The 144179-nt window shown below is 37.8% G+C and overlaps 8 protein-coding genes across 14 annotated transcripts in view; 7 read left to right on the plus strand and 1 right to left on the minus strand.

Moving 5' to 3' along the window:
• Positions 1-5407: 5407 nt before the first annotated feature.
• pbxip1a (pre-B-cell leukemia homeobox interacting protein 1a) lies at positions 5408-20532 on the plus strand. 2 transcript variants are annotated; one of them, XM_051663687.1, is made up of 11 exons: positions 5408-5806; positions 7276-7366; positions 7454-7538; positions 9974-10068; positions 11060-11690; positions 13395-13610; positions 13822-13845; positions 14519-14550; positions 14662-14724; positions 15888-16065; positions 17916-20532. In XM_051663687.1, the coding sequence occupies exons 2-11, from the start codon at positions 7301-7303 to the stop codon at positions 18857-18859; spliced, it is 2334 nt and encodes a 777-aa protein (XP_051519647.1). In that variant the 5' UTR covers positions 5408-5806; positions 7276-7300; the 3' UTR covers positions 18860-20532. The 2 variants fall into 2 exon arrangements, with proteins under 2 accessions (XP_051519647.1, XP_051519648.1); XM_051663688.1 differs by lacking the exon at positions 13822-13845 and having other exon boundaries at positions 5409-5806.
• Positions 20533-21147: 615 nt separating this feature from the next.
• s100a11 (S100 calcium binding protein A11) lies at positions 21148-25018 on the plus strand. The gene is made up of 3 exons (XM_051663737.1): positions 21148-21291; positions 22250-22406; positions 24706-25018. Exons 2-3 carry the CDS (start codon positions 22278-22280, stop codon positions 24832-24834), a joined length of 258 nt encoding a protein of 85 aa, XP_051519697.1. The 5' UTR covers positions 21148-21291; positions 22250-22277; the 3' UTR covers positions 24835-25018.
• A 1432-nt stretch (positions 25019-26450) lies between these two features.
• s100u (S100 calcium binding protein U) lies at positions 26451-37729 on the plus strand. The gene is made up of 3 exons (XM_051663731.1): positions 26451-26570; positions 32524-32657; positions 34600-37729. The coding sequence occupies exons 2-3, from the start codon at positions 32538-32540 to the stop codon at positions 34975-34977; spliced, it is 498 nt and encodes a 165-aa protein (XP_051519691.1). The 5' UTR covers positions 26451-26570; positions 32524-32537; the 3' UTR covers positions 34978-37729.
• A 1357-nt stretch (positions 37730-39086) lies between these two features.
• LOC127421019 (protein S100-A1-like) lies at positions 39087-44970 on the plus strand. 2 transcript variants are annotated; one of them, XM_051663732.1, is made up of 4 exons: positions 39090-39141; positions 41827-41882; positions 42126-42279; positions 43651-44970. In XM_051663732.1, exons 2-4 carry the CDS (start codon positions 41860-41862, stop codon positions 43849-43851), a joined length of 378 nt encoding a protein of 125 aa, XP_051519692.1. In that variant the 5' UTR covers positions 39090-39141; positions 41827-41859; the 3' UTR covers positions 43852-44970. The 2 variants fall into 2 exon arrangements, with proteins under 2 accessions (XP_051519693.1, XP_051519692.1); XM_051663733.1 differs by lacking the exon at positions 41827-41882 and having other exon boundaries at positions 39087-39141.
• Positions 44971-55665: 10695 nt separating this feature from the next.
• pygo2 (pygopus homolog 2 (Drosophila)) lies at positions 55666-63794 on the plus strand. Of its 2 annotated transcripts, none has more exons than XM_051663696.1 (3): positions 55666-55757; positions 58675-58724; positions 59506-63794. In XM_051663696.1, exons 2-3 carry the CDS (start codon positions 58683-58685, stop codon positions 61135-61137), a joined length of 1674 nt encoding a protein of 557 aa, XP_051519656.1. In that variant the 5' UTR covers positions 55666-55757; positions 58675-58682; the 3' UTR covers positions 61138-63794. The 2 variants fall into 2 exon arrangements, with proteins under 2 accessions (XP_051519656.1, XP_051519655.1); XM_051663695.1 differs by having other exon boundaries at positions 55677-56559.
• Positions 63795-64284: 490 nt separating this feature from the next.
• On the plus strand, positions 64285-95479 carry LOC127420990 (cingulin-like). 2 transcript variants are annotated; one of them, XM_051663675.1, is made up of 21 exons: positions 64285-64406; positions 69824-70858; positions 71334-71434; positions 71744-71813; positions 76021-76145; positions 76298-76430; positions 76771-76983; positions 81089-81216; positions 81903-81929; positions 82445-82541; positions 82661-82873; positions 82952-83041; positions 83569-83808; positions 86417-86587; positions 86711-86872; positions 87044-87133; positions 88922-89005; positions 89205-89323; positions 91277-91385; positions 92168-92331; positions 93821-95479. In XM_051663675.1, the coding sequence occupies exons 2-21, from the start codon at positions 69833-69835 to the stop codon at positions 93951-93953; spliced, it is 3495 nt and encodes a 1164-aa protein (XP_051519635.1). In that variant the 5' UTR covers positions 64285-64406; positions 69824-69832; the 3' UTR covers positions 93954-95479. The 2 variants fall into 2 exon arrangements, with proteins under 2 accessions (XP_051519635.1, XP_051519636.1); XM_051663676.1 differs by lacking the exon at positions 81903-81929.
• A 317-nt stretch (positions 95480-95796) lies between these two features.
• LOC127420985 (interferon-induced very large GTPase 1-like) lies at positions 95797-119611 on the minus strand. The gene is made up of 7 exons (XM_051663659.1): positions 119518-119611; positions 119308-119390; positions 119157-119197; positions 118778-119020; positions 108575-108850; positions 101656-101925; positions 95797-100856 (listed from the first exon to the last, which is right to left on the minus strand). The coding sequence occupies exons 2-7, from the start codon at positions 119325-119327 to the stop codon at positions 96148-96150; spliced, it is 5559 nt and encodes a 1852-aa protein (XP_051519619.1). The 5' UTR covers positions 119328-119390; positions 119518-119611; the 3' UTR covers positions 95797-96147.
• Positions 119612-132695: 13084 nt separating this feature from the next.
• Positions 132696-144179, plus strand: part of tuft1b (tuftelin 1b) — a 19563-nt gene continuing 8079 nt past the window's right edge. For 2 of the 3 annotated variants that reach the window (XM_051663723.1, XM_051663721.1), the window contains exons 1-4: positions 132696-132745; positions 141785-141868; positions 142107-142168; positions 142254-142322. In XM_051663723.1, the coding sequence (XP_051519683.1) occupies positions 142136-142168; positions 142254-142322 (102 nt within the window). In that variant the 5' untranslated portion in view covers positions 132696-132745; positions 141785-141868; positions 142107-142135. Of the gene's footprint in view, positions 132746-141781; positions 141869-142106; positions 142169-142253; positions 142323-144179 lie in introns of all 3 variants that reach the window. The other variant, XM_051663722.1, reaches the window with a different exon arrangement.

Here is a 144179-nt window from a genome sequence, read left to right on the forward strand (position 1 = left end):
GCACCACCCTTTGCAGTGCTTTGCGGATGTGGGCGGTGCTATTGCCGTGCCAGGCGGAGATGCAGCCAGTCAGGATGCTCTCTACAGTGCAGGTGTAGAACCGTGTGAGGATGTGGTGGTTCATTCCAAACTTCCTCAGCCATCTCAGGAAGAAGAGGCGCTGATGAGCCTTCTTCACAGCGGCCTCAGTGTGGACAGACCATGTGAGTTCCTCAGTGATGTGGACACCCAGGAACTTGAAGCTGCTGACTCTCTCCACTGGTGCTCCATTGATGGCGATGGGACTGTGTTCTCTATCTCTTCTCCTGAAGTCCACCACAAGTTCCTTTGTCTTACTGACGTTGAGGGAGAGGTTGTGCTCCTGACACCAGTGTGTCAGAGTGTGCACCTCCTCTCTGTATGCTGTTTCATCATTGTCAGTGATCAGACCTACCACCGTCATATCATCAGCAAACTTAATGATGGCATTGGAGCTGTGTGTTGCCACACAGTCATGTGTGTACAGGGAATACAGGAGTGGGCTGAGAACACAGCCCTGCGGGGCTCCAGTGTTGAGGGTCAGTGATGAGGAGATGTTGCTGCCCATTCTAACCACCTGGCGTCTGCTTGACAGGAAGTCCAGGATCCAGCTGCACAGCGAGCTGTTTAAGCCCAGAGCCCAGAGTTTCTCATCAAGCTTGGAGGGCACTATGGTGTTGAAAGCTGAGCTGTAGTCTACAAACAACATTCTCACATAAGGGTTCTTTTTTTCCAGGTGGGAGAGAGCAGTGTGTATTGTAGATGCAATGGCATCATCAGTGGAGTGGTTGTTGCGGTAAGCAAACTGCAATGGGTCTAGTGATGGAGGCAGCACAGAGCAGATGTAATCTCTGATTAGTCTCTCAAAGCATTTGCCGATGATGGGGGTCAGAGCAACAGGACGCCAGTCATTTAAGCAAGTGATTTTGGATTGCTTTGGAACAGGCACAAGGTGGACGTTTTAAAGCATGTGGGGACTACAGACAAAGAGAGGGAGAGGTTGAAAATGTCCGTAAAAACACCAGCCAGTTGGTTCGCGCACGCTCTGATGACGCAGCCAGGAATGCCGTCTGGACCCGCGGCTTTGCGGAAATTCACCCGTCAGAAGGATTGGGTTACATCTGCTACAGAGACGGAGAGTGAACTAACCTCTGTAGCTTCGGCTGCGAGAGCTCTCTCAGTGAAGGTGGTGTTATTTCCCTCGAAACGAGCATAAAATGTATTTAGCTCATCCGGGAGAGAGGCAGCAGTGTTCACGGCAGAGTTTTTATTCCCTTTAAAGTCCATGATGATATTAATTCCCTGCCACATGCTTCGAGAGTTGGTGGTGTTGAACTGTCCTTCGATCTTGTTCCTGTACTGACCTTTTGCTGTTCTGATTTTCGGAGGGCATAACTGGCTTGTTCATGCTCCTCTGTGTTCCCGGAATTAAAAGCGGAGGTCCGCGCATCAAGTGCTGCGCGAACATCGCTATTAATCCAAGGTTTCTGGTTCGGGTAGATCTGTATTGTTCTGGTCGGAACGACGTCCTCTACGCACTTTCTGATGAAACACGTTATGCTATCAGCGTAAAGCTGAACATCTCCCAGTCCGCGTGATCAAAACAGTCTTGTAGCGTAGCGTCTGATTGGTCCGACCAGCACTGGATCGTTCTGAGGGTGGGTGCTTCCTGTTTCAGTTTCTGCCTGTGAGCGGGCAGAAGCAGAATGGAAGAGTGGTCCGATTTGCCAAATGGTGGGTGGGGGAGGAATTTGTAGCCGTCCCGGAAGGGAGAGTAGCAATGGTCCAAAACTCGGTCCCCTTGTGTGTTAAAACTAATGTGTTGGTGGTATTTTGGTGCGACTGATTTGAAACTGGCTTTATTAAAATCCCTGGTCACAATGAACGTGGCCTCAGGGTGCGCGGTTTCCTGCTTGCTTATAATCCCATACAGTTCCTTGAGTGCCCGGTCTGTGTCGACTTGTGGCAGGATGTACACAGCAGTGATAATGGCCGCTGTGAATTCCCTCGGTAGCCAGAATGGTCGACACAGAAGCATGAGAAATTCCAGATCAGGAGAGCAGAAAGACTTGTTAGAATGTACGTTCCTCTGATCACACCAGGATTTGTTGATCATAAAACATACACCACCACTTCTGCTTTTACCTGAGAGGTCTTTCGCTCTGTCCACTCGGTGCATGGAGAACCCCGCGGGTTCAATGGCTGAATCTGGAATCTCAGCAGACATCCAAGTTTCTGTTGTACATCCAAGGCAGATAATGCAGCAGTCCCTCGTCTCTCGTTGGAAAGAGATCCGCGCTCTCAGCTCGCAGAGCTTGTTGTCCAGAGACTGAACATTTGCCAGTAGAATACTGGGTAGCGGAGGTCGATTTGCACGACGTCTTACTCTGATGAGAACGCCGGCTCTGTTTCCCCTTTTCCTTTTGCATTTTTGCGGCCGGGCAGCCCAGACAAAGGGCTCTGCTGGTGTGTTTGTAAACAGCGGGTCAGTATTGAGGAATTTGAAGTCCGGTTTATGGTGTGTAACATGCGCTTTCTTTGGTTCATTAAAGACCAGACATGCTGCTGCATTCTGGATCTTTTTCAGGGGTCTAAATGCACATGCAGGGAGGCCTGCAATGAAAGCATTACAGTAGTCCAGTCTAGTTATGACAAGTGACTGAACAAGCAGTTGTGTGGCATGTTCAGAGAGGAAGGGTCTTATCTTCCTGATATTGTCGAGTGTAAATCTACATGAGCTTGTGGTCTTTGAGATGTGGTCTATGAAATGATTTTGTTGTCGATGGTTACCCCTAGATTTCTGACCCGTTTGGAAGGCGTTACTGTAGTTGCACCCAGCTGCACGGTGATGTTGTGTTCAACAGCAAGGTTTGCTGGAAAGACAAGGAGCTCAGTCTTGGCTGGGCTGAGTTGCAGGTGGTGTTCCTTCATCCAGGCCGAGATGTCTGCCAGCCAGGCACTGTGGTGTCGTTGGGTTGGAAAGACAAGTAAAGTTGCGTGTCAGATTGCATTAGATTTCATGAACTAAAAATTAACTATTGTTTTAATATAATTTTATTAATATTGGTTAATGTTAATTGATAAAAACACAGCTATTCATTGTTAGTTCACATTACTTTAATGTTAATGTATACAACTTTATTCATTTTAAATGTATTAGTAAATGTTGAAATTAAGATTAACCAAGATTAATCCATTTTAAAAGTAAAAGTATTGTTAATTGTTAGTTCATGTTATAATGTAGTTAATTAATGTTAATGAAAATGTTTTATCTATTCAACATAAAACAGCACAAGTTACACTATACAATGTACAATACACTTCAGTACACAAGTATACAAATGCAATCAATGCTGTTCAAAGGAATATTCTGTGTACAATACAAGTTCAGCTCAATCAGTAGAATTTGTGGAATAATATTGATACCCAAAAAAATGTATTTCGACTTGTCCCTCCTTGCATATTAACACGATTTTAGTGTGATCAAATAATTTACTAACTTCTGAGTAAAGTTATATCCAAGTGACGACGTAACGCCATAAACCCTGTAATCCTGGTTATTTAGTGGTCTGCCATAAAAATGACAATTTAAACAACTTTACAGCAACTAATACACAAGTTTAAACAGAATTAATGCAAATGCCTTTATAAAATTATCAGCTTCACATTTCTGCCTTTAAACCTTTCAAAATGGGTCCCATGTTTACTCAGTGAGCACTTTATTAGGAACACCTGTATACCTTCTTATACAAGTGATTATCTAATCAGCCAATCCTGTGGCAGCAGTGAAATGCATAAAAAAAGGCAGATACGGGTCAGGAGCTTCAGTTAATGTTCACATCAAACATCAGAATAGGGAAAAAAATGTGATCTCTGTGATTTCGACCTTGGCATGATTGTTGGTGCCAGATGGGCTGGTTTGAGTATTTCTGTAACTGCTGATCTCCTGGGATTTTCACACACAACAGTCTCTAGAATTTACTCTGAATGGTGCCAAAAACAAAAAACATCCAGTGAGCGGCAGTTCTGCGGACGAAAATGCCTTGTTGATGAGAGAGGTCAATGGAGAATGGTTCAAGCTGACAGAAAGGCTACGCTAACTCAAATAACCACTCTGTACAATTGTAGCGAGCAGAATAGCATCTCAGAAAAACAACACGTTGAAGCGAATGGGCTACAACAGCAAAAGACCATGTTGGGTTCCACTTCTGTCAGCCAAGAATAGAAAGCTGAGGCTGCATTGGTCACAGGTTCACCAAAACTGGACAGCTGAAGACTGGAAAAACATAGCCTGGTCTGAAGAATCTCAATTTCTGCTGAGGCACACAGATGGTAAGGTCAGAATTTAGTGCCAACAACACGAATCCATGGACCCCACCTGCCTTGTGTCAGCAGTCCAGGGCTGCGTATCACAAAAGCATCGCAAGCTTAAATTGATCGTAGAGACCACTGGCGCCAGTGGCTTCTACAATCTACTTAGGCTTACGATGCTTTTGGGAAACACAGCCCAGGCTGGTGGCACTGCTGTAATGGTGTAGGGAATGTTTTCTTGGCACACTTTGGACCCATTAATACCAATTAATCATCACTTGAATGCCACAGTCTATTTGAGTATTTTTGCTAACCATGTGCATCCCTTCATGGCCACAATTTACCCATCTTCTAATGGTTACTTTCAGCATGATAATGCACCATGTCACGAAGCAAAAGCCAACTCAAACGGGTTTCGTGAACATGCTAATGAGTTCACTATTCTTCAGTGGCCTTCCTAGTCACCGTATCTGAATCCAAAAGAACACCTTTGGGATGTGGTAGAACGAGAGATTTGCAGCATGAATGTGCAACTGACAAATCTGCAGAAATTGCTTGATGCAATCATGGCAGTATGGACCAGAATCTCAAAGGAATGTTTCCAACATCTTGTGGAATCCATGCCATGAAGAACTGAGGCTGTTTTGAGAGCAAAGGGAGGCCCTAACTAATTAAGGGTCCAGTGAGTGTATTCCCATTGTAAGTGCCTCACTGAAACCTTGATTTTTAAATTTTTTTTAAGAAAAGGAGGGACAAGTCGGAATATTTTTTTATATATAGGTAATCAACATGCCACAAATGCTGTCAACTGAGCTTACTTTTACTGAACCCAGAATATTCCCTAAAGATCCATTATGTTGTTGCTTGCCTTCCTCATTCATTTCAGATACAGCCACAATTTTATTAAGATGCCACCAAAAGTTTCCAGCTAGGGCCTATTCTCTTCAGTCCCATATAGACTATAAAGTGAATTAATGACAAAATAACATGTTGCAATACAAGGGCACTGTTTATTTAGGAAACTCCAGCTGTAGCAGACAGGCATTTGGGAAGTCCCAGCAGATTTAGCTCTTAATGTTGGGCAGACGTGTCAGTAAACTGCTGGAGGACAACATGCCTTGTCCCTATATATAGGGACTTAATGCATGTTGTTGGGCTAACACAAGTCTTCGCTTTTCCTCAAGTCAACGATAAGACTGTTCAGAGGGCACACTTCACGTTTAGATTGTCACTCTCACCTGTGATTGTCAGTCACAGCTTAAATGAGCTGTCTGGCTGAAATGACACGACTCTATTCCCATTGGATGCCGACTGTTTGAGCGGATCGGAGTGCTGCGCGTGTCCCATTGGAGAGAAGCGCAACCAAACCAGAAACGTGAAACTCGGAATACTCGAAGTTGCGAAGTTCGCGAGTGGATCGTATAAAGCACGTACGTAATAAAGCCTGCGCATCTCAACTGAGGCCGATTGAAGCACGGTAAGCTTTATATAACACCGACATGACTGTGTAATCTCTGTGTTTTGGAACGATCCCGCTTTTTATGCGGAAGGGGGTTGTGTTCATTTTGTATGGCGTGTGTTCGTGAGCACTGAAAAATCCAGGATGCATAATGTAAATACGCAGCCCGCGACGTGCATCAACATTATGGCAACGTGTTTTCAATAAGCGAACAAATCCCAAATGCGTTAAACAATAGGCCACGCTTCGCTTCTCTAATGCAATGTGGCCGTCTGACCATTTTTGGTCACATTTCAGGGTCGCTTTTAGACAGTAGCAGTCTCTTGTGCATTGTTTGTGGCTTGTGTTTGCCTGCTGTTGTGTAATCGCTGTCTTGTTGCTTGCATTGGACATCTCTAATAGCATGAATGTGGTATACTGCCCTCACTAAAGAATTCCAGTGTGGATTATATAATACATGCTTTAAGTTTACTTTTGTTTTCCTAGGGTTTTCAAACCGGTTATTTAGTGCTATATATTGCATATACACCTATCAGCCACAACATTAAAAGCACCTGTCTAATATTGTGTAGGTACCCATGCCGCCAAAACAGCTCTGTTCTTTTCACCACAATTGTACAGAGTGGTTATCTGAGTTACCATAGACTTTGTCAGTTCGAACCAGTCTGGCCAGTCTCTGTTGACCTCTCTCATCAACAAGGCATTTCCATCCACAGGACTGCCACTCACTGGATAATTCCAGAGACTGTGTGTGAAAATCCCAGGAGATCAGCAGTTACAGAAATACTCAAACCAGCCTGTCTGGCACCAAGAATCATCCATGCAATTATCTAATCAGCCAATCGTGTGGCAGCAGTGCACTGCATAATATCATGCAGATACAGGTCAGGAGCTTCAGTTAATGTTCACATCAACCATAAGAATGGGGAATAAATGTGATCTCAGTGATTTGGACCATGGCATGATTGTTGGTGCCAGAAGGGCTGGTTTGAGTATTTCTGTAACTGCTGATCTCCTGGGATTTTCACACACAACAGTCCCTAGAATTTACTCAGAATGGTGCCAAAAACAAAAAAGAACCAGCGAGTGGCAGTTCTGTGGATGGAAATGCCTTGTTGATGAGAGAGGTCAACAGAGAATGGCCAGACTGGTTCGAACTGACAAAGTCTACGGTAACTAAGATAACCGCTCTGTACAATTGTGGTGAGAAGAATGGCATCTCAGAATGGTCAGGGTTGGCGCTGTTTTGGCACCACAAGGGGGAGCTACACAGTATTAGGCAGGTGGTTGTGGCTGATTGGTGTGTATATATAATACAATACTGTCTGTTTAATCTAAATACTTAGAATCATCTAATCAGTGCAAAACACTTTGAAGTATGATAATATTAATTTTACTATTTGAATAGGATGGCCTGTTCAGTATAGGATAGTAGACACTATGGTAGTGAACTAATCTTTCTGCTTGTGGTTATGTTCATTATGTAGGTGCTGTGCCGAGCCACAAGGGGCAATGTCTGATAACAGCACCGGCAGCACTGGGTCGTCCAGTAACAGTTGGACTCTGCTCTCTCCGGAGGTATGCAAGCCACATTAGATTAATGCTTGTATTAGTATATTTTTGTAAATGAATCCCATTTAGTCATGTGTGCTTTGCTGATTTCAGGAGGTTGCTGCAGATCCTGCAGCACCAGTGGACGATGGAACGGAAAGTCTTGGGGATGCACCCAGTATTTCGGAGGAAATAGCAGGTTACTAATCAAATTATTTTTCATTGTCAAGTTTTGGCTTATATTAACATGCTACTTAAAGGGACAGTTCAATAAAAGACTGCCACAAAGCATGGCTGGGTGTAAGGGGGGGGCTAGGAGGGGCATATCCCCCTAGATTTTCCTCGTGCCCCCTCAAGAAACTTCTAATGCCACCCTCAGGTGGTGAGACAATCAAGGGGGACCACGCCCTTTTTTCCACCCTGTCCACAACGACCAACAGTCATTCGGTAGCACCCATTGTATATTGGGGCTACAGTTCGTTCTTGGCAGGTAGCAGATACCCTAACCCTGCCCCCACCCTTATCCTAACCATATGGAGCTTGAAAGGCAAAGTAGCCTGCCAGGAACAATGAATGGCACCTTTCTCTCATCGCGTAAAGATCGCATTCTAGTACTGGCCCTGCTACAAAGGCACCAGAATGGTATCTTTAAAGGTGCACTGAATAGTCATTTTGAAACATATGTATAATCATGACTTCGTACATGAGATGAAGACTCCAGTCGAATCATTAAATTCATAATCTTAATCTCAGTAACCGCCCTACTTTTGGACACTTTCACTCATGGATAATTTAATCCATGCATCCAAGCCCCTCTAGGTCAGTGTGAGCCCAATACGACATATTAAAAAAATTACTGAGTTCACCTTTAATGTAAGTAATCTCAGGCTTGTAGTAGTAACACCAACTTGTTAGTGATGCTTGCTAAAAAAAAACATCATGATCACTTTTGCTCATACATAGGATTAAATTATAATTGATTATTAATCATGATTATTCATGAAGATTTTTTATTTAGTACACTTTAACAGATTTATTGCACTTATGTTTGCCCAAATCATAAGAATATAGCATCACTATATTTAAAAATAATACAATGAAAAATAAATCAAATGATAAAACATTTTATGATTGGGTATCAGCTCTCTTGGGGGATAACACTAGCTGATTTTTCAGGTGTGAGCTTCATTTACATAATTGCTGGGCAGTAGGTATGAGACAGAGCGCTCATTAGCGTCTGTCAGCGGGAGGTTGTTAATCCCATGACCGTCACGACTCCCTGCTGAGTTAATGGCTTCAAAAACTGAAAAAACGCATCAGGCTTGCTTGAAAAAAATGATTTGGCTGCCGAGGTGGGCTCTTGTGTTCTCTTCAAGTGACCAATGAGATTCTTCTTTTACCGAACAACTGACAAGATGTCAAGCAGATCTGAATGTTTTCATCTGCGATCGCATCCCTGCATATCATCAAAAACGCAGATTGTAATCCATATTTATTCTTTCACCAAGTGTATTTCTTGCATTTTTCTCCAACACTAAATGACTAATGAATTCAGAAAGCGGAGGCACAACCGTCTGCTTGTATTGAACGCAATTTCTTTACACACTGAAAGCTGCATATGGACATACGTGTTCTAAGGCAAGCCTTGAGGGGATAAATACACAATCACACACTTTCACAAGGTAAAGTTACTCTATGAATTGCTTCCTAAATCACTCTTTTACAATTGTTTATGCTCACACAGTACTCTTGTTGTTATTTCGGCTAGCTCCACGTGACAGGGAATCGAAGAGAGGGAGTTGCGGTCATCTCTTCACCATTTTTTTATCGTCTAGTGCGTCATACCTCCCCGACTGAAGAAAGCAGGATCTTAGCAAAACAGTCCGCATGTGTGACACCCTCGGTCAAAATCAAGTTGTTTTGTGTCTGCTAATGTGGCGCAATTTTTACGATCCGAACTCTGAGCACATCTGAAAACGCCATATCATGAGCCTCGTGTGTTCCGAGAATAGATTGTACGAACCATGTGACACACGGTTACTTATTTCAGAGTGTGCTTGAAAGTGAAGCAGATTGGTCAGTAGTGAATTTCTGAAGAGAGTGTGATAGGTCAGTTGAGGTGAATATTATCTTCTAAAGGATTTGCTCTATCATATGTAGACACTGCCCATAATGTGAATGAACAACAATTTGCAACATTACCTGGCTGCTAATTTTTGCTTACTAGCTCACTAATACCACAGAAAATTGCTTAATTAACCGTGAGAGGAAGAATCCATGATTGCAGTTAAAATACCATTCATTTTGCAGCCCTAATATTACTTTTCTAAGGAATCAGACTTACAATTTTTTGCCTGTCCCAATTGGACTCTTGGGGCCCCAGCCATACTATATCTATTCTTGGCACAAATAAGAGGGTAGGCTCTCTGATTTGGGTCAGTTTAGGGTCCCAGAAACCCCTGTGGGCCCCAGCCATATCTATGCACTAGAATATTATAGAAATCATGGGGAAATTGACAGGCCAACTCCAACATTGTGGTGGCGAGTTTTGCACGGGCAAGCATCACTTACATTTTCTTCAGAACGTATGAAAAATGTGTTGATTATTGTAATGTGAAACTGTGTTTATTTCAGGGAGCTCTGTGGAGGTGAGGTCACATGACCCTGAAACTCAATTGGCAGAGACTATTTTGTCAGAGGAGGGTCACCAGGCCAGTGCCTCACTGCCGGTATGTACAGAGTGTGACATTCAGTTACCATTCTCTTTAATTGGTCTTCAGCCTTGCACAATATCTGCCTGTCTGCTAATGTAATGCAAATTCTGCCATACAAAGGTAGAACGCAGTAATTACACCAACACTGAAATTGAGAAAAATGACTTCAAAGTTACTTAGTTTTAGTGTGGATTTGGAGTTACTGCAATTTTCACACTCCATTATCTCTTAGTCTGAGCATAGTTGTGCCAAACCCATTTGTAATGGGACAGATCTTAGTCTAAGAGATCTAACTCAGTTTTGACAAAATGAGTAGTTACTGTGTTTTTGCCCAAAGGGTAAAACATACTCTACGTAAGTTTGTAAATGCAGACACTTCGTGCAATGCAAGTTCAATTTCATGCGTAGCATGTGTCAAACTACAATTCATAACACAACGCAAGTAGTTACATTCTCAACGTTGCCACAAGTGGCACTATAGCGGACATTAGTGTGAACTGTGTGCTTCTACGGTGAGTTTTTCTTTCAAGTCAACTACTGTCATGGCAAAGCAATGGTGTGAAGAGAATATTATTGATTAAGTAAGGTGAAGTCAAAATATTTATAGTCACTTACCTGAATAATGACGCATCCTGTTTAATGCCGAAGAGTTTTGAACGTAACTCTATCGCCCCCTTAAATAATGAGGTTGTTACCACCACAGTAACGCAAGAACACGTTCAACCTCAAGTGCTTGCATTTGTTTTACTATTTGTATGCATTTGCTTGTACTTGCGTAAAGTATGTTTCTGGTCTTGCATAACAGAATTGTCTATAAACTCTCATGAGGTAAAAAGTTAATATGTTTTGGTTTGATGTATGATGGGTTATTTTATATTGAACTTATAATTTCTCTAGAGATTTTAATAAAATAAGTGCTTATTTAAATTCAGCAGACTCTATAAACAGTAGAAGCCAAATTGCCTTTTCCCAAAGCACTAAAAATTGTATGTTGTCCAAAATCAAGATTTGCCAGGAACCAGCCCCCGAATTCTTCAAAGAGATGTCAGCATCTGGCTATGCTGGCATTGAACTTGATCCTGAGATCCATGCTCCTGTCATCCATGACACAATCACCAGTTCTCCCCCTGACAGTGACCTTCTGGGTGCCGTTCCCTTCAGCATCGCTACAGAAACAGCCTTCCAGTTTTCAGAGGAGTCAGTCCTTGATGAATACACTGAAGAGGACATTACTGATGTCTTTCCCAGCCAGCATGTTCCCACTCAAGAAAGTCCCTCCCCTGAACCAGAGCCCAAAATCACATCCAGTCCAGAACCAATCAGAGAAATAACCCCCTCCCTGGATGTCCATGTCTCTGAACCTACTGCAGACATAAGCCCCGCCCCTGAAATCAGTGATTCATCTGCAATCCCTGTACTTGATATTCAAGCTGATATACATCCCACCCCTGAAACCCCGCCTCTGGTCCTGCCCTCTGAGGCTGATACAGGCTTTGGTTCCACAGCAGAGAGCCCCGCCCCTGACAGTTCTTATCCAGAAACCATTGGCACGATTGAAACTGAAGAGGAGGAGCCTTCCATAGAGAAAGAGGAAATGGTGCTGCCAGACAAAATTCCTGATGTGGTGAAAGAACCAGGTATGGTGTTGCAAAAAAGTTAAGAAAAATTAAACCACTGCTTCTTTTTATGACATTTAGTCTGTGTTGTGTAGATCATAATCATATGTATTACAGCAAAGAAGTCTTGTCATCATAATGTATTTGAATAATGAATCGAACATATACTGTATGTTAAAGTTGTTCCAAATTTTCACATCTCACCCTTTTTCCATTACCACCCACTTTAACCTATGGTTCCATAGTATTACATAGACTTTTGTCTTTTAGCATAAATTCTGGTCAAGTTGGCAGCTTATTCTGGCTAATTCTGCCTTCACATGCAATCGGAATTATCAAGTTTCCTACTCGGAAGTTACGGCCCCTCAAGTCGTAATTACGATTGGGAAACTCAGAGATAATTTGGACACCCGAGTTTCCTTGTTTGGAGAAGATGTAAACATTCAACATGGCGGATGAGAGTATAGTTTCAGTAGTGAAAGATGGTTTTATTCATTTTTCTAAATGCAGCTACCACATTAGCACTTGACTTTTCAGTCATATACATTTAGGAATATCAGTTACTATTTAATGCTTCTTGTACATTTTTACACAGAGAAAACAGCATATGTTTGAGCAAAATTACATTGTCGTCAGCCAGTTGACAAGCATATGTTACCATGTCAAAATAAGAGTTCCCCAAGAAATATACATGAATGAACCTGGTGTCCTCCATGTTTCCAGCAACAAAGCATTTGAATGTAATGTGCTCGTAATTACGATTTCAGAAGTGGGAAGTAGGGTAATTCCGATAGCATGTGAAAGCATCATAACCTGTCTAACAGACATAAAAAGTGACCAATTTGTTTTTGGGATGCACATATCTGAAATATTAGAAAAAATCTAATAATTGCACAACAGTGTAAGGAGCCATGCACTCCAACACTAAAAAAAAAAAATAAACGCAGCGCAACGACTGTAACAGAACGCAGGTATCTTGAATTGTTTTAAAGGGGTCATGACATACTCGTATTTTTTGTATTTATTTATTTTTTTTTATATAATTTTATTATCTTCCCTGAGGTCCACTTATGTTAGTAAAAAAAAAAAATTGCACCAAAATGGTCATAATTTAGTAATATATAATAATTTTCCACCCTGTCTCTGGCCCTCTGTCTGAAATGCTCTGTTTTAAGCTCTCTAGCCCTTTAAGACTTCAACGTAAACACCCTCCAATTCAACCATATTATAAAATGTGGTTATAAAATTATAATATATCAACATTATAAAATTTTATTTCAGGGTTTACACATAATGTACACCCAATACATTGCATCTGAATACATTAAGCACAGTGGCACCTTAACTATAAAACAGTTTTAACTTGACATAGTGTCAAAAAACATGGCACCTCTGCACGAGACGCTGGAAAAAACGGTGAGTTGAAGTGCAACGGTCAAAGATGGATGCAAAAATGAGTTTGGCGTAAACGGCCCCATAATCCGCAAATGGCTGTAGAGAGAACACGGAAGGAATTGCCGGAAATGCGTGTAGACTTTGTAATCTGAAATTTCTGTCCATCCAAAAGTAAATAGTACTGATTATTTAACAGACATATCTCGAAATATAAAAAAGTTGCTCATGGAAACCTTGTTAACTTGCAATTAAGTGCCGCAATCAAAACTCTGATATCTGAGGCTGAGATGAAAATTTGTTTCTTGCCGTAATTTTCTGTTTCATGTTTAGAATCTCTTGGCACTGAACTTTCAGCAGAAGGTGATGGTCTAAGGCACAGACACATGCAGCCCGCCATAGTGCTTAAGAGAAGCTCTGATGAGGAGGAAGAAGAAGAGGAGGAGTTTAACCTGCCCGAGAGGAAAGAGGAGAAACGAGGTTTCTCTTTGAATCAACTGATAGTTGGAGCATTAGTGCTGCTGTGTCTTGGATCCTTCTTTTTCTCCGGTGAGTTTTGTGCAAAGTCATGAATCATGGTAAACCACATTTTATAATTAGTCACTGAAAATAGTTGTCACGTGATGTCATGCACACCCTTGAGTAATTAATATTTAGCCCTTGGTTACAGTATGAGTGCATGTTGCAGTAGCCTATATGATAAATTACAATCATTAATTTCCCATTTTCAGTGGTTGCATTAAATTTATCATGCCTCCAGGTTCTGTGGTTGACCAGCCTGGTGGTAGGTACATAGTTTGAGCTAGGTGGCAGTATATGCTTGTGCTTGAGCTATGGATAGGGGTTTCCCTTCAGTGATTATAGTAGAGTCAGTTTCCATCCTAAATTCAGACCTGTATCCACCAATTGGTGGAAAAATGCTCAATTTATCTACACAGCTGTTGAGGGCAGCCTCTATCATCAGCTTTGTGTTAATTGTGTGTTTCCCAGGGTGCACTGGGGCTTGTTGGCAGGTCACTTCTTCACTTCAACAAGGTGAAGATTGTAGTTTCTATGCTACAAGCAGCACCAAACAGAATTGCAAAAATAATGACTGTTTTCGAACGTTTCAAACTTTCTGTTGGGCTACTAAAAAAAAGGCATTGCAATTCAGTTTGGTGCAAATAGTGTTGCAGAAATTACACTCTTTACCAATAATTCTTAATGTTTGTAGTGGCTATCTTACCCTGAAATGGCTGAAAACACTGAGATTGTGATCAAGTGACGTTTTTGTCATAACTAGAATGCCAGACTAACTAAATCAATAGACTCTTAGATAGAGAAGAGTTTTGTTTAACACTGTCTATGCAGCAAAGGGATTTTGGAACAGTCACAGTATTTGAGTTTGACTCTTAACAGTTTTTATAGTTCTCCTTGTTCATGAAATAAAAAATACAAATACTTTTTCTTTCTCGCAGATGATTTTGATGGTACAGAATTAAGTGACCAGGTTGGTTATTGCTTTATTTTCTATCTTTGCACCATTCGTCCATTGTTGACAAGCATGTACATGCTGATTTCATATGTGGCATTCTCTGATTAATTGTATCTCTGTTTCCAGGAACTCCTTGATACACTTGCCCAAGAGAATAAACAAATTAATATACTGGAGGCCCAGATAGAGGTTAGCCCAAAAAAATGTTTTTTGTTACTTTATATTTTAAGTTATCACTCTTGATTTAATATATACACCAATCAGCCACAACATTAAACCACCTGCATAATATTGTGTAGGTCCCCCTCATGCCACCAAAACAGCGCCAACCTGAATCTCAGAATAGCATTCAGATTATATTCTTCTTACCACAATTGTACAGAGCGGTTATCTGAGTTACCGTAGACTTCGTCAGTTCGAACCAGTCTGGTCATTCTCTGTTGACCTCTCTCATCAACAAGGCATTTCCATCCACAGGACTGCCGCTCACTGGATTTTTTTTGTTTTTGGCACTGTACGGAGTAAATTCTAGATGGCAACAACAATCATGCCATGGTCCAAATCACTGAGATCAAACTTTTTCCCCATTCTGATGGTTGATGTGATCATTAACTGAATCTCCTGTCACACGGTTGGCTGATTAGATAACTGCATGGATGATTGTTGGTGCCAGACAGGCTGGTTTGAGTATTTCTGTAACTGCTGATATCCTGGGATTTTCACGCACAACAGTCTCTAGAATCTACTCAGAATCGTGCCAAAAACATTCAGTGAGCGGCAGTTCTGTGGATGGAAATGCCTTGTTGAAGAGAGAGGTCAACAGAGAATGGCCAGACTGTTTAGGCGGCACAAGGGGGACCTACACAATAATAGGCAGGTGGTTTTAATGTTGTGGTTTATCGGTGTATATTTGAGAATCTGAATATATATATATATATATATATATATATATATATATATATAATATTCAGACAAGTATTCTGATTTTATATAATTATTTCGTTTAGACCCCCCATAATATACAGTGTATACATACAGTATATAATGTACAATGTATGTACTTATTTGTAATTCGTTCTCAATTTGATACTTGAATGGATTTAAACACGAAAGGAGATGTTTTACGAAGAATGATAATCTGTCACCATTCACTTTTATTGTATAGTAGAAAGATGCAATGAAAGTGAATGGTGACTGAGGCTAATATTCTGCCTAACGTCTCCTTTTGTGTTCAACGGATGAAAGCATGTCATATGGGCATACAGATAAAATGACCTTTGAATGTAAATTTGATTATTATCAGATGTTGAACTCTAGGATATGTTTTTGTATTTGTGTATTTTCATGTTTAGTCACAGAGAGAGGAGCTGGACAAGGCTTTGAAAATAGCTGCAGATCAGCATAGCACTGAGAAAGGAGTACTTGAAAATGAGAACAATAAACTGAAAGATCAACTGTCTGAACTGCCAGGCCTGAAAGAAGAACTACAGACACTGAGAGCACGAGTTGCTGAACTCGCCAAGCTTACAGGTAAAGCGAGAGAGAGAATAGGCATAGTATTTGAATTTTAAAGCTCAAAATTTAAATGTGGCTGTTGTGAATTGGGCTCTGTACTTGCTTGACAATCGCAGCCATGAGACAATGCATTGGTTTCTTGATGGTATTAAGATGTGTTCTTATCTCATGTGTATACTGTTTTTATTAATTTTTTTTTAATGGAAAAAAAAATGCACAGTGCATCATTGAAAATCTAATAATGGTAATATTTTAACTAGAAAATTTATAATTCCAATCGGCTGGAAAATAATAAAGCATGCTAAGATAAAATAGGCTGAATGTCTTCCAGCAAAGTTTGGTGTAGATACAGCAGCTTGAAGTTCTAGGAGGAATTACAGTTAGTTTTTTTTTATGAAAATCTAGGTTTTTTAGAGAAATTTTAATAGTTTCTGAAGGAAAATTGTATCAAGCTGAAGCAGTGGCATAGCCGAGGCCCACCCAGAATATTAGAGGTTATTCATTGACTTCAAATATACAGTATATTTATAAAATAGTTTTAAAAAATGCATGAATTCCAATTTCTGAAAGTGTGAAAGAATTGTTTGAATGCACTGCTTCTCTGTTAAGGAAAATTTGTAAAAAATAAAACTTTGCGCGAAAACTCGGCCCATCCATTTTTGTTGAGGCCCACCCAAAATTAATTTCCTGGCTATGCCCTTGAGCTGAAGTACTGTACCTAGTACTTTTGAGACCAAAATTTTGTTCTTGGGATAGGGATTTTGGGAAAAACAAAAAACTGTGGTGCAATATTCACCCCTTGGAGTTAATTTTAAGGGGCATTTTTTTATTTATTTATAATGGCATATTTCATATAACCATATAAAACACTGGGCCTTATTCATTAAACATGAGCAGAACAAATTTGTGTGTAAATGGTTAGTACAATGACTCCTGCATAAATTGTCCCTTTCAATTCATTGGAAGAATGCATTTACACACACATTTGTTCTTGACCAAGGCTCACTGTATCGTCCTTTCATGTCAAATACATGAATTTGATCAATTCATAAAATAAATTCTCAGTTTGAATAAAACAGGATGAAACTTATTGAATAGGAATTAACATCAAGAATATTGTATGTGCTAATATACACCGATCAGCCACAACATTAAAACCACCTGCCTAATATTGTGTAGGTCCCCCTCGTGCCGCCAAAACAGCTCTATTCTTCTCACCACAATTGTGCAGAGCGGTTATCTGAGTTACCGTAGACTTTGTCAGTTTTAACTAGTCTGGCCATTCTCTGTTGACCTCTCTCATCAACAAGGTATTTCCGTCCACAGAACTGCCATTCACTGGATGTTTTTTGTTTTTGGCACCATTCAGAGTAAAATCTAGAGACTGTTGTGTGAAATCCCGGGAGATCAGCAGTTACAGAAATACTCAAACCAGCCCATCTGGCACCAACAATCATCCATGCGATTATCTAATCAGCCAATAATTTGGCAGCAGTGCATAAAGTCATGCAGATACGGGTCAGGAGCTTCAGTAAATGTTCACATCAACCATCAGAATGGGGAAAAATGTGATCTCTGTGATTTGGACCATGGCATGATTGTTGGTGCCAGATGGGCTGGTTTGAGTATTTCTGTAACTTCTGATCTCCTGGGATTTTCACACACAACAGTCTCTGGAATTTACTCCGAATGGTGCAAAAAACAAAAAACATCCAGTGAGCGGCAGTTCTGTGGATGGAAATGCCTTGTTGATGAGAGAGATCAACAGAAAATGGCCAGACTGGTTCGAACTGAAGGAAGTAAAGGAAGATCCTTTTGCAAAGTCTGTGGTGTATTCTATCTATTTTTTTTTCCCACTCATTCAGTTGCAGAGGAACTCCCACAACATGCCCCGGACTCTGGCCCACTTTCCACTGGCGAGTCTATTCCAGCAGGAACTGAGAAACACTGGGATAAAAATGAAGAACTCAAGAGGCAGAAGGTTCTGTTGGACGAAAGCAGGAAGCGGCTGGAGGGAATGAAGAAACAGGGCTGGAACAAGCAGGGTTTGAGGGAGAGTTTAGTGGAGATGCAGGAGAGGCTCTCAAAACAGGTGGACCAGCTTGGCAAGAGAGAAGAATGGAAGAGGAAACACCAAGAGCACAAAGGAGAGAAGAAGGAATTTGGAAAAAAGAAGGAACATGACAGTCGATGGAAGGAGGAGGAGATGGAACGAGGGAAAGAGTGGAAGCAAGGTAAGGATAAAAAGAATGGTAACTACAAACACAAAGAGCATCTCAAGAAGTACAAAGAAGAGTGGGACCACAAGAAGGACGAGAGAAGGTTGGAGAGAGAAAGGAGACAGAGGGATAGACCTTGGCAAGGAAAAGCTCCCAAACATCAGCACCAAGATCATCAACGTAAGCAGGTGGACATCTGGAAACACCAGGAGGAGAAGCTCAGGAGGAACCGACATCCTGCCGAGGGTTGTCGTGGTGTGGTTAACTGTGCCGACGCAGAGGGACTTGTTCCTGTCAAGCTTGTAGAGTTTCAAGACCTTCTTGAGGTCTACCTAAGCAAACTTGAGGGCGTTCCTCAAGAAAACAAGGAAACTCTTCGTCGACTCACAGCCCAGTTCTTCAATGGTGGTGTTTTCGCCCATGACCGAATGCTCTTCAGCGAGTTTGCAGAGGATGTGGCGGATATCTTGGAAGATCTGGCAGATGCTTTAGAAGATGAGCAGCACGGGAAGGACAATGATTCCCTTGAAGAAGAGATGGAGGAATTTGAGAAGGAGGCACTGTTGAGGTTTTCCACCCCTGTGGCTTAATGTTGATGCTGCCCTAAGCAGAAACTGGGTGGAAAAAATTGAAAAATTCACCATGTGAAGGAAATCCAAAACATGATGGTTGAGAAAACATCTCTCCGAACAGCTGTTTCTTTCCCAACTGTAGATGTAGTTCAATGCCTTGTGTAAGGAGTTTCCTTGTCATTAGTGAAGTCTCATCTGTGCGTTGGGTGTTTTGTTGTAAGCTACCTCTGTTCGTCCTTTTCTTCTTGCTTGCTGTGTAAAGTGTCAATCATCTTAAGCATTATGTGTTGCCACATGAATGAAATTGCTTTACATACAGAAGAATCAATCAGTGCATATGGGGTTTTGAACAAGGTTAACCTGGGTGAGTGCAATGAGAATAGTAGAATGTTTTCCATCATAAATATATCATATAGAATGTCAGAACTGAGAATTGTATGTAGAAAAGTGCTTTTTATTTTAGCTATTTAAATTTTTTGACCATTTTTATTTATTTTACTTGATTTTTTTTCTGCATCTACCCAATGTTTTTGCTTTGTAAGCTGTAGTCAAACTGGTTTCTTTTAAAGTTTTGTTTTCACCGCAGAAGTTTTAGAGGTCGTTTTCAGTTTCTACCCAAACTACTTCTAATTCGGTCATAATTTACTAGCCCTCACTTCGTTCCAAACTGTATGACTTTCTTTCTTATACAGAACACAATATGATTTTTTTTTTTTTTTTTTTTATGAATATTTTGGCCTGCCTTTTCAGTATAATAACCATATTTCATAGCTTAAAAAGGACCCAAAAGTATCATAATGTGACTTGTGCATCAGATTCCAAGTCATTTGTAGGCATACAATCGGTTTTGAAATTTTAATTCATTTCGGTGAAAATCTTGACGTCTGTTGAGAGAAGCATTCACAGTGGCAATTTGCATTCTTTCGTGCTAAAAACACTTGGAATTTGATACACGCGTCACACGGACTACTTTTAAGATACAATTTGGTCCCTTTTTAAGCTTTAAAGTGAGTTAACTACCATTGAATAGATGGCCCAAAATATTAATTAAAATGTTCCCTTTTTTGTTCTGCATAAGAAAGTCATACGGGTTTGGAATGACACATTTTTAATTTTGGGTGAACTATTCCTCTAATTTAGATTACCAAACAAAGTCTATAAATGTTTTATATATTTTTTTCTAAATAGAAATCTGATATGTTTGCTTATGTGCCTTTATTAGTGAGCAAAGACTGCTGGTACTGAAATGAAAAATCAGCTCATGTCTCGACACCACAACCTTATGGAATGAAAGGGGGGAGAAGTTCAATAATGAGTTTGTTTGCACTGTGGTGATGTGGACATTTGTTTTACCCCTGTTTTGATCTTAGGCAAACAGCCATTGTAATGAATCATTAAGATCAGTTGATTATAGCTGTGTATTATTTTTTTGTTGGACTCTTTTGGGATGAATACCCTTTGCGTTTAGGCTTTTTCTTGTGCAATTTGTAAACATGAAAAAAAGTTATTTAATGGAATTCATGATTTGAGGTACAGTGATCATATGGCACAATGTCATTTGATATTTAATTTGAAATAACATTTAAAATGAGTTTAATACTGTTTCAAAAGGGCGACAGTAGGAAAAGACCAAATGTCACAATGTATCAATGTGTACAATTCTTTGATGATTATTAAAATGATGAACCATTGCCATGAGAATTATTCTTTGAGCATTTGGGTATTTTCATTTTCCAACTGGCAGAACTAACAGAAAAATGTGATTTTCTTGAGATTCCCTAATCTCATTTGTATTTTTAAGGTCACGAAAAAGCAACAACTTTGTCATTAATACTGCAATGATTTCACCATTAAAATATCAAATATTTGATAATTTAATGAATCAAATAATTGTATATTCTGTTTCAGTGCACATATTAGTATTGACCTCTAAAACTGATCTTTAGAAGTTAAGATGTTAATAAAGTCATAGTATTTATTCCAGCATGTCAGTTGATGCTGAGTCAGTTTTGATGGAGCGATCAGATTAAATTTCCCTGATGCCAGATGTTTGAAGTGACAACATTTAGGAAACCTGATATGGAGGTGTAGAGTAATCAACCTACAGGTATTATGTTATGCTTTGAAATGACCACAAACAAAAAGCTTATTTACTCAGTTGTATAAACAAATACACATAAAACACAATTAGGGCAGAATGCTTCTACGATCTCAGATGCTATTCCACCTCTTGAATACAATAAATTCATTGTGTCTCTCTGTGTATGTATGATGAGAGAGTCTACGCTTTGCTATGGAAACATACGCAGGAGATGACATCCTTACTGGTTGTGAAAGAGCAGTGGGCATGATTTTTGTTTTCCGCTGAGATTGCAAGATTAAGGCAATAAAAGGTGAGACCAAGAGGTCATAGGCATCACTCCGAGCAAGCAGATTACCTCTAAGGTCAGGTAAGTACATGATACTTTTTCTTCCTTTCAGTAGACCTTATAATTGTATTTCATTTTTATCTCTGCATTCTAATAAAAATGATAGTTGCATGGGTGTTTCGCTAAACATTATTACATACCTCAGGACTTTAGCGACCCGGGACGTATATCTATCACAAATGGATCTACAAAATGCTACACATATGTATTTTTCACTTTTTGAGTCTAAATAGACTCACAGATTTCATAATTTCAGTAGTGCATCCAAATGAATATAGCCAGAGTATACTGTTCATGTGTTACACTTGCTATAGTTTACTTCCTCGTTGCTTCTTCGTCAAATAGCATTGTCAAATGTAAATCAAGTCAATCACTGAAAAAACAGCACTACCTTGAGTAACAAATAGCATGTATAATATGTGTGTACATGCACATGGGATACTGATAATTCACCATTGTCAGACGGAAAATCAACGTGATGTTATTTGTACTAATATAGTACTCATTAGTCTTGTAATAAATATATCTCCTGTGATAGTAAACTTATAGATATGACATAATCATTCAAATATGATTTATGGAAGCGCCACAAAAAAAAAAAAAAAAGCGACACTATTTTAATTAACTAATTTAGCAGTAACACTATTTAGGAGAGAAAGGTTGAGGAATACTAAAGAAGTACGAGTATAACTCCAAAAAATGGATGAGGTAAAGGGGGTGGATGGAATGAGGTTCCGGGTCACTAAAGACCCGAGGAATGCATTAAAGGGGTAATCATAATCATAATCTGGTAGACCATGGCACACATCTAAATAAAAGTAATAAAAATGTGTGATAAATGTAAATGTACATTCTAATTTATCTCAGTATGTTTTTATACATTTCCAACTGGTCTTGACTTATGAGTTATAATATAGTTTGAATATAATTTCTATTGCATATTAAAAAGGACTAACCTGTAATACATTTTATTTTCTAGTCATCTAACCATCCAACTTTCCAGAATCATGGAATCTGCCATTAATGTTCTGATCTCCCAGTTCAAGACTTATGCGGGGAAGGATGGATCTGCAAACACTCTGAGCAAAGAAGAGTTTCAAAGCTTGCTCGCATCCCAGCTACCAAACCTTGTAAAGGTAAGCCAACCTGAGCATTCTAATTACCTTAAAGAAATGTTCCGGGTTCAATACAAGTTAAGCTCAATCGACAGCATTTGTGACATAATGTTGATTACCAGAGAAGTTAATTTTGACTTACCCCTCCTTTTCTTAAAAAAAAAAAAAAAAAAGGCACAAATCTAGTTTACAGTGAGGCACTAACAATGGAAGTGAATGGGGGCCAATTTTTGAATATTAAAATACTCACTTTTTCAAAAGTATATCCACAAGACATAAACAAGATGTGTGATTAAATCACTTACTAACCTTTTCTGTGTAAAGTTATAGCCAATTTTACAGCTTCGTTGCCATGATGATGTAATGTCAACAAACCCTAAAATGACAATAAATATTACAATTTAAACAACTTTACAGCTCAAATATGAGTTTTAACAGAAGAATTAATGTAAGAGGTTTTATAAAATTATAAGCTTCACATTTCTGCCTCTAAACCCTCCAAAAATGGGCCCCATTCACTTCCATTGTACGTGCCTCACAGTAACCTTGATTTTTTCTTTTTTTTTTTTTTTTCTTTTTTCTTCTTTGAAAAGGTGGGACGATTCTAAATAAGTTTTTGTGGTAATCAACATTATGTCACAAATGCTGTCGATTAAACTCAACTTGTATTGAACCTGGAATATTCCTTTAATTGAGGCACACAATTACAATTAATTGAGGCAGGCAATTATTATTATTTTTAATCAGTTATAGACTTTATTCACAGTAGCACTATCTTTGATTTTTAATGGGAATGACGACGAGGCTATAAGGGATAGGCTTATCATCTCTTCAATGGCACGAACGGTATAATCCTAGAAAAAGCTCCTTGATTTTCCACAACTCATGTTGTCTGGAGTTTTTCATCTACTGAATGTTCTTAGAAAGATATTTTTTCAATGTTTTTTCCACGGAACGACCCAAAGACACTTTAAACTACAGACCAGCCCAGCCCATCGAAGAGACTGTAAGTCTATCCCTCACAGCCTTGTTGTTATTCCTATTAAAAATCAAAGATGGCGGAAACTTGTATAAGGTATATAGGCCCGTAGTTAGAGTAAGCTTAACATCCATATTCCTCCTTTCAGATCTATCTCTTAAAAATAAAGGTTCCATTTTTAACAAAAAGTGCCTTCCAGTCTGATGCATAACAGATCCTTTTTAAGTTCCACAAAGAACCTTTAATTGTCTAGTTCTTAAGAAAACCATCTATGTATTGGTGCTTTAAAGAACCCATCACTGACGTGCACAGGTCTGCATGGACAGGGGCTGAAGGAAATGGAGAGAGTGGGAAGAGAAATCGGTCTGGGACTTGAAATAGAAACCTACCCAATAGTTGTTGTGCTGCCCGCTTCAGCCTGTCAGCGGGGGATTGTGCTGTAGCACACACTCTTAAAGGCACCTCCGCTTAAATCTCCCCTTGACCAAAAGGTCACCTTTAGATTTGTGAACAAAAGGAGCAGGGGCTTGCGCCCCTGTAGCCCCCGTTCTGTGCACGTCAGTGGAACACATAGACCAATAGGCTGATCTGAAAACCTATAACATAACATCAAGAACTTTTTTAATCTCCACAGAACCATGTAACCAACTCAAAATGGTTCTTGATAAGAAGAAGGGTCTCTGCTGAACCTAAGGTGCTGCTTAGAACCATTTAAGAACCTTTATTTTAGAGTGTCCAACTACAGTACATTGAATTTAATGTAGTTTTGTGATTAAAATGTATTTGTCCACATTCTACATGTGAATTTTTAGTATCTAAATTATTTTTTAAACATCTGTGACATAAACAAATGTTTAAATAAATAAATAAAGTTTAAGTACCCGTTTTCAGTGTTACATTAGTATTTTTGTACTATTTTGTATTTTGCAAGAGAGTACACAGGACTACAAGGGTAAGAATAATGTAGAGAATTTTCTGCTGTGAGTTGTGATTAGTTAACCACATCCCAGCCCTCTAAAGATGCCATAGTGATTCTGTCGGGGTATTAACAAAAGCCCTTTCCTAAAAGAACTCTCTAAAGTTAGATATAGACATTGTTCTGCTATGGTGTATGAAAAACTGTCTGGCTTTACCATGTCGGCATCCAAACTAGATCAGTAAGTCTTCAAACAAAGGAAAAATTCCACATCAGAGCATTTTCTTTTTGGCTCATGCTGAGCAGAAACTCCCCCACATTAATAGGTCAATGGGAAAGAATGTGCAGTATCAGTAAAAACCACTAGATGGAGCTAGTGTCATTGCACAAATAAGTAAATGCCAGTCCATCCTGTGTCCACACAGAATGTTTCTGACCCTGCTGTGATCGACCAGCTCATGAGCTCACTGGATGCGAATAATGATGGGGAGCTGACATTCATGGAATTCTGGCAGCTGATTGGCAATCTGGCGAACAAGCATGGCGGTTTCTAGCCAACGAAGAGCCGGGATGACATTTTAAATATGCCACTAGTCAACTTTGAGACAATCATGTTAAATTTTACCATGTTACTCTCTGATGTAGTTATTACACAGGCGGTGCCAGTGTTTGTAGTTAATGATTGTCCAAAGCAGGTGACACCAAATAAAAGAAACTATTGTTTTATTCTCAAGGTAACCTTGCCTTGCCTTGCCTCTTTATTGACCAAGTCATTTAAGATTCTATCCACACCCTTCCCCAACTGTCGCTTGTGTAGAGACTATGGTGCATCCCTGATTTAATAGTATCATTTTATGGTAACCCAACACCACACAAAAGCCCTCACCTGTCCTATTGCCCAGTGGCTTAATTTTAGAGCTTCACAATTTTAGTGCAAGCCAGCAGTCTGTTAGAAGTTCAGAGAGAAATGTCCATACAATATGCTTCTTTTGTAAAAGCAGGTGCTGCCAGGCAGTGCTTTGCTCACAGGTGTGCCTTGGGTGAGGGTGTTCATTTTGTATATGCATAATAAGGGAGATTTGAGTCTTATTTGCAAGTGGTTGGCCAAGTGGTATGCCTGAAGTACTTCAAAGGTTTGTTTGAAAACTTGAATGGCTTCTGCCAAACTGCACTGAGGGGTGCATTAAAAACATTTTAATTTACAATCATATACATCCATTTTGCTGGTTCGATGAGGTGTCAGGTAGCCACCCCAATTACCAGTATTGTAGGTAGTTAAATGTGTGACCGCAGTAGTCAAAGTGGGGGCAGAGAGTTTAGATTTAGCTGATCTTCCGCAATAGTTGAACATCACAGTTTGCTCCAATTCAGATTTGAATAATTGAACAATTGCACCACAATTACTAGTCTAGTGTGCATGCAAATCCAATTCTGCAAACCTAGAGCTTTTTAATGCAAAACTCTCAATTTAATATTTGATAGTTGGCTGAGAGTGAACTTTGTAGTATAATCAAAGAGGTGTGAGGTGTGACTAAGGCATGACCATAGTCCACACAAACTGACATCAGTCTGTATGAACCACTTAACACTAGTAGTGCCTATTTTAAACACACATAATTAAAAGCTAATAAATGTAGAAACTGTGGGCACTGGGTTATGATTCATTAGTCTGTCTGCACTTGGGCTTATTTCAAGGCTGGTAAACTGTCTAAAACTTTATTAATATACAATGCATTATGGTGACCTGGAATTCAGGCACTAATTCAGACAACAATGAGTCATGTAGTGTTTAAATATTGCACGCTACTGTCTCAATGCTTCTTCAGTGCTGTGTGTGCATGGTGTATACATTGTGCAGGTAAGGGTTAACATTTTGTACTTCCCACTAAAGCTTCAGACAAAACACTTTGCCATTTTGCCATGATTTTCAGTTTGATTTCTGGCATAAACACACTATAACGCTGATGTTTCAGAACACGCATGCGTGGAATCATATTTAGGAATTCTTAAATATTCAAACGTTCTGTACATAAGTGGCACAGAAAAGTTCGTCCCCTATTTTTTTTTTTTTTTTTCTCTGCTCCAGGTACACGCCCTTTGATTTGTCCGAGTCGGGGTGCCAAAAAAAAAAAAAAAAAAATTCACGGAAGAGATTCGGGCAACGGTTCGAGTCTGACAAGTTTTTTTTTTTTTTTTTTTTTTTTTTATACGAAGGGAAGAGAAAGGAAAGGGAAAAAAGGTTTTACTGCAACTGCTGCGAACTGTCAATCTGTGCTGACCTCATTTTAGGGTAAGTGCTCCAAAAACGTTAAAGGCATGTTAAAACAAACGAACTAGTTCAAACAACGCGAAAGTTTGCAGTTTATATCTGGAGACGTTTTCTAACACTGTTCACGCCACGTTTTAGGAAAACAGTTTGACCATCCGCAGTCAACTGATCGCAGATCTGCAGTTTTCCTCGCACAGATGTTGCGTCTTTTTTTACCAGTTGACACGTTATTAATCGCGATCATTTTTAAGCACTCACGCGCAAACTATCAGCCTACGTGTTTAATAAAAAGTTTATGACCGCTGCTGAAGTTGTAGCCTATGCATTGTTGTACTTTTATCTTAAGTTTGAATAATACACTTGAAGAATGTTCTAATTTCATATAATGTAATCTTGCAGCAATATGTAGGCTACTATTAATAGCAGATTATTTATTTGCCTATCATTAGTGGATGCCTGTGGATTATGAGATGATATCATATGTGTTTTTAGTGTTTATAATCCACGCTTGGTTTAAGAATGAAGCAAATAATATGGACCTCCAGATTGTTGTCCGTGGGATTTTATATACACTGGCAAACTTGTTCCTGCGTGAATTTTTCATGGCGCACGCGAGCACCGGGTATTGTGGTTACTGCGATAGAGCGCGCGCGTATCGCTTTCACCCGTTTGGAAACGCAAACCTCTCAATCGCTTTTGCGCATTGAAGAGAAACGGTAAACCGAAGGAGTGCGTGTGTGTCACTTGTTAAACTGTGTCTTCTGTTTCTTTTTTTTAGTTCGTTTGTTGGCACGGATTTATTTATGGGTCTTTCCTACTGTGCAGCCTATTTCCACGTCCTCATCATATTGCAAAATTGCATATTTAGGCTACATTTCATAACACATTTCCATTAAATTAAATTGAGTAATCTTTAACAAATGTAAATGAATTAAAGGCATATATATATATATATATATATATATATATATATATATATATATATATATATATATATATATAACGTTATCCATTTAAATTGGTTAAAGTTCACTAAATTCATTTTGATGGAAATCTGTAATAAAATTTAAATGCATAAATCTTAAAAATAGGCTAAAATATTATTTTTGAGTGTGTCTTTACATAGGCCTGTTGGACACAATTTTAAACTTTTAAAGATGGAAATTGTAATAGGCAATGTAATATTAATATATGACAATATTACAAGTGGGTGAACATAGTGGTGCATTTGAATTAATTTCACTACTTTGAGTATACTATGTTGTAAGGTGCTATGCATTAGACTAGCAATTAATTAAGAGATTTTTCAGGTATTTCATTTTTTCCTTTCTCTAATCAAAATGGTTCATTCAAAACATGTTTTAATGGGAATAGTTTTTTAAAAATTAGTAATTAATTTATGTTTTCCTCAATATCACTTTCCATCCTGTTAATCTTTTGAAATATCCCTTTTACTAACAAAAACCAGTTTCTTAATGACATCCTTCAGGAAGTGACATCATTTCAAGTTAACAACAGAAAGAAAACAACAGCTTATTCAGTTTGAACAGATTTTATGAATTATTTGATGTTTTGTGGTATTAATTGGTTTGTCTCACTCTAAAATATACAGTTTTGTTAAAATAACAGAAATCGCTATGATAAAATCAAAACTTAAAAAGTTAGACAGTAAATATAAAAATTAACTTTGTTGACACCCTCATGTAAGCCAACTCTCAATCATGCAATCATGAGCAAGGGCTACTTCAGGTCTTTATTTCCAACTTAGGTTCCATTCTCTGTATTATTAAGTGCCTGAGCTTGATCTGACAACACAGTATTTCTGAAAGTATGGTATACTGGTGTGCTCTCCTTTATAGAATTACTTTATTATATTACAGCTCAAGCATTTCCCATTTCTAAACATTACAGAGTTCAAAGGGTGCTGCTTAACAGAAATGACCCCTCTTGTTTAGAGAGTCACTTAAGTAATGGAAGAGCCATCGTCATCACTTATTATTAGCAAACTTGAGTAGCCCATCCACGTCCTGTCTGTCTGAGGGAGTTTTGGGTTAAAGCTCGAGACTGTCTAGGGTAGCACATGTGCGGAATTGCCAGGTCAAGGGCCAGAAGTGTCAGTAATGCATACGACTTTAACGACTGGCACTGGATAGGGTTGAGACCGCGGGTTGAAAGAGTCAACAGGATCAGTGAATGGTGCCTATAGTCACTAGAAATATGATTGTGAAGACAAGGTGTGATTGTAAGAGTTGTGACAACAACACAGCATTGACTTCAACAGAGCAATGGCCCTTTAGTCTGGGGCATGTTGACATAGTTTATACAGTGGATAAGGGTTTACAGTATCCAGATTGTACAGTAGGGGTTGTGTCTAAAAACCTACAGTGCTGCCTACCAGGAAACTCCATTTAGTTCAAATGCATATACTTGAATATTATGTTCAAATATCACTTTTATCATATGCATGCTGATTCAGAACATGCCGATATGCAGCCCAAAACTACTGTTTAGGTAGGTAACTTACCTTGTTTTGAGACTCATCTTAGATCAGACAGACCTACACAGACCAGACATATCTTGCATGCTATACAGACAGTAGGTTATTATGTTTTTATGACTTGTGCTTGACTGAACTATTTGGTTACAGTCTTAAGAATGCACAAAGTTTTTAACTTTACAAATGATAGACTATAATGTTATTTCAAATCTAATATTTATGAATGTATATAAGGTACTTTATGTTATATACACTACCGGTCAAAAGTTTTGAAACACTTGACTGAAATGTTTCTCATGATCTTAAAAATCTTTTGATCTGAAGGCGTATGCTTAAATGTTTGAAATTAGTTTTGTAGACAAAAATATAATTGTGCCACCATATTAGTTTATTTCATTAAAAAACAAAATATAATACATTTTTGGACCAAATCATAAAGAAAAGCAGCCAATAAGTGCCCAACATAGATGGGAACTCCTTCAATACTGTTTAAAAAGCATCCCAGGGTGATACCTCAAGAAGCTGGTTGAGAAAATGTCAAGAGTACATTTCTGCAAATTCTAGGCAAAGGGTGACTACTTTAAAGATGCTAAAATATAACAGTTTTGATTTATTTTGGATTTTGTTTAGTCACAACATAATTCCCATAGTTCCATTTATGTTATTCCATAGTTTTGATGACTTTACTATTATTCTAAAATGTAAAAAAAAAAAAAAAAATTGGGGAAAAGTCCTGCACACTGCCATAGCTGCAATTTTTTATTAAAGGGATAGTTCATCCAAAAATGAAAATTCTGTCATCATTTATTCACACTCATGTTGTTCCAAACCCACATGGCTTTCTTTCTTTCTCCTGTGGAACACAAAAAATGTTAGCTTCAGTCACCATTCACTTTCATTGCATCTGTTTTCCGTACAGTTCATTAAAATGCAGTCTAGGAAGGCAGTGCGCTAGGTGAATGAAGACATGGAAGAATAATACACTTGATTGCATTGTGACATCATTAGCAGAGTGTCTGTGTGGAAGTAGAAAACTTTTTCCTGTACCGTTCCATCCGTGGCTCACAAGACTGTAGTGTAAAGGGCTCCTGCTCACTTTTAAACAGCCTATGCAACCAGAAACTTTAATATGCGTCTACTGCGTCATCTCTTGCTCATTAAATTAGGCTAATGGGCATGTTTCATGATTGCTTACTACCTGCCGATGTGTTTATTGCAGCTGATAAGGGGAGACTCGTTGCGTATGTGCGTCCGCTAATTTAGTGCCATTGGAAACTGTATCATGTGACAAACACACCTACACAGATTTTGACCTGCAACAACCCAAAGGCCTCTTTAGTGACTGATTGATGTCACTGTTTTTCTGTATATCTTTGTTTTAACAGCGGTGCAAATTATAAGTTTCCCATCCTAACCTAACTAGCAAGTCGTAACTTTCTGGTCAAGTCTGAATGACTTGCATCAAGAGAAATGATTGGAATTCAAAAGACGACAAGCCCCCAGAGTTGCGTTTTTAGCTGTATCTCAGCAAGACACTCTTGTCTTTTGTGCAAGATTACATCAATGAAATACAATACATCTTTTGTCAAAGGCACAAAAGATATACTCCCCATCCCCCCCACCCCCCTTCATTGTTTGGGAATAAGATGCAATGAAAGTGAATGGTGACTGAAAGGCTAACGTTTCTCTAACATCTCCATTTGTTTTCTGCAGTAGAAAGAAAGTCATACAGGTTCGAAACAACATGAGGTGAACACATTTTAGGAAATTACCTATTAACTTTTCAAAATCTGTTTGACACATGAAACATCTTCATACCTAACTAGCTGAGTGATCACCGTCTGCACATCATCAAAGAATTTGAATAATGCTGTGCATTCTTCGACACTGATCTGGTGATTGGCTATTGGCATTTCCTTTGAAAACTTTGACCAATCGGTAGAAACCTATGTAGTGGAACGCAAGAGTAAATGCATGTCTGCATAGATATTATGCGTGACTGATACGTAAAAGGTGTTCTGCTACCTTAAAAGTAAATCCATTAGTTTAATCTGGCATTGCAGTTTATTAGTATTTTTTCACCACACCATTATTAAATATATATATATATATATATATATATATATATATATATAGAGAGAGAGAGAGAGAGAGAGAGAGAGAGAGAGAGAGAGAGAGAGAGAGTATTCTATTTTAGGTATTTATTTTACTAATATTATAAATATGTATTAAATAATGGTGGAAAAAGTCTGTGATGACCCATCATCTCCAATAATAAAAATACACTAAATATTTTAAGATTTACGCCTTTCAATTTCATAACAAAATTCCATCAGATTTAATTGTGTGATCTTTATAAAAAAAAATATATATATTTTAAGTTTTATTAATTTTTTTATTTTTTATTACGTAATACAATTTGATGGAATTTTCTTATGAAACTGAAATGCGTACATCTTAAAAACAGGCTAAAATGTTTTTGAGTGTATTTCACCAAAAGAAATCTTATGCATGGCAAAAGAGATGAAAGAGAAACATGCTGATGATGAGAAAAGTGGAAAGCAGATTGATTTTTTTGTTACACTGAGAGAGGTGATAAGAGCAAGAGGAACAAACTGCAGTAAAAAAAGACTAAGTAAGGAAAGAAAGAGGGAGATAAAGGATGGGACGTTTGATTTGTTGGTAATCCCTTGAGAAACATGAAGCCACTGTGCGGGTTTGGTCATCAGGAGATCAGATGACCTATCAAAGATCAGGACAGTCATTGGCAACTTGCCTTCTTCTCTCTTCCCTTATCTACAATCAACTGTCAGTTCTAACTCCCAAGATTTCCATTCTCCACACCCTAGTACACTTTGAGGTAGTGTAAGATAAGTAAATGTAGGGGAGTTTTGGCTCTAACTTGTTGAGGTGTGTAGAATGTCACAGACCATCTAATGACCCCACTTCTTCCAATATTACTATTGCTCATTCTAAGGGAGCCTTAGTACCAAACTTGCTATAAACTCAAGTTTGCAATAAACTTGCAGATTTTTGCTGTGGATCATGAATGATACCTCATATTGTTGTACCTGTTGAGGAGAGGTGTGTATTTATTTTTCAAAGGGATCAGAATTATGATTTTCACCATGTGGATGATAAAACAGGTGAAAAAATCCTTACACTGAAGGAGGGGCCCAAACAATATCTAAGGAGAAGAATGTTTTGGGGGTGGGTTCTTTTGATTTAGCTAGTCAGCAAACACCTAGCAACCATCCAGAACACCCTAGCAACTGCATAAAAACCATTTAGAACACCTTAGCCACCGCATGACAATCCTGTGGCAACACCCCACAACTCCCTAGTATTGTAAAAATCTAATTTTGCTGCAAACATTTTTAATGCACTCCTCACACTGAACATATATTTTAGGGATTTAATTGTTGTGAAAAGCATGCAAATTTCAGCTGTCTAATAATTTTTGCATTTTTCTTTGAGGAGTGAAAGCAAAGATGGAGACAGCAATCAAAACAGTAGTGGGAGTGTTCCTGAAGTCAGCAAAGGGCAAGGAGAACCTTGGATCAAAGGATTTCCAGAACCTTGTGAAGAACAACCTGAACAACATTCTGATGGTTAGAAGCTGTGTCCTTTTTTCCTGAAATCTAGCAAAACTTTATTTCATAGGTCCTTAAAGGGATAGTCCACCCAAAAATGAAAATTCTGGCATGATTTACTCACCATAAGAGGTGTCATGCCCCCTCAGATTTTTGAGCAAAGTGGATTTTGAATGGATTATTTGAACTTCCAAATATGTATTTGTTAGTTCAATAATTCAGTTGAATTATTATTGTATGTAAAAAATGTTTTAGTTTAAAACGCTTTGGCAGGGATCATTATTCAAATGTCTAATTTGGTAAGGCCAGTTGAGTGATACGTTTTGCTATAAGCGACGTCTAAGGGCTGAATCCAAGGAAGAGCATAGTGTTATGATAATAAACGCTAATAAATTGCATCAACCTGTGTGCAGTTAACATTTACCAACTATGTCTGATCTCTGGGACCAAGGGCGTAGATTTGGCTGCATAAAGCATTTACCCGTGGTATAAATATTTACCCATGGTATAAATATGTGTATGCGTGTGTGGGGGGATGTGGTTACCTCACCCCCATCCCCCCGGAATCTACGCCCCTGTCTGGGACAATCAATAATTGTTTTTCATAGTCTAAGATATACTGTATATCAATGCTTTTGTTTGATCGATTGTCATTTGTTGCTGAAATGCATGCGTTTGACAGGTTTTTCCTTTAATTAGACAATGTTTAGCTTTTATATAATCACTTCCCTTCACAACAGTCTGAAATCGCTTGCAGTTCCCCATAAACAGTTGTGCAGTATGTAGCATTCACTATATAGGGAATAATGAGTGAGTAACCAAGTGAGTGATTTCAGACTGAGCTATTTGGGGTTAAACTAGACTATTTTATGGAGAAATAAATAACTTTATTTAGTTAATCTTGTTAGTTTAATGGCTATTACTTAATGCAACACTGAATATAATATTTATAGCTACCGTATTATAAAATGTTTAATATTATAGTTATCGTCTGTTTGCTTCCATGCAATTAAAACGTACATTTATTTTTTTGTTCCTTAACTTACTAAGCTAGATTTTGATGAAGAAAAAAAGAAAGCACAAGCTTGTGTGCAAATAGCGATTTTCCATGAAGAATTCAGCTATGTGATCCAGTGTTATCTGCTCCATCACCACATTAAATTATAAATTATAAAACCGTTTTAGTGGTGCTTGCTGAGGCAAGCATCACTATTACTATTGCTCATACATAGGGTTAGGGATTTAAATAAAACCATAAGTATTAAACTTCAGAGCATGACTACCTCAAATCATGCCGACAACGTGGCATGATTGTACAGTAGGGACCAGAATATCATGGAGATTTGGGGGTGGCCTCTTTTGACTTGAGTCAGTAAGCAACTACCTAGAAACCTCCCAGAAAACCCCACCAAAAACATAGCAATGCAGTAAAAACTACTCAGAGCACCTTAGCAACTGCATGGGAACACAGTGACAAACACCCACAATACCCTGATACAATACACAAATTGACATTGATCCTTTTTATATGTACACCAATACGCTGACTACTCCCAAAAATCAGCTTACATATATACACATTTACATGACATTTGAAACAATCGTGTTATTGTCTGCCTTTGACGTAAAGAGGTGAAGAGGCATGCGCACAACACGTGCGCCCATTGGATAAGCTCGAAAGAATGCCGGTAAAGGTGTTTACATGCACTGCGAAATTAGTGCACTGGGCAAAAATCTACCTGTGTCAATTGGTTTATTCTTACGCCATTTATAATGCGTTTGCATGACCACACATTGTCGGCTTATTAAGCAGAATCAGTGTAAGAATGTGCATGTAACATACAGTTCATTCCAATCAAATTTGTAATGACAAGCCCGTCAATAGATCCTCAAGTTAAGTGATCAGTGAAAAACTGTTACTGACTGAGATCTAAACATCTGAACAACTTGTTTGTTTTAGGGCGCAGAGAACAATGACGAAATAAAAGGCATGTGTCAACAACTTGACAACAACCAGGATGGGAAGGTCAGCTTCCAGGAGTATATGAAGCTGATTGGCTATTTGGCTCAGGCTCTCAGCGACAAGCGTTGTTCGCATCAGGAAGAGCAAGCAGAGAGTTCATCTCAGAAGGCACAAGCTGAAGCAGCTGCAGTGGCCAAGAAGGCAGAACCACAACAGGCAGAGCCAAAGGCAGCAAAGGAGGAGGAGACAAAACAGGAGGCAGTGGCCGAGGAAGCAGCGATTGAAGAGCAGAAGCCAAAGGAGGAGAACAAAACAAACGTGGAACAGGAAGCAGCGAAAGTGGAAGAGAATAATAAAACAGAGGAAGCTTCATAGGAGCTTGAGAAAGTTGAGATTTTCAGATCTGTTTGTTTTACTCTTGTTGTTTTCATTATACATACAGTGGCCCCAAAAAGTATTTGGACACTTTTGGAATTTTAAGTCGCACTTAAATGTGATTTTAAGTTCAGTCATGAAATGGCGCAAGCTGATAGGTACTTTGAAAGACAATTTTTACATTTCCTTAGTTGTTTGCAAGTAAGCTAGTTTCACTGCAGCACGCTATGAGAGTTTTCTCTCTGAATCCCTCCTCCTCCCCAACATCACCTGTCTAGATCTGCTTCACAGTAGCAGTGACAGCAGCAGCAATATAAGCAGAGCTAGTCTGCCAAGACTAAACCTACCAACTTGTCATATCTAACACCTTCAGTTTATTCCGAGAGTTGTCATGACTGAAATGCATGAATTTTTTTACATAGACAACAATATACTAAACCAAGTGGTATTTGTAAACAAATGATGCTAGACCTTTTCGCAGAAATATCTTTAGTTTTCTGAGCCATTTTTGCAATGACTTTTAAAGGGATAGTAAATGCAAAATTGAAACTTATGTTATCATTTACTCCAGAATAATTTACTTCCCTGGAGCACGAAAGAAGACCTCAGTCACCATTCACTTTTCACATGTTTCGTCCTTGCAATGAAAAGTTAATGTTTTAAAAGATGCTTTTTTTATTTCGAATAGTATTTTGCTTGAATAGTGTGTTTGTGCTGTATTTCATTCAAATAAATCCCAGTTGGTTTAATATTTTGTTACATAATGAAAAGACATTCATAACTTTTAAATTTTTAAACTTAAATATCCAAATACATTTTGGGGCCACTGCACTTAAGAAACCCGGCCAATACACTACAAATTTTAGTGGCATAGGCCACTTGTTCATTTCAGATTTTACAACAATTCATGCCTGTGATTCATTTTGTAATGATCGTGTGTGATAGATTTTTGCCAATGTATTGAGATGAAAATGTGACCAATGGCCAAAGGGGTGCAATAACAAAAGTCTATATCCTTTATTTGAGCCAGAGTTGTTTTAAAGGGTACTGCAAGCACTGTGTCCCCTCTTCAATATGGCAGCACTAGGACTAGTTGAGGACTAGTTGACCCAAACTTTGTGATTATGTCTTACCCTCATGTCTTTTGAAACCCGTATGACATTTTCTTCTGTGGAACACAAAAGGAGTCCAAGCTTCTCTTTTCCATACTATGAATGTGAATCGTGACCATGGTTGTTAAGCAAGATTTTCAGTAAATAACGGTTGAAATTAGTTTCTTATACGAAGCAATGATATATGGCTGCAGAAGACTTACAGTTTCAAATCTTCTCTTTTTGTGTTCCACTGAAGAATGAAAGTCAGACAGGTCTGGAATGACATGAAGGAGAATATCCCTTCAAGTGCTTTTCATCCCTCAATGTTTACTTTTTGTTTGTGCCACCTCCTAATGACAGGGTTGATCATCTGACTCCGGTGCTAGTCGTAAATGTACAATATAGCCTACTTTCTTGTGTCACACAACTTCAAACTAGCTATAAGCCTGTGTTTGTTTTATAAAATGGCATTCTGCAGGAATTTAACATATCTAACTATGTAGCACAAAATCAAGTGTCAGACTTGTGCTGCGGCACGCATGGCAACACTAACTTTAATCCACATCCTTTGTTATTCACATTTCTGCCAAATCGGAGAAAGGCATTGTTTGCATGAGAAAAATAAACACATTTTGTTTTAAATAAAGTCGTTTTATGGCATGCTTTTACATTCTATCTTTGCACTTGTATCTAACTCTCTCTGACACCCTCCATTAGCTGTCCTTTCTTTATTTCAGTCTTCTTACCCGTGTGGTTTTCTTATTGCGTGGTCTCAGAGCTGAAATATCAGGTGCTTAGTGTCCTTATGATGGCCGATGCTCAATAATTAAAAGCCTTTGGGATGGAATCCACACCAGGGACCCTGTGGGAGCCCCAAGTAGTCCCAAAGTATTGGTTCACTAATGCAGAAAAGCCCCTGAAGACTTATAATAAGTGGGACAATTCAATAATCACTCAAACTCTCCAAACCCTTTTGAACTGTTGTTGACACAACCTGGAGTGTCCTGCATGATGTTTGCCTCCCTATATTTAGGTGTTTTTCATGTCTTTGGTCATTTCTTGGTCTAAAATCTAGATTTTTGTTTTGGCACTTACTAAACAATTGAGGTATTTGTGTAAGGTTTTTAGCAGCTCAGTCAACCTTTACTAAATCCACTGGGGACTAAATTCATAGAGCATTCATGAAGTGCTTTTAACCACATTTTTTATGAATGCATGATGTGATCATTGCCAACCAGTGTGTAAGCATATTTAGACCTTAGAGAAGTATTAAATGAAATGTATAAAATCAAAGTAATGAATGAAATGGAGAATACCAAGAAAATCTTAAAGACCACTAATATAATTTATATATCATTTGTATGTAGCTACAAAATTATTTTAGCCATATCAGTGGTATTACATTTATTTATGTTGTATTCTATCATATATCAGCTATTCTAAAATTTGTGCTAGGCAACCATGTTACAAAGGCCTAATGAGGAACCTTATCTTAGTGTTCCCTGAATTTTTCACTAATTATCAATGATTCAATGCATTTTGATATAGCAACATGTTGTAAAGACGTGACGTTTTCCTATGTGTCATGAAATGTTTATAAAAAGCCATGCATTTTCCAAGTCCAAATAACAGACTAAATAAAAAGAACAGTACTTTCACTATTTAGCCATTATCTTTCTACTGTCAAGCAGTTTACATAATACATTATACATAATACATTATGCATTACACAGATATCTATAGCCCACATCAGTGTGAAATCCTATGCTGCTTAAAATGCGCTCATTCAGATCATGCTAATGAGCTCTCATTTAGCTCATGCTATCATGCATATCCCAGCTATCTATAAGCACCATTGTTACCGGCTTGTTTGTTTTGGTGTGTCTGAGTCTACAAAAGCCGTGGAGCTAGCTCCCACTATATAAGCATTATAACGTCATTCACTCTTTGAAACATAATATTAGCTGCAATCACACCTTATGATGTTAGCATAATGCTAACATCCTTGAACATGCTCCTGACTAGCCCACATGTTGTACCGTGGAAAATGCTATAGCTATCAATAAAAATAAAAAAAAAACAAACTAACATGCACACTGCTAGTATGCACATTTAGGTAATTGATGTAGCCTATAACATGTCCCTGAGTTTTTATTTTAGCAATATTTTAGTTTAAACTTTAAATCAATTAAGAAGGGAAGTGAATATAGATCATAAAACTGGTCACTATTTATTTATAAAGTTTTTCGGCTTAAAAACATAAAGATTTCAGTCTTTTTTTTTTCTTTTTTTTCCTAAAGTTGCATGGGTAATAATTATTAAAGAATTAGCAAAATTCTAAAATTGTTTTAAAGCTATTTTTTATGTTTTAAATAGTTTTAGATGGAGTACAGCAAGTCACACCACAGGATATGTAAACATCTCAAAAATATATAATGCCATAAACAATTGGGAATTTGGGCGCTCAATGTTGTAACACAGTCAACAGTTCGACAGAATCAGAAACACATAATAAGGTCTTTTGAACATTATAACATTATTATGTTATCCAGTACTGTTCATTGAACTTTATTTGTTTTGAATAAGAAACAAGGTCCATTGAACAGTACTGGGTAACATAATACCTACTCTGTCTGTTAAACGAATGCTTGACTATTTCCTTAAGTGTACATAGCTAAAACGGCCACTCAATGTAACCAACTGACCACATTCGCTGCCTTTATTTCCTATGCTGTACGATTGACCATCTCCAACAACTCAACAATAAAAGACTGTAATGCAAACTCCACTGGGACGTAGAGTCTTCTTGTATCAAGTCAGCTGGCATGGCGGGGTCAAATGGCCCTTACATTGGCAGATGAACTAAAGGAAGACAGTATGGGAGGGGTGACGGAAGAGGAGGGCTGCAGAAACTGAAGATGAAAGACATGTTCTTGGGGGGGGGGGGGCAAGTGATATTTAAACCCCAGAGGTTCTTTCTCTCTCCTCATCTGTTCCTTGGCTCTCTGGCTGTCTGTCACTGTCTCTTGCACTTCATTATAGACAAAGGAAGCTCTCCATAGGCATTCAGGTAAGACGGATATCTCAGACAAGAGAAAGGACTAACTTTCTCTCTGGGCATAAAGCTTATGAATGCTCTTCTGAATTGGAGCATCCATTGATATCTCTTTTTTTTAAGACTTATTCAATTGTCTGTCCATAGGTCAGTGATGCTATTACTATTGTCTGAATTCCTTGTCATAAGCTAGTTATAACTTGAAACATTTAGTTTTCATATTTTAAGTGAATATCTCCAGAGTCTTCTTTTGTCTTTCAAAGTCTCACCTACATCTTAGTATTAACTTGAATTTTTTTTGTGTGTGTGTGTACTTTTCTGAGCAAATCTGGAAGTTGGTATTGAGGCACTTCTCATGTTACTGTACCCCTTGGATGAATCACATTTATTTTAGGCCTAGTATTCCTGATTTGTTAGTAGCTTTGGATAAAATAGTCTACTAAAGGTAACATTTAAATGCTGCTTTTATAAAGTACAAAAGGCTGCAACCTGAAATGTATTAGCTGTTCAATGATATAATTGCATTTTTAGCCTTCCATGTTGTAATATATGAATATTCAGGTCAGTTGATGACCGATATTGGGTTTCAATAGTTGCTTCTTGAAGAGTGAATACAGGTAAAGTGGAACACTTTCTGATATTTTGCCATTTTAAAATACGGTCCAAATGGCTTAGCCCCTCACACAATACCATTTTTAATGGCTAAATATCTCCCCTACACTATACAGAGGAAAAAGTAAAAAATATTGAATATTAAAAACTTAAGTGTCCCACTTTACATGTATTCACCCTACTTTATTTGGTCCCAACCAATTCTGAATACAGTATGTGGACACATTCTAGAATCTAAATAATGTAAATAGTGTTTTCCAGATTATATTAACATCCTTATTTTGTCACCTAAGGGGTTAGATTTATTATAAAAATGTAATTATTTTTAGCATAAACAAATGCATCTTTGTTACAAGTCAAAGAGCGGTCAGTTTCTTCAGTGTCACTGGGTCACTTAGTATTATGTTACTCTTCTCATCTTGGTTGCCATAGTGTCACAGTGTCCAATCTATTATGGTACTGCTAATGAAGATGCTATTCTGTTTCTTTCTATGTCCTTCAAAACTGTGCCATAATTTCAGCTTTCAGCTTAGTTTTTTCATGTTTGTCTCATGGTTATAGAGATTATTGAGTGTTTACTTAATAAGTACCTCTAAAAATGCCATATAGTCTCTTTTTCTAAAATGCCTCCTTTGGAACTTTATGACTTCACTATATTAAACAATGTTGTACTTTCTAATTAAGTGTCTACTTCATACTTTTTCGAAGAGTGGTTATTGGTTTTAGTCCTTAAGGGGCCTAGGATCCACAGGTATTTATTCCAAATCTGCATGTCATTATTTGAGCTTCCTAATTAGGTACTCTCTTAAGTTAACTAATTAGTTAAATTAGATGGTGTAGAAGTTGAAATAAGGGCATGAAGCATGGAGGCCTCATTAGAGTAACTCTGTCCAAAGACTTTCAATCACGTTGCTTTTTATAGTATGGAAATCAAAGAAAGTGGATCAGAAAAAAAGCATTTTAATGTAATTGATCTCATTACATTACTTAATGAGTAATTTAACTAATCAACTAATGACGTCTTTTCCCACAGCTGTTATTTTCTTATGGGTAAAGGGTTACGTCAATTACAGTAGGCCTATTAGTTCCATCAATTAGTTGTCGGTAACACTTTACAATAAGGTTCATTTTAATTTATCAAAATACTATTGGTCATTTTAACTCATAATGCATTAACTAATGTTAATTTATGCAGCTTTTAATGTAAAAATGTATTAATAAATATACAAAATTAACATAAACCAAGATTCATGAATGAAAAGTATTGTTCATAGTTAATGCTGATGTAAATGAATACTACCTTATTGGAAAGCGTTACCTCGCTGTCTATCTAAAAACTGTTACAATTTTGCTGTTTATAGTTTAAGAAATACATTGATTTACTAGACATTTTAAGTTTTTTCCATTTAATTTTGGCCTCTGTCCTTAAAGTTATCAAATGGTTATCCTTAAATTGATATTTTCAGGTGTGCGTATATATGTGTGTGTGTCTCTTCAAGGGAGCTTCGGATTACTTTGACGAAGTTTCCCTGGGGAACTTGCCGGTAGTTTTATCTTCATTTTGACAGTTTTTTGTTTCATGTTTCATGAGATCCCTGTTACATGAGTAACAGGTAGTAGATGATTTAGGTGTGAGCAGGGATGCGTTCACATGCGACTAATCAGCTACCTGAGGCACCAAAGCCAAAAAAATAGAGTTTTATAACACTGACCATTTATACAATCATCAGTTGGGTAAGGATGATTAAGTGCCAAATTTAAAGTAACCTACATATAGTAAACCCATAAACCACCCTGTGTCTTTATAATTAACTATAAAACTGGTGTCCAGGAAAAGCAAAGTAAAAGTAAGAAAAGTTTTGCGAATGATAAGATAAGCTTTTATGTCTCTGACATAAAATTAAGTATTGACTAAACATGTAAAACTGGTATCCAGAAGGTCAAAGGAAAACCTCACACTTGCATTAGGATTAGGTCTCCAACAGTTTGTGCCGACTATTTATTTGCCAAATCTGTTTATGCTCCAAAGTCTTTCTCTTCTTGTGTTGCACAATATCAATCACTGTGTTTGTTTCTATACATATGCAGTAGCTTGCTGAGCCCGAAGAGAGAAGATCCAAGATGCCACGCTCAAAGAGTGATATGTAAGAATGTTGCTTTTAAAGTGACAAACCCCTAATGAGAACCCATTATCTTAATCTTAAACAAGCTGGTTCTCAATTTTAAACATTTTTTTTCACCCATAGCCAAAATCATGTGTTTGTGCCACAGTTAATTGAGCCAAAGCTCCACCCATGCTAGTCATGTGACCTTACATGTAGCTGGGTCTAGCGAGGGGGCACCATATCGTTGTATCTAACATTTGACCTTTGTTGACCACTTCACAGCATGTCCAAAGAACCAAGCTCCAACTTGGAAAGCGCAATGCAGATGCTCATCAAAACCTTCCACAAGTATTCTGGGAAGGAAGGAGACAAGTACACACTCAGCCGAGGAGAACTGAGGGAACTGCTGACGGAGGAGCTGGGAAATTATCTAGGGGTGAGAAAAGAGCATTTACACATTTAAAACTGATGATCAGTGTACAATGTGCATGAGTGATGAATAACTACGGGTATGTGTCACCACTATACAAGATACTTAACTTCTCAGTTATTCAAATCAGCTTGTAATGCACTAGTTGCTGAGCCTTATTGGAACAACCTGCAGGTTAAGTTTTTTGTGCAGTGGCACTCTGGAACTGAACACGCTCCAGTTCATGGGTTGCTCCTATCCAGATTAGAATTTGCAATATTTATGTTATCAGCTAAGCTCCTCGGCTGCCACTATCCCTGCCATTAAACTAAATATAGTCTTTGGGCAATAGCTAATGCAAAGTCAACATGAAATCAAAATGGACTATATTTACTTTCTTAATACTTGTTCCTGGTCTTCTTGTGAACGTTTTGTTGGTGCATGTCATTCCAAAGGGAAGAAAAATTGTCTTTGTAATATTTTATTGAAACCGCAATAACATTCATTCATTTTCAGCTGAAACCATCGAGCCCTCTTTTTTTTCAACCCCTCCCCTCCAATCAACTGAGCACTTTTCATCATCCAATCAATTCTCGATAAAATCAAGTACCATCCATTTTTCTTTAGAAAAGCCTGTTTCATTCGAAAATACATCACATTATGGAAATAAACTGGGTTGCAAATGCAACTTCATGTTGACTAATTCAGAGACAAAGTCTTCTTTTGATTGAACAATCTCAAGACAAAAATGTTGCATGTGTTGATAAACAAAGAAAAAGCATGGTGATTTCTTCTGTGCATTCCTCTTAAGAATCCTTTTAATGGTTACACAATTGCTTTATGCAAATATGCCTAAATTCTCAGTGTTCATGAAGTGTTCATATCTGCTATCTGCCACAGCACGAATGTGACACAACTTGTATTTCAAGCTCGGATTTGCATTTAAGTTACGCAAACACCCATTTGATAACGGTTTACAGATTCACAGCGACCCTGTTATTATATACAGTACATACTCCGGATTTGGATGTGAATCCAGCTCCAAGCTCTTTCCTCTGACATGTTCAGTATATCACATACCCTTTCATTGATAAAGTTCCTTCTGATACACAAAGTAAGAAATGTATTTATCATTATGTAATGACAATATCTTTGTTTCAATCCATTAAACTTGTCACAGTATTTTCTGTCATTTTGACTTGATTTTATGAGTTTTCAGATTTTTTAAGTGGTAGACAAAGCGCAGTTAACTTATCATTATCTTTAAGTAAGCTATAACTTTGGCACCAATTTGATTTTACTGAAACATTTGTTCAGAAATTCAACTTTTCATTAAAGTTAAAAAAAAAATTTTTTAACACACACTTTTAACGCTTCGTCAACTTTGTTCCCACACAGAGTGCTCAAGATAAAGACGCTGTGGAACGAGTGATGAACGATCTGGATTCCAATAATGATGGCGAGGTGGACTTCACCGAGTTCATCATCCTCATGGGCGCGCTGACCGTAGCCTGTAATGACTTCTTCCTTGACAGCCCACCGCCCAAAAACAAGGGCGATAGCAAGAGTGACGGAGCCACAGAGGAAAAGAAAGAGTAATGAGAGAATACTATAACAGAAAAATTAGGCTAATGGAAGAATAGTATTAGTGGGTTGAGAATAAGGGAGTGAGATCATAGTTTCATCCGTTTCTTTTAACAGGACAGACAAACCTAGTTCCTGGAGATTTCTCTGCTTTTATAATCCAACCCAAGCTGTTTGCTAGTTTCAATGTAAAACTGTCAAACCCTTAAGGCAAAAACTTGGGGGTTTGACAGAAAAACATACCAGTGTAGTGCCAGGAGCTGTCTTGTCTAATGCTGAACTATTTTTATTTCCAAGTTAATGAGAAGTTCTTCAGTGTAAGGTGTTTAAAAATCTTTCAGTTACTTGGACGGCTGCCTTCTATTTCAATTAAGGGTACTTGACTGATGATATTTTACACAGCTACACAAGAGAGCTATTTTTTTGGATGAAGATATGGCATCATTCTTTGTTATAAGCAATGGCTATTTATTTGTAGGCAGATGTCTGCATAGAGAAGAAAAAGAACAATAAATGTGTGTTAAGTAATGGGTTAATGTACAGTTGGTCAGTCATTTTCACAAAATAAACCCCCACAGGGTGATCAGATCTTCACTCTTCAGGGTATCATCACCCTGAAGGGCTTTATTTTGCAATAATGACCGGTTGACTGTAAATTATCCTATTATTACATGGCTTGAACAAATTAATATCAAAATATTGCCTGGGACTTTGGTCAATTATACAGTTTAGCGGTCATTATACTAAAACATTTGACCGCAGAATGCAGCGATTGACCAAAAAGAAACAAGTTTTCCAGAAAGCCGTGTAATAAAGACAGTTATAAATCCTCATTTTGAACAATTCTGAACAAAGACATGATACAAATATGTTGAGGTATTTATACTTGCATAATGCATTCATGAAATTCATATATTATGTAGTAATTTAAAAACCCCTGAAAGAAAGCATTGTTACTGTACATCAACATCAATGTTACCATAAATAAACAGTGTTCATAAGCATCTGTTATAATTCAGTGTTGAAGACATGACCTTGGTTTGTTTCTTTCTTTGCATCTATTTTTTTTAGCCTATTTAGTTTAATAATCAATATGTATCTTCTTAATTTTAATAAACTGACCTCCATACTTTTGCCTGACATGTTTGTAATGTGATTCTACTGTGTTTTCAACAGCAATTATGCATGCACAAGCATTGATCATATTGAAGACACATCTGTAAAGAAAATGCTTTTATTATGACTAGGGCTGTCAACTTAAGATGGTAATTTAGCATGATTAATTATATGAAAAATAATGTGTTAAAAAATGAATGCAATTAATCATGCCCCCGATCTGTTTGTAAGTTCAGAAATAAGGAATGTTCCTACAGTCGGATCAATTTAAGCTTTATGTTCCACCTTGATGTTTTTATGAATTAGTGACAGTAGGGGGCAGTCAGCGCACCGGCTATAAGGGCAAAAGGCCTCATCAAACCAAAGAACAGGTACAGACACCCTTTTGCACTCAGAAGGATAGCAGGACTGAGCCAAAGTTGCTTTCAAGGCAAGCCAGTCCACTTGGCGGCCATCTTTGCAATGCTTCCAGGCAGCTGTTTTCTATGGATACAAGCGGCATAAAAGTACAGCTATTATCTACTGCTGTTGAATGGGGAAAGATCGAAATCTCCAAAATGGCAGGTCAGGATTACGATCAAAGACCATATTTCAAATCAGCAGTTAAATGTGACTACAGTGGTATCAGAAATCGGGCTTCTTTAAATACGATCATGCCAGAACAAAAAACAAAAAAACAGGCTGGTCCAGCTAATGCGCATTTGACTGACAGCGATGTCTATATCTAAAAGGTGAATGGCTCTTTAACATGTAAAGCGGGATTTACTTTTCTACATCCGGCATATTGGGTGTTCCAATTTCTCCCACTTATTTTAACACCAGTGCTCTGTCTCGGGATAAATAATCTTTGACTGACCACAACAGAATGCCGGGTGTTCTGTCAAACTCTGTTTCCCCGTCAGGATCTGTTTCGCCCTAGCACATCTGTATGGGGGGAACAGTATCTGATGGTAACATTCTCTGCTGTCAGAATGCATTCACCCCTGCACAAACCTAAACCTAACCCTTCCCTTCCCCACCCTACCGTACCCTACCTACCCAAACCCTAACCCTTACCCTAACCCACACTACCCTAACCATAACCATAACCCCATACCCTATCGGGGCTAGTGGGGAACAAATTCTGATGGGGAACACAGTTCGCTACAACACTGGGATCTCGAGATGTGTTTTTCAAGGTTTCAAACTATGTTTTTCCTTGACTAAGCATGCTAAAAACAAATCTTGTGTGACTAGAAACGCTGGAAACTAGTGAGACATGAAACAACTAAAGTGAGACGCTCCAAAAGCGTCTGTCTGATGCATGAGTACATAGACTGACAATTAAAAGAGGGAAATAGGGCAATTATTAGGTTACGTGCAATGGCATGGAAATAAAACAATATTTAGTGTTTTTTTGTTTGTTTGTTTTTTATTGTCTTAATACTTGTCAGTACCACAATAACCTATATGTGATGCAATGTATTTGAATTATGGAAATTATAATATTTATTACATATATATTATATTTATTGTTATTTTCATTATTATGCAATGAACTATTTTAATTTTGGGGCCTTTTTAGTCAATATTGATATGTGATTAAATTCGATTAATTAATCGGCACATGAAGTGCATGAAATTAATATGATTAAATTTTTTTATAGATTGACAGCCCTAATTATGACACATAGATTAACATACAAAAGTTTAGTTAAAGGTGCTATAAGTAATTTTCACCGTTTTGCTAACATCAACCACATCCAAAGACATGTCAGCCACCCTGAAAAAAAAAAATGATTGTCAGGCAGAGAGCATTTCTGATTAATTAAGTTTTCTGATTAACTAAAAAAAGGGCCTGCCGGGGGCCTGGGTAGCTCAGCGAATATTGACGCTGACTGCCACCCCTGGAATCACAAGTTGGAATCCAGGGTGTGCTGAGTGACTCCAGCCAGGTCTCCTAAGCAACCAAATTGGCCTGGTTGCTAGGGAGGGTAGAGTCACATAGGGTAACCTCCTCGTGGTCACGATTAGTGGTTCTGGCTCTCAGTGGGGTGCATGGTAAGTTGTGCGTGGATCACGGAGAATAGCATGAGCCTCCACATGTGGAGTCTCTACAGTGTCGTGCATAATGAGCCACGTGATAATATGCGTGGATTGACTGTCTCTGCAACTGACTGCAACTGAGACTTGCTTCCACCACCCAAATTGAGGTGAGCAAACATGTCACCACGAGGACCTACTAAGTAGTGGGAATTGGGCATTCCAAATTGGGAGAAAAGGGGATAAAAAAATTAAAAATTCTGATACATTTTTGTTTTTTAAAGAGCCGATGCTGTCTCAAAGACAGGTGTAATTTCTCTTGACACCTATTCCGGTAAGATCTGTAAAATTGTAAGGTCATTATGCTTAAAGCGCTTTGTAAAGCTAAAAAACAAGAGTCATTTTGACAGGCAAACACACACACGCTTAAATCAAACAGGACAATCTTATCTTCTTTGTTCATTTGCATGTACTGATTTTCAATCTTTGGACTTCTTTGTTTTCTTTGTTCTTCTGATGACAAAAATCCATTTATCCCTGTAGAATCGTACAACTTTAATACAATTACATCTTTGATTGCCCAATAGTAGCCATTGACCGAGCTATTTACTATAATCCATGGAACTGACAGTACGTGAGTGTGTGTGTGTGTAAATATTGCATAGGTGCTAGCTAGGGCACATCCTGTACTAGTTGCCCACTTCTGGCTCAGCCTGTTTGACCTGATCTACTACTAGCTATGTTTACTTTACTACCTGTTAGGGACAAACAATTATCTATCACAAACAGTGGTATTAGAACAGAAAAAAAGACAATTATTCATTTATTAAATAACACTGAGTAGAGATCTTAATATATGTTATATATAATGATATTTAAGATAATGAAATATATGTTAGGGTTACCAATTTGTACCTGGAAACACTGGTAAAGTGTTTGTGGTACTACAATATTTAAAGAAATAGTCACCCAAAAATTACAATTCTGTAATCATTTACTCACCCTCATTTCATAAACATGTATGAATTTCTTTTCTTTTACGGAACACAAAAATGTAATGAATATCCAGTACATTTATTTAAGCTCAGTGCTAATTACTTGGGTCCAGACAGTGAAGTTTAATCAATTATGAATGGTGTCTTTCATTTCAGTGATATAAGCATATACCGCATCATGTTTCATATCAACTGGCCGCATGTTATCTTATTTATGAAACAAATCTTCTTGTATCAAGCCTATAGGGTGCTTTAAAATCGGATGTTTTATCAAGATAAACAGAGTTAACCTTATATCTTTCACTAAGATCTAGAGGACAATTACATGCAACACAATGCACCTCAAATGGCAATGACATCATCAGCAGGACAGTTGTCACAAACCCATCTGTGATGGTTGTATTATTAGGATTGCACAAGCTCAAGCATGTTATAATATAATACTATATGCATGATAATAGTGCCATGTGTAGAAAGGTCCAGATGTCTGACATTTATTCCATCGATACAATGCCTTTGTGTGGTGCTCTTTGTTTTGCTGCTTACTATACTTATTTCCTGAGCTAATTTTGCATCCATAAACGTATAATTTATATACTTTTATATACTTTGATTCTGCAGCATTACCAAAAGCTGAGGAGCCTATGTAAGATGTTCTCGTAAGCGGCAATGGTGACCACATTCTGACAGTCCTTGGAAATATCTACGAACTAGCTCTGTCTTTGAATGAATGTGGAATATATTGCTACCTTCAAATAATTAATCTGCAACATATTTAAGACACACAGGACTTTGTGGTCTATGTGTCAGCAAATTCTTCAAGGCATTTTTCTTTTTGTCCAAGACTAAATGCCAGTGCAGCCACAAAACACTTCCAAATGTCTTGAAAAGCGTCAATTTATAAATAAACATGGCTTTTGAAAACAGTATGCAAGGGGTCTTAGAATCAATAGACATGAACTGCAGCCATGAAATTCCAATAACTTAATCAGTATGCATCTACGATCGATGTATGGTTTTGTTTTTATACCTTGTCTTCCTCCCCACAACAAACAGTGGTCAGAACCATGTCAGTCTTTTGGCCAAGGCTGAGGCAGTTGTGGCAGCTTTGATGTGGTGGTGTCGCCTAACCGGCCTGGCTGGTAACTGTAGTGCTTCACGTCTTATCTGGCCAGGCTGTCTGGACCCATCCTGACAGACACCTCAGCTTACCTCACATGCTGAACGTCTCCACTGCAGTCTCCATCTCTGCTTCTGCCCCTTCCTCAACAGACATCCACTCGCCGATGAGCTGTATTCAGGATAATGCAACGATATCAACAAAAGTGTCCATATCAGTTTTCATACACGCAGAAAAACACGTACCTCCTGAGCACATTAAAGTAGAGGCCGTCACACCATAAACGTGCAAAGTTACAGACATTGGCCCTAAAGAGTATTTAGACACTTTAGCCACACTTAAAAGTTTATTAAAGGGATAGTTCACCCAAAACTGAAAATTCTGGCATCATTTACTCGATGTTACATGATGTTTTAAATCGATCCAACTACTTTTTTCTTCTGTGAAACACAAAAAGAGATATTAGGCAGAATATTATCCTCAAGTCACCATATATTTCCGTTGAATTTTTTATTTTATTTTATTTTTTCAGACAATGAAAGTGAAAGGAGACATATTTCATTTTTAGGTGAACTATCCCTTTAATGTATTTGCATTATATAATAAAATATTAAAACAAGTGGAATTTATCTTAAATAAAGATAGCACAAGCACAAGTTTGTAAACTGTCAATTTATTAAACAACAGAAATACTTTTCGATATGACAATAAAAGTCTTTGGACACTTTCTGGTTGTCAAGTGTTAATGGAACATGCTCAAAGTTAATGTGATGAACTTCACCAGTGGTTACTCATGACACCTGTGTGAACTTGAGAGTAAAAATTGGTTAAAGGGATAGTTCACCCAAAAATGAAAATTCTCTCATCAATTACTCACCCTCATGCCATCCCAGATGTGTATGACTTTCTTTCTTCTGCAGAACACAAACGAAGATTTTTAGAAAAATATTTCAGCTCTGTAGGTCCATTTAAAGTGAATGGTGACCAGAAATTTGAAGCTCCAAAAAGCACATAAAGGAAACATAGAAGTAATCCATAAGACTCCAGTGGTTTAATCATTGTCTTCAGAAATGATATGATAGGTGCGGGTGAGAAACAGATCAATATTTCAGTCCTTTTTATTATAAATGTCCACTTTCACCAGCCCTCTTAAGCGCTCTCTTCTCTCCTAAGAACTTTTCTTCTTTTGTTTTTCGCAGTTGGCATTCTTCATTACAACGACACCTACTGGGTAGTGAGGAGGATTTATAGTAAAAAAAGGACTTAAATATTGATCTATTTCTCACCAACACCCCTCATATCACTTCTGAATACATGGATTTAACCACTGGAGTCATATGGATTGCTTTTATTTTTCTTTTCGGAGCTTCAAAGTTCTGGACACCATTCACTTGCATTGTGAGCACCAACAGAGCAGTGATTTTCAAAGTCATATACATCTGGGATGACATGAAGGTGGGTAAATGAAGAGAGAATTTTCATTTTTGGGTGAACTATTCCTTTAAGAGTAATAATAAAAATGCAAATATTTGCAGATGCCACTTGGTTTGATATTTTCTAATCTAATGCAATGAAATTCACACAATTTAAGTGTGGTTTAAGTGTCCAAAAGTGTCCAAATACTTAGGCCCACTGTATGGATACAAACATGGGAGTTCAGTGCAAAGCCCTCTGTGAGAAGCCTGTTTGACATTTTAGGGCAAATGTTAATTTCTATGCAAATGTCACTGAGTACAGAGGCAAACGTGAGCGTGTCTAAGAAGGTACAGGGTGCCACAGGTGAGAATGACAGATTATAAGCACTAGTAGGACCTCTGGAAATGTCCCAGTCAAGAGAATGCCTTGGACTGTGTCCAGTAGTTCTACTTCCTCATACTTCTTTGATAGTGGATAGTAGTAGACTGTGTGAAAAGCCATAATGTTTGAGACAGCCATTTACCTCTCAATAAATAAATATTTGTGCAAATTTTGTGCCACTAGTGTCACCACACAGAACTGCAAAAATTATGACTTTTTCAAACACTCTCTCTGTCTGCCATTGGTTGTCGGGTAATGTTCCCACTATGTTGGGAGAACACATAAGTACAACATTGCTTCAAGAATTAACTAATTGAACTAATTTTTCAGAGCTGAGTACTATGTTAGAAGATCATCCTTTAAAATGAGAATGTGAAATTAGCAATTTACAATTGAAAAAATATTGGTCCAAATGTTCAGATAATGTTGATGTTATTGCCTAAATGGAGCAGTATTTCACACATTCAATCTTCAATTATACATTCAACAACACGACTCACATTCAGAACATTACAAATCAATGTTCCTAGAATATTGATGAATTTGAGAGAACGTTTTCAGGAACATTATGTAAGGGATAATGCATAGTCAGTCATTCGTTACCACAAACTTAACCCTGACAGGATAAACAGGACCCCAATGTGAAGCAGAGGGCTCTTGTCTCATCCTGAAGGTGTTTACTTTGCAGTGATGACATGAACGTGGGCATGAAACATTAATTTGGGCTGAAATCTTCTTTTTTTATGTGAGAAGAAAGAAACCACAGAAATATGCAAGAAATGAAACTAAAGTAGCTACTATATGTAGGAAATAGTTTGCCTTGGTTTAGGTGTCATTATACTAAAATATTGAGCCATGAAAAATACGTGACTGTGGCGAAAATTTACGAAATAATATTATGTGGTTCTTTACATGTATCGCGGCAGTTCCGAGGTGAAATGTCCACTGTGTGGCGCTAAAGGCGAGTTAAATGTTTTCCCAAACAAGGTTAAGGTTAGTGCCCTATCGAGTTTGAAACCAACAAAACCTACCTCCCTACCATAAACCTTAAACCTAACCAATAAAAAAATCCAATTTCTGAAGCAACGTCATTTTGTGGTGCTTCAATGACACTTTCGTCTTACGTGTTGACACGCTTGCTCTTCAGGACTCGTACCCTGGTTCTTTGCATTGCAAGTGCAATGCTCGAACAAGCTTGTAAATATAGTTGGTTATGAAATGCAAACTTTAAAATGTATCGCCTTACAAACCATGCACTATATTAAAAGTGTTTTCATGTCATAAGATAGCATTGTGTGAGGAACAGTGCAAAATATTAGAATTTATGAACTGAAAGGGAATAAAAGTCATTGTTATTTTAGCGTCTCTAATGTTCATTTCACCAGGAAACTGCCGCAATACATAAAAAGAGCCACTTAAAAATATAATGTGAGTTTATGAGACCAGTTTGAAGATATTTAACCAACTAGAATCAAGCATTCCAGAGAGGTTTGTAACACATTTAAAGGGGCCATGACGTGCCTTTTTTATTATCTTCATATGTTCCTTGCGGTTCACTTGTAAGACACGATCAATTTCTACCCTCATTCTGACCCTCCAGCAGAAACGCTCGGTTTTGGTGCTGCTTCTCTTTTGACTTGAAAGTAAATGCCCACTGTTGTGATTGGCTCTCTGCTCTTGACTGACTTGCTCTCTCGTCGCCATCTCACTGCTCACTGCTGCTGGACGGGGCTACGGAAGTGATAAGGTAAAGTAGGCATTGATGTGATTTTGTGGAGGCGGTCAGATGCAAATGTCAACCACAGTGTGGAAGAAGTAGAGAATGAGTCGTTTTGGCAGCTTGGTTTCAACAATTGCTCTTTTTGCAGTGAGGAGGAAGTTTTGAGTTCTGAAATTTACAGTATGTTTTATAGTACAATGACTATGTTAATATGTTATAGGATCAAGGAAAATTTTATTTCTCATGTCATGGCCCCTTTAAATAACATCCCACACACATTGAATATTCCCACAACCAAAATGGAATGTTCAGACAATGTTTTTAGAACATGAATTTGTTAGTAGTTTATTATAACAGTTTGATGGAAAGGGGAGTTTGAGTTACCGTAGGCCTTTTCAACTACACTTTCCAAGTGTTTACTTTATTCTTCATAGTTGACCTCTCTCTTTCTCTCTCTCTCTCTCTCTCACTGCTTGTGGTGGATGGCTCTGTTCTTAAATTGGATCACGGCAGGCGTCACAAGAGACTGCTTATCAGACTCCGCTATCACAATGATGAAGTAAGAAAGGTAAAAAGAGAGGGATCTTTGCATGCAGACCGAAAGGAGGGGGCGGGGCTGGTGTCAATTCACCCCTTTTTTTCCTGCACGTTAAGTGTCTTTAATACCAGTGAAATGATACCAAGGCAACACTTGCCCGTTTTAGCAGCGTGATTCCCTTCGGCTATCATGTATTGCTGCTATTCTACCCTTAACCTTGCGGGCCGTATAGACTTGTGTACATTTGATCTGCAAACAGTCATTAACCCCATCGCCTTCATCACCCCTTCACCTAACCTTAACTGTGATCTTAACCTACCTATGACAGCATGACTAGATTAACAATTAATCTGGATTTAAGGCAATGCAGACAGTAACTGAATCCTGTGGCTAAAATTAACACTAATGGTTCCTGAAGGGGGCCTGAGAAGGCAGAAATGATTCATGATGAGTGCCAGGGAAAGATGCAAAGATGATTCTACAACTAATGATCAAAGGCGGAAGAGAGCAAAGGTCAATCGATGACAGCTTCATCATACACCTGTAGACATAGATTGGATCTTGACATTGCATTGTGTGAGTTAGGATGTCTCTCATCATTGAAAGAACTGACAATGAAATTATGTAGACAGAAAGGTGTGAAAATGTATTTTGATCAATGAAATGAAAATAGTGAAATGAAATTTGTAGTTTGAAAAATGGAGCTGATAGCAAAAGAATTCCACATAATTTTTCTACAGAAAAAGAAATGAAAACTCTGACATAGACCTTAGACATTATTCGCTTTCAGTATCAGACAACAGGCCTGAAACTGTAAATTTAGAATCATATATCTTTCTTAGCAGTCTAATACACCATAAAAATAATAACAAAATAGACAAACAAATAAATACATAAATACCATTTCAATTCATGTTTTCAGTCAACTTAACCATTGTGAAATTATGCAGATTATCACTAAGTCTAGTTACTTTTAGTTTACCAGACATTCTAGGTTCGTGGATAATGCACAACTAAGATTTAATTACAAGTGTGCCTAATTAAAGTGCTAATTTTAAAACAATGTGAAAGCAGCCCCCAATCAGGCAAGGCAGATGGGTTGAGAGTACTCAGTACATCAACTGACCACAATGACTGAACAATTAGTATGATTGTTCAGTTACTTTTAAAGCTGAAACCCCTAATGTGGCATTTTCAGTTGTAGTTCTTTTTTATAACCACTAGAGGTCGCCAGAAGGGACATCGTCGCACTTTACAATCATCTTTTTCTTACGAGTTGGTGTTGGTGTGTATCGTGTAAACTCAACCACAAGAGGGCAGCAGAGATAACGAATCAATATTGTTTTTACCCGTTTTCTGATATGCAGAGAAGATGCGTTCTAATGATGATCTTAAATGGGCACTCAATTAAAAAGTTGTACTTCTAAAGAAATGAATAGTGATTTTGTATAAAAATCATGAGCATTCGCATGAGATAAAGACTACTGTCATATCAGTAACCTCCCAAAAGCTGTTTTATTTTACAAGGAGAGGGTCTTCTCATGGGGGCTGCCATATTAGAATCACATGACCAGCCGAATACTTCCCTAAACTAAATCTCAGTAACCGCCCTGTTATTAACCATTTGTGGCTAAATATGTTATTACTACAATTCTTTAGTTTGGGATTTGAGTTTGGAGAGGATCTTGGTTGAGTTTAATGGGATAACATATTGATGCAGTGATAGAAGTTGTACTCACTCAGGCTTCTTCACATCTAGTCCTACATCTGAGTATTCAACAGCATATATTTTCATTACAAGAGGGCAAACGCCCTGTCCTTGCATTTCACAAAATTAAACTTGGCAAAGTAATTATTTTGAGCTCATTCACTTACAGATGAAGAATAACTGAATGAATGTAGGCCTTCTAAAAGCAGCTTTAACTAACAGCAAGAAAAGACCAACGCCGATTTTACTCTGAACGAAACGTCTGAAAAATAAAAAAGACAGATAATGGAAGAAAAATACTCGTAGTAATTGCCAAAATCACGAAACAGACTTAAAACTACAACTCCACTAATGCAACTCACTTAGAAACTACAGGCATTTGGACGCGTCCATAGCCGGGTTGGGGAATCAAAAAACGTTTCTTTAAAAACTGTAAGAGTAATTTAATTTCCTAAAACACATAGAAAACACACCATTTTATAATCAATTTCTTCTTATTAAAATTAACAGTTTAAGTAATAATTAAAGTTAAACTAACAGCAGAATTTTCGAGATAGAATTTTCCCCCTGCCTTAAAACCAATGGTGGTCTGATCACGAAGAGTCCACAAGTCTGATACACGGGGGGCGTTAAGAAATATTTCGACCAATTACATAAACACGGGCGAACATTAAACATATTTAACGTTCTTAAATTGTATCATATTTTTATTTATTAGGATAGAATTGCAAATATCTCTGGAAAAACAAAACAATTGGTAATAATGACATGTTGTTATTAACCTGACCTCCCCTATTGTCCACACATGCCCTGAGCGAGTCGACTACGGCTGTCCCTCTTTGTCCGGCAACGAGTAGGCCGCAATTAACATGGCCAATTTCGCGTTTGGGGATTAAAATTAAATCGTAAGTCTATTTGACATTGATTGTTTGTCATATGAGGGTTGACATCCATGTCTTGATGCAACAGTCAGGTGTATATGAATGAGCTGTGTGAGCAATGCTTCACATTATGTACCTTGCTTGCTGAGGGCTAAACGGCTAACGGTAGCTTGCTCGCGAATTCAAATCACGTTTGAATTAAAATTTGTGATGAATTCGCGCGTAACGCGTGATTTACAATCACATTACACATTCGGATCGATCGCGGTTTAAAAATGGGGACACGTGCTTGGTGTGTTTGCTTTAAATGTCATTTAGATAGGTATCCAGGTAGATACACATCTGTATGTGATCACATTGCAGGCAGGCAGATGTGCAATCACACCTAGTCAAATCATAATCATTTATAATAACTTTAATATTGCATTCCCTGCTCTATCAGCGGCTGGTTTGCGTGCTTGCAAAAATCTCTCGTTTATTAACTCATTGTTTTCAGTTGTGACGCTTTTCCAGATAGTATTATTATTTGGGATCTCATGCATCTAATGGATGCTACAGCTGACTCAAAACCTTCATGTATCCTTTAGACATGTTGCAGAATATTAGATACCTGACCTCATTGGCCTATTGGAACAGGTTCAGTTTTATTTAAGCATTTTCACGTGCAATTCATACCTGGGGCGGCGGGGTTGGTGCTCGTTGGACCCGAGGAGGTATACGTCAATTACACACATTTCTTTAAATGAACGGTGACATGGCACCGCACCGACAGTCATATTAATGGCGGGACAACAGGCGGGACAGAGTCAAGGAAAACGAGGCAAAGGTAGGAAACTGTCAATCAGCGCATCTCTGTGTCCGAGCAGGATTCCACACATCTCTGGCTGCAAAATCTCCCTTTTCCCTGTCCGCACATGGCTGAATGTACGGTGGCCTTGTTTTTCGTGGGGTTCTGTCTTTTTGGGTAGTTTTATGTCAACCTCGCATCACTTGTCTTTTCACTTGAGTGTTGGTTTGTTTTTTATACACTGCAACTCCTGTCCAACTTGTGTTTTACCCTAACGCAAGCCTCACACCTGGATTTTAGGGTTTGGGATCTCTGATTGCATCCCCAGTTTCTGGACATATTACTATTTCCTATGGGGTTAATATTGGGAATTTAGATGCCAACTTTAATAAAGGATTAGTACACTCCAAATGAAAATTGTCATCATTTACCCACCTCTATGTTGTTCCAAACTAGTGTGTTACTCTATGGTCTCCCCTGGCCCCCCCTCTAGCTCCGCCCCTGCTACATAGATGTATAAAGATAATTAGAATGGATCTGGAATAGTTAGTTTGGAAATTAAATCTATTTGCATCAGTGCACCAATAATGTAATGTATTTGGCAATATATAATTGACTCAAATCTGCTGTCAGTCTGTTTCAAAGTAAAAGGGATATGTCACCCTGAAATAAAAATTCTCTCCTCAAATTGTCACCCTCATGCCATCCCAGATGTGTATGACTTTCTTCTGCAGCACACAATTTTTAGAAGAATATCTCAACTTTATAGGTTCATACAATGCAAGAGGATGGTGGCCAGAACTTTGAAGTTCCAAAAAGCTGGTGGCGTAAAAGTAAATATTAAAGTAAATATGGATCTGTTTCTCACCTACACATATCTTATTGCTTCTGAGGATATATATTTAACCACTGGAGTCGTATCCACCTTTTTCCTATGTCCCTTGATGCTTAGCGAGAAATATGGGCATTACTTCCGTTGTCAAGTAAACAAAGCTGTTGTTGCAGCATACGTCCCGTTCATTCTTTCGTTGCGGTGTTGGGATTTTGAGGAGAGCATGTATGAATTTGAGAACATACATCAGTCACTATATCAGTATGTTACTGAACGATTATAAACTGAAAGAAGTCATCAAGGCAATGAAAGCGCTTACAAAATCGGCACGCTGTTTCTCCCAGATACAGTTGAGATTTAATCTAAGCACAAAAACAACATTTTGAGCAAAATTATCGGTTGTTTTAGTGGAGTACCTGTGTTAGTTCAGCTTCAGATGTGTGTGCTTGTCATCTTGTCACCCTGCATGTTCAAATCAGACAGACACGCTGAGGAAGAGCCGTGACGTTCTCATCCTTGGGTATGTAATCGCTTTTTCAAGTTTTCCAATTGGATGGTTATTTTCTTTTAAATCCGCACGCAAGTTTAAACTTTTGTTTGGCGGGTGATGACAGGTGATTGATGAATTTGGGACGCATCAGGACAGCATTTTAAACCTCAAATGCGATGTGTTTTTGTGACCCAATCGCAAAACATTTTGCAACCCGTTTATAACTATATTTAGCGCTGACCATTTGCAATCGGATCATCCAAAACGCATCTTATTACCAGCTGTGAACAGGGTCTAAAATGACTGCAGTCAGAGCTAGGGAATGTTGTAGAACGACTTCTGGTGGAAGTCCCACCCACATTGTTTTCCCCAGTGAGAAAAAAGTTGGATAGATTACTTTTATGCTGCCTTTTAAGCTTCATAGTTCTGGCCACCATTCACTTGCACTGAATGGACCAAGAGAGCTGAGATATTTTTCTAAAAATCTTTATGTTCTTTAGAAAGAAAGTCATACACATCTGGGATGGCATAAGTGTGAGTAAATGATGAGAGAATTTTCATTTTTGGGTGAACTATCTCTTTAAAATCAGGGATTGGTTTTGACAGAATGTAAGTAAAGGGAAAGATGATGATCTCAATCTGATTAGATGACACACAACCAGCACAACAACACTAAGACAAGTAATTAAAATTGTGCACAGTTTTAATAGGGCACAGAAGTTCATAACAAAATGTTTTACACAAATGTGGTTTTACTTAAAATACTATTTCCCCCCTTCTCTTTCCATTCCTGTCATTTCCCATCTTCCATTCCATTTCTCTCTCTACATAGGTTCCCAGATGAAGAGCCCAGAGAAAAAGAAGAGAAAATCCAACTCTCAGGTAAATTTCTGAATTGAGTAGTTCACCCAAGTATGAAACTACTGTCATAATTTTCTCACTCTTGTGTTGTTTCAAACTAGGGCTGTGCTAAAAAAAAATCATACATATATATACTTAATACTTTTTTCACAATATTGCATCAATACTTAATCAACACTTATATTTGTGTATTCACATTATATCCAGTAGTTCAATAATGAAGAAGCAGGTCATCTAAATAAGCACAAACTCTGAGACCGCCGTTTCTTAGAGCGGTCAGAACTGCTTCTGTTCATTGAAACATGTATCACGATATGTATCATATTGCGAGGTGGCTGGCAATACCTAGCCATATTTCAAACCAGTATGACTTATTGTCTTCCATTCCAGCAGATGATAGATGTTAGGCAAAATTTTAGTCTTGGTCACCATTCACTTTTATTGTATGATAAAAGTATGGTAAAAAGTTAATGTTAACTGAGATACTAACATACTGGCTAACATCTCTTTTTTTTTTTTATACCAAGGGAGAAAGAAGCCATAATCTCATTTTATTTTTCCTATGGAACACAAAATGAGAATTTTGAAAAATGTTTTCCATGTAATAACAGAATTTTTGCAGTGAACTTATCTATTTTTTTAATGCTTCTCAATAGACACTTTGTTTGAAGTCTTTATTTGTTGTAACAGTTGCAAAGTCTTTAAGTGGAGTGGTCTCTGTACTCACTAAATATCTGCTTAAACTAATGCACTCGGTGTCAAAGTAATAACCTTTTCTTTCACTCATTGTATTTCCTCATAGGGGGCAGCGTTCTCCCACCTCTCTGAGTTTGCTCCCCCTCCCACTCCTATGGTGGATCACCTGGTGGCCTCTAACCCTTTTGATGATGACTTTGGTCCGCCATTGCGGCCTGGTGGAGGAGGTGGTCCAGGTGGTGCCTCATTCCTGCCTAGCCCAGGGGCAGGCGGAGGAGGCTATGGCGGGCCCGGCCGAATGGGAGGAGGTATGGGATTCATGGGTGGGCCTGGAGGACCTGGAGGTGGCCAACCTGGCCGAAGACCACCATTTGGTCCCCCGACACCAAACGCTGGACCACACCACCCACTTGGATTTGGAGGCATGCCTGGCTTTGGAGGTGGAGGAGGCGGAGGAGGTGGTGGAGGAGGTTTTCCACCTGGAGGGCCATCCCAGTTTAACATGCCACCCAATTTCAGCCCTCCCATGCACCCTGGGCAGGGCTTCAACCCGATGCTGTCTCCTGGAGGAATGGGTGGTGGTCCAGGAGGCGGAGGAGGTCCGCCTCACCCGCGGTTTGGGATGCATCAACAACAGCCTCCACATGGGCAGGGGGGCCATCCCTTCAACAGCCCACCTTTACCTGGGGGCCCTGGCCCTCGTGGGCCCCCGCATGGCCCCATGAACCCTATGGGAGGTATGGGAGGAGGAATGAACATGATGGGAATGGGTGGTCCAGGTGGAGGTGGTAATATGGTGGGCGGACACCCAGGTATGCCTCCACAAGGACAGTTCCCTCCTGCACAAGATGGTCCATACCCTGGATCAAGTCCCCCTGTAGGCGAAGAGGGAAAGAACTTTGGTGGTCCAGGTGGTGGTCCACCCATCCCCTCTCAACAGCAACCAACCAACCTTAATCCCTCTGGTCCTCCATCCAACAACGCAACCCCTGGTCCATCCCCAGCCCCTGGACCTCCACAGCCTGGAGGAGGTTTCCAAAGTCATCCAGATGTCCCACAACCCAACCCCAACACACCAGGGCAACCCCAGTCGGCTCCTCCACCCCTCAATCCCAACTCTTCCCCAACGGGCCCTCTTAATGGTCCACAGCCCCAACAAACGCCAACCAATCAGCATCCTGCACCCAACTCTACTGGTGGCCCTGGCCCCAACACTCCATCCAATCAGCAGCAACCAACACCACCAAACTCTACCCCAGGATCTGGACCATACAGCCAGCAAAACAATGCTCCAGGAGGGTCAATGTCAAACCAGCCGCCCAATTCCAACCAGAACAACCTTAACAACAGCAGTGGCGGCAACACTCCAGGTAGTAACCCCAATCCAACATCCAATTCCAACTCCACACCGAACACCCAGTCCCCACTTCCCAGTGGGCCTGCTCCGCCATCTGCTGGCCCAGGCTCCGGTCCCCCAAAGCTTGGTGGAGGTATGGTTTTCCCCTGTGGCCTCTGCATGTCAGAAGTTCACGATGACCAAGAGGCCATCTTATGTGAGGCATCATGCCAACGCTGGTTCCATAGAGACTGCACAGGCCTAACGGAGCCAGCATATGGCCTGCTAACCAGAGAGAGTGCTGCTGTGTGGGCCTGCGACTTCTGCCTCAAAACAAAAGAGATTCAAGCGGTTTATGTGCGCCAGGGACTGGGACAGCTTGTGGCTGCCAATGATGGCTGAGGGACTGTTATTAAGAGAAGGGGAAGTGTATTTCTTGGTGCTCAAGGGTTGTGTTTCACAGTAAGAAATGGCAAAATTGAAATGGAACTGAAAAATAAGACTGAGAACCAGACCTCATTAGCACTTTTAGGCCCCCTGTTTCTAAATAAAGTCCAAAAACCAGATGTGGAGAACTTTAAAATCTTTGTATATAGTATACCATGGCACACTTTCAAACTTTCAGGTTTATTCCGTTTTGAGATGCACTCACTGGTCTTCATTTGTCACAAAAATGTGGAGAATTGGATTAGTTATTTGATTCTGGCCACAATGAAAAGGCTATGATTATCGTATTCAATACATATGTACGAGAATTGATGCTTTTGTGTGATATACCCTAAATCAGCCCCCAAAGAGCTGTCCAACCTTGTTTTTTCTGTTTCAAACTCCAACTTGTTGATCTGCAAAGCACTGATGCCAACTGCTACCTCAATTTGACAAAAGTCTGGCAAAGAACGCTTTGGCATTAACTAATGTAATGGCAAGAGTCTGTAGTCACCACATGACCTCTCCTCTCAGTGATCTCTGTTTTAGTATATCCAAAGGTAACTGGCAGCATCCTGCACCTTTGACTGACAAAAGGCAAATAAAGGCATGTAGATAATGAACATTCACTATGTCCATTGTGGAATACTGGTGAGATCTTCAAAAGACAGAAATTAGGGTCTTGTGATTATTGGTCAATAAAACTCTTGATTGTTTTTCTTCATGTACAGCTACTCACTGTTTTTTCACACAAAAGTGGACATTGGTGGATGATGGCGTAGCGAATAGTGATAATCCATAACTGTATCAGTGTATGTATGTAGTCTTTGGATTGCATGTGAGCCAATGCAGTACTTCATCTGTTTTAAATTGTTACTTTCTGATGTTCCGATTAGGCCTCATCCTGGGCTATGAAGTAGACCAAATTACAGACTAAATCGGATGTTGTCGCAGAGTAAGATTTTTGCCATTTTTTTTCTATTTTTGATTTCTACATTTCTGTCTAAGGTTGCCTTTTCTTATTTGTTATTTTGAATGTACTTGTGTGTATGCTGTTCTGTGTGCTTGCTCTGGTGCCCTCTATTGGCCAGCATTGAGTAGTAATATGGGGGTGTTCGGGGCTCAGGCTCATACTGAAAGAAGTAAACTTAATTGTTTTTTTTTTTTACGAGTGTCTGTTTTTGTGACCTTTTCATTCTATTAAATTTGACATTTGACCACCCTTTAAACCAGGCTATGAAATTTTAGACATCATAGAATAAATTTTATAAGTCATTAATTTTGAACAGTTAATGATATAGGGAATGTTAAAAAATGATAAAGGTATGCTAAATTATTTAAAAACATCTTTCAATTATAATTGGTATTGCTTCTTTTTTCAGATTAACATTTTTATTGGTTGATTCTCAAACATAACACAGAACAAAGCAAAATATACATGCACAGAGTCAACCATTATCCCCCTTAACCACTATTAATTCCCTATTCCCCTCCCAGTCCCCAACCCCCAACAAACATTCCCGTGGTCCAAGCCTGAGTATATACATATAAACACGAACAGAGAATAAAAAAGTTTCTCTCCACATGGCCTTCACCGTAAGCCTTCAAGAAAGGTCATGTATTTAACCTATTTCTTACCATATGCATCAAATCTGCCAAGCTGTTTGTATGATATCTTTTCGAATGCCGCCACCCTGCTCAATTCGGTGAACCATTCTTGACATGAGGGAGTGCCAATTGACTTCCATCCTCTTAAGAATTATAGTTTGGACCCAGCTTTTTGTATATTTGTCACCTACTTTAATAACCTCCCCATCACCCAATATACATAGTCCGGGGCAGAATTAAATTTGAGTATCTAAAACCTCACAGATAAAATTCTGGACATTCAACCAGAGTTCTTGAATCTTGGCGCAGAACCACAGAGCACGGGCTATGTCTCCATCCTCTAAGAAGGTAAAGTGTGTCTTTTAAACCAAGACTAAACAATCTAGGGGGTGTCTAATAGAAACTATGCAAAATCTTAAACTGAATACGGTGTACCCTTGCACCTCTAGACATAGTTTTAAAAATGTTTTACATTTTTTTCCAATTCCCCATCCTTTAATACCAAGTTCAAATCTCTTTCCCATAACCTCTTAAAAGCTGTTTAGACATCATAGAATAACTCCAATAACCAAGACTCTGAATCAACGAGGAATAATACACTGAAGCTTCATACCCCTTTCCAAAGGCTGTGAGCACCATACAGAACTGCCTTAAGCGCCTCCCATGCCACGCCCACAGAGGACACTAAGGATCAATTGGCCTCCACATAAACATTAACTTCTGTCTTTAACATTTGTTGAAATGTTCCCAATTGAGCAATCAGTAGCAAATGGAAAAAGTGACTTGTATATATAAAATAAATCTACTGTAGAGTAAATCTTTTGAACTGATTAAAAAAAAGGTGTAGTCCCTCCCAGATGAATTCAGAAGTCTCCAAATATCTGTAAGACCAAGATTTTTACACATCTTTTTTTATTATTTATTTATTTATTTTTTTTTAATTTATTTTATTTATTTATTTTAGCGCAAGAACGCGTTCGGTCTGAACAGCTCTTTTTCTGGGAATTCTAAGTTTCTGTTGTTGTTGTTTTTATTTATTTATTTATTTATTTATTTTCATTGAATTTTATTTGAATAAACTGGTAAATAAGAAAACGAATCTCTCTATAAAAACCTTTATTGATAAACGCTATAACTAACATTTTAAGTTTACAAATGTTAAGTTATAATTGCACTTTCTTAAACAAATAAACTATTTGTTATCACTTTAGAAGCCTATAAAACATTTATAATAAAATTTTCCATTCACAAATAAATTGCTGTCTTAGTTTGAGTATTTTTGTTTTAAAACACGTTTTAAAACAGCGCTATAGCTATACAATGCAATCGAGTTTCTTTAAACTGGGTCCTGAATTATTCGTTTGAGATTGACGTTGGATTCCGGCCAATGACCTGTTCCCATCGCACGGCCTTGGAACAACTCTCCGGCCAATCAGCGCTCGGGAGGGGCGGGCCAATGACGCACAGGCAACAGGTTGCTTCGGAGAAGAAGAAAAAAATAAAAAAGCACTGACAGTTTTGCATGACGGTCCAACCTCGATGTTAACGAGGAATTTCTTATTTAGTCAAAACCTAGAGAGACATTCATTGACTTTGTGCTTGGTGTAACTCCCGGGAAAACAGGTTTCGGAAATCAGGTAAGCAAAAAGAATGCCATTGGTTACTCAGCCGTGTGTTTTTGTCGTTGTTGCTGTTTGTGTCCAGCCTTTGGTTTCTTATAATACATAATCATGGCTTCACATTTACACCTGTGTTCTGCTGAGCGAAGCAGAGAAACACCTGTTGCTTTGTGTCCAATGGCTGAATGACAATAGAGAAGATGCCCTGATCCAGGTTGGCATCTCTCTCTCCTCAATAATATAATAAAGTCATTATGTCTCCAGAATCTGCTTTGATCTTGCCGCTTGGAAAAAAGATCTGGCTTTCTCTTTAAATAATAGGAGCGATCAGCATGTGGCAGGTTATGATACCTAGGCTATATAACTTATGCAAAGTTGCTTTTTTTAAAAAAATAACCCATTTGAAGGAAACATGGTTTCGGTCTCATTAGCTTTTGTATCGATATTTTTAATGAATCCAATCGAACACAGTTGATGGATACGTAGTTTAAACAGACTTTATTGTAACGTAAATTAAACTTTATCTCCGTGTATTAAAATAAACACTCATTTGGTTTCGACCCCACCGATACTGACTAACTCTCTGGATGGGTGTGACGCAATTTAAACATGGAATCTCGTGGCTGGAAGTAAAGGTTTTATTCTACACCTGCTTCCCAAGACACCAAAATCATGTGTAAATAGTGAAACTAAAGGAGAACGAGAGCTCCTCTAAAAGGTGTGTTTCTCAGTTGAACGTGTAATTTAATATAAAGCTCTTGGTTATTTCCTACACTGTCTAATTAGAACAAGCTGGACATCAGCTCAAGCATTCTCCTGTGAGATAATCCAGAGAGTTTTACTTATTATTTTAGTATAAATATGCTCTTCCATTTCCAAACTACCATAACAAAATGTATTCTTTTCACAGTACCCTTACAAAAAAGTACTGCGACAGCACCATGGTACACTAATAGTTATCAAATGGTAATGCTTTCGTACTTTGAAATCACTGTGCTACTAGATAGTCATGCATATACCATGGTATTCATTTGGTACAGCAAGGTACTTCAAAGAATACCCTGGCGCTACCATTCACTCAAAAAAAAAAAAAAAAAAAAAAAAAAGAACATCAGTTTTACTCAATCCTTCTGTGTTCATATTACTCAAAAATCCCAGTTAACCAATGGAACTTAAATTAACTAAGTTGAATCAACTCTAAAAAACAAAAAACAAACAAAAAAAGTCTTGTCAGCTGTACTTAATCCATTTGTGTTGGGACAACATGAATATTTTTTGATTGCTAAACTGAAACTGGGCAGAGAATTTCTAGTTCCCAGCATGCTTTGTATGGGACTCGACAGGGAGCGTGAATGTGAAAATTAAGTGTCTTTTGTGTGTCTTTGTGCAAGATGAATAAAGGGGAGAGTGTTTAATGTTTTGTTATTTTGAGATTTAGAAACATTTTCTATTGTAGTTTTGGGGGTTACCATGGTAAAGGGTGGAGTTTGAGCCTTGTTTGAGGACCAATACATTTTGAATAGGCCTTTTCTACATATTGCTTTATCCATTGAGCAATTGCTGTGCTAGCCGTAGCATAGTGATCAAGGTACACTCAGTAGTGCTGCCCACCAGCATGTATTTTATTCGTTCAGCATGTAACATTTCCTGTTCTAGCTAGAATATTAAAAAAAAATGTAAGAGTTTTCATGTGTTATTTTGAGATGTTACATTTTGTTGGGTTTACTTGAGTCAGTTCGGTTCTGTCTACTTGAAGTATTTAAGTTTAAATTACATGGTAATTTTAATTCAAGAAAGCTCATTTAAAACATGTGAAACCACTGTCCATGATTGAACTAAGTTTAGCCAAACAGTTATATTTCCAAAAGACAATTTATTGCGATTTTAAAAAAAAGTAAAAAAAAAAAAAAAAAAAAAACAACAAAAAAAAAAACATGATATTGTGATGGTACAACTTAAACACAGTAGTACCATTGTACTTTTTGGTATTTTTAGTCAATAGTATAATTAGTCAGTGTAACAGGTTTCAATGGAAAGGAGGAGGCGGGACCTGGATGAAGCATCAATATAATGTTTTTAATAGACTTAAACACAAAGACACACAAACGTATACGCATACAGAGCAACTCTCCCGAACTGCCGCATCTCGTTGCACTTATCCCTCTCCTCGGCTGATTAGCCCGATTGGGGGCTGGGCATGCGTAGTCACAGCCCAGCCCCGCCCTCCTCCTTGTCAAGTCAATATTTAGTTAATATATGGGCTGAAAACTGTATTAAACAGCTGTTTTCTCCACACTTGCATCAGCCAAGAAAACAACAGGATTAAAGGGAGCACTTTCAAACACAAGCATACCCTAAGGGTATCAGTACCTTCAAAGAGAGTGCAACATAAGCCAGACAAATTAGTTTTTGGTTTTTGTAACAAAATTCTGTCAATCCAAACCAAAACACTCAAGTGAGTGTGCCTTAGACACACTCTATGAAATATGTTATTGGCTATGGTTATTGTTATTGGTACAAAGTTATTACCAGTGACTTTGTTGATTAGTTATACATTTGTTTTGCGAAGCCTTTCTATCAAACTAATTGGAGAAGTTAAGTTACACCCAGTTATCTCGCATTTGCACTCGGTGTGGACAAAATTGTCCAGAGTGTTTAATTTGGACATTTATTTAAATGTTTCCTCGAGCATTTGGTTGAACCCCAAATTATATATTCCAAATTAATAAATCCCCTTTCTGCTGGTCAGAGTGGATTGGGAGGGGGGTTACTACACTCGGTGATCTGTATGAGAGTGGAGTGGTTGAGATCCTTTGAAAATTTGGTGTAACATTTTGGGATTCCCAGATTTTAGTTCTGTAGGTATTTAAAGCTGCGCCACCTGCTCTGTACTATTTTTGGGAGTAGCATACACCCCCTTAAAGCGGCAGATACTCTGGGAGAAGTGATTACTGCTTTTGGAAAAGGTCATGAAGCATCAGTGTATTACTCCCTACTAATTCAGAGTCTGGGGGATGGAGCTTTAACTTCTATCAAGAGATTATGTGAGAAAGATTTAAACTTGGAGTGTGGGCTAGGATTCTAAAAAATGTCAAGTCTGTATCTAGAGATGCAAGGGTGCGCCTTATGCAATTCAAGATTTTACATAGATTCTATTGGACCCCCTCTAGATTGTATAGGCCCAGACTCTGTATTTTGGGTAATGGGGTGGTCATCAATATAGGGGATAAACACATACAAAATCGGGTTCTGACCAGGGTTATGATTGGCAGGCAGATTATTTTAAGGGGATGGAAGTCGGCTGGAGCGCCCTCATTTTGGGAGTGGTGTGTGGAGATGGGGAGGGTGGCAGCTTTTGAGGAGGTGTCATTTAGATGCCTGGGGTTTTGGGATTTGTTTAATAGGAATTGGGGCAGTTGTTTGGCATTTTTGGGGGACTCTCAGGGTGGGGCTGTGGAGAGAGAAGTATTGTATTAATTATGTATGATTATTATATATATATATATATATATATATATATATATATATATATATATATATATGTGTGTGTGTGTGTGTGTGTGTGTGTATTCTTATATGTTACCACAGGGGTGTTTGTTGGGGGTCAGGGTGGGGTTGGTGATTGGGGAGGGGTAACAGTGGGGTTAAATGTTGATTCAATGTATATATGTTTGGTTTTCTTTGTTATATATCTACGAATCAATACAAAAAATGTTAATTGAGGTATACGTTTGTGAAGTCAATGTGGACTGTGTGGACTACAGTCACAAGTATTTATTAGGTACATATGGACATTTTGCTATTTTTAAAAATTTAGTGTAAATGGCCACTTCTTATTTTCATAGCAAATGTGCAGCTGGGGTGAGTTATATTGTTGTATCTATTAAAATCTTAAAGGATCTGTTGTAATCATTAATCTGTGACAGTGAATACTATGTGTGTGTGTGTGTGTGTGTGTGTGTGTGTGTGTGTGTGGTTGACATGCATATATTACTCAAGGCATTAGTGGAGTTTACAGAAATTTCTATCAGTAGTTAAACATCAATAAAAACAAAACAATTAAAACATAAGGTCCATGCATCATGCAGAATTGAGTGACATATGTTACACAATATTAAACAATATTGACACAAAGCACAGCTCAATTTAAAATTTTTCTTTTTTTTTGACATTTCGACAAAATATATGATAGTCAGTACAAAGGTTTTTATAGGTTTTTTTGGTCAAAATTAATTTAAGAGAGAAATTAACAAGAGGTTGGGTTGGAAATCATGCATTAATGTTTTAGGCCCCCAGTGAACAAGTCGAAGGCGACTGTGGCAAGGAACAAAAACCCATAAGATCTTAGTTAGTTAGTTGGGGGAATTTGGTTACTCATTTCATATTTATTTACTCAATACAAATGACTGATGTATGTCAATAACCTGTAATTTGCTTCCCTCCTCTCATTCCAAACTCCAGTGTGTTTTTTTTTTTTTTTTCTGTTAGAAGACTTTATGGTTAGGTTTAGGGATTACATTTATGAAAAGTCATAAGAATGCACATTCATAACCCCAGTGCTTCTCTTTCTGTTGTGGTGCTCAATAATTATTTACTTATAAAATCAGGCTCGAAATTTAGGGTTTGGGTTACCGCGTACTATTCTTACGACTTGTCATGAGACCAGGTTGGGGTCCCTGGGTCTGTAAAGGTTGAAAACCCTTGATCTAGATTAAACTCTTAAGTATCTTTAATCCAACACTCAAGTGTATGTTATGTGTGCTGCATACTAGCACTTATAATTTGAGGAATGTTGGCTTTACAGTAATAAGCTACTTTTGAGCTGATGTTACCGCTCCTACATTCTGGAACTGTGTTCTAGGAAAATGGGAAGACAGGAAGTAGAGTGGAATGTGCCAGAACCTGCTCTTACCAGCAGGCACACCTGTTTGTCACATACAAACAATCTCTCTTTTTCTTTTAAATATAGAGCACTGACCGTGCCTGTGCTGAAATCTGATATCTGTGTCACACACAAAATGGTCTCATATTTCTCAAAGTGTGGCAATGTATTAAAAAATAAAAGGTAAAAATGGAGAGAAATTTGTTTAAAAGTTTCTTGGCAAATGAGTGCTATTAATATTTACATGGAAATGTCAGCATGATCCAAAATGGCAGTAGCAAAGCAGTCTTGGCAAAAAAAAATAAACAGTAAAAATGTCATACTAAATGATGCTGAATTTGTACAATTCTCTGCAAAATGGTCAGATAGCTAAATTAATTGTTCTGTATCTGAACAATTAAACAAGTCGATGTAGCCTGCACAAAAAAAATAAAAAATAAAAAATAAAAAATAAGGATCATGTATTAGTATTAGTGTGGACATGCCCTTTTTCTATTTGTCTCTTTATGGGCTGGTGTACCGACTTATTAAATTCTTTGTTTTGGTTCCACAGCAGGCCTCAATGAGTTCCCTCTCAGCAGAAAGGAAGCCCCCTCTGGACTATGGTGTACAGATCCGCTTCATCAAAGATCTGGATGACACCGGAGGAGGGTTCCCAGATATGACTAGACTAGCCGGTGGAGTTGGTGGTGTTAGCAATGGACCTCCTTCACCCTCTAAATATGGAGTAACTGTGCGGGTGCAAGGAATTTCGGGACAACCCTACGTGGTGCTCAATGATGGAGAGAAAGGAGACTCTTATGGGGTACAGCTGAAGGCTCAACCACAGACCCAAAACTCAGCCCCAGTTATTTCTCGGACTTTTCCTTATAGCAGTCTGCTGCCGGTACAAAGGGAAGGAGCTCGGACTCCCCAGGACTCTAATACCCCAGTTGGCCAACCTAGCTCTCCAGAGGAGGAATATGGGAGCCCCTTAAAGAGGCCACCTGGTGACGGACAAGCAGGGAGCCAAGGAGAGGCTGACGGTAGGCCTACAGAATGCCTTACCCCTTCTACACTGGCTCACAGGGTGGACAACAAGGAAGAGGATGATTTTAATGAAGCAGGGCTTAGGAAGGTCAGGCAGAATGGAATTGGTGGTAGTCCTAATGGGGCAGGGATAAATGGATCTTTCCTGCCTACTTCCTCAGGCTCACTGGATGAAGAGAAAGCCCCAGCAATAGACACTAAGTCATTAGCTCCCATTAATAAACTTATCAGCCGTTTTGGTGGTAGTGATGTTCCCAACTCAGAAACACGAACTCGGCCTCGCTTCGATAACAGAGTACGATCCCAAAGCATAGATGCCCTGACCAAACCTAACGATGAGCCCCCACCGACTTCACCAACAATTAACCCCTATGCTACTATTACACCCACTACAGTGCCCAAACTCAACTCACCTAAGCCATCAACCGGCAGTCTAGGACGAGACTCCACATCTGTTGCTAAAGTATCTGCAGTCCCCAAATCCAAACCTCTCACTTTCAGCCAATCTCCAAAGCTGTTTGTTCCCAAAGAGGCACCATCTTTTGTGCCAAAGAAACCAGTGAGTCTTCAAGCCCTTATTCTGCCAGAAATGAAAATTGTCATCATTTAGTCACCCTCATGTTGTTCCCGAACCATATGACTTTCTTCCTTCCGTGGAACACTAAAAGAAAAGTTTCACCGAATGATGGCACTATTCCATACAATGAAAATGAATGGGGACTGGGGCTGTCGAGGTCTGTTCCTCACACAACGCTATCTTATGGCTTCTAAAGACTTGGAATTTAGCGAATAAGTTATGTGAACTGGTACTTTTATGGTGTTACTTTTGTCAGATTTGGAGCTTGACAGCCCCCAGTCCCCATTCACTTTCATTGTTTGGAAAAGGGTCGTCATTCTGGCTCTTGGCATTCTGTTAAACTTCTCTCTTTTTTTTTTCCACTGAAGAAAAAAGTCATTAATTTACTTTGTTTATGGAGCTTTAACAATGCTCTGCAAATTTGATAACTTAGACCTTTGTAATGTCTTATGTCCAGATGACCCCTGACCTCATAAAGAGCCAGACCCTGAGTACAGAGATTGAAAATGGAGAGGATGCCCAGGCCAAACAAGCCATTTACAACATTCTTAAAGAAGGGTACAATAATACTCTTATTTGTAGAGCTGGCAATGAATTTACTTCCCAGTGAATACAGTCATATCAGCAAATGTGTAAGACAGACCTCAGGTTTAACACATCGACTGAGTCTAATTACATATTCAACTGCATGCATTACTGATAATTGCAACAATATTACTGAAAATAATTGTAATATTGTAAGAGTGGCTAATACAGATTAATTGAGGATATATTTTCTAAGTTTATTAATGATGCTTGCTTAGGCAATTACTGTTTTCTGTTTTCTTTCCTTGTTCATTCAGTGTTCTTCCTTTTTTCAAACACTAGGTCTGTTGAGAGTGATATGGCCATGAAACGTAAAGCGAGTCTCATTCATGAGAGGTTCTGTGGGGTGAAGGTAAGAGCACTCACGTTCAGTAAATCAGTTTGCATTTCCCAGCACTGAATGATGCTGTATGGTGTCTGTTGAATGTGGAAATTATATCCACAGAGGGTGTGTGTGTGTGTGTGTGCCCATAGTTTGCATATCTGTCCCTGTTTTGCATGTCTTGAGAGAGAAATAGCATGAAAGAGAAAGATATTCTGAGACAGTGAAAGTGGAAGATAACAGAAACAAATGCCTGTATACATCTTGTTAGAAATTCTGTTCATTCTAACTTCAATATTTACACAACAGCAAGAAAATGAAGTGCCTGATCTTGACTAGAGCATATTTCTAAAAGTTTGGTATACCCATTAATAGAAATACTTCCTTAAATAATATTACAATATAGACATATTTTTTTTTTTTAAGTTACAGAGTTCACAAGGTACTGCATGATAGAAAAGAAGATTAATATTTACAAATATTTGGAAATTTTGATTAACTGTCAGACAGTTAATAAAAAATATCAAAATATTAATAAATATTCATCCTTTATGCCTTCTTGTGCATAAACCTGTGTGTGTGTGTGTGTGTGTGTGTGGCCAGGTTTGGGTGGTTTACGAGGACATTTCTTTTTATGTTACAAACTGGTAATTACAAGGGTATTATGTAAAAATGCAGAAAGTTTTATGTGAGGGTTAGGTTTAGGGGTAGGGTTAGGGGATAGAATCTATAGTTCGAACAGTATAAAAATCATTATGTCTGTGGAGAGTCCTATAAGGATAGACGCACCAACGTGTGTGTGTGTGTGTGTGTGTGTGTGTGTGTGTGTGTGTGTGTGTGTGTGTAATATTGTTAGTCTATGTGTTTGCAGAAGCTTACCGTGTGTGAAATATCCTCCTGTGGTCTCTTGGCAACCATTGCTTCAACAAGGAAAGCTGATTAGAATGTGTGGTCGAGAGCTTGCTCTTTGTGATCCATTAATAATTAAGTTACACTAGAAATTGATATCTGTGAGGGAGGGTGTCCCCTCAGTCTGGGGGCGCCCAGTGTGTCTGGGTTTCAGTATTAATGGACACTTGTTGAACGACCTCTCTCACGTCATATCCCACTGAGCACTCGTCCATGCATGTTAAACTCTGTTGTCGTCGTTAGTATCAATGTGAGGTAAACCTCGCTTGCCCAATGCTTGGAGATTTTTAATGTCTGACAATGGCTGTAGTAACACTGATTCTTTTTTTTTTTTAAACAGTGACAAATGTTTTAATGCTAATGAATAGGCCTAATTTGTTAAATTAATATTCCAAGTTCAATACAAATTAATCTCAATCAGCAGCATTTGTGGCATAATTTTATTTACCACAAAAAAATCATTTTGATTTGTCCCTCCATTTCTTTAAAAAACAGTGAGGCACTTACAGTTGAAGTGAATGGGGCCAATCCGTAAACGTTAAAATACTCACCATTGCAAAAGTATAACCACAATCAAAACAATATGCGTACACAAAATAGGCAAGTATGCAGCCGCCCAGAGCACCCTAGCAAAGCCCTAGTAACCACCCGGAACACTCTCATCAGTCATCAGATGTGTGAAAGTTTTTAGAATAAATGAACTAATCTAGATTTTGTTTAGTTGTTGGCTTTCCAATATTTTTGAATAAGACTAATTGGTTAAAATTGAGCAGATCCAACTTAATCCAATTAATCATATTGAGTTTTATACATGCAGCCTCTTAGGTATCATGACTTGGTGCAATATAGTCAAAAATAATGCATATTTTATTAACTCTGCCCCCTAAACCAAACCCTAAACCTAACCGTAAGTAGAGTAAAAATGTAATCTAAGAGGGAAAATGCAACCTCCGAACTGAACTCATTGATAATATGAACAGAATTGCTACCTCATTTCTGTAGGACCGGAGAAGGTAAACACATTTGAATCGATGCAAAAATGTCTGATGGGAGATGGCGCTTGTCACAAATTCAGCAGTATGGGGTCAATTTCATGGTACCAGGACATTCGATAGCAACATGTTGATTTCCTGTGTGATCAAGCAATAGCTATGATAAGAGTCTGAGTTGATGTGGTGATACATTTGATTTTCAACTGCTTGGGCTTAAAATAATTAATCGTAATTGTCTTACTTAATTGAGTGCTTTATTAAAATATCATGATAATACCTAATTGTTTTTAATTTGCATAGCTAGAAGGTGCTCAAAGGTTACTTCTGGTAATACCGCCCTGCAGTTTTTGTAATCAGTTGAAAGATGAAGACTGCAAAACTTATTTGATGTTTATTCTATTCAAGCAGTAACTTAAGCTCAAATTTGTTTTGAGGAGAGTTCCCTGTTCACTGTGTAAAGCGCTTTGAGTGTAGTGTCAGAAAAAGCGCTAGATAAATGTAACATACATTCATTCATTCATTCATTCATTCATTCATTCATTAAGACAACGCAACCCAAGAGATCAGTTCAAATGGTCTAGTAGTAGCAATGTGTGGACATGATAATGATGGCAACAGCAGTTGAATGAAGTTCTGGTGTTGGGTACGCCTTTCTGAATAAAGAGATATCCTAGAGGACTGAGATATATAAGGAGGAGACAGCTGGCTGCTTGCTGTGTATGCCATGTGATTTCAATCAAGTATTTAACTATCAGGATAGAATAATTTTTATTTTTTGGTTCCTGCCTTGTGTCTTTGGGATCTGAAGGTGTAGACACACCAAGATCTATATTCATTACGGTGACATGGTCACATGATTTTTGTTGAAAGTTGATTAGGCTAACACATGTGTCTTCATCGGGAGTTGCTCAGAATCTCCCTACAGCATGTTTGTGAATTATTACTAAGGACGAGGTGATTAACTTAACTGGTGTAGTGTAGATGGATAGCCATGATTTATTAATTCCTGAGGGTAAATTCAGAACACAAAGTAGCTGCTGTGTCAGATGTACTGTATGCTTAGCCCCAAGATGACATTTATAATACTCCATTCATGTTATTTTAGAAATCTATATGCTTTTGTGTTTGTGCAAAAGCTAAATATCTTCAGCTTTAATAAGTGTTGTCCTTGAATAAATGGGGAAACCAATCCTTGTATGGTGCAGTGGATGGATTTGTCCTCTAATCAAATTGAGAATTTTCTTTTTTTCAGGTTCTCATTTTGAGTAAAATAAGGTATGTTGTTAAAGGAATATATTGGGTTCAGTACAAGTTAAGCTCAATCAATGGCATTTGTGGCATAATTTTCATTACCAGAAAACAAATCATTTTCACTCATCCCTCGTTCATTTAAAAAAAGCAAAAATTGCGGTTACAATAAGACACTTACAATGAAAGCGAATGGGACCAGTATATAAATATTAAAATACACATTGTTTCAAAAGTACAAAACAAGATGCAAACTCTATTCATATAAACATGATTTTAGTGTGATAAAATCACTTACTAACCTTATCTGGGTTAGACATTTAAATCCAGTGTTACAACTTGGTTGTCATGATGACATAACGCAGCTAAACCCTGTAATCTGGTAAATGCTGTAATGGTGGTAAATCTCTAATTTTATCACACTAAATTCACGTTAACATGAATAATGTTTACGTCTAATGACTATACTTTTTAAGCAGCTTGTATTTCAATGTTTATGGATTGGCCCTCTTCACTTCTCTTCCACTGGCCCTCTTCCAAATTATCTTACTGTAACAGCAATATTTGCCCTTTTTTATGTAAAAATTACTTATTTATAGTAATCAGCATTATGCCACAATTGTTGTCGATTGAGCTTCGAGAGCAAGAGCAAGATACTTTCACATTTTTATTCTACAACATAAATTAAACAGTCATACCTCATACATGAATTTAAAAGGCCGCTGTTTTTTAAAGACTACAACTACCACAAGGATGTGAGATTATGTGCTTGACGAATCGGATAACCGTTGTAGTCCTTATGTAGAGACTTGTTAGCAACTCATTTCAAAAGTCATGATATGACAGTGTGTAATTTATGTTGTAGAACAAAAATGTGAAAGTCTCTGAAGTTGGTAACCACTGACTTTATTTTACTTGTATTGTAAATCAAAAACTGCTATTCTAAAAAGCTATCGGACATTTCAGAGTGAATCCATGGTGAACTAAAAGCGTTAAGCAAGCAAGTGAGTTTTATGGCTTGTTCTGTGATGCTAGTGGATTGTTGGTTAATCCTTGAAGTAACATTGTTGGTGTTTGGTGTTCAACAGGGTCCTCAGATCCTAGTGACTGACAGCAATCTAAAGACTGAACTGGATCAGGCTTTCAACAAGAACACACAATTGCAGCAACTCCTGGACAAGACCAAGAGAGAACTGCAGGAATACCAGGAGCAGTAAGTGAGCCTTTTTTTTTCTCATGAACACTTTGTAAAGCAAGTGTGCATTTCCAATGGAATATATGCCCCTCTCACACATAGACTTTTGATTGGATGTTGCTTTGTGACATCCTAATTAGATTTGGCTGATTAGTTGTTTCTGCCTTCAGAATGGTGGAGCTGCGGATCGATAGAGAGAGGGCGGAGTCTCGCTTACGGCAACAGGAAGATCAGCTGGCTCAACTCCAGGAAGAGCTCAGACGAATGCCGGAAAATTCACCTCAGTCTGACACTATGCATCTAGTATGCTCACATAAATGCAGAAGTGTCTGTCTGTCTTTTCTGTCTGTCTGTCACTCTTTTCTGTCTGTCTATTACTCTTTTCTATCTCTTTCTTGTCTGTCTGTTTGTCTGTCACTCTTTTCTATCAGTCTATCACTCTTTCTTTTCTATCTGTCACTTTTTTCTATCTGTCGTCACTTTCCATCTGTCTGTCTGTCTGTCACTCTGTCTATCTGTCTGTCATTTTTTTCTATCTGTCTGTCTGTCTGTCACTCTTTCTATCTGTCTGTCACTCTTTTCTATCTATCAGTCTTTTTTTTCTACCTGTCTGTCTAAAATGTCTTTCTATCTCTTTCTGCAGGACTTGATGACAGTACAGGCGGACCTGTCGGAGTCTCTGATGTTGCGGCAGAAGCTGGAGGACACTTTAAGGCAGAGAGAGCGAGAGCTCACCGCTCTGAAAGGTGCCCTGAAGGAAGAGGTTGAGACCCATGATAAAGACATGGAAGCCCTGAGAGAGCAGTACAGTCAAGACATGGAGGCCCTGCGTCACAGCATGGAGACTGTCTCACAGGTACACAAACACAGGTGTACTTGGTGAAGAATACCTGTTTCTTAAAGAGACAATTCACCCAAAAATATAAATTGGCAACACACTTATGGTGTCTAAAGTCACCAACACTCACTGAAACTGAATGACTTCTGGTTGCTGTGAATCTCTGTCAATGTAAACCAGAGACGAGGCCATACATTTTCGAGGGGATGGGCCTTGATAAAACAAGGTGGGCAAAGGGCATTATTTGGGAATTGCAAGCAAAATTGCCATCAATCACTGTAAGCTATTACACCGCAGCATACAGCATAAAACAACTTGAACAAGCAAGCAAAACTACAAAAAGTTTAACAACTCCAGAGAAACAGATAATGAAATGGCTCTTCCCACATTACTACAAGTTCCAAATAACATTAAAGGTGCAGTATGTAAGATTCAGAAACCCTTGTTATTAATGACACTTGTGGCCGTTAAGTGAACTGCAGCCAACTACCTGTTACTCGTGCTCGCACTTGTGCACACACTCCATAGGGACGCGAGCGAGCATTGGCCAAAACAATGACTTAACGTACAAAGAGACTGAACGTGATTCACTGGCATCATGCTGTAACATGATTAAAATAACACAGTTATGATTGTTTTACTACAAACTTTGAGACTAAACTAAAACTACTTATCAGCTAACATAGCATACAGATACACACAGCTACAAACTACCGAACTATACCAGAAAGTTTACTGTTGCACTGCAGTTATGTTGCCCTATTGTATGTTTTGTATGTCATATGTTGTTCAACGATCAAGAAACCAGTGTATTTGCTTAAATTTATCCTGTATACCTGACTTTTAGTCTAAAGAGATGATCATTTAAATTATTTGAAAGTTACGAAGCAAGGTAGCATGCAATTCATCAGCGTTAGCAGGCAAGATCAAGTTAGCTAAAATTGAACAGATCAGTCCTTATGGCACTATATTTCACATGCTTTGCAGTTATGTAAGCTTACCTGTCCAATAAGAAGATTCAGGCCAATTCAGGGTCGGTTTTGATCCCCAAAACCGAACGAAGGTCCCTCCAGGAATCAAACGCCCTGCCGATGTTCACTCTAGTTTTCACTCGACCACGAACACGTTCCCGCTTAGCTAGACTGGATTCAGTAGATAAATTTTTTTGTTGTTTTTTTTAACTCTGAGTTTGTGTAGGAGTCAGTGTTGTGCTGGGAGCTGGCCGTTTGCTGGATTCCATCTCTAAGATAACGTTACCTAGTGTTTCAGTTTGTTGTCGCTGTTGAGTAGCAGAAGAGAAGCTACTGTCTTGAGGCAAGGCTCTTGGGAGCGCGCATAAACGTCACATCCTTTGGATTTTCCCGGCAAAACCGACCCGCTCCCTTCGCATGAAAGTCAGTCTACAGGATTTAATAGGCAACCTAGGAAGTCCGGGAAGGGCTCATTTTTTAAGTTGCGTTACAAGCCGTTCACACATTGGCAAAAAAAGGTGAATATTACATGAAAATTGTTACATACTGCACCTTTAATATAAACACAACCAGAATTACAGTTTAACATATTTTAAACTAAACATTGAGAAAATGTTTGTACTTACCATAGAAGACATCCAACATTATCAGTCTGAGACGATGGGGCTTTTGTTTAAACACTGAGATTATGTTATCATAGTTTTTTATGTGGTTTGTTGTGGAGAACAGCCTTTCACCACTGCATGATGTCATTGGCAGAGTAATATGTGCTCGGATCATTTTGTTCATGTTTGGAAATATGTCCTCAGGACTGTTATCCAACACTTCAATGAGTGATGGGAGGCCCTGTCCAGCAGCTGACATCCATTTTAGTTGCTGCATGAACACAGTAAACTCAGCATCACTAATGTCTATCTATTCCATAGTGTTTACATGCGGTTGTTAGAGAGTCTCGGCCTCCAAAATTGTTTGAACCAGGTAAACAGGCTAAAGAAGCATGCATAAAGGTGTCGGTATGAAAACGGCTGTTCAGCTTCATTAATTAACGATCTAACACCTCATTCCAAAGATTCCTCAAATCTTCATTGTTTTTAATGCTGGCACATTTCGCAAGTGTGCTTGTGACAACTGATGGAGCCAATTTTGCAGGATGTTTCCTTTCTCGCAAAGACGTGACATCCCATTTGTCGACGTCATGTTTTTCCATCAAATCTTGCTTTAGTTGGAGCACTTTCTCAAAATCATGTTTTGTATTGCCCCTGAACTCTTGTAGATTTAATTTCAGACCCTTGATTAAATTAATGCAGTCTGTGACCGATACAGCAGGTGATTGTTGTCCTTTGGTTGCAGAATCACTCATCTCAAAGAATTTTCCAAAAGGCAACTTTTTGGTTTGCATTTGTTGCAAAAGAGGAGTTTCTAGTTTAGTTAGACCACTGCTGGATTCAGAATACTCTGCGAGTGTTTCTAAAATCCCATCAAGTTGTGTTAGGATCTTAGTGACTGAGCCTGACTTGGAGCCCCATCTTGTGTCAGCTGACCTCTCCATCTCCAAACAGTGCCAATCTGGATGTAACTCCTTTGAATTTCCATGAATCGTGTAGCCGTGTACAGTATTCAGAATGTACTCACTTGTCTAGAGACCTTTTCAGCACTGCATTGAACAAGATTAAGATGGTGTGAACTACAGTGTATGTAGAGAGCCTGAGGAAAAGTGCATTTAAGGATGACTTGCACTCCCCCTTTTATTCCTGACATCACAGATTTGCCGTCAAAACAAAATCCTATGCACAACTGGGGATCCAGGTGTAGTGGCGCCAACAGTTGAAGTATTTTCTCTGAAATCCCATCTGCCCTCATGTCACACGTATCCAGAAATCCTCATTTTCATATTTTGAAAGCAAATAGAATAATAATAAAAATACCCATTATGTGCCTCTTCACTTTGTCTGTGACCATGCAACAGAACATCTTGCTTGGCACAAAACAGTACAAAATCAAGCACAACTTTGATGTGTTCCCGATTTCTTTCCACAAAAGACGCATTTGCACGGTCTCTGTTTAGTTAATCCATTACAGTACCACTGCCCTGAGGTTGATGAATTTGTCTGTAAACAGCCAGTTTAGCTTCTGCATTTAGGTGCCCTTTACTAACCTGATGCTTCATGCAGGCGTGGCTTAGATGTTTCCAGCCTCTAAATCCATCATGTTAAAATTTTGTCTCGCTTTGCTGGGGAAAATGCCTGCAGGCTTTACAAAAAATTGCATCGCCGGCAGTGCTATACTTCAACCAGCTGAATTTCTCATACCACCCCAAGGAAAAACAGAGTTGTTTTCCTGATATTATAGTAAATGGAAATCTTTGCAAATTAGGCTGTATGGGTGGCTTGTCCAGTGAAGACAAGTCCCATTGCGGGTTTCCCGTATCATTTGAAGTTGATGCCGGTGGTTCAATAGCAGACGACCCGGGATCATTAGTAGACGGACCGGGTTCATTAGCAGAAGGCCCAGGTTCATTGGTAGGCTCAGTTTCTTGCAGTAATTCAGTTTGGGTATCCAATTTAGGCTTTTTAATGTAATAACTTATTGAGATTTGTTTCGCCATTTCAGCGCTCAACTCCATAAATTCTACAACGTTAATTTTACGTGTCTATGTCGTAGAGGTAACATTGTGGGCGGGACTAACAGAAATCAATGCATTATGTTTAACTTTTATTTTTGAGTAGCGTATCCAAGCATCAATAGTAGAGGAAACATAGAAAATGTCTCAGAAATTGACAATGAACTATTATACAAAACTTACTTTTATTAAAAAAATAACATGGTAGTGTGATGACATTTTGTTTTGTTATTATTATTATTATTAATTTTATAATTCAATTTAATTATTTCATACAAGTGTATGGAAATCTGCAACTCCTGATTGGGTGGACTAGGCTTCCAAGTGGGCCATGCCCACCAGGGCCCACCCATAGCTTTGCGTCTGGTGTACACACCCCTGAATACTAGCATTTCGTTGCTGGAAGTAGTTGAACTATTTTGGCAAGATCCAAAAGTATTTCTGTCCGTTCAGCTCTGTCCAGACAGTAGCAGAACTTTCATGAACTGTTGCCACCTGCCCTCACTCCGTGTGTCTCTAATCTTTTCTGCAGTCTCAGCTAGAAATTGAGGAGGAGCGCCAGAAGGTGAATGCTTCCATCTTGGCTCTGGAGGAGGAGCTGGAGGGCTACAAAGATCAAAGCGGCCAATGGAAAGAGAAATTTAATTCTGTCAACCAAGAGTAAGCACAGAGATTCCATAAAAATCCATTGAACATTTGATGAGCATTAGTAGCGTAAGACCAAGTGTAGAACCCTCAAAAGGTCCACAGACAGAAAAAAATATTGCCGACATCGACATTGTCAGAGCTCCACAACCTCATTTCTTTAAAACATTGTATTTCTTGTAAGATCCAAATGTGTCGCACCAAGGTTCAGGTCTATGTTTGTCAAAGGAGTCCAATGACTAAACCGTAATCATGTACAAACAATCTTGTGACCCACACCCATTATTAACATTTAGTGTTATCTTAAGGACTTCAGTACATAATGAATGTTTTGCTAAAATTTTGCCTGGTTAAAAGGTCAGATCTACATTTCATTTGCCTTAAATTAATTGTTTAAGGCAAAATGATGTTATCTATTCAACACTTAATCGTATTTGAGGTTACAGGTGTACTTTATTTTAAGGATAGATAATAAGAGAAGTTTTAATTTTTAAAGCAGGATTTGGCCACAACTATTTCTGATCTTGTCCCACAGTTTTGTTGTATTCATTGTATTTTATGTTGTCTTCATTTTCAGTGTTTTGTATTTTATTTTATGAGCTTTATGTTATGTGTTTGTGTCAGAAATGCTCTTTGTTTGTTAATTTGTTTGTTTTGTCTCTTTCTGATGCATGCCTTCACTTGTGGTTTTGGTTTGCCAGGCGGGGGCAGCACAGCGCATTTCAAAAGTGAGACAGAGTTTTGTAGGCCAGTGTATACAATCAACAAAACTAATTTCCTGTGATTGATTAAAGTATCTTAATGTAAATTAATAATCTGTCATAAAATCTGGTCCACTGACACACTGTACTAGTCTATTTTCCTGAAGAATTTGACTTTAATTTTACTAAAAAGCAAAAAAAAATATTATTCTGACTAATCAAAATTAAATCTTTAATTTTTACTGTCCATGCTGGATCATCATATCTAACCAAATATTACTTGATTTTCACTAATACGGCAAATCATATTTCTTGTGCAGGTGACCAAAATGGACACTCAAGTCTTTCCTCATGTTGCAAATAATTTCAGTTCTATTTTAATTCTGAAATAATACACATTCTTCGATACTAGGATGTTGATTCCTTCTACAGGTTTTCATCTTTTTTTGTAGTTTCGTGTCATTCTTCATATGCAGAAATCTGACTAATCCACACTTGTGTATTTTTGTAAATTGTAATTGTATGTTTGCCTCATTGTATAGACTGCTGCAGGCTCAACAGGAAAAGAAGCAACTTGAAGAGAAGCTGTTCACAATTAAGAAACAAACTGATGAAACAGATTCACACTCATTAACACAGGTAAAATACATATGGAAGAGACGCAATCAAACACATCTACAGAGCCTCAGATCAGAGTACTATAGCATAGATCTAGAGAATTGCCTGACATTGGATTTAAAATTATTTTGCATCTACAGGAGTTGCAGCGTTGCCAAAATGATTTAAAGAGAGCACAATCAGAATTGCACAAACAGAAAGCAGAGGCAGGAAAAAAGGAGGAGGAGCTTAAATCAGTGATGAGAGACAATGAAGAGCGAGAGAAAGAACTGAAGGCAGAGATTGACAGACTTAAAGACCAATCAGTGAAAGACAAAGAGGAACTTGCAAAAGCACTGGAGAAGACACAACAGGTAGGATCGAATAAGGATGCATGAATTTGCAGTCTTACTCTCTTTCGCTCTAAATTTTTTTATTTCCTGTTTTTGTAGCCTTCCGTTTTGGAGCAATCTCAGGATGCTGGGAGCAACCTGGAACTTCAAGAGGCAAACGCTCGCTTGAGAGAAAGATTAGCACGCATGGTAAAACATAAATATACTACACACTCAAATTCATCCAACATCTAGAATAGTGCACAACAGTATGGAATTTTGGCCAGCACTGATATCCTAAAGAGAGATATATTCAATTTAATTGTAGCAAATAAGACGTACACAAAATGTATGAAATTGAATGTAAATGCTTTTTTTTTGTGTGCAAAATATATTCATATATTTTAAAAAATATTTAAAAACAGAAAATATGCATTAAACATTTCAAAGTAGGTTTTAGGACTGACACAATGGGGAGCTAACAATTCTGTTGCAGATACTGATAATTTCTATATTCTAAATAGCCAAATATCAGTTTTATATTAGTCATTTAATCTGCCTGTCTGATGTATTTATCAGTAATCCAGAAAAGTTTTATGGTAAAGTGCATATGAATATATAATAATTTTGCTTGAAATTATTGGTTTACAGGGACACATGCAATTAGAAGCATGACAACACATGCATTAATCGATTCAATACATTCTCATACTATTTCAACACTGTGTGTCCTTCAGACACAGCTACAATCCAGCATCCCAGACTCCTCTGATGTTCTGGAGGAGGAGAACCGAAGCTTGAGGAACCAGGTGGAGGAGTTGAAACGCACAGCGTCTCGGCTGGGACAGGAGAAAGATGAGCTCAGCAGACGTCTGGAGGAGAGGGAGAGGGAGAGAGAAGCCCTGAGACGAGGCAAGAGTGACCTTGAGGAGCAGAAGAGATTGCTGGACCGAGCACTGGAGAAGATCAATAAAGAAGTGTGTGTTTTTCTTTTTTTGGGGGGTGGAGGCGGTTACATAAGTATGTTCTGTTTTTTGGATAGTCATTGCATGTTGATTTAAAAAAACTACTGTTTTTATTACATTGTTGTGTGTTTTATAAAGTAGTAATTAGTTGCATTTTGATCTGTAGTTGACCGATATTTAAAAAAAAAAAAATGTTTTTATATATAATGTAAAAAAATGTTTTGTTTTTTTTCTCCCAATTTGGAATGCCCAATTCCCAATGCGCATTTAAGTCCTCGCGGTCGCGTAGTGATTCGCCTCAGTCCGGGTGGCGGAGGACAAATCCCAGTTGCCTCCACGTCTGAGACTGCCAACAGCGCGTTGCCACGGAGACATAGCGCGTGTGGAGGCTTCACGCCACCCACCGCGGCATCCACGCTCAACTCACCACGCGCCCCACTGAGAACGAACCACATTATAGCGACCATGAGGAGGTTACCCCATGTGACTCTACCCTCCCTAGCAACCGGGCCAATTTGGTTGCTTAGGAGACCTGGCTGGAGTCACTCAGATTTTTTTACAAAATTAAAATTTTGCTGGACAGTCTTACTAATCTCGTTAATTGGCCAAGCAAAATTTCTATTTTGCTTCTCAATCTCGTTAATTGGCCAAGTAAAATTAAATTTTTGCTAATCAGTCATGTTAATCTCATTAATCTGATGAGCAAAAGTTTAATTTCACAAATCAATCTCACTAATCTCATTATTCGACCAAGTAAAAATTACATTATGTGAATCAACCTCACTAATCTTATTAATTGGCCAAGCAAAATGTAAATTTAGAAAATCAGTCTCACTAATCTCATTATTCGACCAAGTAAAAATTACATTATGTGAATCAACCTCACTAATCTTATTAATTGGCCAAGCAAAATGTAAATTTAGAAAATCAGTCTCACTAATCTCATTATTCGGCCAAGTAAAATTTCCTTTACACTGATTAATCTCGCTAATCTCGTTAATTGGCCAACCAAAATTTGTATTTCGCTAATCAGTCTCACTAATCTTGTTAATTGGCCAAGTAAATTTTCAACTTCGCTATTCAATCTCGCTAATCTCATTAATTGGTCAAGCAAAATTTAAATTTCACAAGTGACTTTTCCTCCACTTGCCTTCTGAATATACAAAAATATGGACTTGATTCGATAAATCATAAATCACAAAAGTGGTCATAAAAAAACAAACAAAAATGGACTGACCCCAGGAAATGAATGGGAAAGACAAAAAAAAACAAAAAAAACAGCCATTTTTTTTTTTGTCAAATACAATATATAAATCAGCCACAATGCAGAAAAAACACACACAGAAATGAGACTATAAAACATGCAGAGTGCAAAACATACACACATATATGAACACACACAAATTACACTATAACAGAGCAATTTACTTTAATTTTGTCACATACATTCTATAAATCAGCCATAATGCAGAACACACACACACACACACACGTACGTTTGTGCGGCTATCCTTATGAGGACTCTCCATAGACATAATGATTTTTATACTGTACGAACTATAGATTCTATCTCCTAACCCTAAACCTAACCCTCACAAAAACTTTCTGCATTTTTACATTTTCAAAAAAACATAATTTAGTATGTTTTTTAAGTGATTTGAATTATGGGGACACTAGAAATGTCCTCATAAACCACATTTATAGCAGAATACCCTTGTAATTACCAGTTTGTAACCTAAAAAAATTTCCTCGTAAACCACCCAAACCTACAAACACACACAGAACAAAGTCTGAGTCTTCTGTTTTATACACGTAATTATATACGTAATTGAAGTTGTACAGTACATTGCTGTTCATTTCTGTTTATTACTATTAATTTTCTTTACATTTATTATTCATTTACTTTAAGTTATTACATTTTGATGTTTGAAATAAATGATTAGTAACTAAATGATTATTTATGTCTTTGTAACACCAGGTCACGATTGACTGTAAGCATAAGGTGGCATTGCAAGAACTGACACTTCAAAACAGTTAAAAAACAAAAACAAAACAAACAAATGCTAAACTTAGACAAATAATAGTTTCATAATGTATAAATATATATATCTAAATGCATAACTTGTGATCAAATTTAGAATTACTACACCTTCACATAAAAAGGCCAGACTACTACTGCACAGGTCACTGCAGCCATCTACTGGCTATTATTGCCATTACATGATTTTCAAGTCATGTTATTTTTCTTTTTTCAACAGATGGCAGCAATCCAATACATGACACATTCTCATATTTTCTTCATGTTTCTACTTAAAGTAGTGTAGGTTTTTACTGTTTTGATGTTACATAAATGTGCTTATTTGCATATGCAGATGAATGGTGAAATTGATAAATTTACATGTAAGTAAGATCTAAAAAACATAAAATCCCAAAAGAAGTGCATAATTTTGTTGTTACTTCAGGGAAGAAGAAATGTTATAATTTCTTAAAAAAAAAAAAAGTTACATCTGTACTGTGTGCAGTCAAAAATTACCACGAACAGCAAAGTAAGTGGCCCTACTTGATCAGAATAAGAAGGTTAATGTTCACATTTTCTTTAATTTTGCTCTCTTTCTGTCAGATGGAGACTATGATGGGAGATTCGCGTCAGTCTGTGCAGGTTCTTCAGTCTCAGTTGGATGAGTTCAGAGATCGCTCTCGTAGAGAGCTGCAGGATGCTCAGAGACTCAGTAAAGACAGACTGGCTGAGCTGCAGAGAGCACAGACCATCCTCAAGGCCACACAAGAGGAGGTGAGACAGAGTAATCACTTGCAGAATAATAGAAGAAAAATGAGCTCATTCATACATTACTTATTAAAAATAATAACTTCCATCATGACCCACTGCTAATATATGTGGGTGTCTTTATCTCAGGTATCCCGTCTGAAGAAAGATCTGTTATCATGTTCAGAGGAGAGGGACAGCACTCAGCTGGATAAAGATCTGTTGAGCAGCCGTCTCAAGCATCTGGAGAGTGAGCTAGAGACAGAGAGAAGCTCACAGATGGACCGCGGCAGAGAGATACGACAGCTAGAGGTGCATATGAATGTATGAAATGTATGATGGATATGTTCTCAGGAAGAAGGTTAATTTGTCAAAAGAACGTTTGTAGGTTTCATGTAAACAAGAATGACAGGAAGAGAGATATTTATAGAGACTTTTTAGTATACAAGGGGATGTTCATAAAAGAGTTCATCTCAATTTCAGGATAAACTGAAGACTTTAGAGATCGAGCTGGATGAGGAGAAGAGTGGGGCGGAGTTACTGAATGAACGCATCACCCGCAGCCGAGAGCAGGTACACACACTGGCAAATGTTTACACATACAATCACATAGTACATATCATGGCTATTTGATGTCATGCATTTTAAGTTAAATGCACCAAAGTAAAAAATAAATTCTCAGTCAACATTTAAATGATGATATCTCTGCAACATTTTGGAGTAGAAACATAATTATTTAAATATAAGAGCAAGCGACTATTGTCGGGGGCCAAGTACATATGGCGAGATGATCAAAATAATAAAATTTGACAGAAAAGATCCTATGGATGCTGTGGACAGTTATTTTGGTGTGACATTTCACCTGCTTTGAGCACAGTTGCAAAAATAGGATTTTCTTAAGTTATAGCACCTCCTAGTATAAAAAATGAATGAAACTCGGCATTTTACCTCAGGGTGTTCTCTGTCTGTGTAAAAATGTTGTTAAGTTTGAAAATTGCGCTCACAAGGTACAGGCTAATCAGTCATTATAGGCCACGGCCAAAACATATTTGCTTATATCTTTGGAACTATTAGATGCATCAAAATTATTTTGATAAATGTTTGTCAGGAGGGTCTGTAGATGATATATACCAAGTTTCGTTAGAATCGGGCAAATGGCCAGGATGAGTTCGAAAAAGTAGTTTTTTTCGAATAAATCGAAATTGTAAAGTTTCTTGCAGAAATGGAAATTCAAGTGGCCATATCATTGTGGGGCACTGGTGGATTCAGAGAATCTACAAATTTGTATTGTAGTCTATACGGTTCCGGAGTTATGAGCAAAAACGCAAATTAGCTAATTATACCACCTCTGTGTGGCCGACTGTCACAAAACTTGATATGTGGCTTCGAGTTGACACCCTGCTTGTGTATAGTAATATCCATATCTCTCTGCCATTCCCAAAGGAGTTATAAGGTGCTGAAGTTTGATTGGCAGGCGGTGGTCAGCGGTGGCCATTTTTGTTAATTTGTCAAATCTATTTTTTAAGAATATGTTCACATTTTAACCACAGAAGATGCATATTTTAATTTGAACTTTGTCGCTCAAACGGCTGCAAAGTTATGACCGTTTTTTAGCTGTAGCACACCCTAGGGGCAGAATTGTACGAAACTTTGTTGACATATTCTAAATGTCCTGTTGAATCTGTGCACCGAGTTTGGTTACATTTGGAGTATGCGTTGAGTAGATATTGATCAATTACTCAAATCACATTAAACCGAAGGAATTGTATCATTAATATCTTCAGAACTGTTTGACGTATCGAAAATCTTTTGATAACTTTTTGTCAGGAGTGTCTGTAGATGATGTGTACCAAATTGCATGCCGATCGGACTTGAGGTCTAAGATGAGTTTGAAAAAGTAATTTTTTCAAAAAATTCTAAATGCCAGAAAAAAATTATAGACGGGAATGAAATCAGAGAATCAGAGGAAAAAAGGAATCCGAGGAAAAATTTTTTTTGATTTTAGCCCTTACGGTTGCAGAGATATGAGCCAAAACCTAAAAGTGTTTATTATAGCACCACCTAGAGTCAGATGTGCGCCTGAGTAATGATTTGGGATCATCCTGCCAAGTTTGGTGTCTCCACAACTTACGGTCTCCGACACCCAGACACTTTTAGGGCAGAAAAAAAGAGAAAACAATCAGTACAATTACAATTGGGTTCCAGCAGCTTTGCTGCTTGGCCCCCTAATTACTTTAGTGCATAAAACTCAAAGTGTGTGTCTGGGTCAAAGTGACTCAAAATAATAGAGCAATCACAAATGATTTAAGTTGCAGTAATGTATGATAACAGTAAACAGTATCTTTTTGTTTTGTTTCTCAGGTGGATCAACTCCGCTCTGAACTGATGCAGGAGCGTTCGGCTAGACATGACCTTGAGATGGATAAGAGTGCATTGGAAAGACAGGTACACACAAATGCATGCACTAAAAAAAACTGTTATAGAATGCAGAGGGATGAGTTTGAAATTCTAGGTACTTATGAAATATCTTAAGATATTATATATACAATGTTCTCCAATTGCTTTCTTATGCAGTCATAACCCTTTTTGCATAATCACTCTATATCTAATCCTCTTTCGCTCTCTCTCTCTGTGTCTGTCTAAGATCAAGGAGTTAAAGTCTCGTTTAGCCGATCTGGGTACTCAGACTCGTCCTTCTGCTGGAGTCACACTGCTAGAAAACAAAATCCAGGAGCTGGAGGACCGATTACGCAGTGAAGAGAGGTATACAGCTGTAGAAACACAACCACCAATACATTATTATATCCATACAAACAAAACCTGCTGTCGAGAATCAGAATCTAACTGATAATTTTTTAACAAAACAATTCAAATTATTTTACTGAAGGGATGGTTCAAACTGGTATACATTTTTTTAATTCCATGGAGCATTAAGGAGATGTTAAGCAGAATGTTAGGGACTCTGTACAGTGAATGGTGACTGAGGCTAACGTTCTGCCTGACATCTCCTTTTGTGTTCCGTGAACGAATGAAGTCATACAAGTTTGAACAACATGAGGCTGAGACATTTTCATTGTTGGGTGAACTATTGCATAAATTGTTTGCATTTTTTACATTGTGAACTAACTATTACAGTTGAAGTCAGAAGTTTACATACACTTAGTCATTAAAACTCATTTTTTAACCTCTCCACAGATTTCATATTAGCAAACTATAGTTTGGCAAGTCATTTAGGACATCTACTTTGTGCATGACACGAGTAATTTTTCCAACAATTGTTTACAGACAGATTGTTTCACTTTTAATTGACTATATCACAATTCCAGTGGGTCAGAAGTTTACATACACTAAGTTAGCTGTGCCTTTAAGTAGCTTGGAAAATTCCAGAAAATTATGTAAAGCCTTTAGGCAATTAGCTAATTAGATTATGATAGGCTAATTGGAGTAAATTGGAGGTGTACCTACCTTCAAACTCAGTGCCTCTTTGCTTGACATCATGGGAAAATCAAATGAAGTCAGCCAAGACCTCAGAAAAAAATTGTGGACCTCCACAAGTCTGGTTCACCAAACAATAGTACGTAAGTATAAACACCATGGGACCACGCAGCCATCATACCACTCAGGAAGGCGATGCATTCTGTCTCCTAGAGATGAACGTAATTTGGTGCGAAAAGTGCAAATCAATCCTAGAACAACAGCAAAGGACCTTGTGAAGATGCTGGAGGAAACAGGTAGACAAGTATCTATATCCACAGTAAAACAAGTCCTATATCATTATAACATGAAAGGCTGCTCGGCAAAGCAGAAGCCACCGCTCCAAAACTGCCATAAAAAGGCCAGACTACAGTTTCCAAGTGCACATGGGGACAAAGATCTTACTTTTTGGAGAAATGTCCTCTGGTCTGATGAAACAAAATTTTAACTGTTTGGCCATAATTACCATCATTATGTTTGGAGAAAAAAGGGAGAGGCTTGCAAGCCAAAGAACACCATCCCAACTGTGAAACATGGGGGTGGCAGCATCATGCTGTGGGGGTGCTTTGCTGCAGGAGAGACTGGTGCACTTCACAAAATAGATGGCATCATGATGAAGGAAATTTATGTGGATATATTGAAGCAACATCTCAAGACATCAGCCAGGAAGTTAAAGCTAGGTCGCAAATAGGTCTTCCAAATGGAAAATTACCCCAAGCATACCTCCAAAGCTGTGGAAAAATGGCTTAAGGACAACAAAGTCAAGGTACTGGAGTGGATATCACAAAGCCCTGACCTCAATCTGATAGAAAATTTGTGGGCAGAACTGAAAAAGCGTGTGCGAGTAAGGACTACAAACCTGACTCAGTTACACCAGTTCTGTCTGGAGGAATGGGCCAAAATTCCAGCAACTTATTGTGAGAAGCTTGTGGAAGGCTACCCAAAACATTTGACCCAAGTTAAACAATTTAAAGGCAATGCTACCAAATACTAACAAAGTGTATATTATCTTCTGACCTACTGAGAATGTGATGAAAGAAATAAAAGCTGAAATAAATCATTCTCTCTACTATTATTCTGACATTTCACATTCTTAAAATAAAGTAGTGATCCTTACTGATCTAAGACAGGGAATGTTTTCTACAATTAAATGTCAGGAATAGAGAAAAACTGAGTATGTAAGGTGTATGTAAATTTCTAACTTCAACTGTATGTACCCACTGCTGTTCTTTGTGCATTTAGAGAGAAAAACACCATTGTGGCGGCTCAGAGGAGATTGGACAGGAAGTTTAAAGACGTGATGGCCACCCTGGACCAGGAGCGGAACCAGCACGCTGAACAAAGAGATCAGGCAAGCGCACATATGAACATGCACATATTTTTCATGTACTTTGGGGATTCAAAAATGTACTTGTGCAGTTGACATGAAACACTTTTGGTATGTCGACATGTCTTGTGATGTGATGTTTACGGTGACCGAGGGGTGCACAGCACAACCAAATTGGCAAAGCAAATAAAATCTGAAAACACAACAAAATTAAGCCACAACAGTAAAATTAAGCCACAGAACAATGGAATCATCAGAAAGGAAATATTTATAAAAATGCGTATTTTTCCTGAAGTCAGTGCTCTGAATTGGGAAGAAACCTGTGCCTTTAATTTAGTAGTTTTGTGGCTTATTTCTGCTGTTTTGTCAGCTTTATTTGCTAAATTTGATTGTGTTGTGCAATACTCGGCCACCATAAATGTGCTATACTCCATTTCAAATTCTAATTCTTTTACAATTATAAAGAATGCTGCTTTTATGACTTTTCTGATTAACAGTTGAGAAACTACAAGAATATTACCACTTTCAAATATAATTTGTCACACTGCAGTACTATTTAATTCCAGTAAGAGGACCTAAGATATAAAGTACACTTTCCCTTATAAACTGAGATAGATTTAAGCCTGAAGTCTTGTTGTTGATGAAAAAAAGTACATTGACACCTAATGTATTTCAGAATAAAAGGCTAATTTTTAATTATTTGTGTCCTTTCTGGAAACAATGTGTAGACACAGCTTGACAAGTAAAGCTGTGTGAGTGCATATCCATAACTATGCATCTAAAGTGCTGTGTGTGTGTGTCTGCAGCTGTCTCTGCGTGTGAAGGCTCTGAAGCGTCAGCTCGATGAGAGCGAGGGGGAGGTGGAGCGTCTGGAGGGAGTCAGACGGAAGGTTCTGCGGGAGCTGGAGGAGCAGAGGGAGCTGCAGGAGGCGCTGCAGGCCAAAGTCAGCATGCTGGAGAACGACCTCAAGTGTGTACATCCAACTAACAGTCATCTGATAGAGTTCTATGTGCATTTAAAGATACGGGTCTTTATTGATTTATCCAAGTTTTTCACATTTAAGCCTAATATTGGGAGTTCAAACAATCCCGACAAATTCTATCATTGTGTATTTAAATTTTGCAGATATTGTAATAAATAAACATCCCTCAATTATCTGTACTGATCTCTTTAAAGAGCGTAAATAGTATTTGTATGTAACTTGGAATAGACCATTTTCACATTTCCGGGTTTGGAATGCGGAAGCAAACTATTGCAGGATAAACTTATATAGCGGTGAATGGAAGACCACAGCAAATATTATTTTTGCCTTTTCATTTGCTACAGCAACAGCAAAAGAAAACTTCACTCTTTCCAAGACTTACCATAATAATGGTGGATTTTGATAGTCAGAAGAGAGAAAGAGGCAAAATCTTCTGTCACTTACTTTGCAGCTGTATTAGAAAAATTACAATTTTTAAACTAATGCTAGGGTAATGTAATGCAAAGTATAACATAAGTTCTACATTTACACTAAACAATATATATATATATATTTTAATGTTTGCTAGATATACGCTGCTTATTAAAACGGAAAACACAGTCAACACAGTCTGTTAAAAGGGTCAATTTTCTGTTATGTTTTTTTTAAAGGGATAATTTGCCATAAAAATTTAAATTCTGTCATCATGTACTTACCTTCATGTTGTTCCAAACCCATAAGACTTGCTTTCTTTTGCAAAAAAGGAATATATTTTTTATTAATATCTCAGTCAGTCTTTTCAATACAGTGACAGCTGATAGTGACTCATTTAAAATCTTAAAAAGGACCCAAAACATATTCTAAAAGTAGTCTATGCAACTATGCAAAGTCTTCTGAAGGCATACAACAGGTTTTGGTGAGAAACAACCTGAAAATCTTGACAGCCGTTCATGAGTGCATGAGAGAAACTCATTCAAAGTGGCTCGCATGTTCATGTAAGAACTTGCATTGCTTTTAGTGCTAAACAACACACTGAAATGAGTCGAAAAGACAGGTCCATTTTTAAGCTTTGATTTGAGTCACTATCAGCTGTCATTGTACTGAAAAGATGGACCGGAATATTCATAAAAATTGCATTTGCTTTGAATGTATAGCGCTCAGATCCATTCTAATTTTAATTTTCGTTTTTTTGAAGCCAGTGCTCTGTAAATTATGTTTACATCTCAATTTTGTTGAAGGAATGATTTTATAGGCGGTTTTTGTTATGATGTTGGCCACTTGGGTGTGCTCTTACAGTGCTGACCCATTAATCTTCCCGGCAGATGCAGATCATTCTAGCATTTATATTTGCATGTATACATTTCATTTTGAGTTAGACATTTTATCTGTAAGTGTGTTCTCTGGGAATTAGAACCTTGGGAATGATGTTGCTAATGCCATGCTCAACCAACTGAGTGTGTTCTCCAGTGACAGTGGACTGTTGTGTGTGTTTGTTAGGAGAAAGGTCCAGCAATCACGACGCCCGACTCTAGGATCCACCCTGAGTTCTGAGGACGAGGACGGTTACTCTGATTCCAAAAGCATCACGTCCATTCTGACTGAGACCCCTCTCCAGACCACCAACTGTTAAAGACAGTCTAATCGCATTTACTGTATACTGGAAGGTATTCTCTAGTTAATGTAAAAATGACAAAAGAGACATGAAAGATTGCTGATCTTGATCATTAATATTAAGAAAATTTATGAAGGATGCAACTGAAGTGAATTGAGCACATTCTGCAAGTTAACAGTGAAAAGCTTTTACACACCAGTCTTTTCAACAGGAAGTGATGTCAAGTGTTTTTGACACTGACAGCAGGTTGACTAGTTAGACCAGGAATATAACAGTACAGATTGAAAGCAGTCAGAGCGAAGATTTGTCAACCAAAAGCTCCTTTAATATTGTTCATGCCGAAACAGGCAGTTCAGGTTGTTTTTCCGTAAGAAATTATTTTTGTTTTGAAGGACTCTCTTGAGTTTAAGTGTGTCACGTTAAGTACATTTTACATATGCAAAATGTGAATTGTTAGTTTAAGGATTCTTACATTCTTGAATCTTTTTGTATGACCGAATTTCCCAGAGGTTTGCAGTGAAAAGTATTAATTAATTTTATTTTCATACATGAAGGAATGCATGAACATGCAAGGTTAGTTTTAAATGGTCCAGATTTACAAACTGCACTTCAACAGTGAATTCATACAGCTTTTTGGAAGCCTCAAAATAACAGACTATATTTAATATGACACACTACCAGTGCTCTCCCTGTTAGCTTCAACAAATTTCATGCACTACTGGAAACTATAATGAAGGATCTAAGGAATGATTTATTTTCCACTTGTTTAGTTCTCATGCAAGATTTAAAAACTAAACTTGCAATATGTGAATGACTGCTTTTGTGCAAAGACAGAAAAATAACAATCCTTTGATGTTATGGCTTTGAAATAAAATAAAAAAATGCTTGCCTTTGACTGCTCATAGAAACCTTTTTTACAGTAAGTTTCCTGAGACACACTGTATGTATATTCAGAGTGTTCAGAATTACTGATCATAATTCTAGATCTAAGTCATTATAGAACTGATTTGGAAGACAGTTTCATTTTACTCTGTACAATATTGTATGTATATACTGCCCTGTGTTTAAAGTTTATTCATAAACTACACAGTAAAAGTGATAATTTACTTTATCTTTTGCAACATACTCTGCCATGTTCTGTTTTTTGTTACCATACTGTAATTTAATGTTACAATAAAGATCTTATATTTTTATCTTATCTTCATCATGGATTGAATGCGGTCAAGCTTTCACTAATTCAATAGCTTTTTACCATTAACAAAAAACAAACATTTGTATAAATCAGTGTTGAGACTGTACAGAGTCTGTAAAACATGGGTTTACAGTCTTAGGGTGTTTGCCAGCCATGTTTGTTTTTTAACCCTTAATTCAGTTCTGGAAGTAGGAACATTTTTTGCTGAACATCTGTACTTTTTGAGTACAGCAGAATAAACTACATGTATTGGGTGTAAACATACACTCTTTAGATATGAGCTGTGATAAGATCAGACTACAGACAACAAAATATTGAAAGCAAGAAAGTATTAAATGTGTGTTGAATGCAACTGAGGTTGTCTGTCCAAATTTTTGTCCTTTGCTCAGCTACTTGTGTTATTTAAATTACTTATTGTTTTCCTGCTGAACCTTAACAACGTACTCCGACACCTTTTATTATGTTTTATTTGAGTGTGCACGTCTCGAAAAACCCTTTCTGTGTCTTTTTTTTTTTACAATGCCAATGCCAATTCCCAATACTCTTCAATAAATAAAAATGAAATGTCTTTATGTGTCATCCACTCATATTTATTTGTTGTTTTACATTAATTTGTAATTGTACAACCAGTTATGCACAGAAATGTAGTCATCAGTCAAATGTTTTACAAGAAGAGAAATATATATTTTATATGTTTTTGAAAGGTTTACATTCTAATAAACAGTTTAACAGTTTGCTAGAGTTCATGTTTTGAATGCTTTAGTAAACCACTTATGGCAGGTTACAACATTTTATGAAAAAGCTCTGCTCATGACCCCAAGCCTAATTTTGTAACCGACTGCATTTTGGCAAACACAGTTATCTAAAGAAAATGCTGTACAATACTTAACATCGCCCCTGGAATAGGCCAGGTTCAGCTTTGCTCAAAGGCTTAATGGTGATATTAATATTTCTCCAGGTTACCTCTACTTGGGATTCTACAGATTTCTAAGTAATTTATATATATCATCCATCAACAGATCAGTAATGTTTTGAATGTGATCTCAATTCGAATGTTTCTTCCAAGCTTCTTTTTGCCTGACTTGCCGATATTTTATGCCAACTAACAGGTACGTTTGCTGGTTTAGCATTGTATTTCTCTGCAAACTTTGTGTTGTATCTGGCAAAGATGTACTTCCAGAAGTCCGTGGCTTCAATACTAGCATCAGATTGTATCTTCCAGTCTGGGTAGAATTTTCTGTATTCCTTAAATGGATAAAACTGATATCCTGTGTCTTTACAGCGGAATTTCTGTTCACTAGCAACAAGAGATGAGCATATGTCAGGAATTAGCATTTCACTTTCAATCCACCTATATCTACCAATGCCTTGTGGACGATGGACAGAAGCAAAATGCTCCATATGTCTTTTGCCTCCAGCTTCACAAGGTGCACTGCAGAATGGACACCTTTTCCCACAGCCAAACACTCTGCTGAAGAGTTCTGCTTGAGGCAAGTTTAATGGAAGACTGGCTAGCTTAGCCCTCACATCCATGTGTCTCCATAATTCATCTGCTAAACTGAAAAACATTTTGTCTATTGATGATTTAAGGCAATCTGCAAACTCAGCAGGGTTAGAGTTGTTCAGGGCCAGAGTTGCATTGAGGACATCATTTGGGATGACCAACTCTTTGTTAAGACGTTCGAAAACATTGTTCACAAAATTGCAGGTGTTTGCATCTTCTCCATTGCCTTTCCAATTGTTTGCTACTCTCTGTGCACCTTCAACAGCTTCCTTGAGTTTGTTGGTGATTATTTTCAAATGCTTCATCTCTAACTTCAGAAAATCCCCTCCCTTTGAGAAATGATCAATGATCTTTTCTGAAATCCACAGTGTCACAAACTCCTCATAGTTGTCTATGTATTCAAAAATATACCTGAAATCATCTTCCCGAAGCAACTCTTTTAAAAGTGAAAACTGGAAAAATGAGCGTGTGCTGAAAGAAATGCCTCTTTCACCTGACAACATTTCATCCACAATGTCAGGCCCAAGACGTTTTTGGATGTATTCCTTCACGGCAGGTGTGAGGCATTGCTTTACACAGATATCTGCTTTGTTCTGACATTGGTCCCGTTGGTAGTAGAGGTCTTTAAAGTCAGCAAACCATTCCTGCTTGTACCTTTCAAGAGATTTCCAAGGGTCATTACTTTGTATGTAATTATCATGCATTTGCTGGAACGCTCTTGCCGCATCACCGCAAATATAGATCTTGACAGATGCTTCATTTTCAGGGCTTATCTGTATATTGTCATAGAATTCCAGATTCTTGTCAATGAAGCACAAGAGCTCATGTATATCAGCGCTGTTGTAGTCTGATTTTGTATTTGTTTTAAAGGCAATGAATGCCTTGCTGTTGTTTATTATTTTTTCACATATCAATTGTATTAACTTGTTTCTTCTGTTCCTCTGCTCAGGCAGACAAAGTTTTTGCAGTAGACTATTCTTGGTTTCAGCCTTTGCCAAAAAGGGTCCTCTGCCACATTGATCGAAATAGATGCTACTTGACAGCATCTCACGTACCGCTTCACCTTTCATTTCCAAGTTTTTGCGCAAAAGTTGGTAAGTTTCCTTTTCTACATCTTGTCTTGGTAGAGCTTTGAACGAATACTGCCTCACGGTTTCATCCCACAGCTTTTCAAATTCCTCATTTAGTTCACTTTCGGTGAGTTTGTGTGTTTTATTCCTGCAGACGTCGATCATATTGAGCACTTTTTTTCTCAAGGTGTCCCTCTGTTTTTGCTTGATGTGTAGCACTTCTGCAATTCCCTTCTGGATCAAAACAGCATTGTCCAGTTTGTTCCTTAAATCCTGCTCTGTCTCCCTTCTAAGGCCTCGTGCACAATTAAAAAAATCCTCCTTGTGATTTTCGATGAGGTACACATGTTCCTCCTCACTTTCAAAATATTGCTGGATCTTACCAAAAAGGACTTTCTCCTCTTTGTCTAACTCATTAGCAGCTTCATTTTTCAAATCAGCTAACATGCCATCGATGTTTAATGCATCCACTGACTTGACCGACATTGCGCTCATGTTGGCGATTTTGGTTTCAGATCTTGTAGACCAGGCAATCATATGCTTCTTGAATGTCCATTCCCATGTGTTAAACTCTACGCAAAGTCTGGAGTATGCTTCGGCAACAAGGCTGTTGCGAAAACTGAAAATAAAGTTCTCAAATTTCACAGCCTTCCACAGACTTTGGATCCACTCTTCAAATTTCACGAATTCCTGTGCTGGGACTTTTGTTGCCTTGAAAACTCTAAGTATCCCATCCTTGAAGTTATTCACCTCATCGCTGTAACCCATATTAACAGGTGCCATCGGAGGTGTTCCGAGCCACAATCCAGGTATGTACCAATTGTTTTTTTCAATATCATACTCTAGAATGTCTGTGAATTTCTTGTTGTTGCCCTTTTTCTCCATTTTAGCAGCTGCTTGTGTCATTGCATCCAGCTGCTGCAAGAAAAGCTTTCTCTCTCTCAAGGTCTTTTCTCGCACAGCAACATCTGCTGTGTTTTGGTGCACAAAATGGCAACATGGCCTTTTTCCCACCTCCTTCATGCGGAGAAAGGCATGGACAACGATTTGCAAAGTGTCTTTCATTTCTGTTGCATTCTCCATGGCAATGTTGACAATAGTGATGTCGCTAAGTCCAACAACCAGGGTTGCAAGTTCATTATCGTGCTCATAACTATCAGCTAGTTTTGCCAACTCTGGAGACTTCAATCCCTCTGTGTCAATGACAATAAGATAGTCACAGCAAAGCTCTGTTTTATACTCCTCGGATACATCGATTAGAAGCATGAAGGCACCTCTTGTGCATCTTCCACTGCTAACAGCAAGCTGAATTCCAAACATTGTGTTAAGGAGAGTTGACTTACCAGTGCTTTGAACTCCTAAAACTGTAACAACTCGAATCCTGTTGTGAGGTTTGGTCAAATTGTTAAGTTCCATCATCACATTTCTAATCCACCTGAGTGGAATGTTTGATGCATCTCCATCAACAAGTTCCAAAGGAAACCCATTCAGCAGCAACTTAGCACATGTTTGTGGCAAACTCTTCAGCTGTTTTTTGTACAGTGAGCTTCGGGAGTGTACTGATGCTGACTCGTAAAGTTGACTTAACTCTCTAAGGAAATGTTGGACTCCTAGAGAACTGCTAGCAATCTGATTTTCCAGATCTGTGAGACCTTCCTTATCTTCTGTTGGGTTCTTGTTTGCTTTCCTATACTGCTCCTCAAGCTTGGACAGGTGCTTTCTTGTTAGACTATCCAAATTTATTTTCATCCATTTGAGGAAATACTGTTGCTCATTCTTGGAGCAGCACAAGCCAGAGATGAATAAAGATATTGCTTCACCCATGCTGTTCTTTCTTTGGTCAGTTCTTAGATTCTGAATCTGAATTTGAAGTTCACTCTTGTAGTGCTCAATGTTTTGTTTCCCTGCCTTTTTAAGTCGGCACATCTCTTTCTCCAGCTTGGACAGTTCCTTCCACGGTTTCCCTTGCAAAGGCAGTTCCCTCCTTTTGAATTCAGGAATATTTGTGATGTCTTTTGTGATCAAGTCTGCCTTTTCCTTTGCATTCTGACAAGTGGTATTGTTTTCATCAACACAAATCCCCAGATCTGGTGCAATCATTGACATCTTTTCGATGCTCACTTTTGTAGAATTTTGAAGTATTTCACCAACAACCTTCTGTAGTTTAACAACAAATTCAGCATCATTCATGTTCCTGTCCTTGAGGATCACAGAGTGTGTTTTGAGCTTCGTTTGTGCCAGACTTTGTTTCAAACTGTCTCTTGATGTTCTTTCATTTATAGTGCAAATCAGAACCAATTTCGATCTGATTTGAAGGGAATTCAGAAATGTCTTGTTCGAGTCCAAGTCATCACAGAACAGAAATATTGTAGAGGACATTTGGCTCAAGAAGGCAAATTGGACTTCAAATGCAGAAATATCTCCGCGGAGATTAGCTACAGCGACTGGCTCTTTGAAGATGTCAATATTTCTCTTTCCGCTAGGGAGATACCAGCTGATTTCAACAAGACCGTTAGAGATCTTTCTTTGAATGTTCCCGTTTGCCAGTTTCTTGTGCATAAATGTGTCATGATACTGCTGATTGTTGCTGAGGAGTTTGTTTAGAAACTCGGACTTGGACAAGTTGCTTTTTCCTAGTCTGACAAAAGAGATCAGGGGCAAGTCAGTTAGTGCAATGCTATTCTCCTCTAAACCGTTCTGGGATCTAAACTGCTTAGTAATGTCCCTCAAAGCCCAAAGCATTAACGAGCACTCATTGGTGTCACAGTTTGGCATCAGCAAAGGCACAGAGAACTGACACATTGACATTTTTACAGCCATTTCTTGTTGGAGGAAAGGATCGGAACAGTGGAATAGAGCTGTGATCAAATCAAGTATATTTATTCCTTCCTGACTGTTGTAAACTCCTGAAGTTGTCTCAGTGATATTGAGGCCTTTCTTTTCAGAGTTACACTTTGAAGAAAATTGTATACTTCTGGCTGACGAATTGACCATCATTAGCTTTCTGAGAAAAAGCCATGGTAACGATCTAAAACTGTGTGAAGTTGTTTGCTCATCTGACTGCTTCATTAATTTCAACACGTACTGTAAAGTCAGTTTCTCTTTCAGGTGGTGTTGTAGTCCCAGTTCCATTAATACGGATTCCATATTTATATCTGCAATGCATAGTTATGTAGTTTATACAGAATGATATAAATGCAACTGCAACACTTTTTAATCTAAAATTAAAGGGATAGTTCACCCAAAAATAATAATTCTGTCATAATTCACTCGCCCTCATATTTTTCCAAACCAAAATGACCTTCCGTAGAATTATTTAATGATAAATTAATACAGTCCCATTGGCTGAATTTAATCCAATGGCAGCAGAATGTACCACTTTAATACTTAATAAATCACCCAAAACTGTAGTAGAAGTAGTCCAGTCAACTCTTGCATCTACTTCCAAGTTTTCTGCAGGCATAAGATAACTTTGTTTGATGAGAAGACCGTAACTTAAGTTATTAAATTCACTGATGTTGGATGTTTTTCCAGTGTCGTGCCATATTGGATTCAGCGTTGTTCACACAAGTTGATTTTATTTGAGAGTGTAAACTACGTTAAATGTGGTCTGTTCTTTAAAGTGATTGAATGCCTACAGAAGAAGCCGCTTTGACTACTATTATGACACATTTGGGTGCTTTATTAGGCATTAAGTTCCTAAGTAATTCCAACTGGAGAGGATTAAATTATCATCAGATTATCTCTTCTTGTGTTGTTCCACAGAATAAAGAAAGTCATAAATCATACAGATTGAGAATGACATGAGTGAGAGAATTTTCATTTTTGGGTGAACTATTCCTTTAAACTAATCTGTTTTAAATGATGATCAGAAACTGAATCCAAGGCTGTGTGAAATTGATCGTTTGCATTGGCTTGATTGATTGTTTGATTATGATTAACATAGGAACTCACTTGTGCGTTGTTTGATTGTCGCAGGAATGCTCTCAATGCCACTTGATTCCAATACAGTGTAGACAGAGAAGGAATGTTCAGTTCCTGGTTTTAAACTAAATATTTTTGCCTCTCTCTCATTTGTATACAATGTTCCAACTGTGTTGGTTTCATCACTCCAGATCACCCTGAATTTGTGTTGAATGTTGACATCACTGATAGGATCCATCCATTTCAGATAAATGGAAGTTGCACCTATTCTGGTTTGCAGGTTTGCTGGTGGGGCTGGCTCTGGAGAAGGTAATAAAACGTCTGTCACAACAACACAGAGTTTTGTGCAAAAATAATTCTATATTTATATTTGCTGAAATATATATATATATTAGTGTTGTCACGGTACCAAAATTTCAGTAGTCGGTACCGATACCAGTGAAATTTCACGGATCTCGATTATACTGTGCTATTGAACACACCAGTTTAGTTCTTTTTAATTATTGAATAATTATTTTAATAATTATAGTTTAATAATTATTATTTTCCTTAAGTTTAATTTAATTTCATCATCAAAATGGTGTCTAATCAATAAATTCTTAAAACTTTTAACAAGTGAAAATAGAACTTTTCAACAGGTCATTGCATTTTTTCCCCCAAACTTTTATTCAACAGCTTTTATTCTTGTTGTGGTATTTTGATTCATTATTATTATTACAGTGAATATTACATTTTACTACACAGTTGTAATATATTTTTATTCAGTTTCTTCAATTTCAGGCATCTAGATTTTATTTTGAATCATGCTTTTATTATGACGTCTGTTTTTTGCCGGAAGCTTCACTTTTCCAAATAAACAGTTCACGGGCTTCAGACTTTTAAGTCACTTCTGAAATCTCATCTCTTCACACTGGCCTGTGAGTCTGACAAATGAAATGTAGACACAGATTTGAAGTGTTTGTATTTTAGACTACTAGTGTTTGTGTATGTGGTAATTTTGAAGTGTTATGTTTAAAATTTTATTACTGTGAAGAACTTTGGTGAGCTCCGTTGTTTTAAATGCGATATAAATAAAGTTGAGCTGAGATTAAAGTACAAATGCTGTGATTTTAATTATATAAATATATATTTTACATGCGATGCGTGGTTCACAATGGATTGGTGCTCTGCTCTGTCATCTCAAACAATGTGAATGATTCTCAATGTCTGTGGAGTTTCCAGTGGATGAGCGGTCGGATTTATTTAAGGTATGCAGCTCTTCCACTGTAAGACTGCAGCATTTAGCGGTTTAATAAATCACAGTAGGACATGTCATGATTTTAATTTGATTAATTGTGTCCATTTCAGTGAACAAGGAGTAACAGAACACATGTTCAAAATAAGCCTGTGAGCATTTTCAAGCTGTCGTGTGTCAGTCATACGGCGCGCTGGTACCGGACAGAGTCGGTGCTCAGTACTACCAGTACTGCAGAAACACTGGTATCATTACATCTTTTTTTATTTTAGTATCGACTTGGTACCGAAGTACCGGTACTTTTGACAACACTAATATATATATATATATATATAGTGCATTCAGAAAGTATTCCAACCCCTTCATTTTTATTGTGTTGCAGACTTATGCTAAAATGCTTTAAAAAAAAAAAAAAAAAATTTCACAACAATCTACTCTCCATACCCCATAATGACAAAGCAAAAACCAAATTTCTGATAACTTTGCAAATTTATAAAAAAATAAAAATAAAAAAACCTGAAATATCACATTGACATAAGTATTCAGACCCTTAACGCAGTACTTAGTTGAAGCACTTTTGGAAGAGATTACAGCCTCAAGTCTTTTTGGGTATGATGTGACAAGCTTTGTACACTTGGATTTTGGGATTTTCTACAATTCTTCTCTGCAGATCCTCTCAAGCTCTGTCAGGTTGGATGGGGACCATCGGTAGACAGCCATTTTCAGGTCTCTCCAGAGATGTTCGATTGGGTTAAAGTCCGGGCTCTGGCTGGGCTATGCAAGGACATTCACAGAGTTGTCCCTAAGCCTATCTTGTGTTGTCTTGGCTGTGTGCTTAGGGTCATTGTCCTCCTGGAAGGTGAACCTTCAGCCCAGTCTGAGGTCCTGAGTGTTTTCATTAAGGATATCTCTGTATTTTGCGGTATTCAACTTTTCTTCAACTCTGATCAGTCCCCCAGTCCCTGTTGCTGAAAAACACCCACACAGCATGATGCTACCGCCACCATGCTTCACCACTGTCCATAAAGCCCAGATAAGTAGAGTGTTGCAGTGATGGTTGTCCTTCTGCAAGTTTCTCCCATTTCTCAACCAGAGTGACCAACGGGTTCTTGGTCACCTCTCTTACCAAGGCTTTTCTCCCCACTGATTGCACAGTTTGGCCAGGCGGCTAGCTCTAGAAAGAGTCCTGGTTGTTCCAAATGTCTTCCATTTAAGAATTATGGAGGCCACTGTGCTCTTGGGAACCTTCAATGCAGCCACAATTTTTTCAATCTCAGCCTTCTGAGATCTGTGCCTCGACACAATCCTGTCTCTGAGCTCTGCAGGCAGTTCCTTTGACCTCACGGCTTGGTTTTTGCTCTAATATGCATTTTCAGCTGTGAGACCTTATATAGCCAGGTGTGTGCCTTTCCAAATCATGTCCAATCAATTGAATTTGACACAGGTGGACTCCAATCAATGTGTAGAAACATCTCAAAGATGATCCAGAGAAATGGTATGCACCTGAGCTAAATTTCAAGTGTTATAGCAAAGGGTCTGAATACTTATATCTATGTGATATCTATCTGTCTGTCTGTCTGTCTGTATAGTATATGTATGTATACACTGGCAGCCAAAAGTTTGGAATAATGTAGATTTTGCTGTTCCGGAAGGAAATTGGTACTTTAATTCACCAAAGTGGCATTCAACTGATCAAAAAGTACAGTCAGGGCATTACTGATGTAAAAAACAGCACCATCACTATTTGGAAAAATTCATTTTTGATCAACGTAGACAGGAACCATTTCCAGCAGCCATCACTCCAACCTTATCCTTGAGTAATCATGCTAAATTGCTAATTTGGTACTAGAAAATGACTTGCCATTATATCAAACACAGTTGAAAGCTATTTGGTTGTTAAATGAAGCTTAACATTGTCTTTGTGTTTGATTTTGAGTTGCCACAGTATGCAATAAACATGTCTTAAGGTCAATATTAGGTCAAAAAAAAAAAAAAAGAAACAGCTTTCTCTATAAACTCATCAGTCAATCATTGTTTTGAGGAATGAAGGCTATACAATGCTTGAAATTGCCAAAAAACTGAAGATTTCATTCAAAGGTGTACACTACAGTCTTCAAAGACAAAGGACAACTGGCTCTAACAAGGACAGAAAGAGATGTGGAAGGCCAGATGTTCAACTAAACAAGACGATAAGTACATCAGAGTCTCTAGTTTGAGAAATAGACGCCTCACATGTCCTCAGCTGACAGCGTCATTGAATTCTACCTGCTCAACACCAGCTTCATGTACAACAGTAAAGAGAAGACTCAGGGGTGCAGGCCTTATGGGAAGAACTGCAAAGAAAAAGCCACTTTTGAAACAGAAAATCAAAAAGAAAAGGTTAGAGTTGGCAAAAAAAAAAAAACACAGACATTGGACAACAGTTAATTGGAAAAGAGTGTTATGGACCTTAACCCCATTGAGCATTTGTGGGATCAGCTAGACTGTAAGGTGTGTGAGAAGTGCCCATGACTGCCACATCTATGCAAGTGCTACAGGAAGCATGGGGTGAAATGTCACCTGAGTATCAGCTAGAATGTTAAGGGTCTGTAAAGCTGTCATTGCTGCATTTGAAGGATTTTTTATTTATGAGAACTCTTTGTAGTTTAAGAAGTTCTGAAAAAAAAATGTTCAAATTATAATAATTATAAAATAATAATTTTTCACGTTATTTATTTATTTTTTTGTGTGGATTTTCTCCCCAATTTGGCATGCCCAATTCCCAATGCACTCTAGGTCCTCGTGATGGCATAATGACTCGAATCTCAGTTGCCCCCGTGTCTGAGACAGTCAATCTGCGCATCTTATCACGTGGCTTGTTGAGCACGTTTCTGCGGAGACCTAGCGCATGTGGAGGCTTCACGCTATTCTCCGGGGCATCCACGCACAACACGCCACGTGCCCCACCGAAAGCGAGAACCACATTATAGTGACCATGAGGAGGTTAACCCAAAGTGACTCTACCCACCCTAGCATCCGGGCCAATTGGTTGCTTAGGAAGACTGACTGGAGTCAATCAGCATGCCCTGAATTCGAACTTGCAACTCCAGGTGTAGCAGTCAGCGCCTTTATTTGCTGAGCTACCCAGCCTACTAATTTCTTTCCATAAGACCAAATCTGTATATTATTCCAAACTTTTGGCCGCCAGTGTATGTATGTGTGTGTCTGTGTGTGTGTGTGTGTGTGTGTGTGTGTGTGTGTATGTATGTATTTATGTATGTATATATATATATATATATATATATATATATATATACATACATACAGTTGAAGTCAGAAGTTTACATACACCTTAGCCAAATACATGTAAACTCAGTTTTTCACAATTCCTGACATTTAATCGTAGAAAACATTCCATTTCTTTGGTCAGTTAGGATCACTACTTTATTTTAAGAAAGTGAAATGTCAGAATAATAGTAGAGAGAATGATTTATTTCAGCTTTTATTTCTTTCATCAAATTCCCAGTGGATCAGAAGTTTACATACACTTTGTTAGTATTTGGTAGCATTGCCTTTATATTGTTTAACTTGGGTCAGACATTTTGGGTAGCCTTCCACAAGATTCTCACAATATGTTGCTGGAATTTTGGCCCATTCCTCCAGATAGAACTAGTGTAACTGAGTCAGGTTTGTAGGACTTCTTACTCGCAAATGCTTTTTCAATTCTGCCCACAAATTTTCTAGCGGATTGAGGTCAGGGCTTTGTGATGGCCACTCCAATACCTTGACTTTGTTGTCCTAAAGCCATTTTGCCACAACTTTGGAGGTATGCTTGGGGTAATTGTCCATCTGGAAGACCCAATTGCAACCGAGCTTTAACTTCTTGGCTGATGTCTTGAGAATGCTGCTTCAATATATCCACATAATTTTCCTTCCTCATGATGCCATCTATTTTGTGAAGTTCACCAGTCCCTCCTGCAGCAAAGCACCCCCACAACATGATGCTGCCACCTCCATGCTTCACGGTTGTGATGGTGTTCTTCGGTTTGCAAGCCTCACCCTTTTTCCTCCAAACATAATGATGGTCAATATGGCCAAACAGTTACATTTTTGTTTCATCAGACCAGAGGACATATCTCCAAAAAGTAATGTCTTTGTCCCCATGTGCACTTGGAAACAGTTGTCTGGCTTTTTTATGGTGGTTTTGGAACAGTTTTACTGTGGATATAGATACTTGTCTACCTGTTTCCTCCAGCATTTTCACAAGGTTCTTTGCTGTTGTTCTGAGATTGATTTTCACTTTTCGCACCAAACTACGTTAATCTCTAGGAGACAGAATGCACCTCCTTCCTGAGCAGTGTGATGGCTGCGTGGTCCCATGGTGTTTATACTTGTGTATTATTGTTTGTACAGACAACGTGGTACCTTCAGGCATTTGGAAATTGCTCCCAAGGATGAACCAGACTTGTGGAGGTCTACAGTTTTTTTTTTCGAGGTCTTGGCTGATTTCATTTGATTTTCCCTTGATGTCAAAGGGCACTGAGTTTGAAGGTAAGCCTTAAAATACATTCACAGGTACACCTCCAATTGACTCCAATTAGCCAATCAGAAGCTGGCTAATTGCCTAAAGGCTTGACATCATTTTCTGGAATTTTCCAAGCTGCTTAAAGGCACAGTTAACGTAGTGAATGTAAACTTCTGACCCGCTGAAATTGTGATATAGTCAATTAAAAGTGGAACAATCTGTCTGTAAACAATTGTTGTAAAAATTACTCATGTCATGCTCAAAGTAGATGTCCTAAACGACTTGCCAAGACTATAGTTTGCTAATATGAAATCTGTGGAGTGGTTAAAAAATGAGTTTTAATGACCTAAGTGTATGTAAACTTCTGACTTCAACTATATATACAGTATATACACACCGATCAGCCACAACAGTAAAACCACCTGCCTAATATTGTGTAGGTCCCCCTCGTGCTGCCAAAACAGTGCCAACACGTATCTCAGAATAGCATTCTGAGATGCTATCCTTCTCACCACAAATATACAGTGTGGTTATTTGAGTTACCATAGACTTTGTCAGTTCGAATCAGTCTGGCCATTCTCTGTTGACTTCTCTCATCAACAAGGCACAGAACTGCCGCTCACTGGATGTTTTTTGTTTTTGGCACCATTCTGAGTAAATTCTAGAGACTGAGAAATAAACAAACCAGCCCATCTGGCACCAACATTCATGCCACGGTCCAAATCATTGAGATCACATTTTTTCCCCATTCTGATGGTTGATGTGAACATTATCATGATTTCATGATTTTATGCACTGCTGCCACACTATTGGTTGATTAGATAATAGCATGGATGATTGTTGGTGCCAGACAGGCTGATTTGAGTATTTCTGTAACTGCTGATCTCCTAGGATTTTCATGCACAACAGTCTCTAGAATTTACTCAAAATGGTGCCAAAAACAAAAAACATCCAGTGAGCGGTAGTTCTGCGGATGGAAATGCCTTGTTGATGAGAGAGGTCAACAGAGAATGGCCAGACTGGTTCAAACTGACAAAGTCTACGGTAACTCAGAAAACCGCTCCGTACAATTATGGTGAGAAGAATAGCATCTCAGAATGCTATTCTGATATGCAGGTTGGTGCTGTTTTGGTGGCATGAGGGGGAACTACACAATATTAGGCTGGTGGTTTTAATGTTGTGGCTGATCGGTGTATAAGCCTTAAACTTACTTGTATGGTAAATTAAAACAGCTGGCTCGCTCTTTTTCTCATCATCCAGTACTGTGTTAATTGTAGCTTTGTACTCAGTGGCAGGCTGAAGGTCTGCCAATGTGATTTCTTTTGAATTTGATTTCATAGTCACTGATTCTGTTTCCTCTCCATTTTTATAATTGATCACTTGGAATTTGTAGAGACTTGGATCCAATTTCTGAGGTTGGCTCCATCTTAGTCTTGCAACTGTTGTGTCCCCTGAGACATATTCAAAATTCTCAGGTGCTGTGATTGCTTTGGGGGAAAAACATTATACACCAGTTAGCACAAACATTTATATATTACCACCAAATTTAAGTTGTACTCTATTGGCCAAGTATTGTTGCTCTTATGAGGAATTTGTTTTTGGTGTAAATCTCCTGACGATATGATGGTTTATTAGATAATAATAATAATTAAACAGATGTATGCGCTATGGCTCTTTTTTGCCCAAAATTCACCAAGTACAAAATACCTGAAAAATGGAAAGGGAAAAAAATAAAAATAATTATCACTGAATGGGACACTTTTGGGAGTTAATATGGTAAAAAAAAAAAAAAAAATAGATTTTAGTAGATATTTTGTTTTTGTTATTAACAATTTTATTGATTCCATTCATAAGACAAACAAACACAACATAACATAGGGAATAAATTATATACATTAAACCCCTCCCCCCGAACATTACCCCCCTCACCCCCCACCCGACACAAACATGCATTACAGTTGTTACCAAAAATTAGAACATAAAAAATAAAAAAACATTTAAAAATATATACTTTCAAAAAACAACAAGAATGCACTTGCACATCAAACTAGCAATCCCTCTCCACTGCCCCTCCCCGAAAAACACTTCAAAAAAGCCAAATATTCACCCCACTTCTTTCAAATCTTATGCTACAGAACTGGCTCCACTTTTGTTAGAAGTTTGTACTGAATCATTAAAGAATGGAAAGCTTCCGCCAACCATGACACAAGCCCAGATCAGTCTGATTCTTAAAAAGGACAAAGATCCAAGCGAGTGTAAAAGTTACCATCCAATTTCCCTGATCCAGTTAGATGTAAAAATATTGTCAAAAATTCTGGCTAATCGATTAAGTGAAGTTATGACATCTCTTATTCATATAGATCAGGTGGGGTTTATTCGAGGCCGTAGCTCTTCTGACAACATTAGGCGTCTCATCAATATCATGTGGTCAGTAGCGAATGATCAATCTCCGGTCGCTGCCATCTCACTTGACGCCAAAAAGGCATTTGATATGGTAGAATGGGATTATCTTTTTAAGGTTGTGGAAATATACGGGTTCGGGAGTACGTTTATTGGATGGATTAAGTTACTTTATAGACACCCTGTAGCAGCGGTACAAACAAATGGATTAATTTCTGATTATTTTACTCTGGATAGGGGCACCCGGCAGGGTTGCCCTCTTTCCCCATTATTGTTCTGTCTTGCCCTGGAACCATTAGCAGCCACGATAAGAAAGGAGGATGATTTTCCAGGGGTGGTGGCGGGAGGTGTGGCGCATAAGCTTCTGCTTTACGCAGATGATATTTTATTATTTGTCTCTGACGCCAGTAGATCTATGCCTTGGCTCCACAGAATTATTAACTCCTTTTCTAAGTTTTCAGGATATAGAGTCAACTGGTCTAAATCCAAAGCTTTGGCTCTGACAGCATACTGTCCAGTAACAGCTTTCCAGCTGGGTGCTTTCCAGTGGCCCAAACAGGGCATTAAGTATTTGGGTATTTTATTTCCAGCAAATTTGTGTGATTTAGTTAGAGTTAATTTTGACCCCTTAATAAAACGGTTTTCGAGCGATGTGGGCAGGTGGGCTTCATTACATTTATCTATGATTGGGAAGGTTAATGTTATTAAAATGAATTGTATTCCAAAATTCAATTACTTACTGCAGTCTCTCCTGTAGATGTACCCCTCTCTTATTTCAAGCAATTTGATAGCATAGCAAAGTCCTTCATTTGGAATGGTAAGCATCCCAGGTTTAATTTCAATAGGTTACATAGGCCGATTGACAAAGGTGGGTTAGGCCTACCCAAGATTTTGTTTTATTATTATGCATTCGGTCTTAGACATTTGGCTCATTGGTCGCTTCCACCTGAGAGCGCCCCTCCCTGGTTTTGTATTGAAAAGGAAGTTCTTGCCCCATCTCACCACTGCAAAGCCTTTAGATTAAACTAGCCGGAGAGGTTAAGTCACACCCCGTTATTTTGCATTTGCACTCGATATGGACAAAAGTGTCCAGAGTGTTTAATTCTGATATTTATTTAAACGTAGCCTCGAGCATATGGCTGAACCCTAAACTATGTATTGATAAGTCCCCTTTCTGTTGGTCGGATTGGATTGTGAGGGGGGTTAATACACTTGGTGAGCTATATGAGTGTGGAGTATTGAGACCTTTTGAAAATTTGGTTCAACATTTTGGCATTCCCAGATCTCAGTTTTATAAGTATTTACAGCTGCGCCACCTACTCTGCACTGTTTTTGGGAGTGGCACGCACCCCCCCAGTGCAGCAGATACTCTGGGAGTGGTGATTGCTACTGTTGGAAAAGGTCATGAGGCATCAGTGTATTACTCCCTGCTAATTCAGAGTCTGGGTGACAGAAATTTGAATTCTCTCAAAAAATTATGGGAGAAAGATCTAAACTTGACATTGGAGGAGGGGGTGTGGGCTAGGATCCTAAAAAATGTCAAGTCTGCATCTAGAGATGCAAGGGTTCGCCTTATGCAATTTAAGATTTTACATCGATTTTATTGGACCCCCTCCAGATTGTATAGGCTTGGTCTTAAAGACACACCCACCTGCTGGCGATGTCAGTCAGAGTTTGGAGACATAACTCATGTCTTTTGGGGGTGTGTTGAAATCCAGGAGTTCTGGTTGAAAGTTCAGAGTCTTATATGTGATATATTGGGCACTCGGCTTTCACTTTGCCCCAGACTCTGCATTTTGGGTGATGGGGTGGTCATCGACGTTGAGAATCAGCACATATAGAGTTGGGTCCTAACGAGCATCATGATCACCAGACAGGTTATTTTAAGGGGCTGGAGGTCAGATCGAGCACCCTTATTTCATGAGTGGTGCTCGGAGATGGGGAGGGTGGCGGCCTTTGAGGAAGGGATCTATAGAAGGCTGGGAAATCTGGGGTTATTTGATAGGAGATGGGGCAGATATTTGCCATTTTTGGAAGGCTTTTTTTAAATTTTTTTTTAAATATGCTTTTATTTATTTATTTATTGTGTGTGCGTGTTTTTTTAAATATATTTATGACCACTGGGGTGAGTGTTTGTGTCGGGTGGGGGTGTTTGGGGGGAAGGGTTTAATTGTATATAATTTGATTCCGCATTTTCTGAGATGTTTATGTAATTTGTTGAATGGAATCAATAAAAATTGTTAATATCAAAAATATCAAATCCCATTTTCACAGCCTTCTAAAAATCACCTCCTCGAATGCTGCCACCCCGCCCATCTCCACGCACCACTCCTGAAATGAGGGTGCCCCAGCCGACTTCCACCCCCTGAGGATGATTTGTCTGCCAATCATAACTCTGGCTAGGACCCAACTTTTTAAATGACTATCCCGAATATTAATGACCGCCCCATCGCGCCCCAAGATAGTCTGGGGCAACATGAAAATTGAGTGTCCAATATGTCACACAAAAAGGTCTGAACCCTCAACCAAAATTCTTGGATCTTAACACATCCCCAAAAAGGTGGGTGTATCTTTAAGACCAAGCCTATACAATCTAGAGGGTGTCCAATAGACTAAATGTAAAATCTTAAATTGCATCAGACGCACCCTTGCATCTCTGGATGTAGACTTGACGTTTTTTAGAATCTAGCCCACAGTCCCTCCTCCAATACCAAGTTTAAATCTTTCTCCCATAATCTCTTGATAGAAGTTAAAGCTCCGTCCCCCAGACTCTGAATTAGCATGGAGTAATACACTGATGCCTCATGTCCTTTTCCAAAAGCAGTAATCACCACTTCCAGAGTATCTGCCAGTTTAGGGGGGTGTATGCTACTCCCAAATATAGTACAGAGCAGGTGACACAGCTGTAAATACCTAAAGAACTGAGATCTGGGAATCCTAAAATGTTGAACAATATTTTCAAAGGATCTCAATACTCTGACCAGCAGAAAGGGGACTTCTTAATACATAATTTTGGGTTCAGCCATATGCTCGAGGCAACATTTAAATAAATGTCTGAATTAAACACTCTGGACACTTTTATCCATACTGCGTGCAAATGTGAGATATTGGGGTGTAACTTAACTTCTCCGGTTCAAATCAAATCACTTTTATTGTCACACAACCATATACACAAGTGCAATAGTGGGTGAAAGTCTTGTGTGCAGTTCCGAGCAACATAGCAGTGACAGTGATGACAGTGATGACTGTGATGAGACGAATACCACTGTTGAGCCTTCTTCACAACGGCCTCAGTGTGGACTGACCATGTGAGTTCCTCAGTGATGTGGACACCGAGGAACTTGAAGGTGCTGACTCTCTCCACCGGTGCTCCACTGATGTTGATCGGACTGTGTTCTCTGTCTTTTCTCCTGAAGTCCACCACAAGCTCCTTTGTCTTGCTGATGTTGAGGGAGAGGTTGTGCTCCTGATACCAGCATGTCAGAGTGTGCAACTCCTCTCTGTAGGCCGTTTCATCATTGTCAGTGATCAGACCTACCACCGTCATATCATCAGCAAACTTAATGATGGCATTGGAGCTATGTGTTGCCACACAGTCATGTGTGTACAGGGAATACAGGAGTGGGCTGAGAACATAGCCCTGCGGGGCTCCAGTGTTGAGGGTCAGTGATGAGGAGATGTTGCTGCCATTCTAACCACCTGGAGTCTGCTTGACAAGAAGTCCAGGATCCAGCTGCATAGTGAGCTGTTTAAGCCCAGAGCCTGGAGTTTCACATCAAGCTTGGAGGGCACTATGGTGTTGAATGCTAAGCTGTAGTCTACAAACACCATTCTCACATAAGTGTTCCTTTTTTCCAGGTGGGAGAGAGCAGTGTGTATCGTAGATGCAATGGCATCATCAGTGGAGCGGTTGTTGCGGTAAGCAAACTGCAATGGGTCTAGTGATGGAGACAGCACAGAGCAGATGTAATCTCTGATTAGTCTCTCAAAGCATTTGCTGATGATGGGGGTCAGAGCAACAGGATGGCAGTAATTTAAGCAAGTGATTTTGGATTGCTTAGGTACAGGCACTATGGTGGACTTTTTAAAGCATGTGGGGACCACAAACAAGGAGAGGGAAAGGTTGAAAATGTCAGTAAAAACACCAGCCAGTTGGTTTGCACACGCTCTGATGACACGGCCCAGAATGCCGTCTGGACCCGCGGCTTTACGGGTATTCACCCGTCGGAAGGATCGGGTTACATCCGCTACAGAGACGGAGAGTGAACTAACCTCTGTAGCTTCAGCTGCGAGAGCTCTCTCTGCGAGGGCGGTGTTAATTCCCTCGAAACGAGCATAAAAAGTATTTAGCTCATCCGGGAGAGAGGCAGCGGTGTTCACGGCGGAGGTTTTATTCCCTTTAAAGTCTGTGATGATATTAATTCCCTGCCACATGCTTCTAGAGTTGGTGGTGTTAAACTGTCCTTCAGTCTTGTCCCTGTACTGGCGTTTGGCTGCTCTGATAGTTTTGCGGAGGGCATAACTGGCTTGTTTATGCTCCTCCGCATTCCCGGAATTAAAAGCGGAGGTCCGTGCATCAAGTGCAGCACGAACATCGCTATTTATCCATGGTTTCTGGTTAGGGTAGATCCGTATAGTTTTGGTCGGAACAACATCCTCTACGCACTTTGTGATGAAACACGTTACGCTATCAGCGTTAAGCTCGATGTCGTCATCAGAGGCGGACCAGAACATCTCCCAGTCCGTGTGATCAAAACAGTCTTGTAGCGTGGAATCTGATTGGTCCGACCAGCACTGGATCGTTCTGAGGGTGGGTGCTTCCTGTTTCAGTTTCTGCCTGTAAGCGGGCAGAAGAAGAATGGAAGAGTGGTCCGATTTGCCAATGGTGGGCGTGGGAGGGACTTGTAGCCATCCTGGAAGGGAGAGTAGCAATGGTCCAAAACCCGGTCCCCTCGTGTGTTGAAACTGATGTGTTGGTGGTATTTTGGTGCAATTTATTTAAAATTGGCTTTGTTAAAGTCCCCGGTCATAATGAACGCGGCCTCAGGGTGCGTGGTTTCCTGCTTGCTTATACTCCCATACAGTTCCTTGAGTGCCCGGTCTGTGTCGGCTTGTGGTGGGATGTACACAGCAGTGATAATGACCGCTGTGAATTCCCTCGGAAACCAGAATGGTCGACACCGAAGCATGAGAAATTCCAGATCAGGAGAGCAGAAAGACTTGATAGAATGTACGTTCCTCTGATCACACCAGGATTTGTTGATCATAAAACATACACCACCACCTCTGCTTTTACCTGAGAGGTCTTTCTCTCTGTCCGCTCGGTGCACGGAGAACCCCGCGGGTTCGATGGCTGAATCTGGAATCTCTGCAGACATCCAAGTTTCTGTAAGGCACATAATGTAGCAGTCCCTCGTCTCTCATTGGAAAGAGATCCGCGCTCTCAGCTCACAGAGCTTGTTGTCCAGAGACTGAACATTTGCCAGTTGAATACTGGGTAGTGGGGGTCGATTTGCACGACGTCTTACTCTGATGAGAACGGCGGCTCTATTTCCCCTTTTCCTTCTGCCTTTCCGCGGCCGGGCAGCCCAGACAAAGGGCTCCGCTGGCGTGTTTGTAAACAGCGGGTCGGCATTGAGGTATTTAAAGTCCAGTTTTCAGTGTGCTAGTGCAGAACCAATGTCCAAAAGTGTTTGTCTGTCATAGACAATAAGGAAGACAACATCCACGAAAAGAAACACTGAATTGTAAACAAAACAAACAAAAAACGACAGTGTTGTGTCGGAGCTCGCAACGCAGCAGCCGTACTGGGTGCCATCGTGAGTCCGGTTATTTTAATAGAAAGGCTTTGCAATGGCAAAATAGGGGCAAGAACTTCCTGTTCAATACAAAACCAGGGAGGGGCTCTCTCAGGTGGAAGCGTCCAATGAGCCAAATGTCTGAGACCGAATGCATAATAATAAAACAAAATCTCGGGTAGGCCTAGCCCACCTTTGTCAACCTTTGTCAGCCTATGTAACTTATTGAAATGTAATAAGGGACGCTTACCATTCCAAATGAAGGACTTTGCTATACTATCAAATTGCTTGAAATAAGAGAGGGGGACATCTACAGGGAGAGATTGTAGCAGGTATTTGAATTTTGGAATACAATTCATTTTAATAACATTAACCTTCCCAATCATAGATAAATGTAATGAAGCCCACCTGCCCACATCGCTCGAAAAGCTTTTTATTAAGGGGTCAAAATTAACTCTTAACTAAATCACACATATTTGCTGGGAATAAAATGGCAAAATACTTCATGCCCTGTATGAGCGGCTGAAAAGCCGTTACTGGGCAGTATGCTGTCAGAGCCAAAGCTTTGGATTTAGACCAACTGACTCGGTATCCTGAGAACTTAGAAAAGGAATGAATAATTCTGTGGAGGCAAGGCATAGATCTTATGCGGTTGGAGATGAATAATAAAATATAATCTGTGTAAAGCAAAATCTTACGTGCCATACCTCCCGCCACGCCTAATGTTATCAGAAGAGCTGTGGCTCCGAATAAACCCCACCTGATCTACATGTATAAGAGATGTTATAATTTAATCGGTTAGCCAAAATTTTGGACAATATTTTTACATCTAGCTGGATCAGGGAATTTGGACGGTAACACTTACACTCGCTTGGATCTTTGACTTTTTTAAGAATCAGACTGATCCGGGCTTGTGTCATGGTTGGCAGAAGCTTTCCATTCTTTAATGATTCCGTATAAACTCCTAACAAAATTGGAGCCAGTTCTGCAGCATAAGATATAAAAAAATTCAGCGGCAAAGCCATCTGGCCCCGGAGCCTTGCCTGTAGGCAAGGCCTTAATTTACCTGCCAAGCTCCTCCAAGTTTATCTCAGAATCAAGAGAATTTTTTTGCTCAGTCGTCAGTTTAGGGATATCTAATGGTTCCACAAATTTTCTAATATCTTCATCAGTAGACAAAGACGTGGAGCTATAGAGAACAAGATTCTTTAAAAGCATTATTAATATCAATGGCTGAGGTAAAAATTTCACCACCAGCAGATATCACTGAGGGAATGGTAGAAAAAGACTCTCTCTGCTTTATATATCTAGCCAAAAGCTTCCCTGCTTTATCCCCCGACTCAAAACCGCCTTAAGTGCCTCCCAAACCATGACCACAGAGGATAATGAGGACCAGTTGGTCTCCATATAAACATTGATTTCAGCCTTTTAACATTTGTTGGAATTCAGGATTTTGCAAAAGGGATACATTAAAGCACCAATTATATGATTTATTTTTCTCCGTATGTGGCAACACCTCTAAACTCACCAGGGTGGGATCTGAGACTAAGATGTTTCCAACTGAGCAATCAACAACAGATGAAATGAGGGACTTAGATATAAAAAATATAAAAAAATCTATTCTAGAATAAATCTTATGGACTGATGAAAAAAATATCTAGTCCCTACCGGATGGGTTCAAAAGTCTCCAAATATCTGTAAGACCAAGATTTTTACACATCCTATGAAGCGTCAATGTTGCTATAGGGGGCTTACACACTTTTGCTTCACTATGATCAAGGACTGAGTCCATCAAAAGATTAAAGTCTCCTCCCAATATTATATCATGAGTGGTGCCACAACGTGAGAACCACAAAATAACTTACTCAGTCCATTGGCTTTATGAAGGACATTGCTTGCTGGGTACATGCAAATACTTTACAGCCATCCTTAGTGTCTATTCTCAATTTGGCCAGGAACATCATTGCAAAAGCGAACTTCCGTTGATGTAAGACTTTCTTGCATTCATTGAATCGATCACGTTTCTCTCTTGTCGAATTCGCAAAGTCTGGGAACAAGAAAATGCCGTGTTTTTTTCAAGAAAGCCTTCCTTTACTCCTCGCCTCATGCATCACAAGATCTTTATCAGATGATCTCAGAAGTTTGGCCATAATTGATCGGGCCTGTCTCCCTCAGCGGATCGCCAAGCCGGGACCCTGTGAGCTCTCTCGATTTCCAGCTTATTGCCTTTTATGTCAAGCAGATTCGGAAAGAGCCCGTCCAGGAATTCCACCATATTCTGACCATCTGCTCCCTCAGGAATTCCAACAATTCAGATGTTATTCCGCCGGTTACGATTCTCCATATCCTCCAGCTTCTCCCAGACGCGCTCCAAATCCGCCTTGGTCGTTAGCAGATTAGCAGCTAATTCCCTCTCCTATGACTCCAGATAATCGATCCGTTCCTCGACATCTGCCACTCTTGTAACCACCTCAGTGAATTTTGTCTCCATGGCAGTGATCGATCGAAGTATTACAGCAAGATCCTCAAAATAGTAATGACCTTCATCAGCATCACCGACACATTCATCAATTCTTGCCGAATTTCTTTCACGCTCGGGGCCTCCGGGGGGTGTCAGCTTGAGCACGTAAGTGCCTTTTAATGTCTCTAGAGCCCGAAGATTTTGAATTCTTTGACATATTGTCTTCCTAGAACAGTTATGGATCAGGGTGTATCGAATCTCACCGGTTTATGACACAAAAAGTATTAAAACTATCAAAGTGTTTTTTTGATAGTTTTGAAGCAAGAGTCCTAAATGTTAAAGCGATATTGTTTGTATTTTCACATTGTATTTTAAGTAGTTTGCCAAGTTTATTTATGGCTATTTTTTTTCCTGAAATCAATCAATGTAACATCAAGGGCATAGCCAGGAAATTACTCAATTAAAATGGATGTGCCAAGATTTCGCACACATTTTTTTTTTTTTTTTAGAAGCAGCACATTCAAACATTTCTTTCACATTTTCAGAAATCAGAATTTATGCATTTTTTTTTAAATAGTTTATAAATATATATTTGAAGTCAAATAATAATCTCTAATATTCTGGGTGGGTCTGGGTCTAATTTGGGTGGGCTCAAGCCCACCCCGGCCCACTCTTGTGTAACAAACACTAGATTTTAACACATACATGTCATTGGTTTTTCTCAATATTTATAGATAAAGCAAATGTACGTTTACCTGTACACACAGATGCAGAGAAACTCGTTTTGCAGTTGTCCTCAATCGCCACAATGGTGATGGTATAACTTGTGCCAGGTGAAAGATTTTTTATCTCGAAATGATTTGCATATATTGTCTTAGAAAACATTATTTCCTCATTATTCCATTTGACTTGGTATTTTTGTTGTACATTCACATTATCTGGAGTTCCCCATTCAAAGCGAACTGAGTCTGGCCATATCTCAGTAAACCTAATCTGGCCTAAGGGAGAGAGAATGTCTGGTAAAGAGTCTGTCTACATGACTTAAACAATAATAAACCTTTTAAATGTAAACTGAGTACACATTATAATATGAATGCATATACATAATTTCTACAAATGAACATAATTCCATACCTTCAGTTTCTTCTTCTGTTTGCACAGGTCCTCTTGTGTTCCTGTTGTTACATAAAGCAAACTAATTCCAAATTGTCCATTCACATTGTATTTGCAATATAAAAACTGATTCTTCTCATAACTCTACAAGAGATATTTGAAATCAGTGTACCTGTCAACAGGCCTCGCCATCTCTTGTTTTTGAGCCTGGCAGTTTCCTTGATTTTAAGACATACTGTATAGTCTAGTCATCACCTGAAATGCAAAAGTTGATTCCTTTTCAACATGGATTATTACTGACCTGTGTACCCAAGTAATAGTTGCAAACATTTTCAATATTATATTTATGAATTCTAAATTAAGAAGAAATTCTAATACTCACCGCTTATTTCAGAGGTTATCTTAAGAGGATGCATCTTCCTTGAGACTCCAAAGGCAAAATGATTTGTGAATGAGCGTGTAGCTCTTAATAATGGTTTTAAAAAGACATCCCGCCCCTGCATTATTCTGCAATTATTGAATACTTTTAGTTTCGATTACATGATAACAATTCCTGTAATCAATCCTGAACATCCGTAATCTAAAACTTGTGAGGCAACTCTCCTGAGCAACTGGGGACTTTTGAACTGCAGTGTTTGTATGAGAAGTTATTTATGATATCATGTATTGATCATGAAAATGTTCATTGGTCTTAATTAGTTCTGAAGTTTTTATTGGATGAAATATGTTGTATCATACATATCTAAATCGATTAAATGGAGCGACAATCAAGTGATTTGATCGGATTTATCCTCTTATGTCTCAATTGCTTTCTGCTCCTGACTTCATCAAATTATTTTTACTGTAATTTAATTCACTATTTATATTTTGTAAAACTCAGATTTTTTTGTAAAGATATACATTTTTGGTCTAATTTTCCATGCATCAGTTCAAATTCTTAAAATGGCATTAAGCTTTTGCTGGGTTTGAGCGGATTTTCTCTGGCACTAAGAGATGCCACAAAACAAGGCACAGGTCTGACTGGTTCAGAGTTCTTTACTGGAATAATTCTCTGCCCATAATCATTACCGCTGGAATGTTAGTTATGAGGAAAGTTTTGGTAATACATGCTGGAAGTGAACACACTTCCAAAGACTGTCACTGTATCAGCTAAAAACATTCCTGTGTTATTTACTCATGTGAAATAACATATAACTGTCCTACAGCCTTAAACTGAAAGGATACTTGTAGCATTTGGAGTCAACAAAGAAACGTTGTGCTCCTTAATAGACTTTGAAGAAAAATGTATATACTCTTTATTGCTTTTCTGTTCTATATTGAGCATTTACATTTATGCATTTGGCAGATGCTTAAAAGTGACCAACAAGGCATTCAAGGTTTGTTTAATCAGTCTGTGTGTTCCCACGATCTTGGTGTGGCTAGTGCCATGCCCTACAAGTTGAGCAACAGGAACCAAGTTGAACAGGTACAGTATTAAGCACTGACAGTATAAAGTATGTCAATATCCATGTTTATATCATTAGGTTCTTCAGAATAAAAAAGCAAGGAGCTATAGAATAGCTTGTGTTACAAACAATATGAATGTAAAATTGATACTGACAGATCATTGACATCTACATCTTGGTTTGTGGTGCTCACAGAAATTTAAGTTCATCCTCCAGATGTCTTGATCTTTAAGGAACCTCATATGTTTACATTTATTTTTCATTTAGCAGCAATTTTATCCAAAGTGAATTACAAATGCAACATAAATTATTCATCATGTGTTATTTCCAAATTCTGAGTAATAACATAGTATACACAATCCGTATAATGTAATCTCAGATTACAAAAATTAAGTACTTTTAATGCACTTTTTTTTTAATGGATTTTATGATTACATATTAATCAGGCAATGGCATTAAATAGTGAATAATAATTTACTGATCCCCCTAATATACAGTATATACAGTATATTCTAAATCAGCCTACCATTGATGTTTGACCATGCCTTCTCATGGTGAATAATTATTCAATTTACTAAACACTGCTGACGTATAGCTGTGAAATACTATGTCTACATCATATCCAGTGACCTTAACTAATTTTTTATTTTGGATGTCTGGACAAAACAAAACAAAAAAACAAAAACAACACACAAAAAAAAAACAACAACAAACAAACAAAAAAACAAAACTGTAAGACAATAGTTAAAAAAAATAATCTTCTGAATAATGAAATAATTCTGTTATCTTGGCCAAAAATAGCATGTAAAACACACACACACACACAGGTTTGTTTCACTATATAAGTCAGGGCATCTCATAGACTTCCACTGATTTCTTAGCAGGCTAATGATATTTTAAATTCCCTAAACCTAACCCTCACAGAAACCTGTGCACATCAGTACATTTAAAGCTAAACATGATTTGGTGGATTTATGAGCCTCTTTTACTAGTGAGGACCACCTAAATGTCCATGTTTCACCATATTAGTGAGGACATTAAACATTCAAAAATGTGGCACTCACATATATAGTGAAACCTGCACACACACACACACACACACACACACACACACACACACACACACGTTGGTGCGGCTATCCTTATGAGGACTCTCCATAGACATAATGATTTTTATAATGTATGAACTATAGATTCTATCCCCTAACCCTAACCCTACCCCTAAACCTAACTCTCACAAAAAACTTTCTGCATTGTTACATTTTCAAAAAAACATCGTTTAGTATGTTTTTTAAAGCGATTTGAATTATGGGGACACTAGAAATGTCCTCACAAACCACATTTATAGCAGAATAACCTTGTAATTACCAGTTTGTAACCTAAAAAAAATTTCCTGGTAAAATTTACAGCGCAAATTATGGTTACTCTAGGGACGCTGGAAATGTCCCGCCCCTTACTGAAACCGAAAATATGATTGGTTAATAAATACCGAGTCGTGTCTGAAATCGTTCTGATTGGTGGATCAGCTTAGTCGGACTCAGCGCTGGTTGGACTGTCTGTCTTGCCAATGACGTCAGTTGCGCTCCCGCCTCCTGCTGCTCCGTGCGTGTTCAGAGACAATCACGTAATATGAATAAAAAACTAAAATTAACTAAATCTTAATTTTTTTTTTTTTTTTTTTTTTTTTTTACATATATACTCAACGGTGCTGCGGCATCGCGTTAGTAAGCCTACTCGTTGTTCTGGCGGCCATACGTATCGGCATTCGCAAAATCCCAAGAAAGATAGGTGGGAACACGGCGTATGCCCTAGACTACACTACTGCATTAAAGGATTTTGGAATTGTTGTAACTACAGTTAGTTTTTGTATTTGATGTACTATGCTGCCCTCATCTGGCAAACAGAAAATAGAGGACAACATGCAGAAAAACAAGTTAATAGATTTTATTCAGATAAAAGTTTTCATAACGGGAATTAAAATATTATTTACACACTTATTTATAATGTAGAAATGTGAACATACAGTAGGCCTATACGGTCTTTCTGTCACTTGACTGTATTAATTGTAACTTCTTTTCTTTCTTCCTCCTAGGCCATGTTGGCAAACTGTAATTTAAATGATAGTTTGCCCTAAAATGAAAGATTTATTCACACTTATAACTCCCCATATTATTATTATTATTTTTTTCTTTCTTTCTGGAAACACGAAAGGATATGTTATGAAAAATACTATAGACTCAGTCACCTTTCACTTTCATTGGATTGAAAAAGATGCAATGAAAGAAGAAAGGTGATTGAGGCTAACATTCAGAATTTTCATATTTGGGTGTATCCATTAACATTAGGCCTGTTTCTTATTGTTTTGTTTTTTATCAGGGTTTAAGCCAAACATGTAATAAATTAATATCTGGTCTGCAAATTTTAACAAAAGTTAAGTTTTGTTTTAAATATTACACTGTAAAATATGTCCATATTTGGACCTTAAAATGAAAATAAATAATAAAAAAAAAATTATAAGAAATTTAAAAAGATCATTCATTTAATTTTACAGTAAAATGTTTTTAAAAATTATGATTTTTTATGTAGTAGTAAAAATGTATTATGCATTATATACTGTAAAAGATATCTGTAATTTTAATGAACAAAAAGTTTATTTACATTTACAGTAAAAATTTGAAAATGTTTAACAAGACAATACATGTAACTTTACAGTAAAATATTCTAAAAGTATTTTTTTTTAAAGTATGATTTTACCTGATTATTAATAGTATTTTAAATTTATATTATATTTCACAACAGAACACATCCTGTAATTGCTGAAATATGGTCACTTTGTTTTTTAAGGTAAATTTCTGGCAACAACAGCTACCGGTATTTTTATTATTATTATTATTATTATTATTATTATTATTATTTTTATGTACCAATACGTGTTCATACACTGTAAAAAAAAAAAAAAAAACAATTGTGTGAGTTTACAGTACATTTCTAGCAACTAGTTGCGTGATTTTCACAATATATTTTACAGTAATATTTCTACAATGTATTAAAATTAAAACACAATCATATACTGCGACTTCCCAGTGAACAGGACTAAGAAATTACTGTAATTTAGTAAAGCTGTGTCGTAGAATCCCAATGATCATTTTTATAAAAGATCATGAGTTATAAAACCAATCATATCATATACATTAGCATTGGACTCATTTTTCATTTAATATGATACTACTCCTTTACTTTCATATGCATCATACAGTGTAGACAATACATCATGGTCCGAATTATGTCAATCACTATAATGACTAATTTTCTCCATACATCACAGTACAACAGCTTGTGTTCTTAAACAGACTTGCACCAACTACACTGTAAAATGTAATAAGTTGACTTTACTTAAAAAAAGTGAGGAAACCAATTGCCTTAAAAAAATCAAATAAATATACTGATTTGGCTCAAATTAGTTCACTTTACTTGAGCCAAATAAGTACATTTACTTAGATATTTTAAGGCATTTGGTTTACATGCTATTTTAAGTAAGGTTAACAATATTTTACTGTAAGAATTTACTGTTAAATAAAATCCTGTAAAATCCTGGCAATTTTTTACAGTGTATATGTATATGTTTTTTTAACCTTAATTTTGTTAAATAAATGTTTTTATTGGTTGTTTAAAGTTGTGGCCACTAGAGGGTAACCTATCCTTAAAACGCTCAGTAATAGAGATGTTCAGGTCAATTTGTTGGCCAACAAAAGTTAAAAGGTTAACAGTGTTAACATTATTTGTAGAGACTTTCATATTTTGATCTTCAACATAAATTACACATAGTCATACCTTAAACATGAATTTTAAACCACATGAAAAGGAAAACTTCACATCCGTATTTTGTCAATTTCTTAGATCCAGTGTGCATTGTTTTATATTCGTGTACATTTTAGTACACAGGATACCGTATTGCTTATGCGCTTTTTTCTTATTTGAAAAAAAAAAAAAAACTATTTTCAGCTGCCATTCTAATCAAATGACCTTTGCATAAGTCCTGCTTAAAAAATTGGCTCTGCATTAGGTGTGCATAATGTTTTTTTGCTCATGTAATTGTTATGCTCTGTTTGCCTGCATGCTTTAACTACTGTATATTTTTCCCATGAGTACAGTCATTTATACATATACTTTTTTTGCATATCTCTTGCAATGCACCAGACATTTTTTCCATTTCATTACCGTAAACCAGTCAGTCCAGTACTCTGTGCACTTTGTTTGCAATTGTAGCATCCATTAGTGTCACAGAAAATGCTCTTAAAACTTGGCAGTGCGATACTTAAGGTATTGTTGTTTTTTAAAGACAAATTGCTTGTTATGTTCCTCATTTGTAAGTTGCTTTGCATGAAAGCTTCTGCTGAAAGGCTAAATGTAAATGTAAAAATGTAAAACCAGGGAGGGCCAAATACCAAAGATTGCAACCAAGCTGAGGATTCACTACCTCTGATTAAACTAAGAAATGGCAAAGACCTGTCGTTTAACAGACACACTGTAATTATGATAGAGATTGACACTTTTCTGTTTCCTGTTAATTCCACAATTTGTTTGTAGGTTGAAGTTCTTATCTAAGTTTATCATTCCAGTGTCTCAGTGTGTCCCATATAAGTAAAAGGATTGACCTCCACCTGGACATACAGGTGCATCTCAATAAATTAGAATGTCGTGGAAAAGTTCATTTATTTCAGTAATTCAACTCAAATTGTGAAACTCGTGTATTAAATAAATTCAGTGCACACAGACTGAAGTAGTTTAAGTCTTTGGTTCTTTTAATTGTGATGATTTTGGCTCACATTTAACAAAAACCCACCAATTCACTATCTCAAAAAATTAGAATATGGTGACATGCCAATCAGCTAATCAACTCAAAACACCTGCAAAGGTTTCCTGAGCCTTCAAAATGGTCTCTCAGTTTGGTTCACTAGGCTACACAATCATGGGGAAGACTGCTGATCTGACAGTTGTCCAGAAGACAATCATTGACACCCTTCACAAGGAGGGTAAGCCACAAACATTCATTGCCAAAGAAGCTGGCTGTTCACAGAGTGCTGTATCCAAGCATGTTAACAGAAAGTTGAGTGGAAGGAAAAAGTGTGGAAGAAAAAGATGCACAACCAACCGAGAGAACCGCAGCCTTATGATTGTCAAGCAAAATCGATTCAAGAATTTGGGTGAACTTCACAAGGAATGGACTGAGGCTGGGGTCAAGGCATCAAGAGCCACCACACACAGACGTGTCAAGGAATTTGGCTACAGTTGTCGTATTCCACTCCTGAACCACAGACAACGTCAGAGGTGTCTTACCTGGGCTAAGGAGAAGAAGAACTGGACTGTTGCCCAGTGTTCCAAAGTCCTCTTTTCATATGAGAGCAAGTTTTGTATTTCATTTGGAAACCAAGGTCCTAGAGTCTGGAGGAAGGGTGGAGAAGCTCATAGCCCAAGTTGCTTGAAGTCCAGTGTTAAGTTTCCACAGTCTGTGATGATTTGGGGTGCAATGTCATCTGCTGGTGTTGGTCCATTGTGTTTTTTGAAAACCAAAGTCACTGCACCCGTTTACCAAGAAATTTTGGAGCACTTCATGCTTCCTTCTGCTGACCAGCTTTTTAAAGATGCTGATTTCATTTTCCAGCAGGATTTGGCACCTGCCCACACTGCCAAAAGCACCAAAAGTTGGTTAAATGACCATGGTGTTGGTGTGCTTGACTGGCCAGCAAACTCACCAGACCTGAACCCCATAGAGAATCTATGGGGTATTGTCAAGAGGAAAATGAGAAACAAGAGACCAAAAAATGCAGATGAGCTGAAGGCCACTGTCAAAGAAACCTGGGCTTCCATACCACCTCAGCAGTGCCACAAACTGATCACCTCCATGCCACGCCGAATTGAGGCAGTAATTAAAGCAAAAGGAGCCCCTACCAAGTATTGAGTACATATACAGTAAATGAACATACTTTCCAGAAGGCCAACAATTCACTAAAAATGTTTTTTTTTATTGGTCTTATGATGTATTCTAATTTTTTGAGATAGTGAATTGGTGGGTTTTTGTTAAATGTGAGCCAAAATCATCACAATTAAAAGAACCAAAGACTTAAACTACTTCAGTCTGTGTGCATTGAATTTATTTAATACACGAGTTTCACAATTTGAGTTGAATTACTGAAATAAATGAACTTTTCCACTACATTCTAATTTATTGAGATGCACCTGTATATGGACCATCCATCCCTCAATGCTCCATCTCTGTTTACCTCTTTCAGTTTTCCTCATTCCTTTCAGATATAATGTTCTTGCATACCTGCCATGTAATATCAGTGTTTGTTGTTATAGTGGGTAATATAGTGACAAACACACCTTGAACGAGAAACATGTTCAGATTCATTATCATAGTGCCTGAATAGGTCAACAGGGTGGCTACATGACAACCTGCACCATTGAGATATGGCACGCAATGGTTTCTGTCAACTAAACAATGTTAATCTACCCTGAAAGCATCTTCTGTTTTGAAAAAGAATTTCCTCTGAAGCAAAATCTGACCTTTTCCGTGGAAGAGCTGTATTGAAATTCATTTGTTGATTACCTGTTGTTAAAACTATTTTGGCCACTCCTGCATGTGATTTGCAGGGTACACCGTGGCTGAAGGCACACCTTAATGAAAATTCGCTTTTATTCTGGTCACAATGTGTATCAAGATTTAAGGAATATATTGTTTTTTATTGAATATTGGCGAGGGGGCCTGACATGTTAACTAAAACTACAGCACAAAAATCCTCCCTTTAAGCTTATTTAGGTCACCAAGACAACATTATTAATGATTCTGAATATTAACACTAACTTCCTTATTGACTGCATTCATGTTATTTTCACAATGACTGTATTTACAGAAAGAAAGCAAATAGTGCCATTGTTGAATCTAGACAAAGTACTGTGAAAATGCAAACAAAATCAAAATGTTGATAAAATATAGATAATCTAGACTGATTACCTGCATTCCATGTCACTTCTGGTGAATCATAAATGATGACTTTTCATAAAGTAGATTAGAGTGTTAAAGTGTCAATAGGTCCAGTGTGTCCTCACCCATACAAGGAATCTTGGAGTATAATAAAGTTTTCTTTTGGGACTGAAGATCACTTTGACATTGATGTGATAAGCATGTAAAGATTAGTTAAACCTCAGCTGCTGTTGCTGTGACACTATTTGATAACATTTTAAGGTTCTTAGTCACTTCAAATATCCTCCAAGAATGTTGGGCAAGAATTGGTAATATTCAGTGATTTGTGCTTATGAGTCCTTTCAGCATCATTGAAATACTTTTTAAACATCTTTGCAAGGTTAGAAATTTGGGCACAAGGAAAAAAGACACCAAAAGTGATCAAAAAATCCCATTGTTTTATCGGTCTATCTAACATATATTCTAAATTATACAACAGAGCGTTCTGGCTCTTTAATCTGACTGGACAAACACTGTTTCAAGAGTGCTGATATTTTTGCACTCCTGCACTTGTCTTGCTTGAAAATGTATTTCAATTAATTGATAAAGTATTTAGCATTTAAATAACACACTGTGAGCTGGTGTTATGATATATTTAGAAAACAAAAATGCCACATAATCCCTCCTAAAGGTAAAAATCCCCTAATTTTAAGCGTTTTATCAGACAGAAATAGATCTTTAAGGTAACAATTGCAGGTTACCACTTTTTATGGTGTCAATTAGTGAGCAGTGAGTAGTATGCAAGCAGTAGTATGCCATTCTGAACATAGCCCTCCCCTTGTGTTTGTTTATAATAATGCAAATCTGCATAACTTTGAGGCCTCAATGTATCAATTTATTTTGCATCATGCTTACCAACCACTGTAGGTTTTATCTTGACTTCTCACATCCATCATCTTCCACCACCCAACAAACCCAACAAACTTAAACAAACACAAGTTACACAACCGGGTCTTGCTAGGCTGATGACTTTTCAGTGGAGTTTTAAGATACTGTGGTATGCTGCACTGTGGCTTTTCATCGGCTATCTGCCTGACAGGTCAGATCACTTCAATTGTTGTCTGAAATTGCCAAGAAATAAACACTGAACACTTAAGCTTACAATGGGATGTTGCATGTACTGTATATACATATATATATATATATATATATATATATATATATATATATATATATATATATATATATATATATATTTATACACACACATACATATATATCAGTGGTGGGCCATGCATTAAAAGTCCAGGCCTTCAGTGTGATTCATGCCATTAAGAAAACACAGTTTCACAATGAATAAGACACCCTATGCCTTTGGGCATCATATATGTCGCCGCTAACTAATAATACCAATTGACATTTTAAAAACACGTCCATACACGAAAGCCAGAACTTGAAATGACATTTAATGCTCAAGCAAGCCTAATTTTAACTGCAGCATGACTGTTTTGTGAAATGAACGTCTCCCGAACAGACATTCAAAAATCATAATTTTTCATATTAATCTACCAAGGAGGTCTATTATACCTGGAAAAATCTATCTAATAATATTTGTGATTTAAATGTTGCTTGCAATAAATTTTGTTTCATTTTGTTCCATTCAAGTTGGATGTGGGATATTCCTACTTGATATCTCTGACCATAAAAGCATTCCATTCCCCGATATTTGGAACTGCAACGCTCCTGCAACGGGTTAAACTCTCATTAGAGATGTCTCCTAGCAACCCAACTGATAAACAATGGTACAGTGCTAGCATTTGTGCTTCAGGTGTATGATTATCAAAAGAGATTATAATGTTTTATACACCTGTTTCTGCAGGCGTTTGTTAAACAAGCTTGAATATCATGTAATGTGGAAACAAACTCATTTATCGATATTACTTAATAAAGTGAATGTTTATCACTTACTTTGTACATCTCCCTGAGTGTCGACATGTTGTGTGACATCATGCCCCTGCATCTCGGCAAAATCAGAGTTGAGAATTTCTGCACAAGCCTACAAGTTGTAATTCTGACTTGAAGTTGCATTGCATTGCACTTTTCCTAGTAGGAAGTTGTAAAATCTGACTTTCCGAAAACTGACACTGAATGCTCAAGCAGCCTAATTTACACTTAGAAAACTCCTGATGTTGCTATAACGATGCAAAAAGCACTTACCAATTTACTTGAGTGAAAATCAGTCCTCCTTTCCTGTTTAATAAATTAAGCAATCACGCGGTCATGCAGAACATCTCGTGTTTTTAAATCCATAAGGATCTCTTTCTCAATGGCGATGGTGGCAGTGATGACAGCCGACTCGTCAGACAGCTTGATCTTACGGTTTCGCTCTTGAATTATGTACATCACTTAAAGTGTGATTGCCTCACTCAAGGCCAGCTAGAAGGCCTCGACCGGGACATCTCCTAAAGATCACACCCACCAAGAACAAATAAATCAATCTGATTGGCTGATGAATCTGACAATCTGACTTTAGTTGCTCATTCATTTGCATTGTTGAGGGATTCTGTGGAAATTCTGAAGGCCTGAAGGGGTGGAGGTCAGACTCACGCGCTGCTTCAGATTCAGGCATGCCATTTGTGAAACAGCCATCAGTCTTACAGGAATAAATTCTGACTTGATAAACTTTTCGTTTTTTCTATTTGTTTGTTGATTAATTAAGAGTGGAAAGCAATTAAAAACACATAGGCAAAAAGGTGATTGAGAATTAAAGGATGAAAAATGTTTATTTACTTGGCATGTTAGGCTAGCAGAGAAGGCTTTGCTGGCCCTGAGAATTTGCCACTGATATATTTGTAATTTTTTTTCATGATTAGTTGTTACCACTTATCCTGGACAAGTATGCAATGTGGTTGAAAATGCAAAATGGTTGATTCTTAATTTATTACATTTGGTCCCCTCACCCACCACAGACAAGTTTTAGAAATATAAATAGTATCAGTTTTCATTTAACACAATATTGCAATTAAAAGGTGAACATCCACTCATTTGGTAAGCACCATCTTTTTACTGCCAATTTACTCCAGGTATTTCTTAATTTTTTCAATTCAGTAACCAAATTGTTCCAAACAAATTACATCCCTGAGTTGTACTAATGCAGCATTCTAAAGCTTGAATTGCATGATAAGAGGCCCTCAAAGAATGTCTACATGAAACACAAAGTCTCTCAGTTACTCCCACTCATAACATTTGTTTTTTTTTGCATTCATGACTCTCTTGATGCACCTTAACTGTCACATTACTGCAAAGACTCTTCATTCAACACATCACCGTTATGTAACTGACTCTATTCTTTTAAAGCCACTGCAGTATATGCAAACGACCTTACGATGACTGCAGTATTTTGCCGTGCTGCGTATGAATACAGACAATGTACACAAATGTCTGTACTAGACCATCGCTCACACAGTAACACATTTTGTGTGCACTTGGGTATAATCAAGCAACACAGAGACCCTTTATGTGCAATCCAATGCTAAGGTAGTTATTTTACATTAAAGGTAATCCCACACTCAACAAAGGCTCATTAACACTGCTTTAATGTTTAATACTTGTCTCAGATCCTGTCACAGGACAGCAATAACTTGGCTCCAAAATGTAGGCAGCAATTTCAAGGCATTTGGTACTCAATGGCTCAAAGGCTGTTTTAAAAAGGACAGCAGCAGTCATGCTGCCTTCAAAAACACCTTCTTTTGGTCAAATTCTAAGACAGCTTTGCATGTATCCTTGCAGAGAAGGCAATATGCATTGTAACAACATCAGTGAAAAAATCCATCCAAGATGGTGGACAAAGTAAGAAGTAAGATTTTGGTATTTTTCAGAGAATAGTTCTTAAATTTTGGTCTGTTCCTGTATAGCGGTGATGTCAATTTGTTGACAAACCCGGAAGACAGATTTGCCATTTGTTCTACAGGTTTTTAGAATGGGATATTCAAATTACAAGTAGACCTATGGTGAAGATTACTTGAAGAGACTTTCACATTTTATTCAAGAACATAAATTACACACAGTCACACCTAAATTGTGGATTTTGAAGCCGCTGTTTCTTTTAAAAATGCATGTTGCTAACCAGGTGCTATATAAGGACTACAACAGTCGTCCATTTCAAAAAGCGCACAGCACCCATGATGATGGTAGTTGTAGTCCTAAATTAGCATCATGATAGCAACATGTGTGTGTGTTTTTTTTTTAAACAAAGTAGCTTCAAACATAACATTTGAGGTATGACTGTGTGTAATTTATGTTCTAGAACAAAATGTAAAAGTCTCTTCAAGCTATTTTATCCACAGGACTTATTTTACTCATAAACCTAAAACTGTCATTATGAAACCTATAGGAAATTCCTGAGGGAACCCATGGCTCGAAAATGCTAATTGTCTCTTGGGTTTCTTTCTACAAACTAAACAGCTCTATAGACCTTATTTACAGCAACGCCTTATTTGGTTCTTGAAGGGAATGAAAATTACGCTGTGAGGGATAGACTTTGGAAGTGTTCCATCATTCATAACGGAAGCCTGTATTTGTTTTCTGGTCTTCAGTGTTTTCATTAAATCGCATCCCCTGAGGCAATGACCAGAGGTTAGTTATGTTGATATCATTAACTACTTTGAGTTGTTTTGACAACCAGCTGCACAAGTTGAGCCTGAACTCATTTAACTTCAACTAATACTTAAAATGATTGTTGTTCTACGTCTAGATCGCTCCTTTCGGTAGTTTCTGTATTGCTTCTATGGAACCAGAAAACAGTCAACTGGCAATCAGAATCGTTAATATCCGCTCTGTGGTCAGGAAAAGTGTGGATAAAAGCGGCACAATGGTCCTAGATCACAGCTACTTTTAACAACTCTGGAGTTTATTGTCTTCTAAAACATCTTTTTGGAAAGATGTTTTATTTTTTCAACATTTCGTCAACTAAGCGAACAAATGAAAAGAATGAAAGTCTATCCCTAGACAAATCTACCAGGTTTATTCGAATGAGCCCCCTAGGGAGAGCTGTAGAGTGACAGCTAAGGATGTATCAGGATTGAGGGCTGGACTGCCAGTAGACCTCGCCCCTGCCTTGCCTTCTTCTCTAGCCTTCTCATAAACTGAGTCACAAGAACAAACACATGCATGGCAGACAGTCTGCATGTGTCTTGAATGAGGTAAGATGGAATGCATTGCGTCTTTATGTGTTTTATAGCCATGTAGGCTAAATGTATGGATATTATAAAGAATTGACATGAATTTTATGATTTATTACTTTGTTTTTCAATTCCATGATTCTGATATTCCTTGTCTCCCTCTAATGAGTGAACATGAATATTGTAGTGATATCACTTTTAAATGTTGTATTCTCTGGCCACCGGGTTTTATTCTTAGTGGCTGACCAAAGTTATTGTTATCAATGCATACCATTTCTACACTAACTCTTCAATATTTAGTATTTAACATCCATCAAGGAATGTAAATTTGGCTTTGAGAATGTGACAAATTGTTTGTGGATTCTCTGCGTTCTTTTCTAACCATTATGTAAGTGTTAACTGTCAAATAGGAAGATCTATAGGACAGTGAAATCAAATGGTTCCCATGTAATTGCATTCTTATCCATGTCTTTGTAGTTGCCATCAGTACTGTTTTCAAGAGAAAGTTTCATTTACATTTGTTGGACACTTTTATCCAAAGTGGCTTACGCTGCATTCAAGCTATGCTTTTGTTTTTAGACTGTTTTCAATGACTGTGTTAAAAATAATACGTTGTGATTTCAAGTTAGTTTAAAGGGACAATTCACCCCAAAAAATGACAATTCTGTCATGATTTAACTCATGTTGTTTGTTCCAAACCCATATGACTTTTTTTCTTCTGTGGAACACAAAAGGAGATGTTTGGTAGAGTGTTACAGTAGCTTCCATCACCATTCACTTTAATTGTATAGGTTTTTGGGTGAACTATCAAGTAGGCTACTGTAACTTTACCATCTAGTTTGGTTGAGTTGTGGTAATGATTTAGAAGAGCTGTAAATATATGTCAGATCAGATGCCATCTACGTTTGCTCATTTCCTCTGTGTACATGTAACATGCTGACTCAATGCTTAATCTTTCTGTAGTGCCTGTTAAGAATATAGATTTCATATCTCTAAAGGCCATATTCATGTAAACTGTTTTGTTCAATCTTGGCTGATTGAATTTGAGCTGTCCAATTAAAAATTTCCAAAGCAACCATTTCATTTTTATCAATATACAATAATATTAGCGTAAAAATCTTAGAACGTCGCTAAATCTGGATATGCAAGCAAATATTAAAATGAAGAATACCAAAAAATAATTTAGCTTCTAGGAATTTCTACTGGTTGTTGTCCAGACTCCAGAGCACCAATATCTATACATAACTTCCACAAAAAAAAAAAAAAAAAAAAAGGAATAAGAGGTTGACAGTTTTGTATCCCTGATTTGAATACGAAATTTGTCCCATTCTTAACCATATTATGTGAGTTCTTATAGTTTGCTGACTCATTCAGTTTTATGAAGTCATATTGTATTGATGCCTATAATGTCTCTGGGCAAGATCAGGTCATTTTTCCCTAGATAAAAAGAAAAATGAGGTCATAAGTAATAGATTTTTGTATGTTTAGTAGCATGCCTTTTAATCTCATCACCTGCAGTTGAACCACCACAGTATAATATTTTCTAATTAAAACAGCAACTGATTCGATAAAGTATAACAGGTATCTATTCAGAATAAGATTTCTGTATGTAATTATATTTCAATCAAAATGCACAAGCAAGCATTATCCATCTCACGCTAAACAACGTATCATTCATGTGGAAGTTTTGCAAGTTTTTGTCAGGTGCAAGATGCCAAAACATTAGAGAATCGTAGAATATACTCCTTTTTTATTCTTTTTCTTTTCTTTTTTTTTTGCATGCATTTGTTTGCATACGTATGGTTTTGGATACGACTCCAGTTAAGTTTGGCTGGTAACATTTGACTGAATAGTTTAGGGGATTTATTTTTGATTAAAGATTTCATATTTGCTATTTATAGAACATCTGTCAAATGAATGAGTCATTTAAGGAATTGTTAATATTATGGGAGATAAAGCCACATTTTGGTTACATTTTTTTTTATTACTTTTAAAAGACGTTTAATATGTTGGAAATATGCAAATCATCAAAAACAAATTGTATAACTCAAAACCTGTGGTAAACGTGTCAGGTGCATCGGAAGAAGTCTGCAGGCAAAATGTACAGATCGTTTGAAAATGCACTTACACTTGATCAGATTTTGATGTTAATGGTTCCACATCAACACAAAACAATCAACAATTAAGTTGTGTAACGTTACTGTAAGGAACATATTATATCAACATTCTGATTTAACAAAACCTGAACACATTTTGCATGAGAAGAGTTTACATAGCAGAATAAGGTGACGTTAAGTACACATATAACGATGCTGACTGTATTGCTCTTCATGATTACTGTAGCTTAGTACTGAGTTTTATAAAATCAGGTGAGATCAGTAGAAATGTAACTGTATGGATGTGTAGCCAGCACCCTCTGTGAACTTGTTCCAACACACCTGAAGGGTATATGTATGTGTGCGTCTGTGCATGTTTACTGAGTGATTTGACAGCTATTATGAAATATGTGAGCTGAACTGAGCTTTAATTATTTTGTGCCACTCCTGCAACACTTAAATATTTTCATCCTGTTAATGTTTATCTTCATGGGAAACGTTTATTACCATCCATCTGTTTCTTGTCAAAAACAGCCTAAACTGCCATCTGTTAAATGTCTCGAACAGATGTGCCATACACGCTTGAGCAAAAGTGTACACCAAGGAAAGCTTCTATCAAATTCCCTAGGTAGGGCACTTGGGAACACTTAGGACACTTAAAGTCAATAATAATACTAATATATTATTATCATTATTATTTGTTTACAAATTACAACAATATATAAGTTGACTGGGTGAAAAATAACTGTGTGAATTAAAAGTGGACTGATATCTTACAACTAAAGTGAACAAAAAAAAGGATCTGAATCCTTTAAAGTCCTGATACAAGTTGAGAAAGAAAGCTAGCTTCTTCACTTGAATTACTGTTAATTTTGCTGTAGGCTACACATTTATATTGAAATAATGTCTAGTTAAAGGTTTGTGTTTCTTCACATATAAAATAATACCCCCAATTAGTATTACACAGTGAAGTGTAGATATTCTAAAATAAAATAAAAAACAACAACACTGGTTTCGGATCGGGATCAGTATTGACTGATACTGAGATTTCAGGTATCAGATCGGAAGAGAAAAAGTGTTATCGGTGCATACCTAGTGTCAAGTTAAACAGTTTAAACTTTGAAAAACATGTCTCTAGAGTGTAAAAGTGAATCTGTGGAAGGCTGTGCTGCCTACTCGACTCGTCGGTTTGACGAGGCGTGATTGCCTGTACATCCGGTGTGCTGACTGCCCCCTACTGCCACAAATTTGTTAAAATATCAAGGTGGTATATCAAGCTAGAATTGGTCCAATGATAGGAACATTCCTTATTACGGAATTTGCGTACGGATCGGGGGGCATGAATAATTGCATTAATTGTTTAACACTTTTTAAATAATTAATTGCACTAAATGAATGCATTAAATCAACAGCCCTAATAAATACATTAAAAATAAGACCTCAAAATATGATTTGGAACATTATTACAGACAGTCACTCAGATTTGTATGAAGGTGCTAGTTAAAGAAAGGGTCTCTCATCTTAGATTTTAAATAAACTTTCAGCAATGCAATATTTTACTGAGCTCTTTGTAGTGGTCATAAAAGTAATATTTCACATCGACACACATTGTACTCAAGTTTTAGTTAATATTCAGAGTACTGCATCATTCTTCACCTAATGTCCAAAGCACTCGAATATGCATTCAGGTCATAGCTTGGTCTTTTTTTTGGTGTAACAGTTTTACCAAAGCAAATCTGTAGAGGTTTATCCCAGTTCTCTCTTCTCCATATCCTCACAAAGTGAAAAAGCTCAGGACTGATTTAATGCCATTAGAAGGCAAATATACAGGCAGGTTGTGGAATGAAGCTTGTAGGTTTGACACAGTAAAGACAACCTGCTTGAAAGTTCACACTGTTCTTTTGCTGTAAGCTATACAGTAGATTTAGGACAGCAGTGTGACAGCTAACAGTCATGTCCTTTTGTGATTTACTGTAGCTGACTTTATATTGTCAGGTAGTCAGAGTAGATCTACAGGTAGATGTTTGGCAATTCAGCATTGCAGCAATGCCTGGTCAAATGCCTGAAACATCTTATATATGCAAATACGAGTCTTATTTAAAATGGCTTAAAGAACATTCCTTCCATGGAATTCAAGAAAGGACGTGAATGAGGGTATTAGGGCCAGTGCACATTTAGAGTAATCTGTTGCCATCAAGAACCAAACATTACAGTGCAAACAGTTATTATGTACTTTAAAAACAGCAGCAGCAATAACTCAGTCACAGATGACAGTAAATGCAAAGTGGTGCATAAAAGACGTACGAGTTAATGAGATAAATGTGTGTGAGCTGAACATGAGAACATTAAGTTAAGTTTGCGAGTTGCACAGGGTGTGGCAAAGTAAAAACGTTCGAATTATGTTTGCAACTCTGTCAGTCTTCATTTTGGCTATGGTGAGAATTCATGAACAAGACTTGTCAAAAGTTTGTCAAGAGAATGCCTATAGTGTGCAGAGCTGTAATGTAGTTAAAGTGTGACTACTTTGAAGAAGCTAAAATAGTTCAAGGACATTTTTAAATTTTTTATTTTTTACAAACATCGTACATTTTTGATTCATGACTATCAAGACTTTTTCTCAGGGTTATTCCATATGACCTGAATAAAATTTGCCTTTTCATAACAAATGTCAGAATATTCACTATTTTTTGGAAAAATCCACACACAATCATAAAGGGTTTAAGGGATCTTCTTGTTTTATGTTTTTTCTCACATGACAACAAAATGTTGGCCTACATGTTGGTTACACCACCGGACTTGATTTGGTGGACAAAGATTGTTCAAATATAAATAATATTTAAAAACAGAATTAGTATGAAATAATAATTTTAAGAAATAATAATACAAGATAAGTCTGCACTACGTTCTCGTCCCAACATTTTTTCCAGCCTGATAAACATTACATGACTGTGGCAACATTTCTGCAAAACAGAATGACATGTTTCATTATATGTTTCGCTACAGTTTCCCAGTGAAATGTCCAATGGGGGCGCCAAAGGCGAGTAAAAATGGTGTCGTAATCAGACAAGGTTTTTAAGGTGAATATTAGATGGCAGTTTTAATGAGTAAAACGTACCTCCCTAAACAACTTTAATGTAAATCTAACCAAAAATGTCCTAAAAGCAAATGAGAGGTAAACCAAACAGGCATCCTTACCCTAAACCAACACTTAAACCTAACCGATAGTGTGGAAAGTAAATGCGAGTTTGGCTGGGCTCAGACTGAAGTCTTCTGAGCCTAAAGTCCAACACTCTACCAGGACCGTGGAAACTAATCATGTTGAATAATAGTGCAAAAAGTAATAGTGTTTATAAAGTCATAATAAAAAGTGGTAATTTTACCAACTGTAAAAGTCAGCTTACAAAAATGTTGTTATAGTAACGGTCATTCTATGAGACTAGTTGCTTTTTCTCTCAAGAATTTTAGCTTTTAAATGCGGACGGTGACACCACGTGACATCTTTTACTTTAAGCCGTAGAAAAAATACCAAAACGACTTTGAACTCATAGAATAGAATATACCTCTTCTTGTTTTCTCTCAAATTGTCTGACTCCGTGTTTTTTAATGACAAGTTTGGAGTGTTCTTTTTGTAAACTGCTGTACTCTTAAGTGTGTGTGTGTGTGGTGTCAGTGTTTAAGTTGGGGCTGGGGCTGTTGTTCTCACTCTGATGTTAAGCACAGGACCTGAAAACACAACCTGCCACAGAGCTGATGATTTTTCTACTCTTTGAAGGAGACTCCTATTACACACATACACACATGCACATGTTTTCCTGTTGGCACACGCATAAGTACAGAGTAACAAAGTAGATGAATACAGACTGATTTAAATGTGATGCAAGCTGCAAATCAAGGCGGCCTACCATTAGTAATTGGAGAGGCAATCAAAATCAAACCCTTTTTCACCTATTAAAGAGACCTGTTCACAAAAAATCTAAATTCTGTTATCATTTACATAACCTCATGTTGTTCCAAACCTATATGACTTTTTTCTGTGGAACAGACTATTCACTTTCAGTGCATCTTTCCATACAATAAAAGTGAATGGTGACTGAGACTGTCATTCATTTCCTTTTGTGTTCCACAGCTGAAAGCAAGTCATACAGGCTCAATGGCACAGTTTGAACCTACAAACTTACAGTTACCACCAGCCCAGATCCTTAACCACTCGGCCACACTACCCACAGCTGAAAGCATTTTACTTTTGCTATTTTTTGTTTCTTTTGTATATGAAAAGATGCAAGATTTTTGTGTTTTGTTTGGTTAAAGATAAACATGCAATACTTGATATATTTAAGCATTTGCAAAAGGAATTCTATGATTATTTGAGGTATTTGTTTCTCAGTTTACGCACATACCATCAGAAAAAATATTTTAGCCAGTTTTTAAGATTGACAATTCAATTTCATAACAAAATTACACCAAATTGAATTGGGTTATTTTAACCAAATTAAATAATTAAAACTTAAAATATAATTTTTATAATTTTTATTTTGTTAGATTAGCCTGCTTAATTCAAATTGATGGAATTTTGTTATGAAATTTAAATGCATCAATCTTAAAATGTGTGAAGAAAAAAAGATAATGTTACTTTTTAAAATTCATAGTTCATAGAAAATTTTTTGTAACATTTTTTCTAATCCAGTTGGCTTCTGCAAATTCAGAGAAGGCATCATACATCCATTCTCTATACCTGCTTATCCTATGTAGCGCCACAGCGAATGGTCAAGCCTTTTGTCCCTTTAAATGCTATAAACATTTATGCACACACACAACATATCTTACAAAGAGAAATGCAATTGGATGCTTTTAGCAAGCAGCATCTGCAGTTATGGCTTGGGTAAACCTGGCCAGCAGATACTTTTGCTGTTCAGTAATGTATTATTAGAGAGTCGAGCTGTGTTTAAGACATCGCTGGTATTTCGCACACAGCAGTGACCCAGACATTAGTAACCCACTTGCTTAAGCATAGAGCTTGGACAACAAAACATAAACAATCTCCTTTTGTTTACAGCATAAAACACATAAAGCTTGCAAATACTTAGTCTGGTATAGGCAAACATAGCGGCCTACACCACCGCCTCTCTCCTCCACCCTTTGCTGGTATCTAGGATAGTTTTTCCTGTGCAGTGAATCAGCAGTCTGCTCGAATGATGTCACCTTTATTCACTATCCCTCTCTCTGCTGTCTGTGGTCACATTCCAGAGAATCAAACCCTTTGCTCTGCCTTTTCTCCTGAAAGGACATGTTAACATTTAGTTTAGATGTAATTACTTCTTCTCAAATGGAGAGAATGGCTATTGTTCTCTAGTCTAGAAACAAGTTGATGTGTACTAAACAGCATAAATATTAGGTATATTTATTAGGGCGCAACTGTAGGGTTTCAGAAGATTGAAATCTGATTATTTTTCACCTTTTAACAATAGTGTTTAAACCTTTCAAGAGCTACTATGAGCTCTCGGGATGTTAAGCGATAATAAACAGTATGCCTCTATAGAAAAATTGTGTTTAATAACTGAACTCCTGGTAAAGAACTACTCTACCTAATAGAGATTATCCTAAAGAGAAATCCACCAATCAGAGGAGTGGCTGTTACCATGGAAACAGAATATTTGGCATAAAATCTCAGCAGTGATTGCCCACTCCCATGCAAATTATATAATCAAGTCTCAAACTACTTATACATTTCTGAATATTTGATTAGCTTAAAATATATAGTTTTTTTTATACTTCAGTATACTTCAAGTCAAGAACTGTATATTCATTGGAGGATGAATGGTTCATTGCCCATAAAAATTCCTTGCCTTTTTTTTTTTTTTTTTTTCTGATTTTCATATAAGACTCAAATCAAAGTTTGTAATGCTGTGATTCATAAAGGTGCTAATTGGTTTGGTTCATGGCAGAAGAATTTTTAGACATCCATATAGATGAAAAATGGGAAAACACTTCCAGAACCAGAGCTGCTGAAAATGTGGGTGGACACTGTTGCGCTCTATTAACAAAGCCCTTACGCCTTAGCATTAACTGCTCAATTACATAACATGATAATAACAGTAATAATTTTTCCACCATCCTTTTTGTTGTTGCTTTTTTGTCATTCATTCATATAGTACTTCATTATAGACTTAAAGATGGTTGTTTGTCTCTCAAAGGTTTACACATATTGCCATTATGTTCATTACATGGGCATTTAATGGGACTGTTTACTTAGGAAATTAAGTAATAGGCAAATTGGGCTTGTATTTTGTCTAATTGCGGGTTTGTTCAGATGTCTATTGGAAAATTGCCTCCCTCCTAATGTTAGTTTCTCTCATTATTCCTCAGTCACACCTTATGTGCCTGGGGCCAGATTCACGAAAATGTTCTTCAAAAAAAAAATTATTCTTGGGATACATTATAAGAAGTTCATAACAATGTTCCTAAGAGCAATTCTTGAAAAATTCTTAAGAAGTTCTCAAATATTTTCTTAAGAACATCTTAATTTTTTTCTTAAGAATAAAAAGGCTTTGACATTGTCTGATCAGCCTGCAACAAATGCAATACTTCAACACTGGCAAATCATAACAATAAATGTATCTATATAATTGTTTTTTTTTTTTTATATAAAGTGCGTGAGATTTGTTAGTTTAACGACACTACCCGTCATAGGGAATTTACTTGCTGCTAACCATTTGATAACTTTTAATTTGACATGAAGGAAAAGAAAAGAAATTTTGTTGAGGAAATTACTGAAAGGAAAAAAGAACAATCTTAAGAAAAAAGACAAGAACTTTCTTAAGAAGTTAAATATTCGTAACTTTTTTTCTTAAGTTAGAAATTAAGAACAAAATGGTAGTTAAGAAGAAATTTCTTCATTAGAACGTTTTGTGAATCCGGCCCCTGGATCTCATATCGGTCTCATTTTTATTTTATTTTATTTTAGCAATTTACAGAGATTGCAGGCAAGCAGGTCACTTGGTACAAATACAAGCAGAATTTGATCATCAGGACTTCAGAAAAGTTTATTTAGGTATGTATATTTCCTTCAGTATGCTTAAAAGCATATCCATACAGCCATCAATAACTAATTAAACACCTTTACCACTCAACTGCCTCTTTCAAAACCTCAATCATTCACCAGTTGATGAAAACATGCCACAAACCCATGTGTTGATGTATTTCTTTGTTGGTCCAGCTTTTGTATTACCTAAAAACACAGCCTCAAGGCCACACCAGACACATTCTAACAGTGTTCCTCTGTGTTGTAGGTGGAAAGACAGAAAATAAAGCTGTCAAGATGTTGACTGATGAGGTGCCACAGGTACAGGAGGTCAGTGCTGTCCCCGCCTGCTCATTAACCATGCAGAAATGTGTGTGACTGGGAGTGTTTGTAACTCTTATTTGTTTGTCTATAGGTTAGATACTGTCTGAAGTCTCTGAGAGAGCAAATGGCAGCAAGACAAAACAATAATTTCAACAAAAAGGTACTACATTTATATTTTTGCACTAACAATTTTAGCATTGTGAATTGTATAGTTGTAATAGTAGTAATAGTAATAGTAATAGGGTGGATTACTTACGAAGGACATTTTCATATTTTCATGTTTTCCCCTGTGATGCTGATAGAGGTCTAGGCTCTCCATCAGTGACAGACTCAAATGTGTTTGAGTTTAGCAGGCATTTCTTATTGGAGTTTCTAAAATTATGGACAGGTTCCCGGGGCAAGTTAACACAAATGTGGTCATGCAATTTCGGCATTTTACAAACGCCATCCACATGAGATCAGAGATCAGACCAGTTGTATTTGTGAATCAGCGTTACAAAAACATCTCAAAGTTTTCACTACACCAAAAGTGCAGTCATACACATTTTTGAATCCGGCTCCAAAAGTAATTTAAGAAACAAAAAGTGACTTTACGGTGCTAATCCAATTGAATATGAAATTATGTGTATTTCTGCATTTCGATGCGTTTAATGGACAAAACCCTTCTATAGACATTATGACATATGGTAATATTACACACAGAGTGATAATTCAAATAACAATTGATTTTTTTTTTTTTTTTTTTGTTGTTGAGTTGGTTTGATTTGCAATGTAAGTGAAAAAAACATGCAAACATACATCCAAATGCTTCTTTAGATTTGTCGTAGAATCCTTCGCAGTTGACTTTGGAAGGCAGAGTTATATTTTTGCCATGTCTCCTTAAAAATGAAATGATCTCTATAGATCCAGTGGTTAAATGCTGAGGTAGACCGCTCCATCTTCACCTGGCTGGCTAGTAGCGAGTATCAATTCTTCCCTCCCCCTCTCTTCAGAAAACACTCGAAGACCGAACGTTTATCAACGGTGTTCTAATTTAGAAAAGAGAAGGATTAGGATGATCAATAAATTATCAAAAATTAACTGCCGTTGCCTTTTTAATATATAATCATGTAGTCTATAAAAAGTAACTGCAGTCTGATATGAGTATTTTAAAATGTAATTTAATCCAATTACAAGTACTTGATTTTTGTAATCTGATTATGTAATCCAAATTACATGTAATCCATTACTACTCAGCACTGGTAATAGTAATGATAATAGTAATCTCACAAAACCTGTCAAGAACATTTCCAGGTCATTTTGTACCTCAAAAATCAAGAGAAAGAAATAAAAGAATATATTTTGCTTAAAGAAACTTGTCTACTTTAGGATCCTTAAGATTTTTGCATTATGACATTATTTTCATGACAATTAAGCACAATTTCTCCTGAAAGTTTCATTAGTGTGACACCAAAAATGACATTATTATGTCATATACTGTATGTTATTTAATTATAAAGTATTTATACATCATAGTAGTAATTGTTGTACTGCCTTTGGTTGATTAATATCCTGTGTATTTGCATTGGTTGATATAGTAATTGTAAACATTGGATTTCATGTGTTTTATGCAGTTCAGACTACAAACATCTAAACTGAGTTGGATACACCAAAAAGTAGGAATTTTGCTGTCCGTTTGAGGAAAGCCATTTATATGCAAAGTAGCTAGCAATTCAGTCCTCTTATTTAGAAAACAATGATGTTCATGCAAAAAAGAACTTGTTTCTGTTTTGTCAGTCATGTTACTCTTTTAAACTATGTGGGTCCATGGACAGGGCTAAAAGCATGCCAAAAGTTTACACCTAAACTGTAAAAGCCACCGGATATTTAAGTCACTTTATGTGACACTATTTGAAATCTTAGAATTGGAACGTTTCAAAGAATACCATCACTTTAGCATATATGTTATAAAATAACTAAATTAATTCTGAACCTCCACGTCGCAAATAAGCGCCACATAGAGGTGATGATGTAAAAA

This window comes from Myxocyprinus asiaticus, chromosome 30 (assembly GCF_019703515.2).
Source record: "Myxocyprinus asiaticus isolate MX2 ecotype Aquarium Trade chromosome 30, UBuf_Myxa_2, whole genome shotgun sequence".
In the NCBI taxonomy this organism is placed as follows: Eukaryota; Metazoa; Chordata; class Actinopteri; order Cypriniformes; family Catostomidae; genus Myxocyprinus; species Myxocyprinus asiaticus.

What these genes read in the sequence shown, in the direction of transcription:
- pbxip1a (XM_051663687.1), top strand. Translation starts at nt 7,301, where the DNA reads ATGTCTGATAACAGCACCGGCAGCACTGGGTCGTCCAGTAACAGTTGG. An exon ending in TATTTCGGAGGAAATAGCAG is followed by an intron (nt 7,539 to 9,973) that starts GTTACTAATCAA and finishes TGTTTATTTCAG; the next exon opens with GGAGCTCTGTGGAGGTGAGG. An exon ending in TGATGTGGTGAAAGAACCAG is followed by an intron (nt 11,691 to 13,394) that starts GTATGGTGTTGC and finishes TTTCATGTTTAG; the next exon opens with AATCTCTTGGCACTGAACTT.
- s100a11 (XM_051663737.1), top strand. Translation starts at nt 22,278, where the DNA reads ATGGAATCTGCCATTAATGTTCTGATCTCCCAGTTCAAGACTTATGCG. An exon ending in AGCTACCAAACCTTGTAAAG is followed by an intron (nt 22,407 to 24,705) that starts GTAAGCCAACCT and finishes GTGTCCACACAG; the next exon opens with AATGTTTCTGACCCTGCTGT.
- s100u (XM_051663731.1), top strand. Translation starts at nt 32,538, where the DNA reads ATGGAGACAGCAATCAAAACAGTAGTGGGAGTGTTCCTGAAGTCAGCA. An exon ending in ACCTGAACAACATTCTGATG is followed by an intron (nt 32,658 to 34,599) that starts GTTAGAAGCTGT and finishes TGTTTGTTTTAG; the next exon opens with GGCGCAGAGAACAATGACGA.
- LOC127421019 (XM_051663732.1), top strand. Translation starts at nt 41,860, where the DNA reads ATGCCACGCTCAAAGAGTGATAT. An exon ending in CCACGCTCAAAGAGTGATAT is followed by an intron (nt 41,883 to 42,125) that starts GTAAGAATGTTG and finishes ACCACTTCACAG; the next exon opens with CATGTCCAAAGAACCAAGCT. An exon ending in AGCTGGGAAATTATCTAGGG is followed by an intron (nt 42,280 to 43,650) that starts GTGAGAAAAGAG and finishes GTTCCCACACAG; the next exon opens with AGTGCTCAAGATAAAGACGC.
- pygo2 (XM_051663695.1), top strand. Translation starts at nt 56,514, where the DNA reads ATGGCGGGACAACAGGCGGGACAGAGTCAAGGAAAACGAGGCAAAG. An exon ending in TCAAGGAAAACGAGGCAAAG is followed by an intron (nt 56,560 to 58,674) that starts GTAGGAAACTGT and finishes CTCTCTACATAG; the next exon opens with GTTCCCAGATGAAGAGCCCA. An exon ending in AGAGAAAATCCAACTCTCAG is followed by an intron (nt 58,725 to 59,505) that starts GTAAATTTCTGA and finishes ATTTCCTCATAG; the next exon opens with GGGGCAGCGTTCTCCCACCT.
- LOC127420990 (XM_051663675.1), top strand. Translation starts at nt 69,833, where the DNA reads ATGAGTTCCCTCTCAGCAGAAAGGAAGCCCCCTCTGGACTATGGTGTA. An exon ending in CTTTTGTGCCAAAGAAACCA is followed by an intron (nt 70,859 to 71,333) that starts GTGAGTCTTCAA and finishes TCTTATGTCCAG; the next exon opens with ATGACCCCTGACCTCATAAA. An exon ending in ATTCACACTCATTAACACAG is followed by an intron (nt 82,542 to 82,660) that starts GTAAAATACATA and finishes TTGCATCTACAG; the next exon opens with GAGTTGCAGCGTTGCCAAAA.
- LOC127420985 (XM_051663659.1), bottom strand. Translation starts at nt 119,327, where the DNA reads ATGGCGAGGCCTGTTGACAG. An exon ending in AACAGAAGAAGAAACTGAAG is followed by an intron (nt 119,021 to 119,156) that starts GTATGGAATTAT and finishes TCTCTCCCTTAG; the next exon opens with GCCAGATTAGGTTTACTGAG. An exon ending in TGTTTTAATTTACCATACAA is followed by an intron (nt 101,926 to 108,574) that starts GTAAGTTTAAGG and finishes TACCTTCTCCAG; the next exon opens with AGCCAGCCCCACCAGCAAAC.